The sequence below is a fragment of the Hesperophylax consimilis genome, chromosome 27 (genome assembly GCF_061612785.1).
Source record: "Hesperophylax consimilis isolate HC1 chromosome 27, BYU_Hcon_1.0, whole genome shotgun sequence".
NCBI classification, from domain to species: Eukaryota; Metazoa; Arthropoda; class Insecta; order Trichoptera; family Limnephilidae; genus Hesperophylax; species Hesperophylax consimilis.
The window spans coordinates 20,974,792-21,102,166 of record NC_142862.1 but is presented as its reverse complement, the minus strand read 5'-3'; the positions used below and the strand labels follow the sequence as shown (position 1 = coordinate 21,102,166).

The window sequence follows — 127,375 nt, the reverse complement described above, 5'->3', positions numbered from 1 at the left end:
TATAAATGCACCGGATGTAAATACAGCGTTAAATTCGTTTTATGTTATAATTGAACAGATTATCGAAGCGTTTATTCCTAAGAAAGTTGTGAAATCTGGAAAATACCCACTATGGTACACGGCAGCCTTAATAAAAATAACAAACGAAAAATTAAAATTCTTTAGAAAATGGAAGCGTTATCGGAACCCCCTTGATTATCTCTCATTTTCATTGCTTCGCAAAAGGCAAAAAACAGTCGCTTCAGCAGCTTACAAAACCTACATTTCTACAATAGAATCCGGTATACAGCATAATGTTAAAAAAATATGGTCCTACGTCAATTCTCAAAGAAAATCTCCTGCCATCCCTGATCATATGATTTACGGTGAAAAAACTGCTAATGACAGTAGAGGAGTAGCCAACTTATTTTCTGAGTATTTTGGATCTGTATTTTCGAATGCTCAACCTGCACATACAAGCAATGCCAGTCTTTGCTCTAATTCAAATAGCATAATCAACTCAATCGAGATCAATGAAGACATCACATTCAAATACCTTAAGTCCATTGATATCAAAAAGGGGCCAGGGGATGATCAACTTCCAGGGATCTTCATAAATTATTGTAGTAAACAATTGACACCCCCCATTTCTGTTATTTTCAAACTATCGCTATCTGAAGGAACATTTCCCGACAAGTGGAAAACAGCCTTGATTACCCCAATATATAAAAATGGCAGTAAAAATGATGTCTCGAACTATCGACCTATATCCAAATTACCGATACTAAGTAAAGTATTGGAAAAAATTGTTTACGATCAATTATATTCTACTATCTCACCCTCACTCTTAAATAATCAACACGGCTTTATGAAAAATCGCTCCACAACTTCAAATCTTGCATTTTTTACAAATTTTCTTCATGCTCAAATGGATATGCGATGCCAGGTAGATGCCATTTATACGGATTATTCTAAAGCATTTGACCGCGTTAATCATTATATTCTTTTACAAAAGTTATTAGGTCTAGGAATTCACGGTGACCTCTATAGATGGATCGCATCATACGTCAATAATCGGCATCAAATCACGGTTGTCAATGGTTTTGCATCTTGCTTAACGGAAATCGTCTCAGGTGTGCCCCAGGGATCGCATCTTGGACCACTCTTATTTAATATTTATATAAATGACATTTACGTATGCTTTAAAAATAGTTACTTTGTTTTATACGCGGATGACATGAAAATTTATAAAGCTATACAGAGTTTACCCGATTGTATGGAATTGCAAAGCGATCTTGATAATTTGTGCGTATATTGTGAATCAAATTTATTGTCCTTAAACATATCTAAGTGTCACTCGATTACATTTACTAGAAATAAAAACAAAATCATATATCCATACAACTTGAATAACAAACCTTTACAACCTATGTCTACGTGTAAAGATCTAGGTGTTTACTTAGATAGCAAATTAATTTTTGACAAGCACATTGAACACATTATTTCAAAATCCTACAGAATGCTAGGTTTCTTATTACGAATATGCAAAGTTTTCAAAAGTGCTAAGACTCTGAAAATTTTGTTTTGTTCATTGGTCAGAAGTCCACTGGAGTATGCTTCCACAATATGGAATCCTCAATATAAGGTATACATAGATTTAGTAGAAAGTATACAGAATAAATTTTCGAAACATTTGCTCAAGAAATACAACAAAACTACAAATAATATGTTAACTTTACAAAAAAGACGCACATTGTCAGACCTGTTGTTTCTACATAATCTGCTAAATAATAAAATAGATAGTCCCGAATTGCTATCCGTCATTGGTTTAAATGTTCCAACAAGGCGTACCAGGCACACTACACTTTTTCATATTGAAGCCAACAATACCAATGCAGCAAACAACTCAGTAATTACTCGCGCAATCACAACATACACCCATTACGAAAAATTACTACATTTAGACATCTTTCATGATTCCTTTCTAACATACAAAACTAACTTATTAAATTTCTTAGCATGACATATTTCAAAAATATTTTCACATCATTTTTCAAAACTCCTATGTACATATTAACAGTCAATTACAATTCGTGACCTTATTATAACTCTTGTTTTCAATTCATTTATTACTATTATTATTTATCATTTTTATTATTATCCACACACTTCCTTCCTTTTATAACAATCTCAGGCGAAATTACGTAATGATATTTTATGGACATACGTAATAGGTACTACAACTATGTAATAACTAAATTTATCTAACTGTATCTTATTGTACTGTGTATGTCTTAAAAAATAAATAAATAAATAAATAAATAAATAAATGATGAAGTCAGAACACGTGTTTTAAAAATAATAATAATTTCGCATATCGTCCGTATATTTGTTCGGACAAGGCCAACTGCGTTGAACACGCATTCAGATATGTTCTGTATGATTAATATTTTATAAGGAAATGATCATACAGTCATTTTTAGCAGTATAATGATAAGAAATCAATACACATTTCACTCCGTGTGTGGATATTTATTTATTTTGTAAGAAACAAACAGCTTTTATATAATATACAATGATAGATATAAATACAGTGGTGCCTCACACAACGAACGCCTCGCACAGCGAATGCTGCACACAACGAACTTCCTTTTCGTTCATTTCACGATTCATACAACGAACTTCGCTTCACACAACGAAGTCGCCCGATCTTCTACGATCACTGCCGATTAATTGCATCCTCCCGCGCAGGCAGTCGTTAGACTCGTTAGTCACTGCGTAGTACGCTTAACTTACGCACGTATCGCAGCAATCGTTATTCATTACGAATTAAATCGCACACGTATCACGGCAGTCGTCCTTTTAAGATAAACTCAACATTTTTTTTATATGATGGGTTCTAAAAAAAGCAGGAAGGTGATTTCTCTTGAAATGAAACAGGAAATAATTAGAAGGAGTGAATGTGGGGTAAAACAGTGTGACCTCGTCAAAGAGTTTGGCCTCAACAAGACCACCATTTTCACCATTTTGAAAAACAAGGATGCAATAAAATCAGCCAAAGTAGCCAAAGGAGTATCAAAACTATTTAATGAAAAACATAGATCTTCAATCCACGAGGAAATGGAGAGGCTATTAGCGATTTGGATTAAGGACAGGCAGGTGAAAGGTGACGTAACAACCCAAGATATTATCTGTTACAAGGCCAAGATAATTTATGAAGATCTAAAGAAAAACATCCCTGGAAGTAGCAGCAATCAAGATAATAAAGAAGATTTCAAAGCCAGCAGGGGGTGGTTTTTTAGATTTAAGAAAAGGTATGGAATCCACAGCGTTAATATGCATGGTGAGGCTGGCAGTGCTGATAAAAAAGAAGCAGAAAAGTTCTCTATTAATTTTCAAAAATTTATTATGGATGAAGGATACTGCCCACAACAAGTGTTCAATGCCGATGAAACGGGTCTTTTCTGGAAAAGAATGCCGAGCAGAACATTCATTACAAAAGAAGAGAAGAAATTGCCAGGACACAAAGCCATGAAGGACAGACTTACCCTTATGATTTCGTCTAATGCCAGCGGAGACCTCAAGATCAAACCTCTATTGGTTTATCACTCTGAAAATCCAAGAATTTTTAAGAAAAATAACGTTATTAAGTCCAAATTGCCCGTCCATTGGAAGTCCAATCAAAAAGCCTGGGTGACCCAAGTTATCTTCAACGAATGGATTCTGGAAACCTTTGCTCCTGCCGTGAAGAAATTCTTGTTGGAAAAAGAACTGCCGCTCAAAGCCCTTCTGATACTTGACAATGCCCCTTCTCACCCAAAAGACCTAGAAGAAATATTGCAGGAAAATTATCCTTTTATCAAGGTGCAGTATTTGCCACCAAACACCACATCCATTCTCCAGCCAATGGATCAGCAAGTTATTGCGAACTTTAAAAAAACTCTACACTAGAGCCCTCTTTAATAAGGTGTTTGAAGAATGCGAGTTTGGTGGAGACAATATGACTATCCGAATGTTTTGGAAGGAGAAATTTGATATCCTTTTGGCAATACGACTTATACAGAAGGCCTGGGAAGAAGTGTCACAAAGGACCCTCATTTCTGCTTGGAAGATGCTTGTGCCTTCGTGGATTCAGGAAGAAGCAGTAGTTGATGACACAGAAGTGGTGAAGGACATCATCACAGTGGCCCAAAGGTTGGAATTAGAGGTAGAGGAAGAGGATGTAGAGGAGCTTATTGAGGAACACAAAGAAGAGCTGACAACTGAAGAGCTCCAAACACTTCTGGCCCAACAACAGGACAATGCTCAAAGGGAAGCGTCATCTGATAACGAGGAGCAACAATCAAACAATCAACCAATTCCAACTGCTGACATCAAGAACATCCTGGTCAAATGGAAAGCAGTTCAGGAGTTTACCAATGCCCACTATCCGGATTCCGCTGAAGCAAACAGGATCAACGACCTGTACTCCGATACTCTTGTCCGTTATTTCCGGCAGATGTTGAAGAAAAGAGAGAAACAAACGACTTTGGACAGGTTTTTCACTGCACCATCGGCGGAAAATGGATGAAGATGTGCAAGATTCGATTATTTCTTAAAATTAAAAAATGTGTGTTTTTTTCATTATGTTTTTAGATGTATCTAAATAAAAATAATAACAAAAAATTTATCTTTTTTTTATGTCATCTTACCATATTTTATGCTACAGAACGAATTATTTTTTTTAACATGTATTGTTATGGGAAAACGCGTTTCACATAACGAACTTTTCGCATAACGAACTTGCTCCTGGAACGAATTAAGTTCGTTGTGTGAGGCACCACTGTATACAAGTTAACTGAAGCCAAGCCACAGAAGTTTCTTATGTTAAAGTTCATTAGAAATTAAGTTTTAATATTTTACTAATTTACCAACACTTTATCGGAAAGCAGCTTGCAGTCCCGTTTTTAATAGGATGACTAATAAATCTGTTGAGATTTTAAATAAATCAGCATTACTTATTTTTCTTCGTGTGTGATTTATTTTCGTTTTGCCCGCGTTTGTCTTTTCCTTTTCGTGTTATTAATTTTAAAAGACGCTTACAATATAAAATAGGAGGCATGCTGCGTGTGTTCCCCAGAGTAACAACTGACCAAGTTGAACCAACCATCGCGTCGCGGTCGTCTGTACGCAAAACCCATCGGTTGACACAACCAAATTGAGTGGTCTGTAGGGGTATTAACAGTAAAAAGATAATGGCAGATTATGTCAATAATTATAATAAATGATTATCTTACCTTTGCCCAAGAAGCCAGTGGCTCCCGTTACGAAGACACATGATCCTTTGAAAAACTTTTTTATTTCGCTCCCTAGAAAAATAAAAATATTAAATTATTACACAACCCAAAAATAAATCACTTAAGTCTCAGTTTTCATTATTATTTTATTACTTCTAATAAATATAGGATATAGACAAGTCTTTCTCAAAGTGGGCGATAACGCCTTCTTGTAGGCGATGGAGGCTTTTAGGGGGAGAGTAGAAACCGCAAAGAAAATTAGGGGGCGTTAAGGAGATCTAGAGGGGCGATGGAAGACAAATTCTATCCGTAAAAATCCGACTATATATGATATCTTTTCTATCACTCTCATTGGTTCCTCAAAGTTTGTATGGAAAACTGTATCGGACTATTTACCGTGCCGTGTTAGTGTTTGTTATTGTGTTTGCATTTATGTGTATATGCATGTTTCTGTTTGTGTTTATGTTTATGTTTATGTTTCTGTTTGTGTTTATGTTTATGTTTATGTTTATGTTTATGTTTATGTTTATGTTTATGTTTATGTTTATGTTTATGTTTATGTTTATGTTTATGTTTATGTTTATGTTTATGTTTATGTTTATGTTTATGTTTATGTTTATGTTTATGTTTATGTTTATGTTTATGTTTATGTTTATGTTTATGTTTATGTTTATGTTTATGTTTATGTTTATGTTTATGTTTATGTTTATGTTTATGTTTATGTTTATGTTTATGTTTATGTTTATGTTTATGTTTATGTTTATGTTTATGTTTATGTTTATGTTTATGTTTATGTTTATGTTTATGTTTATGTTTATGTTTTTGTCGCAGTTTGGCGACACCAGCACGTTTCAAAGCAAAGTCAACTTTTAATGTTACTATATTACTATAACTCTATATTACTATGTATGTACCTGAATTGTATATGTATCAAAAATTTTGTTAGTAAAAAAAAAATTTTAAATAAAAAATGTGGTCGTATTAACCTTCGGTTTTATTTGAAAAGCAAATTTATTACAGCAATTAAAACGATCATGAAATAGCCTGTGTTTACAAGTAAATTAGTTACCGATAATGAAGTACCTAAATAGTTACCTGTCGAGGTTTTTAAATTACCTAGTTGACAGATGTAAATCTTTTTCTTAGCGGAAATATTTTCATCTTGAAGTTGCTTTCCATCATGAGAGTTTTAAAATATATATATTATTTAATATTATTGTCAAACAAAAACGAACAACATTGTTTTATAAGAAAGACAAACGTTCCCGTGTTACGAATGTCTTTAAAATATTTGAATAACTCCTACCACCATCATTAAAAGCAGAAGCTTGTGCAATGATTGAGGACTTGGCTTGGTTGGTCAACTCTACCCACAAATTGAGACAGTTGAGACCATTATCATATAATTATAACACCTGGTATTGTAAATAAACAAAGGCATAAAATATAAAGTAAATATGTACCTACGATACATATTCATGTTTGTTGCAAACCAGTCAAACAGAAAACAAGAATATAATTTACTCGTAAGGTTTAGAATAAAATAAATGTGATTAATTCAAAAAAGAAGAAAATTAATCTGAATTGACCCATAGAAATGTTAAAGGGGGTGACAGTTTACGCCATAAATTAAAAGCTTTTTATATAACTCCATATTAACTCGCCATACAATCCCATAAGACCTGTCACACCTAAAAATATGATGTGTTATAAGTGTGGGCGTGACGACGATATGCGACATGATCTGCTAGCCACGCTATATTTCAAAATTAAGTCCGAACAATTTACGGAACGCGGGTGTCATCTGTCAAAGTGACAGATCCCATACAAAAAAATGATATTCCGCCGCAGTTCCCCAATTGATCTGACCCCCTCTTCTGAGTAGGATTATAGCATAATTTGTCACCCCAACATGTAATACGATATCTTAGTCTTAATCTTATAATTAATATTGAATTTAAGTAATAGGACATGCATATCTGTATCTATATATATAAATGAATGTTTCTTAGTTGGTACCTTATAGACTCAAAAACTACTAGACTGATTTAGCTGAATATTACAAAGTTTGTTCTTATTAGCGTCAGGAGTGATTAGAGAGTTTTTTGTTATATAGTTTTTTTTTTAAATAGTAACAATGTGGTATTCACAGTAACAGTAGCGAATGGTAGAAGTCGGGAATACCCGAGGACATGGCACGATCAAGTGAAACGACACTTATGAAAAGTAAACTTTTTAATTTCTTCAGAACATTTTTTTTTTTACCAAGAATATCTTTATTTATAAAAAATATTAATTCTTATTTCCATCTTAAAAATAGACCCAGTTTACAATAGAATTTACAGCGTCAAAACTTTACTAAAAACCATTAGTAAACCGGGGCCACGCCGGGCACACGTCAGTTAGTAGTAAATAAATCAAAGTATTATTTACAAATTTAATAAAAATAAAAAAATTATTCATATAATTATAACTGAGTGTTAAAAACAAATAAAACTAGAAAGGAGAATGTGATGTACTCATAGGTAAGGTATTATAAGAGATATTTTTTTACGTTTTTTTTTTATTTTTTATTTAAGTACTATTATTTATTTTTATTTATTTGTTAACATGTAATTGTTGGGTTATGTGATATAATGTGTATTTGTTGGGTTAGCTGGAAGAAATAGGATGTAACCTATAAGTTATACCCTTTGTACTCTTTTTGTGAAATAAATATTTTTATGAATTTTGATAAGATTTTTAAAAAGACGAAAAATAATAAAATTTAATAAACTAGCAAATAGGTCTGAAATTATGAATAACATAAATACAAAGCAAACATATAGCAAGTTCCTGTTTCTAGATTGAAATCGAATAACGAAACGAATAAGAAAAAAAATAGCCACAACGAATATGTGTGAATGAATTAAATGCCTACAAATAACATCATTCATAGCGAAATGGAACGGAACGCATTAGAAAGAGTATCAATTCAAAGAATATGTGTACGGGTGAAACAGCTATATTATTATGAGCGTCCCTCGTTCCTGTACGCGTTCATCGGGACACCAGTTGCGGCCCACTGACGGGCGAGCGTGTCCGCGGCAAGCATGCCGTCACAGGCGAGCGACGAGAATTTTTTTTACGAATGTTTCTCGACGAACACAGTTAAGTAGTAGAATACGACGTACGTACTGTAACTAGGTTGTCCTTCATACACTTACGTGTTCTGCGTTCGCTGTCTCACTTTATGGAGAACGGACTTGTTGAGAGCCTTTGTGTTTTTTATCGCTAATAAGGAAGTGTGCAATTTTATTCATATTCTATTCTCTCTTTGGCGATTTGAAGCATTTTTTGTCTGTATGTACAGTTGATGCTATCAGCACTGTGGTCGTCCGATATGTTTGCTTTGAATTTTCTATTATTGCAGGAACAGTTGTAACAGATTGGTTTATTGTTTCTTTCTGTGCATTTTGCTAGGGTGTGATCTTTTGCACAATGGGGGCAGGTAGGAGGTTGCGTTCTGTTCAGGCATCTTAATGCTGTGTGTCCATACTTCAGGCAATGATAAAACTGCGTAAGGGGGTTAACATCTTCAATTGGGACTCTTTGGTATTTTATATTGATTCTTCCAATGTTAACTTGATTTTACTTAACGTTTAACGTTTTTGGGCTGCAAAAAGCATTGTGAACAATTTCTTTTATTGGAATAATAAGTGATTTTTGTACACGAGAATGGAAAGAAACTGAGATTTGTTTTTTGCTCGAGAATGATTTGTGCATATCTTAAAAGCACGGGAAAGAATTTCTTAACAAAAAAGAACCTACAGCGACGTGTTTCTGGCAGTCGGTGACAGCTTGTATGTCTGACGGACTTACATGTGATACCAAACGCAGTAAATTACAAGTTTCTCCAATGGACGAAGTTTAATGAGACCACGGGCAAACTCAGTAATCTATCTTCCCTTTTAATTCATCTAAGGAAATTAGTTTCCTTTGAAATCCACAAAATTATAAACACCAATAAGTTTACAGTGTTTGTTTGCAAGCCGATGAATTCTTGGAATTGGTGAATAAACATAGTAGTTAATAGTGAGGTTAATTTTGAGGAAGCTACAAGCCAAAAATGTGTATATTCTTGGTATACCTTATATCATAGGTAAAAGGCATTAAAATCGCTTGACAAACTGAGTCTAGAAACAAAAAAGAAAAAGTTCGATTTCAAGCAAAAACTGGTTTTTACTTATTTGGTAAATAATTTTATTAGGAAAGCAAAAAAAGTAAATCAAGTGAAACTGTCACAGATAATCTTAGCTATAAAACTGTATTTTTTAAAAGTTGTTTCCTATATGCGTTCATACATTTCTATTGAAAAAATATTTTTTGTAGTAGTTTGCATTTATATTTTTTATTGAGTAATTTATTTTTTTATTTGAATTCTACTCAAGCGAAGCGATAGGAAGAACTTCAATTTAACTAAAGCATATTTTTTAGTTTTCATAATGTACACCAATTCTTTATAAAGATTAATCAAAATAGTGATTTAGCAAAAGCTTCGCCTTAAAAGTGTCTTTGGTACATAAGTGTAAATTAATTCCAATAATGCCGGGCAGTCAATAAGAGATTTAATACATTTTAATGAGAATAATTATCAGTGAAAACTCTTCTATCTGATAGTTTGAGAAGTCTGGTTTCGGTTCGTAAGTTAATATAATTTATAAATTCGATGGGAATGTTCATTTTAAAACGGAGGTACCCCAGGAATTTATTTTTTTACCCTTTCTAATGCTTAAGAATGGACTTCGTAGTACGGTGACGAAGTTGAATTGTATTCTAATTTGATTTGTACTAACGAGCAAATTAGAATACATTATGTAAACATCGTCGCCGTGAAGCGATAACTATAACTAATGTTTTGTATTGTAAATGAATTAGATTCGTCAAAATACTTTATTCTTTGACCTCGCTTCTAAGGGTAAAGTCGATAATTGCGCGAAAAGTTTATGTCAGTGGTATAAGTCACTAAATGCACCGTTTGGATTTAGATTTGAATTAAGCCTCCTACGATACGATACGATACGATCGTACTACCCCAGCCAGGAGCACTCTTGTCCCGGTGTGACCGGTACATCAGGGGTCACTGATTTGTGTGGACTTGGAACACGTGCTCTGAGGATTAGGGCAGGAACAAAGGATTTGATTGAGCGTTGTTTTTCTTTATACCTATATATTTCTTCTTCTTGGTTTTTCATGGTTCTTCCTGGAACTTCTTGTCTCTTCTTGTCTTGTCTTGTCTCTTTTTGGCTCTTCTTGGATCGTCTTGGCTCATCTTGACTCTTCTTGCAATCTTCTCGCTCTTCTTGGCTCTTCATAGTTCTTGCTAGTTCTTCTTGTCACTTCTTGTTTCTTCTTGTCACTTTTCTTCTTGATTCTTTTTAGCTTTTCTTGGTTCTTCTTAATTTTTCTTGGCTCTTCTAGTGTCTTCGTAGCTCTTCTTCACTATTCTTGTCTCTTCTTGGCTCTACTTGGCTTTTCTTGACTCTTCTTGGCTCTTCTTGTCTCATCTTGGCCTTACTTGGTTCTTCTTGACTATTCTTGGCTCTTCTTGATTCGCCTTGGCTCTTCTTGCATATTTTTGCCCCTTATTGGCTTTTCTTGGCTCGTCTTGGCTTTTATTGCATTTTATTGCCCCTTCTTGGTTCTTTTTGGCTGGACTTTACTCTTCTTGCATATTCTCGCCCCTTCTTCGGTCTTTTTGGCTCGTTTGACTCTTCTTGGCTCGTCTCGGCTTTTCTTGCATCTTTTTGCCTCTTCTTGGCTCTTCTTGTATCTTCTTGGCTTTACTTGGCTTTTACTGACTCTTCTTGGCTCGTCTCGGCTCTTCTTGCATCTTTTTTCCCCTTCTTGGTTCTTTTTGGCTCCCCTTGACTCTTCTTGCATATTCTCGCCCCTTCTTCGGTCTTTTTGGCACGACCTGGATCCTTATCTTTATGTATGTTATCGCCTCTTCTTAGCTCTTGGATCTTACACAATACTCATAAACTCAGTAACCCTTAGTAAACTCACCAAAACTTACAAGAAATTTATCGAATATATGAACTATCCACTTCGTATTCAAATATATTATTTTACCTATTTGCCAAGCGCTCATTATACCTAAAACCAAACAATTTAATTCGAGCACAAAACCTAACTAAATGCCTTTAGTTACTATATGCCTTCGCTTATTTCACAAAAAGTCATCTCCCCCCTAAAAACAATAACACTAATAATAGTGACTTTACGCACTAAATATCAACATCTACTCACCACAAATCACTACAAAAAAATCACTACAAGTAAATAAAAAAATTAAAGTAATTTTTTTTATACTATAAGACTTAAAACTATTGAATAAAAACATAAGTATTTAAAAATACTTTTATTTTCACCCTTAAATGTACATTTAAAATTGCAACCACAAATATCCATTATCTGAAAATTGTTAATTAGTTTTTATTTATTTATTTTTTATTTATTAGTGTCTATTTAATTACAGGTTTGATGTGAGTTACAATATATGATAATCAATAATATTTCATCTGTTTGTTCTTAGTCCTCCTCACTAGGTAGTCCTGTGCTGAGGCGGACTGGTAGATTTCTTTGATTTTCTGTTATTTAGTTTCTATGATGTTTTTAATACATTTTCTAGTATGCCTGCATTAATTTCTTTCACCCATGTTTTGATTTTTTCCTTAAGCTTATTTATCTTTTCTATCTTTTTCAAACTTGGAGGAAGGATGTTGTAAAGTTTGGTTGCCAAATATATGTGGTTTCTTTGGCCAAAAGAAACCACATATATCTGGCAATATATATATATATATAGAAAAGTCACTAACTAACTGGATATATATATATATATATATATATATAGGTACATTCACGTCAAGTGGAATAATCGTGGTCATATTTTTTTATATTACACCCTCTGAGCATGTCTTCGCCGTGTGGTGAAAAGTCACTAACTAACTGGATATATATATATATATCCAGTTAGTTAGTGACTTTTCACCACACGGCGAAGACATGCTCAGAGGGTGTAATATAAAAAAATATGACCACGATTATTCCACTTGACGTGAATGTACCTACTAAATAAATATTATAAATACCAATATTAATAATATTTATTAAGTAGGTTTTCAATATTGAACAAATGCAAATCTTGGAAGCGCAAAATAACCCATTTTCCGACATCCGATCGAGCTGAAACTCATCAGATAGTCTCGCCATTGATGACAATGCTTTATATCAACTTTTGAGGTCAATCACATACACACACGCAGAATTATACGCATTTCTCTGAAATCGGACGATATTAGCAGTTAATATACGAAATCAATGTCAGTACTACACGATTGGCATCTGCAAAGGTCTGCAACGCGGTTAACTCCTGGAAGAAAGGCTTAGCCAAACCTTTTTATTTTATTTATAAGTTTTAAAATTTGATTTTTATAATAAAAAAATTATAATTGGATTAATGATTGCTTGGCTTTTAAAATCTTGTCTATGAAAAGTTCGCACATAGTTTTTAATTTAACAAAATATAATACGAGATGTATTGTTAATCTGAATATTGAAATTTTCGTTGTAGTTTTTCTTCAGCAAAGGATGACGGATCCATTTCATAGCCTCAGTATTTGAACGCAAAGGTACGTGTGCAACCTTTATTAAATTTGGGCCAGGTTGCATTTTGACAAACAGGTTTTTGGCGAATCGACCGCAGAGTATAATAAAAGTGCAAGTACAAGATTACGTGGATCTTGCATGAATCTTATTCAGTAAACAAACTGGAAAATATTCTCGTTTTCGCTGAAGATACCGACTTGTAGATTGATAGGTAGGAATTTTCAGAGTGATATATAATCTCAGTATCAGCTTTGCTTGAAATATTCAGGCATTTCGCAATCATTATCTTCTCCAGCTGATTTCCCTTCCATTCTCACAGCATACACCATTTTGGGGTGCCACAGAGTCACTAGATTCGGTTAGTTGGGACTCTTGTGCGATGGTCGCTTTGAACAAACAATGAAGTTAATTATATTCAAAGATCGTGAAGATCGTTACAAAATCCAAACTTACTGTACGTTTTCTATATTATAATGATAACACCAACCAACCACTCTAATTCCTCATTAATAATTTCTGATCTAATCCAAATAAATCTAATTTAAAAAAATTCAATGCATGCATCCTGATGTGAACTTTGTTATCTGGATTATTACAATGACGCAGCTCCCAATTCTTATTTTATAAATATAATCATGTCGATACTCTGTAAAAGTTACAAAAATAAATTGGTGATCAATTTTTATGATAACTTAAATTTTTGCAAAAATAAACGACACTACCTAATAGGTAAACAGACACCTTCGTCTAATAAATAAAAAAATTAACCCGTAAAAATAAATGTTTATATATATTTAAAAAATATATATGGTTTGACTGAGGATTGAACATTGCTTCCCAGGAACTGGGGTCAACAACACTAACAACTGCGCCAAATCGTGATTAGGCAGGGCCAGAATTTATTTCTTATAATAACTAACGTAATGTCATCCAATTTCAGAGAAATGCGTATATATCCGCGTGTGCATTTGTGTAGTTTGATAGAATGCATTGTCATCGACAAAGAGTAAACGTATTTAAAAACGAAGTTAGAAAGTTTAAGCAGCAAAAAACACAGACAAAATTATTTAAAAACGCAGTTCGAAATTTTAAACAGCAAAAAACACAGACAAATTAAAAAAAAAGAATAACTTAAGTTTTGGGTAAGTACTAGGTAGGTACTTTAGCGTTAAATTACACATTAAGATATTTAAATTTTTAACCAGAAAGCCACAGACAAAATGAACCTTGTTTTATATGCGTTCTCTTGTTAATCGGAGTTCTTTATTTTAACCACAAAACAATAAAATAAATCAATATCAATAATTTAGTACTTACCTTCAGTAAGTGCCTCTTCCAATACGTCAGGCGCTTCCATTGTGAAAAACGATGTTGATTTGTCGAAGCACTAACTGTAAATAAAAATTGAAATTGACCACCATTTACATATAGCTAGCTACCAATACCTACTAATTAAACACAGTTACGAACCTTCTTGTATATATTACAGGGAAATGTCAACTAAAACAGTTCTTTAATCAATTTTTTAATACTCACTATTCTTTATTTTTATAACAGATTAATATTTTATTTTTATTAGTTATTGCGGCTTTGGGTAAAGTGCTAATTGTTTTTTTTAATGTATTATTATAAAAAGAGTTAAGTGTTCTTGGCATTTAAGCTTTACAGTGAGTTTCGAAAGGGGTTTAAAGAAGCGATATTGTGTTTTGAGTTTAAAAAATGCAATTATTCGTGGAAAGATAATGTTTGCGAGAAAGGGCCGCGGACCTTCCAAATTTGGCGAGGTTTGTTCCATGCACAATGTTTATATAGTCTAGAGTCCCGAAACAACAAACCCTACGTCATCGAGTACACATATGAAACTACTTTGAAGTGAGAAAAGATGTTTAGTAAGCCTTTAAAAAGTTGGTCTGCCGGTGCGCCTTTTGGAGGGTTCTGCGCAGTCATGGAAATAGTAGAATTTTTTCGTAAAAATTACGTCACAAGGTACATGAACGAAAATGAGAATGAATTACGAAAGGGGTCAATTAGTAGATGATAAAAAAACAGATCTGCCGGTAAACGAATAACTGTAGTCTAGACACTCTAGACTATCCCATTGAAGAATTTCTTGGTCTGCCGACCAGCAGCATAGTAGTTTTTCTTGTACGATATTTTATTACGATATTTATTTCATTATTATTGTTTTGAGAACATAGATTCCCTAATAATGCATCAGATAATTTGATAGAATGCATTGTCATCGACAACAAGTCTATCTGCCGAGTGTCAGCTCGATTGAATACCGGGAAGAGAGTTAATTTCCATTCCATTCACTCATTAATACATCAATTAATTCCTTCATTCATTCATTCATCCATTAATTAAGTCATTCATCTATTTATTCATTCATCCATTAATTCATTCCCCATTCATTATTTAATTAATTCGTTTGTTAATTCATTCATTCATTCACTCGTGCATTCATTCATTTATTCATCATTCATCCATTAATCATTCATCCATTAATACGTTAATTAAATAATTAATTCATTCAATCATTCATTCATTCTGTCATTCATTTATTCAGGCATTCATAAATTCCTTCATTCTATATTCCTTCATTTATTAATTCATTAATTAATTCCTTCATTTATTCATTCCTTCATTAAATCATTCATTCCTTCATTCATAAATTCATTCATCCATTAATTCATTCACCATTAATTCATCCATTCATTCATTAAATCATTCATTAATTCATCCATTCATTCATTAAATCATTCATTACTTCATCCATTCATTCATTAAATCATTCATTAATTCATTCTGTCGTTCGTTCATTCATTCATTCACTCATGCATTCATTATTTTATTAATTAATTTATTAATCATTCACCCATCAATTCGATTATTAATTAATTCATTCAGGGATTCATTAAGTCATTCATTCATTCAATCAAGATAAAAAATCGAAATAGATGTAGTTAAAATGAAATACACACCGCCCGCCTGCCGTCCGCCCGCTTTCTGCTCACCCGCTACAGACATATAGATTTTTGCTTTATAATTACGAGAGAACAGTCATTTTTTTCTTAATGAACAATTAAATATTGCCATGGAACAAAAAATATGGTGTCCAGGTATATAATGTCTAATTTTTTTATAGTTATACGAGTACATGAATATTTCGAAGTTCCAGTCATAAACAGTTATAGAACACAAGTATATTGCGAGCTGAAAATTGTTGCGTTAAACTTTACAAAAATAAATGCGTATATTTTCATGACTCAGAGACTTGTGGAGAGATTTTCTAATCCTCTATCGTGAGGGAGTATGAATATCATGCACGGTAATTATGAGAAATGTTAAATTTTAGGAACTGCGATCCAGTTACAAGACTATCTTATTTGATTTATTGATGTTATTTCACAAATTATTTTTTTTAAATTTAATTTATATTTATTTAATTTATTAATATTTTTTACATTTCAGAGTTATCCAGTAATGTTGGCCTCACTTGGTGACTTACCCGTGCTGAGGTCTTCATTTTATAATATAAAAATATAATTTACATGAGAAAATAAAACATTTAAAATATAATCTTGTGTGTTTGTGAGTGATGTGTGTTGGTTTTGTGTGTTACGTGTAGGTTTTATTTTTTGAAATTTAGGTAATATTGTCGTTTTTGTTCTTCAATCCATTTTGTTATTTTGTTTCTGAATTTATTTTTGTTTTGCTCAATTTTATTTTCAAGTGTTAGACTGTTGAATTCTTTTATAGCATGGTATTGATAGTGCCTTTGTCCAAGGCTTGTATTTACTGTAGGAGTTTTAATGTTTTCTTTGTACGCTTGTCTAACTGGTCTGTCAGTGATATTTTGTGTATGTTGAAATTTGTTTTATTTTGTAAAAAATGTAGTTTAGTAGTGTTTTAACGAATAATTGGCGTATATCTAGTACGTCACAGCTGTTGAATATTTGGTCTGTATCAGTCAGTCTATGTTTTTCTAGTATTACCTTTAAGATCATTTTCTGTACGATTTCCATGTAATTGATAGAAATAATACAATAATAATTTGTTTATTTTCGGCTTGTTCCAGAGTGGAATTTACTCTCAGTATCAAATATGAATTTTCAAAACGTTTTACATAAAATATTTTAATTATAAGGTCCTGTTTTTATTAATCTCAAATATAAATAACTAACATCCATAGGGATCCTTCTAGAAACAATTGAGATTTTAGTAATACGTTCATCAGAAATAATTAAAACGTTGGCATCGAGCAAACCCCCGTTATTAGAATCATATGTCGTCGTAACTACCGCATGTGTCTTGGAATTGTCCTCTCAGTGCGAATTTCTTTCGAAGTTTCTTACGTACAGGATGGTTCATATTAAACTAAATAGATTTTTTTTCTAAAATTTGTAGGTAAATACTTACATTTTGTAAGATTGTTAGAGTGCCTGCCTGTTCACTAGAGCCTCACTAAGTTTAAACAGCCTTGTCCGCAACTCTCGGTGTTAGTTTTTTGAAGCGGCAACAATGGTCACTGAAAAAGTGCATGATTGTGTTGTGTAAGTGTTCGGAGTAAGGTCAGCAATCATCCTAATAAGCCTTCCATTGACATGCTTGGTGTAACCTTAAGTTTAAGAGACCAGGGAGGGATCCTGTTCAACTTAAGGATAAGGAATTGTCCTAAGCCTTAAAATTTTAAATTAATGAATTTTTAGCTGTTTTCCTGTTTTCGTCTAGGATAACTTGAAACCTGTAAATTTGAACCTGTCCTAAAACGGGAATCCTTCCTAGTTGGACAGTCAAAAGCATAAAATATAATCAGTATTATAAAAAATTAATAAATTTCAAATTATTTTTCACATTTGATTAAGCATTTCAAGACAGTTTACACTTGAAAATTTGGATCAAACGCTTAAATGAACCGGGAATCAGCGCTTAAAGAGAACCGTTACAATAAACAACATTCAAGTTATACTCGTAAGTTCATAGTTTTCATTCCAAATTTTTGTTTTCTTCATTCTAGTGGGAACAAGAAAAAAATGCGAATTGGAAAAAAATAATCTTTACTTAATTATTTATACTGGGAACTTATTAATTTACCATGAAATGATAAAACAATCAAAATTTTAATAATTATTTTGATTCGATTATCACCCGTTGACCTGACGGTGAGTGCTCTGACTGTATTTATGGTAATTTTGACATTCATTGAACCGTTTCAATGACTAAATAAAATACGCCGTTTAGTCAGACTTTATTAAAATAATATTATCAGCATAAAACAACACTCCAGTCAATTTTGATTCACATGCTATTGTTCTATAATAGGTCAAACCATAAATACACCAAACCTTTATATTCTGGAAAACCAAGAATAATGAATATCTCAAACTAAGTAGGTACTCAATTATGGGAAAGTACCTAAAGCGGCCGCTACACTACTCGCTTCGACGAAGTCCTCGACGAAGTTAGCCGAAGTTCGAAGTGCGTGCCCACACACTCGTGCAACTTCGCGAGTAACTCAGTCCAACCAGTCAGTGATTGGTTTATTTATGCCGTGACGCTTCGAGTCCTTTGACTCGGGCGCATTTACCGACAACAATCGGAAGTCGGGCGAAGCGAAGCGAAGTTGCCCGAAGCGAAGCGAAGTTCGTGCCCACACTATCGTATTCGGTCAACTTCGATCAACTTCGCGAGTAGTGTAGCTGGGCTATAACTGTTTCCCTATTCCCGACGATGATAGTAAACATTAAAACGGTTCCATAATAAATATAATTTTGTTTGATACTGGCGCTAAATTGTTGCCAGTGTAACGTCAATTTATTTATACATGGCCATCGATGGGGCGCAATTGGCAGCCTAGCAGAAATAGAAGAGGAAGAAGGTTTCCGGTTGCAACGGCAATGCTTCTTCCACCTACCCACTATATTATTCTAAGCCCGTCGTCCCACAAGTTGGTAAGAAATCGACATAAACCAAATAATGCTGCAAGACTCTGCGCAGAAAAGTTTCACACTGAACTGAGTGGAACTTTTAGTATAAATTTCACTTAGGGTCTTGAAAGATTCGGATTATGTCGATTGGTTACCGACCGGTGGGATGGGACACTCAGATCCGGCCCTGTGCAAGCGCAATTGGACCAGGATCCGAGGAGCCAAGGCGCTGATAATACCTAACACAGCGCCCTTGAGGTTTTTTCTAGCACCAGGCGCCGTTTGGTTCAGGGCCGGCCCTGTACCCGCTATCAATCAGTAAAGAAAACGCATAACGTGACAACAGAACTAGGTACTAATAATTAAGCCAACGTGTGCTTGAATCGTAAATAAACAGTTATACGAATTATTATTTGACATTTTCCTATACAACACAAGATAATGAGTTACTCGTTACACTACTGTAGATTTTTAAATATATACTGACAATCTACTCGTATATTACTTACACGACAAAAATATTTGGTTCATTCATAGTTCCTACTTTCCTGAAAAGTTTAAAAAGTGTGTGTAAAACTATAAATGGATTTACATAATATATTATGTTGCGTTATGTTTGTGTTGTATTTATCTGTATATTTATTTACACCTATTTGTTGATAAGTTTGTTATTTCATAGTTCTGTTTAAAAAAAATCTACTAATTTTGAAAAAAATCTGTACGGTTAAATAACGAAAAATGCCCACTATTATTGTACACATGTCACCACTTTTATAAATTTGAAATTACCTATTGTTACTAGCTCTATACCGTTTTGGTTAAGTATGTTATGTTACGTTATGTTATGTTTATGTTGTATAATCATCTGTTTATTTATATAAAAGCTTTCAACAGTGTAAAACTTGAAATTAAAATTGAGGAAAATAAAAATAAATTCACACACAAAATTACAAAATGGATTAAAGAACAAAAAAGACAATATTACCAAAATGTCATAGCATAAAATAAAAATAAAACCTACACGTAACACACAAAACCAATATAAACACACATCACTCACAAACACACAAGATTATTTTCATTGTATTATTTTTTTATTTTTAAATTTATTATTTTCTTTTCAAATTTATTATTTTCTCTTTAAATGTAATATGTAGATTAGATTTTCATATTATAAAATGAAGGCCTCAGCACGGGCAAGCCACCCAGTGAGGCCTACATTACTGGAAAACATAAATTGTAAAAAATAATGTACCAAATAAAAAAATAAAAAATAAACTAGCTGTATTTGTTTATTAGTTTGTCTATTTCATAGTTTTGTTTAAAAAAACGAGTTTTAAGAAGAAAAAAAAAGTAAATTTAGTGTAGCCAAGATCACCCGTAATAGGTAAAATAAAAAAAAGAAAATAAGAATCTTATTGGAATCGAACACGAAATTATTATTACGAGTAAAAACTGGGCGTAGTGAAGTCCTGTTTTACTCGAACGATTTGTTTGTACATTCCGTTTTCGGTTTGGAAAATCGGCTGAATTCATTTTTTTATTTATTCAAGTAACCCTTAGATCATTCGTATACGGAGAAACTTACAAGCGATTCGAATTTTGTGCGCGTAGCATACGCGTTGCTCATGAGTATCCTTCATCCTATGTTGCTAGTGTTAGTGCGCACGTTGCATTCGCATCTGCCACTCGTTTGACATAAATGACGTCCGAAAATATTTTTAATATTAAAGTTGTTCTGGAGGCGGGAAAATATCGATGTTTATATAACTATAATTTACTGGAATACGTTAGAAAGAATTTAGCGGAGAAAGCGTGGATTGATGTTGGAAAGAAAAGTCTATTTGACACCATTCCCTGGCGCGATGAATGCGCTACAATTAACGTTTATTTCGTTGTATGGGTGAACCTAAAATCTTCTTTTAAATCGTTTTTGTAAATATAAAGAAGAACAATATTATCTTCTTTGTCGCTAGAGTCACACGACATTTGCCACCTAACCAAAGTTAGGTGGCAAACTTTGACTGAGCTTTACAATACTATGGTACTTACCTACGTGCCTGAAGAAAAAAAAAGATTGAGACATTTGAGATGGTGACGTTTCTTTTTTATTTTAAATTCCTACATCTCTTAACAGGCTCAGCCTGATAGTATAGGAGGTTATACACAAAAGTATTTGTACTATGTATCTATGTATTTGTGGTTAATAAATTATGTTAAAAATATTATTATTTGAAATTAAAAAAATGTGTCCTAAAGTGCATACTTAAAAATATTATGATTTCAGAGGAAATTTTGGTTTTGTTTTATTGAATAAAAGAAAAAACGTATCATACTAATTTGTTCACTGCTCACTGAACACACATATTTTGTAGGTAAAAACGTTAAAATATTGCTGTTTTCTACAGAAAGATCTGCATATTCCGAGATAATTTAGGACTTTTATTCCTCTATTCGGCAGTTGTGTGAAAATAATTATTTATTGTCGTTCTGAAAATTCAAACATTCAGAGCAAAAGCCCGCTAAAAGTGTTGCCAGCATACAAAAAAGAAATTCTCCCTACTGAGAATCACAAATAAACCACTGAGAATGAAGAACAGAGGAAACAGAACGAGATAAGATAAAATATTTTTTAACCCTCGTTAGAAAAATAATCTTTTACTGATTTTTTAAATTGCTCTGTTAATTCTCAGGACGGCTACTCAAAATCTCAAAATCAGGATGGTACTAAATTTTTGTATTGCCAAAGAATCAGATAGAAACGGAAGGAACCTAAATTTATAAAAATATTCGAATTTAAAAAATAAATTTATACACTTCTAAATTCTCCACAAACATGTGGAGCGCTATTCATTTTTATTTTGTCAACAAAATATTTATAAACATAAAAATATTTTTTTAATAGTGACCACACTGAGCCGGCAGCCAACTCAGCTTACTGAGCAATTTGCTATCATCTGTCAAAACGAACGGATTTCATACAAGAGTGAATCTATTTTACGTGATTGTCATTCAATTAAACCAATAAATACTTTTTTAACAATAACAATCTTTAACGGACACCCGAGCTAGCAAAATGGTGAGTCTTTTACACATTTTAAACGTATTTAAATTAGGTACTTATGGAATAAATAACAATATATATTTCGTGGAATGAAAGACGTCAGAATAACATTACGCTGTATGACGAAAAATCCAAGATAAACAATATGGAAATGCAATGAAGGAAATATTTTTAATTTATTGATCTAATTCTAAGGTTATGCGTATACAATGAGTGTTATTGTTAGTCGATCGACCTGAGAGTGTTGTCAACTGATTTAGATATCGTATGAGTAATGTTCCCTTAACCGCCGCACTTCTAGCTATTTACATGCACAAAATAGGTTCTTAGGTTCTTAGTTTTGGTTAATTAAGTAATGTATGCGTATTTAGATTAAAAAAAAACTTTCGCAAGTGTCACTCCACACGAAAAAGTCCAAAATGGCGGTAAAAGGATCGTTTTACAAGGTAAATTTTGAATAAAAATAAGGCACCTTTTACCATCTATCCCAACGTAACACATTATTTCTTGTAGTAAAAGTTGAAATGAAGTGTAATTTCCATAACTTGTGTCTATTAGTGAGCGATTAGACCTGTCTAAAACTTACGTAAAAAGAACTTCTGTAACTTGGTATAAATTACGGTAAGTGACTTATGGTGTCGTTTACATTGGTAAATTTGTCGTAAGTCGCTTACGTGAGCAACTTACAGGAATAAACTTACTAGTGTAAAGGCATCCTTAAAAGTGCGGCATTTAGGGAAATATTTACCCAATTGCCTTTTAAAATTATGGTAAACTTGTCGAGTTCCGCTGCATGTAAAGGCTCTTAAAAAAAACAATACATGATTTAAATATCTAATGGAGACAACTATTTAAGTTGGGGGTTTAAGTAAACATGCACAAAATAGGTTTATATGTGTGTTAGTTTGGGTTATTTTAATAATTTATGCATATTTCCTAACCTTCAAACTTAACTTTGATTGAGAAAAAAGAACTTCAATACATCTTTTATAATCTCCCACAATATAAATAGTTATTTCTTGTAGTAATTAAGTTGAAACCAAGTGCTATTTATATTTTTTTTGCGTATTAAGCGTGCAGCAGAATTCGACAAGTTAATCAAAATGATTTTATATGTGCTTGTAAATATCACAACATAGGCCAGTGACATGGTAATCAAATCTTACATAAGTGACATTGTGGACCCATATGACTCTCGTAAATAGACTGCACTTATGTGAAAGTGCTGTCTCTTCTCCTGCGTGATCTCAGTCAGAATGCATGAAGGTACTAAGATGCGAGGGGCTTAGTAGTGAATAGGATGAGAGAGGCAGAGGAGGGGAGTTTTGACGTGAGTCCCATGGACCCATAATATCACAAGTTAATGAACGTACACAGTAATATGTACTTACATCGTTTGAAAATACTGCTTCGTATGGCAGAGAAGAGTGATGGTGGAGATCAAAGTGGGTTGCTTACGTTATTCAGTCAGTTGATGGCATTGAGAGTCACTTGGTTCAGCACAGATGTGCCGTAGGAAAACTGGTGAAGGAAACATTCCTCTACGATGTGTTTGAATGTGTTTACATTAACATAACTGGGAGTTCTTAAGGCTCCATTTATGCATAATATACGCACTGTGACTGCACTGCATACACTAATATGGTAGTATTATGACAGTACATTTTGGATCGTTGTAAACAGAAGTGCTGCCCTCTGTTATTTTCAAAAAGAACCGTTGAGTTTTCACGCGTTTACATATTTTAAAGTTGGAACCTAAGAACCCAAATTCGTGTATATCTCTAACTGTGCGCTGTACGCAAAACAATTTTTGAATGTGAAGTTTGTGACAAAACTACTAGCAGGTTTTTAACTGCTAGTTAAAACATAATTCCCCTTATTTTACGAAATCAGTTTCTTTGTGAATTTGTTGTTAGCGTGATTCATAACACAGATTAGTAATATTTTTATTAGCATGTATTTCATTCACGCTATCTCCGTTTCACTGATAAGGATACAGCATGGTTATAAAAAAACAATATTAACGAATAAATTTTCTATAACTAGTTAAAAGGTTCCATTTTTGATTTGCCGCCAAAACGATGTGCTCGTTTTTGTTTTTTAATGATCAACTAATGTTTATAAAACAAAGGTTTTTATGCATAGCACAAAGGATAACAAATTATTATAAGCAATAATTAGTCACCTGAAATATCCATACAAATTGAAAATATCTCCCTTCTTCTTCTTCTTCGATGGCGCTACAGCCCATATCGAGCTTTGGCCTCCTGCAACAGTCGCCTCCAACTCCTCCTGTCCTCAGCGGCTGACTTCCAGTTTGTCACCTGGAGAAGCTGTGCTGCATCCCCTCTTACCTCATCTTCCCACCTCAGTCTGGGTCTTCCCACTTTTCTCTTTCCACCTGGGTGACCAGTCAGAATTCTTTTTGGGACGCGTGTATCCGGCATTCTCTGTACATGACCAGCCCATCTCAGCCTGAGGAGTCTCATGTGTGCAGAGATGCTAGGGGCCTTATATATATCGTACAATTCTATATTGTGCTGGATACGCCACTGTTCGCCCTCTTTCACGGGTCCACATATTCTTCTCAGCACCTTTCTTTCAAAAGTATCCAGCATTTCAGCCATCTTTACCGTCAGTGTCAGCGCCTCACATCCATATGCCAATACAGTTCTTACAATGGTCTTATATATGGTTATTTTGGTTTTTCTGTGGACACTACGTGACTTAAACACTGGCAGCAAAGAGAAGTATGTTTTGTTGGCTGCTGTGATTCTCCTTCTGATTTCTGCTGGATCCTCATTGTTCTCTGTCAGGCTGGAGCCCAGGTAGGTGAATTGGTCGACCACTTCGTATGAGTAGTTGTCTTTAAATAGTGCACTACTTCTTCTTCTGTGTGAGGGGTTCCTGCTCTGTACCATCATTTTTGTTTTGTCAACATTAACTCGCAGTCCTACTTCCCGCGCCCCTGTTTCTAAAGGGTCGAAGACCTCCTTAATGGCTGAAATTGATCTTCCGACAATGTTGATGTCATCCGCATATCCGACAACTTGACTGCTCTTGAAACAAATATTGGAGCCAGCGTCTATTAGTGTTTTTCGTATTACATGTTCGAGCACAATGTTGAAGAGAGTGGGAGCCAGACTGTCCCCCTGTTTAAGTCCCTGTGATACTGTAAATTCTTCCGACAATTCTCCGTCTATTTTGACCTGACATCTTGAGTCTGACATTGTGGCTTTTATGAGCCTAACCAATTTAGGTGGAATCTGGAATTGTAGTAGTATGTCATATAGACACTCCCGATCTATGCTATCATATGCTTGCTTGAAATCAATGAATAGTTGGTGTATGTCTATGTCAAATTCCCAGCACTTTGCCAAGATCTGTCTGACGGTGAACAGTTGGTCTGTTGTGGATCTACCGGTGTGGAAGCCTGCCTGATACTCTCCCAGTAGGTTTTCTGCATATTTATCAATTCTTTGTTTCAGTATCATGGTGTAGATTTTATATGCTGTGCATAGAAGTGATATTCCTCTATGATTTTCGCATTTTAATTTGTCACCTTTCTTGTGAATTGGGCATATTATGCTTATTTGCCATTCCTCTGGGATTTTTTCCAATCCCTCCCTAAAATATCTCCCTAGTAAAAATAAATTCCGCCGACGGGAATTGAACCTCTCACCTTCTGATGTCCGGTCAGGTGCTCTGGAACACTGAGCTACGTCGGCTTATTCCCAACCCACCAAATAGTTCAATATGTACTAGTATTTCAATCAAAAATTATTGCTCATTATATTTTTTCACCTGTAAACACCAACATTCTTTTGTAGGAAAGGCTTTGTTAGTGCTAAATTTCCCACTAGATGGCGTTGAGACATATTATATCTACATTTGTTGGTGAAATATTTTGACTTGTCAAATATTATTATTTTTTAATGATAAACTAATAATAATATTTGGCTAATTTAAATAGCGCCGTTTTCGTGAAAAATCACCTCAAGGGCGCTGTAAAAATATATCTATTAAATAATTAATACTAGAACTACTGACTTAAAGTTTATAAGACAAGGTTTTTATGCTTAGCACAAAGGGTAACAAATTATATATAATTGCTTATAATAATTTGTTGTGCTCATTTTTGTTAATGAATATTTGATTGTTTCGGAATGTGCAGTTTTAGATTGTTTTTAAAATCAACATTTATGATTGAAAATATTAAAATTATATTTTTTTAATATTATGATGATTAGAATCAGAAAAATAAGTTTCAAATTCAGTCTTCAAATTTCCACATATTTACAGTATCCATAGTTTGTAAAAATAACCTATTGAGATGCTGGTATACATATGTACTATGTCGGACATGTGTAACCAACCACAGAATAATTAAAAGGTACACCTCTATGAAACCAAAGGTTCCGAAAGGTTAAAAAGTGAATTTTTAATTAAATATTTTTATATGAAATAACAAAAAGTGAAGTGGCAATAAAATATGTTTTTTTTTCATTATCAGTAATTTTAGTTCAGTGTTTAGACGAAAACATGTAAGGTTAGCCATTTTTAAAACTTTTTATGTTTGATATCAAAATTTTTATATTTAAACAATTATATATTTATCTATCTATTTATATAAATTAAAATGTTAATATTCGTTTGTTCAAAATCTTAAATCTCCGAAAGTTCTTCACAGATTGCTTTGAAATTTTGACATAACGTTGCATTCGAATACGCGCGTTATTATGTACCTATAATATACAGATGTCGCCTGTGATAGATTAAAAAATGTTTTTTTTTAAAACAGCGCCATCTGATGGTCGTAAAAGCAACACACGCTATTGTTTCTCTATCTGCAAGGACAGACTGAGCTACAGTAATGCGTGGCGAAGTACAGCTATTTTCTGATAAGAAAATTTGAAGGATTATTAGTTTTCAGATACGTTCAAAAATATCCTATTTATTTGGCTTTTATTGAGAAGCGGAAATACACACGACTTTCTGATGGCAACTCCTTTTGAATGTGTTAATTTGCTCCGTTTTATCTATACCCGTACGCGGTACATATTTTCAAATACCTATGCATGCAATTAAATGTCAAATTATAGCTTTCTGGCATGATTTATTGAACTCTATAGACAGAACAGATTATTCTCCACGATATGAAAACAAATCCTCGTGTGTCAACACTGTTAGATGTTTATAAAAACAAAAACATAAAATTTCATACAAAGACGTACCTTATCTTTTGAATGTGGTCCCGCCATTCACTCGGCGTGTGTGTACTTAGGCCACTGCGTTGATAGACACAAGTGGGACACCATGAGCACTTATAATTTTTAGTTATGAAAAGTTGTGAATGACATACTAGTACTAACGCCATCCGTTGACAAAAATGTAAACTAAAGGACTAAAAGGCGCGAAGAGGCGCACTTGATTATCGATCTTTTTTTATGAAATACAATATTATTTTTGAGAAATTCTTGTAGATGTCAGCATCGTGGTAGTTTTACGAATGTCCAAGTGAGCAAAAAATACATTTATGACGAAAGAGCGCTGGAATATCGGCCGTCAAAGTTTCCGTATCAACTGTTGATACAGCCGCGTGTGAGTATAGACTTTTTGCCGTAACAACAGTTGATACGGCCGCGTGCAAAGAGTTAAGAAATGTTACGGTTAATATACCAGATGCCTGAAGGGTTAAAAAATATTTGCACTAGTGTGAAAATCCTAAGAGGAAATCTTTAAACAGTATAAAATAGTCACAATCCGCGTCTGTCTGTTTGTGCGCTTATTTCTTATAAAGCACGCAACGGATTTTGATAGGGTTTTCACTATCATTTAGAGAATTTCTTCCGGAAGGTTTATATTAAGGCGATGCACTTCGTCGTGTAATATTTTAAATTGAGCCGCTATCAATAACAACCCTTACGTAGATGGCGATAAGGTTTAAATTCCCGCTTAACACCATCCGCCTGTTTTGATTTATGCAAAAAAAAAACATGGCCAAAAAGTGCCTTTTATTTTATTTTGTGGATGTTCAGACATAAATATTTAATTTTTTTCCGATCATTTTATAAATAACTTAATTTGCCATATTATACAATAAAATCATAACCGAAAATGGGTTCGTAAGTAGGAGATTTTGAACTTTAAAGCAGTTTTCATAGGCCATTACACTATTTTTTTCTGGGCTTATAAAAAGACTTTTATAAAAAATACTCGATTATTTCAAAGGCCAAGATTTATTCTACTCGCAGTATTTAATTAAAGCATCTGAAACATTTCTAGGCGACAAAATTTTCAAACCAAAAACACATGATTTTGCATTACTACGTATGGCATCGCCTTAATACGTGCATATTATATTTATATAAAAAAGAGAAAAGTCGAGCTACGCCGAGTACACATCAGCAAGTAGCCGAATAAATTTGTATGGACAAAACGCCGCCTACGTTTCCTCTTAAATCAGTGACGACATTGGTTTCCAACCAAATCTACCTGAAACGCATTTCTAGTGTGTATTGTCTATTCAGTGCATCGAGCCCAATCTCGTTTCACTGCTTTTTAGTTCATAAGTCCTCATCTAGATATAGTGCCTCGTCTGTATTAATAACTCCGTGCTATAATCTAGTGTGGAAATTTTGCGCATGGTGTGATTGCTCTAATTTCCCTCTACATAATACCTACATATTTATCATTACGAATCATCTATGAATAATAACAAGATTGTCATTTCATTTAATTGAAACACAGTTTGAATAATATTTGTGTAATTTATTTATTGTATTTTAATGATAACAACTCACATTATACTCGGATAATATATATATTTTTTTTAATTCATATTATTCATGTTATTGTAATTCAAACTGGAATAATTTAATCAACTAGCGTACCCAATTTCTACCGATTTATAACAAGTTTCTCGTTAACTCTTTAAATTTTTAAGTTTAAAAAAAATATATGTTATTTTTTAAGATAATATCTAAACATTTGTTATGCCGAAACGTTAATTATATGAAAATCCCTCGATAGAAAAAAATCGCAAAGTAAGCTCTGAAAATTATTGAAAACACATTTTTTTCCGTTAATATATTATAGGAATGAAAAAATTCACATTGTATCTTTAAATGCAACTAAAGCATTTGTCGAGAGAATTTTGCTCTATTTCAAACGAGTCGTGTTTTATTAAATATCTTCACCATTTTCACTTAATTATTATTTTTTTTTAATATTAGCTCGCTCCCTCTAACATTTGTATTTACATATCTCCCTTTCAAACCATCTTTCAATGCTTACTACGGGGCTTTAACAGCATATTATAAACACATTGTTAACTATGCTTGAATGCACAATCAAAAAAATCATTTCTCTGAGCTATTTTGGGAAACTACAGGGTTTTCCAATAAGAGGTGTTATTTTGAATAGCCCACTATTTCGGAAATTTATTATTGAAATTTGACATGTAGCAACTACGCCATTAATAAAAATGGAACGATACATGCTTCAACAACGCATTGAAATTATTAAAATTCACATGAGTGAATCAAATGCAAATCATCTTGAGTGATGAGGCCCATTTCCAAATCGGTGGCTTCGTCAACAAGCAAAATTGTCGAATCTGGGGCTCGGAAAACCTAAGAGTTATTGTTGAAAAGCCTCTCTATCCTCAACAAGTGACTGTTTGGTGCGGTTTATCGTCCGGCGGAGTCATTGGACCTTACTTTTTCGAAAATGAGGCTGGAGCAACAGTTACGGTGAATGGATTGCGCTATCGAGAGATGATTGATGATTTTTTAAGGCCGGAATTGGATGGTATTGATCTGGACAACGTTTACTTTCAACAAAACGGCGCTACATGCCACACAAGCAACGAAACCATTGATCTTTTACGATTGAATATCAAAATAACACCTCTTTTTGGAAAACCCTGTACTTATAGTAGACTATATACTATTTTTATCAATATCTGGTCAGACAATGCAATTTACAAAAACATAATTTTGCCAAAAAACAAATAAGTTATTACGAACATAAAATCAATCAATCAATCGATGGCGAATATTTTGCATCGGCACTTCAAGAGTTATCCAGAATCCCTATTAGTTTATCGTAGTCAAAACTAGTCTTGAACTGTGAGTTCTGGCATTATGAAATCAGCACAGTTTTTCCATCTAGATTTTCTTGGTCATTGTAATTTTTTTTTAGCTTGAAGCGTCATTTCCATCAAGAGCTATGTGGCTTCGTAATATCAATTTTAAAAAAATTGTGTACCCCAAGTATCGCAAATGGGGAGATCTGAGATGATTGCAAGGCCGATGAAGCATAGTGAATGAGATTAAAAATGGTTTGCTTAGAAGCTTTGGATAGAGCTTTATGTACAGAAAGACATGGCAGAAAAATATGTATGAATATAAATGAAGCAAGAGTGCGCCAAGTGCCTATTCATACAGAAAAACAGTATTATGGTTAGTTAGCCAGTTACCAATATTAAGCTCAAAACTGTACCAATCGAGGGGCGTTACCTATCCCAAACAAAATAACTGTTGATATCAATATTATATTTGATTAGTGTAACTCTATTGTCGCTCGGAGCCACATACATCTTTTATTTATTGGTTAAATTGTTGATCATTAGCCACAAACTATGAGTGCTGTTTGTTTCTCAATTGATTTAAATCAGAAAGTTTTATTGGTGCGCAGTAGGTTGCTCAATCGGACACATTACGTATCAGTGTGTAAATTACAATTTAATTTATTTAATGAAGTTGTCTTAATTTAATTTATTGTTTAATGAGATCGTCTTAATTTAATTTGTTGTTCAATGAGGTTGTGTTCATTTAAATTATTGTTTAATGAGGTTATCACAATTTAATTTATTGTTCAATGAGGTTGTCTTCATTTAATTTATTGTTTAATGAGGTTGTCTTAATTTAATTAGTTTCAGTTAAAAGCGAATGTGTTATGAGGATGGCGGAACACGTGTTCATACAAATAATGATATTTATAATAACATATTAATTTTGTCGCATTCAGTCATGATGTTTATTAGGAAAAGAACACGTGTTCTCGATACATTCTGAATGACTAATATTTTATCAGGAAATTGGTATGCTGTCACTTCTTTAACTGGATCATTTTTCTCCGTGAAGTGAGACTATAGCATCTCCAAATGGGGCATTTTGTGAGGCAGGTAGAGGGAAGGGAAGGAGATGAGTAAGAGGAACGTGGAGGAGTACCTGGCTATTTAGATCTGGTCGCCAAACACGGCCAAAACCATTTTAATGAGAATGTATTGTTTTTGAGTTCGACAGCTCGGTTGTGGAATAATTTGCCGGCCTCTGTGTTTCCTCTCTCCTACAACATCCTCCTTCATTGTCATAATTTAATTTATTGTTAAATGAGGTTGTCTTAATTTATTGTAATGAGGTTGTCTTAATTAAAATTACTGTTTAATGAGGTTGTTTTAATTTAATTTATTGTTTTTTGAGGTTGTCTTAATTTAATTTATTGTTTTATGAGGTTGTCTTAATTTAATTTATTGTTTAATGGGGTTGTCTTAATTTAATTTATTGTTTAATGAGGTTGTCTTAATTTCTTTTTGTTATTTTTATGAAAATGTATTATAATTGAAGAGTTAATAACAACAGTAAAATTAGTTTTTAGATATCTCTCGAGTTGTGAGCTTTCAAAGTGATATTGTAAAACATATCCAATGATGTCTCATGACGTCACACGATACATGATTCCGTACAAATCATAATTTGAATGGGAGTGCTGCAGTACCTTCGCATTTGTACCGTTATGTCACAAACTTTTTCAGCCATTTGACGGCTTATATCTTCGGTATTTTCCAAAAATTCAAATGGTTCTATTTTCAACATGCTTTAATTAATAACCAAAATAATGATTTGTTTTTCCTCAATCAACACTCCACTAATTGTGGATACCATTTATCAATGTCCAGAATTGTTATCTCAAGTCAGGGCCTTGAATTTTTCGGTCGGTGTGCGTCTTAGGATGCGTTGTTGCATAGAATTTGAACAATTCATCAAATTTCAATGTTCATTTGCGAGTTCTGTAAATGTCCCATTTAAGTTCTGCTATTAAATCATTGTAGGTCAGGTTCTTGACAGAACTGAAATGCGCCCTTGAGGTGATTTTGCACAAAAACGGCGCTATACAAGTCATCCAATTATTATTATTATTATTAATAACACAACATGAAAATTAACTTTGAAATTTTGAACAATTATTCAAATTTTCCGAAATCACCTGTCTATATTGATTTTTGTCAGTCATTACGCAAGTAATATTTCATATTGATGTGGCAGAAGTTGTGAACTCTATCAAAACCTTTTTCCTGTCTTGATTTGACATTGTATTTATTGTTATTTTTATCTTAGTTTTATTTCTCCTTGTATTAAATTTGTGTAATGTGTATCGTGTTGTAATTGGACGTAGTCCGATAATAAATAAATAAATATGATATACGTGTAAAAATCATGAAATTTCACTGTAGACTTTTTGTTGTTTGTTTTTGGGGTGTTATATGTTATGTTATGTTATGTTTAGTTAAAGAAGTAGTTAGCGCAACACGGCATAACACCCCAAAAACAAACAACAAAAATGCTTTTGGCCGTGAAAATCTAAAAACTTACTTCACTGTAGACGTCCTCATTGTGTTGTTTTGAATTTGTTGTAGTTAATTAATCAATTAATCTGTCTCCATTTTTATTTTTGTTGGTTTATGAACATTGTTTTCAACAGTTGAAAGGACATTTTTGGTTGTGGAACTATCAATAACCACCGTAGCAGAGCTTTAAACTCCTTGGCTCTAGATAGTTAGGTTAGGTTAGCTTAAACACCTAGGTGGGCAAATAAAAATGGTACGCATATCAAAATAGAGCGGACATATGAGTACGTACATACTTATCATAAATTAACTTCTGGAAAATGCTCTCAGTTTTAATTACCTTGTTCCGAAACAACCTTTTTCATTTTGAATTATTGGGATTTGAATATTTGGAGTGCAAAAATAAACATAGTTAGTTTAAAAAATAATTATAAGCATTAAGTTCTACAGAAAAAAGGAATACCGTATGGAAATGTAATTATCAAGACCAAGAACGACTTAACAATGCTTCAACGGCAAGAAGTACAAAACTTGTGGAAGGAGCTGGAGGATCGAAAAAGCAAGGGAGAAAATAATTTAACTATCAAATATATCAACAATAGACCCAAAATTATAACAAATATACCAAAAAACTTATAACCGCGCCACGTTACATCTTCTACCAGAACGTCAGGGGACTTCGGACTAAACTCAGTGACTTTAGAACTAATGCACCCACCATCACACAGGACATCATCATACTCTCTGAGACCTGGCTGGAACCATCGATATACTCAGCGTAGCTCGGTCTACCTAACCACAGTATCTACCGAGTTGACCGAAATCGGAACACCAGCTCCAAATCAAGAGGAGGAGGCGTCCTGATAGCAGTAAATAAAAAAATTTCATCGAAATTATTAAAAAACAAAAACAATGATCTTGAGCAAATTTTTGTAATGTTAAACGATATATCCAAAAAAACTATCATCGGATGTGTATATAATAATGTATAAAAATCATTGTGAAGATGTCGAGCTACTCAAATCTAACCACCCTAATCACAATATTATAATTTGCGGTGATTATAACCTACCTAATTGTAAATTTAATGATTTGGATTACTTACCATTAACAGCGTGCGAGAGAGAAATCTTAGACATGTCGAACTATTTAGGTCTATTTCAATGTAACAATGTGCCGAATTGTAGTAATCGGACACTTGATTTAATTTTCTCTACTGATGAGGATATAAAAGTCTATGAGTCAGCCGAATCCTTTGACCCAATTGATAATCACCACCCTCTACTTACAATACTAGTACCTATTACAATAGAGTGTGACCCCCTAATTAAAAATTGTAGTCGTAATTTCATTAATGCTAATTACCAGGACATTAAATCATGCACTTAACAAAGTAAATTGGTCTGTTCTCAAGGAAGGTGATCTCAACTATAGCGTAGAACTATTTTACTCTCAACTGAATAGTATCATTTCCGACACAATTCCTCTAATTCATCATAAAGTACGAAAGTATCCGATATGGTTCAGCAAAGAATTAATTCAGTTAATTGTTATTAAAAAAGAAACACATAAAAAATATAAAGAACACAGAACAATTCCTAACTATATGGCATTTAACAATATTAGAAGAGATTGCAAAAAAATGACAAAAAGATGTTATAAAAATTACATTAATTCTGTTGAGAACACGATACTTCATGATGTAAAATACTTTTGGAAATACACAAAATCAATGAAAAACAATGATGCTGGTATTTCTGGTAATATACGTTACAGACAAAATAGCTCCAGTAAAATTTATGAAATTGTTAACATGTTTGCTGATTACTTTAAGGACGTGTATGAACCTGATATTCCAGATGACTTAATTCCTTACTTCAATACGGATATAAATTTACACTTATCGCAAATACACATTGATATTGAAGACATCTTATTTTTCGATGAATTTAAATTGTTTCATTTTTAATTTTATACACATCTGTTTTAATTATTTTGTTTATCTCAATGTCTCTTATTTTTCGATGAATTTAAATTATACCAATCTTATTTTTATATATACCTGTTTTAATTTTTTCAATTATCTCAATGTCTCTTACTTTTCGTTGAATTTAAATTGTTCCATTTCTATTTTTATAAATATCTGTTTTAATTTTTTCGAATATCTCAATGTCTCTTATTTGTCGATGAACTTAAATTATTCCATCTTAACCGGTCAGCAACGTAAGCAGATATACACGATAAAATAACGATAGCAGTCAAGTACAATAAGCGTGTTTACACGTCAACGCGTGTGTTTCCACAAAAATCGTCATAACTCCGTTATTCTTCTAGTGACATCCCTAAAACAAAAAGTAGAATATTCGTATTGAATGAAGCTTCACATCTCTATTCAAAGTTATCCATAGAAACCCGTAAAAAGACCTACTCAGTGGAAGCAAATTTTACCCGCCAAATCGTAAAACGACGCCAAGAAAGCCGTTTGACGTGCCGACCCGCCTCGCAAGTTTAATTATTTTTTTAAAAATATATTTTGTATGAAATGGTCAAAAAGTGAAGTGACAGAATTGTTTATTGTACATTTGTACGATGAAATAAGTGTTTTTTTTTTACATTATCCGTGATTTTAGTATCGTTTTTACATAAAACATTACAGGTGAGTCATTTTTACAATTTTTTCATGTTTCCATTCTAAATTTAAATATTTACAAATGTTAATATTTATTTATGATACAACAATTTGAAAGCCTATTTTGTAACCTTTCTAAAACAGTTTTTACTATTCGGCTCCGTTCAGTAATGTTTCATTTATAGAGCTTTGATTGTGAGGCGGTAATAACACAACGTTTTCGTGAAATTGACATTTCGATAAAGACATTTTAGCTTCAAGTTCGCGAAAAGTCGGAGGGGTTAATTTGTATATACATCTCTTTTAACTATTTTGATTATCTCAATGTCTCATATTTTTTGATGAATTTAAATTGTCCCATTTTTATTTTTACAAATATCTGTTTTAACAATTTAGATTATCTATTTGTCTCTTATTTTACAATGAATTTAAATTGTTCCATTTTTATCTTTATAAATATCTGTTTTAACTATTTTCATTATCTCATTGTCTTTTATTTTTCGATGAATTTTAATTGTTCCATTTTTATTTTTATATACATCTGTTTTAACCATTTTGAATATCTCAATGCCTCATTTTTTTTTTGATGAATTTAAATTGTGCCATTTTTATTTTTATAAATACCTGTTTTAACTATTTTGATTATCTCAGTGTCTCTTACTTTTCGATGAACTTAAATTGTTCCATTTTTATTTTTATATATATATCTGTTTTAACACTCTTCCTATTGTTCTAATTCCGTTAATTCATATAATTCTACTAAGCAATAGAGTAACTAAACATCTGCAAAAACACATCTTAATTATCAATTTCTATGGTTTTCCTTTTCCTTTATCTTTATACATCCACTTAACTCACAATGTTACTGATGAATTCGAGCCCCCACCATACACAGACGCTTATAATGGACCCAAATAACCCTATCGATAACCTACTAAACATCACGGTTCAAACGACAAATGATATAAATGAATATAAAAAAACTATCTCCACACCTAAAGCACTAAAAATATTTGCCATGAATATCCGCAGCCTCAATAAAAACTTTGACAATTTACTTGTACTCCTAACTGAATTAGGGAATGAATTTGATATAATTGTGCTGTCAGAGTGCTGGATAAATGCAAATTATATCCCGAAAATAATCAACAACTACTCCGTGTTCAATACAACTCGGCACATGTCCCAATCCGATGGGGTCATAGTTTATGTCAAATCTTACTTAAACCCTACAGTGTCTGAAATTTCAGTTGACCATGCAAATTGCCTCAAAGTTACTATTGACAACTTAAATGTCTTCGCCATATATCGCTCCCCTAAGCTCAATAATGTCTCCCCTTTTCTCTACTCACTCGAAAAAAAAATCGAAGACTCAACTAAAGATCTCATCATAATAGGTGATATCAACATAGACATACTAAACGAAGCCAGCCCTCATACAACAAAATACCTAAACCTAATGGGCCTGCATGGCCTTATACCATACATCAACATACCTACCCGAGTCACACTCACTACTAAGACATGCATAGATCACATCATGGTTAGAACAAAGCGATCTGCTAAATCAATTGTGTTCGAATCTACTGTAACAGACCACTACTCAACCATCCTAGAATTACATAATTCAAAATCTCCTCCCCCTAAGCCCAGTAATCCTACTCATAAAATTGTAAATATGGATCATCTGATAAAGGCAGTAGAACTAGAAAAATGGGAGTCTACCCTGCTTTCTGAAAATGTCAACACAGCTCTTGAAACGTTTTCTGCATCACTAACTGCCCACATTAATTACGCGTCTTTCCCCACCAAAACAGCCTCCAACAAAAACAAGAAGTTGAAACCTTGGATTACGAACGGCCTTATCTTCTGCATACGTAAAAGAGACAGACTCCATAAACAAGCACTAAATAACCCTGACCCCCAATTCTCACGATTCTATAAAAAGTATCGTAACATTTGCAATAACCTGATAATAATAACCAAACAAAAATATTATAAGAAAAAAATTGAAGAATCAGGGTATGACAGCAAAGTAATTTGGAACGTAGTCAACGACATATCAGAAAATAAAAAAACCTCACTCAACATTCAATCACTAGTTATAAATGGGAAAAATATCCAAGTTCACGAAGACCCAGAAACCTTAGCTGATCACGCCAACCATTATTTTAGTACATAATATCGGCACAAACTTAGCCAACAAAATTTTGAAAGCCACAAATAAAACCCAAAATTTTCTAGCTTCAAGGGTAAGACAACAGAAATTTCTACATCCCACACTTATCCTAGCCCCCACATCCACCAAAGAAATTGTTGACACTATACTTTCTATAAAAACAAATAGTGCTGCAGGTAATGACAAAATTTCACCTTACATAATAAAACACATAGCTCACTTCATTACCACACCGTTAAAACACATTGTTAATCTAAGTTTCAAATGTGGCACCTTCCCCAACCAACTAAAACATGCTACGGTTATCCCAATCTATAAGAGTGGCGACAAAACAAATATCGAAAACTACAGACCCATTTCTTTGCTAAGTGTCCTATCAAAAATCATCGAAAAAATTGTCAAAAGTAGACTTATCTCCCATTTGGAAACCCAGAAGATTCTCTCGCCCAATCAGTTTGGCTTCCAAAAAAAAATTAGTACAGAATCTGCAATCTTAGATTTGACTGAGAACATCTCTAATAGCCTGGATGAAGGCGATTCCTGTCTAGCCATATTCTTAGACTTAGCCAAAGCATTCGATACGGTTTCCCATCCCATACTCCTAGAAAGGCTATCTCAAATAGGCATCCGGGACTCAACTCTTAACTGGTTCTCCTCATACCTAACTGGTAGATCACAAACTGTAAAAATTAACAACACAGCTGAAAGTAACCCTCTACCAATTCAATTCGGAGTCCCACAAGGGAGTGTCCTAGGCCCTATTTTGTTCCTCATTTACATCAACAAACTCTGTAACCTACCCATAACCGGAAAACTAATATCCTTTGCAGATGACACTGTGCTCATAGCTCGTCATAAAAACTGGAAAGGAGCATTTGACATAGCTCAACACGACATAGGCCTTGTAAAGAATTGGTTAGATGACAATCTCCTGACACTCAACGCTGGTAAAACGAAATTCCTAACCTTCAGTCTATCTGTTGCAACCCAACCTACTAACAATCAGAAAATAACAATTCACTCTTGTCCAAGACCTTATTCTTCCTGTACTTGCCCAAACTTAGAAAAAGTATCCCAAATAAAATACCTAGGGGTCCTAATTGATCATCATCTTCGTTGGGATCAGCACTTAGCCAGCCTAACTCCCCGAATTCGCAAGCTCTGTTATGTTTTTCGAACATTAAGAAATATCCTTACTCCTACAATAATGAAAACAGTCTACTATGCTCTCTGCCAATCCCAATTAGCATATGGCATCATAATTTGGGGCGGTTGTGCACATTATCTTATTGATCCATTACAAAAAGCCCAAAAAACGATAATACGTACTATCAACAAGCGACCGACAAGATACTCCTCCACTCGACTCTTCACTGAATACAATGTCTTAAAGATACGGCAACTCCACATAAAATTTACTCTAATGCATTTTTTGTACAAATATAAGAAAAAAACCCTCGTACACCACAATTACACCACCAGAACAATAACCAACCGACACTACAACGTCCCTACACTACATACCACGTCAGCTCGAAGACATTTCATGTACCTAGCTCCCAAAATATTTAACCTTCTCCCTGTAAACTTAAAAACCGAAACCCAACCCCATAAATTTAAAAAACTAATATCAAAATGGATAAGTTCACTTGGAGACCACAATATATAAAAATTGGTACATAAATTAAATTATATTATAATTTTATCAACTAATTATCAATTATTATTAATATTTAATACCATTTTTATTACTATAAGTACATTTAGAAACCATGATTTTAATATTTGTAATGCAATTAAATTTGTATAATTTAATAACTTTTAATTTAATTTAATTTGTATATTTTTATTACTTACTTATTATTTAATTGTATAATCTAATTAACTTATATTTCAATCTAAATTGCATAACTTTATAACTTATAATTAACTTATTTTATAAATCCAATCTGTAAATATCACCCGCCATAACACAGGGACATCCCTAGCATGGCGGTTGAATTATCAAAAATATGTATAAATGTTCAACAAGTTCTTATAATAAATAAATAAATAAATAAATAAACATTATAGTCTGTATTAAATCACTTGAACCTAAAACAAGCTCGGGACCTGATAAGATTCCTTTCATCTTACTTAAGAATTGTGTCCAAAGTTTATCTGTTCCGCTTAATATACTGTTCAACAAGTCACTCTCCACAGGACACTTTCCAAAAATATGGAAACTTAGCTACTTAACTCCTGTATTTAAAAGTGGTGATATCTGTATTCAATCGTCTATACCTAAACTTTTTGAGAAATTGATTCTTAAGAAAATCAGCTTCTTTGTAAACTCTTTATCGCAACTTGTCAACATGGCTTTATCTCCGAAAAAACCCATTGTTGTTCACCTACTTTCTCAATAATCACACCTTATTATCTGTTGATGAAATAAGAGACCTTGGTATAACCTTTGACACTAAATTAACATTCATTAAACATATTAATAATATAACCAGTAAAGCAATGCAAATGTTAGGATTTGTCTTACGGATTTCAAAGGATTTTAAAAATTTAAAAACTGTCAAATTACTTTACACTTCACTTGTTAGAAGCCAACTAGAATTTAACGCCACCATTTGGAGTCCTTACTACAGTGTACATGAGAATTCCCTTGAGCGAGTCCAACATAAATTTTTACGTTATATTAATTTTAAATTGGGAATACTCATCGAAAACATTAATTACCCCTCTCTGTTACATTTATTGGGACTCGATACATTAAAAGAAAGAAGAATTTGTTTTGACCTTTTTTATTTATTTAAAATCGTTACCAACCTGTTGAACTCCCCTGAACTTCTTTCGCTAATATGTTTCCGTGTACCTAGTCGATCAGTTCGTTTCAAATTACCCTATCACTGCAACAATACAGGATCTAACGCTGAACTCAATTCCATAATGAATCGCCTACATGTACTTGGTAATAAATATGTTTTGGATGAATCTATAAACATTGCTAGTTTATCCACATACAAACACCACTTAATTAAAACTGTATGTCAGCGCTTCTCTGATTGAATATAACCAAATACAGTTTTAAAGTATTAGTTTATCCGGGATTTATTGTAAACTAATTGTTTATATATTTATATATACACATTGTTGCATTGTATTTATAATAACCATTTCTATTGTTCTCTTTTACGTATTTTGTATTTATATTTTTTTTATCTATGTATATTCTGTAGTTATAATAACTAAAACAATTGTTATTCTTTTGTAAAAGCCGCTATAATCGGCGTTAATAAATAAATAAATTAATTAGTCGCCTGAAATATCAATACAAATTGAAAATATCTCCCGCGTAAAAATAAATGCCGCCAACGGAAATTGAACCCGTGCCTTCTGATGTCCTGTCAGGTACTCTGTATCCACTGAGCTATGTCGGCTGATATAGCGGGTTCAATTCCCGTTGGCGGCATTTGATATTTCAGGCGACTAATTATTGCTTATAATTATTTTTTATCCTTTACGCTTGTCTCATAAACATTAGTTTATCATTAAAAAATAATACTGTTAGGTTAGGTAAATTTGTTTCTGTAATTTTGTATTTTGTTTGCCTATACGTGTAAGTTGATCGCTGTTCAACCTTACCAATAGTGAATTCACACCTGTCATTTTACGGTAGATAAAACGACGGCCGGCGTGGTCTAGTGGTATACGCTTTTGACTACAGATCCGAAGGTCGCGGGTTCGAACCCAGCGTGCGCAAATAAATTTTATTTGATTAATTTGTGTTATTTCACAATTAATTAATTAAAAATAATATATAGTATATTTGCGGCACGTTCCAGAGTGGAAGATACTCTCAGTATCGCCCTGGTGTAAGACCACCATTCAGAATTGAAACGTTGCTTGAAATGGCTTTAGCCGTGTTTGGTGACCAGATCTGAATAGCCAGGTACTTCCCCACCTTCCTCTTCCCCATCTCCCTCCCCTCCCCAATACCCTCAGCCTCACAACATACCCCAATTGGGGATGCCATAGTCTCACTGGCTCCAGACGGGAGCAGTTGGGACTCTTGTGCGGTAATACTGTAAAAAAAAAAAAAAAAAAAAAAAGATAGCTAAAAAAATCAATATTCAAATTAATTTATTTTATTGTTTTTTAAAGTATCATCCCATTAAACTACAATAAATCAGTTTGTCAACTGGATGTACATGTTCAATTTCAATGTAAATATGTTTACATAATATTATTACTAACTAACTAACTAACTAACCATCACGCCGTTTCCCCGCAGGGGTAGGCAGAGAGGACGGACCGCCAAACAACTCGGTCTTGGCACACACTCCTTGCCTCATTCACATTCATACATCGTCTCATACATACTCTTCTATTATTCTGACTCTTGACATGGCCCGACTCGAGTATCTGATTCACTTGATCGTGCCATGTCTTCCTCGGGCGTCCCCGACTTCTGCTACCATTCACATTTGCATCATATATCCTCCTTACACTCCTATCTTCGCTCATTCGCTCTACATGCCCAAACCATCTAAGCGTCCCTTTCTTAATCTTACTCATTACGCTTACATCAGCCTTGCACTCTTTGCGGATCTCCACATTCCTCACACGATCAAACATGGTTTTACCACACATACGCCTCAGGGATCTCATTTCAACAGCATTTAATCTACTTTCATCCTTTCTTTGCCAGTTCCATGCCTCACTTCCATACATCAAGGTAGGTACCAGCACTCCGTTGTGGACTGCTAACTTCGCTTCTTTGGACAATTTTTTGTTAGCGCCTACGGCGTTTAGTCCTCCATTAACGGAATTACCTGCATTTACCCTTCTTTCGATATCTCTGTCAGCCTTCCCATCTCTCGTAAACATACTTCCTAAATACACAAACTCATCCACCTGCTCCAAGTATTCCCCATTCACAATTATATTGCACACTGTTTTCGTACTCTCTCTTTCAAACACCATTACTTTAGACTTACTTACATTCATCATTAACTCATTCTTCATGCATACTTCGTTCATCCTAGACACGAGAGACTGTAGATCATCTATACTATTAGCAATCAGCACCGCATCATCAGCATACAACAGGCAACATACTTTCAAATTATTCAAATTCGCGCCCAATCCCACCTCTTTCAATTCTTGCATACAATTATCCATGTATAGATTGAATAACCACGGTGACATTACGCAGCCTTGTTTAACACCTTTTGTGATATCAAACCACCCCGTAAAACCACCGTTTACCCTAACACATGCAACGCTTCCCTCATACAGAGACGCAATTGCCTGAATCAGATTCGTATTCACTCCATACTTGGACAACACCTTCCATAGCTTTTTCCTGTCGACTCGGTCGTATGCTTTTTGTAAATCTACAAAGGCACAGAAAAGTTTCTGGTTTTTTGCCAGAAACTTCTCAGTGAGCATACGCAATGAGAAGATCTGGTCCATGCACCCCCTTCCACTCATGAAAGCACCTTGCACATCCCATATTTTATCCTTTGTTTCCTTTCTTACTCTTTCAATCAAAATTCTACCATACAGCTAATTACTAATTATAAATATACATAATATTGTTACTACTTATAAGATATTCAGATTATTATAATTGGCACACATACTCTAAAATAACACTTAAATCTACATTCTAATAAATAACAATTTGATGATAGTGATGATTAGTTTTAAGTATTTCTACTTATGAGCCATGTTTTCAGCATTTATCTGAATCAGTTTTTTATGTTACTTGGCAACATGTTGATCATTTTGGGTAGGTTATATTTTAGGGTTCGCTGTACGGAATTAATTGCTATATTTTGGAACAAGCATGCCTTCATTCTTTGTGAACCTAGTGTTGTGTTCATGTTCCAATTTCTTTTTTATATTCGGAGCAGATATATGCTGAATCAATATTTTATCCCATAGTAAGGCTTGCACAAAATCTATTTGGTATACAAACAAACTCTGTTATAAGGAGCAAAATGGGATTGATTCAATTTGCCTACATTCAAGCTCAAAGTAAAATATGGAGGAAGTGTTTTTTATGTACGTAGTTACAATCATGAACTTTTATTGCAGTTTAACCATCAACATTATAACCAGGTTTAATGTCTTTTCAAAAAATATACCTACATTTTGTACTTTTGTCTGTAATGTTCCAGGACAGTGTTGAGGATACCGACAGTAGCCTGAACAGCAAGTCCTCGCCCTTCCAGCCGTCGGAGAACAAGACCCTGCAGCAAGGCAAGACTGGAAAGCCCAGCGAGAATGTCTCCCTCACTGACAATAGTCTGCTTGTAAGTGTAGTAGTGCTGTCTTGTTAGAGACCTTTTCCTAGATATATTCTTGGTTTGACATGAGTTCCAAATGATAAATTCTTGGTTGACATGAATTCCGGGTGATAAATTCTGGGTTGACATGAGTTCTGAATGATACATTCTTAATTGACATGAATTGCAAATGATAAATTCTTGGTTGACATGAGTTCCAAATGATAAATTCTTGGTTGACATGAATTCCGGGTGATAAATTCTGGGTTGACATGAGTTCTGAATGATACATTCTTAATTGACATGAATTGCAAATGATAAATTCTTGGTTGACATGAGTTCCAAATGATAAATTCTTGGTTGACATGAATTCCGGGTGATAAATTCTGGGTTGACATGAGTTCTGAATGATACATTCTTAATTGACATGAATTGCAAATGATAAATTCTTGGTTGACATGAGTTCCAAATGATAAATTCTTGGTTGACATGAATTCCGGGTGATAAATTCTGGGTTGACATGAGTTCTGAATGATACATTCTTAATTGACATGAATTGCAAATGATAAATTCTTGGTTGACATGAGTTCCAAATGATAAATTCTTGGTTGACATGAATTCCGGGTGATAAATTCTGGGTTGACATGAGTTCTGAATGATACATTCTTAATTAACATGAATTGCAAATGATAAATTCTTGGTTGACATGAGTTCCAAATGATAAATTCTTGGTTGACATGAATTCCGGGTGATAAATTCTGGGTTGACATGAGTTCTGAATGATACATTCTTAATTGACATGAATTGCAAATGATAAATTCTTGGTTGACATGAGTTCCAAATGATAAATTCTTGGTTGACATGAATTCCGGGTGATAAATTCTGGGTTGACATGAGTTCTGAATGATACATTCTTAATTGACATGAATTTCAAATGATATATTCTTGGGTGGCATAAATTCCATGTAGCAAATTAATGTTTTGAGTTCTAGGTTGTAAATTCTTGTGTTGACGTGCACTTTTAAAATTGCGAATCCTGTGGTTTACATGCATTTCGGATTGTAAATTCTTGGTTGACGTGATCTTCACTTTCCAAATTCTCGATTTTACATGAATACCAGATTGAAAAGTCTTACTTTAGCTTGGTTTCCAGATGGCAAATTCTTAGTTTGACATGATTTCTAGTTTGCCTTTTTATTTTATATGATGAATTCCAAATTCTTGAGTTTGTTTCTCTCTATTTCCTCTGGCGATATTCTTTGATCTGTGTTCACAAATATGTTAAATACGTCAACTCTTCTTTGAATTATTTTTGTTAATCCAATATCTGTAGTCCTTTAACTGAACTTAACACGTCACAATTATCATTAATCCGTCTATATCACAGGTGGACATCTCGGATGCCCTGAGCGAGAAGGACAAGGTGAAGTTCACAGTGCACACGCGCACCTCGCTGCCTGAATTCCAGAAGTCGGACTTTTTCGTGGTGCGCCAACACGAGGAGTTTATCTGGCTGCATGATCGCTTCGAAGAAAATGAAGACTACGCCGGATTTATCGTGAGACATTTTATATTTAAATTATTTTGTTCACGGTGAAACTTTGTTTTCCTTAAATTTATTTTCTTGCAATTTATCTCCTAATTTAAAATATTATAATTTTTTTTTAAATTTCGCTTATTACCTTTATTCATTTTTTTTCTAAAATTAATGCTAATATTCTACTATGATGCAATCCAATTGATAACAAGTAAAATTGTAATTATGCCTCACCAATTTATTCCAACTACCACTTCTTTATGTTATAAGAGCCTTACTAATAAAAAATAAAAAACTATCCAACCGTTAAACATAAACTGTGACATCGTTATCTTTTTTGAAGTTTGCACAACTTTTAATAACAATCATCAAAATACGGGTGAGGCCTTTAAATTGTCCTCGTCCTTTCTATGTAAAGGAAAAATAATAAACATGATATCTCCAATTCTTTTTGTTTTATGCTAAAATACAACAAATATGTCTCTTCTGCTGTGTAAGCAATGTTTAACATACCATGAACTCTATACGCCTGTTAAACATCAGTTATTTGGTCTGTGTAACGTTCATTAGAAACGTTTTTTAGATAAACGGTTGTTTTTCTGTTGTAAGAAGCTTAAAACACTTTTATTAGTAAGATTGGTAACCTTCTCACTAATTAGATTCTTATACGCCAGCTCAACATTGCTATGGTAAACGGCCTTAAGCCTGGTTTATGTCCATTTAACAAACAAAGTGGTAATAAGTTTTTTTTTTATTTGCGCACCATGTTATATTTACACTGCGTTTATAACTAAGGAAGTTGGTTAGTCTATAAGATATTTACAATTATTTTTAGATGATCGGTATTTTTTTTTAATCGGTTTTACTTTATTATTGTTAATTAACTAATAAATATTTTAAATAATGAACTAGGTAATGTATCAAGATGCCTAAAAATAAATAAGCTTAAATTAAATACAAAAAAAAACAAAATGTATGCTAATTGGTTATAAGAAGACATCCAGTGAAAGCAAAATCAAAATTGATGGTGAAATTATTGAAAATGTTACCGATATAAAATACTTAGGAGTTATAATAGATTCCAAACTCAACTTTAACAAACATGCTGAATATACCCAAAAGAAAATTGGAAAAAAAAAATCTTTTTTGGGAAGAATTCGCCAAAAACTGTCCGAAAAAACTGCAATCACCATTTATAACTCCATTATTGCTCCGCATTTTAATTACTGCTCAACTATCCTTTTTCTGTGTAACGACCGAGAGCAAAATAAATTTCAAATTCTCCAAAATAGGGCAATGAGAACAATACTCAGACGAAATAGATATTCAAAAGTAAATAAAATGTTAAACGAACTAAATTGGCTAACGGTGAAACAGATGTTGACCTTGAACACGATGATATTTGTACACAAAATAGTAAACAACCTGCTACCCAAATATTTTTCAAATAAAATTGTATACAACATGGACATACACAAACATAAAACTAGGACGTGCAATGAAATCAGGCTACCAAAAAAGGACAAGGCGAATACACAGAACAGTATATTCTATAAAGGGATGAAATACTATAACGTGCTGCCAGAAAACCTAAAGTCTGCCCCAATTGAAAAATTCAAGATGTTGTGTAGAAGCCACATAAAACAAGAAAAAACATAGAATATTAATATGTAAAAATTAAATAGTCATTTGTAAACTTAAATGTACAAATTCCTAAAATAAAAAAAATAAAAAATAATAATAATAAATTGTTTTTTTATGTAAAATGCTGTTCTTAGTTTGTATTCCCCTCACTTGTGTTCCGACTAATGTTGGTTGCCCCCTTTGTGTGTGTGCAGATCCCCCCAGCGCCCCCGCGGCCCGACTTTGACGCCAGCCGCGAGAAGTTGCAACGGCTTGGGGAAGGAGAGGGGGCCCTCACTCGCGGGGAGTTCCTCAAGATGAAGGAAGAACTAGAAGAGTGAGTCATCTTATGTATTACATTAAATAATCATCTCATCATTTGTCCTATTTGGGTCAGACCCATTACATTAACAAGGCGTGACCCTGTCCTACGCTACTAAACGTAGCGAACGTAGCAAAGTACTGTTTTTAAATCCACCGTTTTGCATTTCATCTCTCTGTAAATTTATTTGTACGTTTTGGATGGGTTTTCCTTTTTAATGATTCAATAAAGATTCTTTTTGAAATTTGAAATCTTTGCATATATTTGGACTTTCTTATTTGCATCTTTTTCAATATTATTGTACCCACGAGAAAATAGTTTGAAAAATAAATTGTCATTTGGATACTGACATTGTCTAATTACTTATTTGAAATAAAAATATATTAGAGCCCCCGCAGACGAAAGACAGTTGCGGGCATAAACATCCATTACGGTATATGGAGTTGCCATGGAGGTGCTCATACGATACACTTTCTAGTTACTGCTGCCAGCAACCGCAACTTTCTCCGCGGCTTTTTTTTTTTTTTTTTTTTTATTTATTCACATTTAAACCCGCTAAACTACTTGTGTAGTTTGTCAGCAGGGACATAGAGACAACATTTATACACTCATAAGATACAATTTGAACGGTACATAATTACATAAATTGGTTACATTGCAGAAAAGTTTAAATAGCAGCATAAAAGCCTTATATAATAAGCAAGTAAAAATAAATGTATGAACAAATTAGTATTATCAACATAAAACATAAAAGCCTTATAAAATAAGCAAGTAAAAATAAATGTATGAACAAATTAGTATTATCAACAAGTACATCAATAGTTTCATAAATAGAGGTAGGTAGTCAGGTATTACAAAATAATTGTTTTTCCATTTTCTAAGAATATGAATTCCATTTCAGGGGCATCAGTATAGATCATTATTATCCAATAACCATTTCCTTAGATTATATTTAACATTAGCAGTATACATGTTATTATTTTTAATTGTCATTGGTAATAAGTTAAACATTTTGGGTACTATATAGTTTAAAGTTCTTTCACCATATTTATTAGTACATTTCGGAACTACCAGTCCTTCATTTTGAGTGAATCTTGTGTTATGTTTATGGCAAACTCTTTCCCTATACAATGAATCAGACAATATAACATGTTGACTTACAATATTATAAAACAATAATCCTCTGACAGGTAAAATATTCAGAGACTTGTATATTAATTTAATGTTACTTCTGTGTTGATTGTCATATTTATGGATTAACAATTTTATAATGGAGTTTTGTAATGTTTGTATATAGCTTATATTAGTTTTACAAGAATGTCCCCAAGAAGTAATTCCATAACGTATAGTGGATTCAGCCAGAGATAAGTAGATTAACTTTAAAGTACTTATAGGCACGAAATATTTTATTTTATAAATCCTACCCACAATAGCTCGTAGACGTTTACAAACATTAGCAATTTGTACATCCCATTTCATGTAGCAGTCAATAGTAACACCCAAATATACATAACTTTTGACAAAATCAATGGTTTCACATGAACAGGGCTGTGCAACATTTTTATGTATGCAGTCAAATGTGTGTGTATATAATGAAGGAATTACATTACATCTGGCGTGTGGAGATCTGATGTGCATAATTTTAGTTTTTTTGGCGTTTATAAAGAGGCCTGCATCATGCGACCATTTCAGTAGGGCAATAAAATCATGTTGCATAAGGTTCATTGCAGTAACCAGATCTTCGTGCGATATTACGAGCGCCGTATCGTCTGCATATACAAAATGTTTAACAAATGAAAACAATTTTCTCATAATTGAGACATAAATAATATAAAGGGTTGGCCCTAGAATTGACCCCTGTGCAACACCTGTTGAGATATATTTTCTTTTGCTAAATTTTTTAAGAATTTTTACTCTTATTTGTCGATCAGTTAGTAAATTTTTTAATAAAACTAGCAGCTTTCCTCTAATTCCTATTGCCTCCAGTGTTTCCAATAGTTTATTTGTATCAATGGTATCAAATGCCTTAGAGTTATCTATGAATAAAACCAAAACTTGTTTTTTTAGATTTAATTCATAATTTATGTGATTTGAAAATTCCTGAAGCAGCATTTCCGTACTTTTTTTCTTTTGAAATCCATATTGGTTGGGATCCAACAAAGAGAAAGATTCTAGATATTTATTAAGTTTTATGGAAATGTATTTTTCAAGTATTTTTTCTAGGGCTGGCAATATGCTTATTGGCCTATAATTTTGAATATCTGTATGTTTGCCCCCTTTGTAAATTGGCCTAATGATGCTACTTTTTAGTTCATCTGGTATTACTGCTTGCGATAAAATTAAATTGATAAAGTGTGTTATAACAGGCCCTAAAATATTAATATGTGTCTTAATGTCAAACATTCGAATGTTGTCAATCCCTGGTGACTTTGAATTGTTTAATTTGCTAACAATAATATTGATTTCTTGGCAGGTAGCTCTGGGTAGGTACATACTATGTTGCACTTCATTCGGCCTGACGGTCGATGCTAAATAATCACATTTATGTATCATAGAGTTAACACTATTTGTAAAATATTCAACAAACTTATCTGCTACGGTTTCTTCATTATTCGTATTTAACATATATTTCGAGATTATTTCGTCACAACTACTTTTGGACTTGCGTCCTAATAATTTATTTATTTCATCCCAAGTTTTTTTTGTATTTCCAAAATAATTTTTGAATTTATTGTTAAAAAAGGTAGACTTACATTTAATAATTTCTTTTGTCACCTTATTTCTGAAAGTTTTATATTCCAATTCAAAGAATTGATTGCTAGGAAAATTCTTCCACCTTCTGTACAATGAATCTTTTTTTTAATGTTTTCTAAGATATTAGAAGTTATCCAAGGTTTTATTGACAGAGGTCTTTTTTTGGGTTTATAATTCATAACGATTTTACTCTGTTCATACAAATTCTTAAAGTTGTTTTTAATTTTACTATATAGTATATTGCAATCTTGTTCCTCAAGCAAGGAGTGCCACTTAAAATTATGAATGTTTTTGTCGATTTTGTTTTGCGATAAAAACGAAATTCTTTCCCCGTGTTCTGGGGCTTCTTTCCTTGCACTATATTTAATATTAACTGCAGTTAAAAAGTGATCCGCTATAGTAATATTATTACATACACACGAGGAAAGAGAATCGCTTTGTTTACATCCACTGTTAAATCGGACAAATATGTGGTCTAAACAAGTACGAGTAACTTTTCCTGCTAAAACTGCTTCTCTAGTTACGTCACAAATACATTTGATTAAATAATTATCCGACATTATATTTTCATATGCCATAATAATAGGGTTTTGACAATTTAACAAGTCTAGATTAATATCTCCTATAAGTAAAACATTTTCTTTGGGGCTTATAGTATGCAGAATGGCAGATATTTCATTAAGAAATTGTGGTTGGCTAGAGTTGGGGGGGCGGTATATTGCTATGATGTTTAAAATACTCTTGTTTGGAAGTGTCATAGAGCCAAGCACACATTCAAAATGATTTGTTTCTATTGTTTTCTGTTGAAATGTGAATTCATTTCGAACATATAGCAATATACCTCCTCCAGATTTTTTAGTTCGGCAATAGTTGTAACAATTAAATCCAGGAATATTATACAGACAGACAAGATTCGGTGTTATAGCCGTTTCACATAACATTAACACATGAATATGCTTCCAACAAGTATTTAAGTAGACATTCAAAGTATCCCAGTATTTATAAATCGATCTAACATTCAACTGAACAATATTAATATTTTCCATATTGTAGTTGCTATGAAACTTTAGCCAATCACAGAAATTATGAGTATTTTCGTAATCTACCTCGTCATCTTCTTCAATGTAATTAGACGCCATAATCAATAGTTGCAAAGTCCTTGGCAAGGGCAGCCTTGTAGGCCGGGCAGGAGTCCTTGTCTCCAGTCGGATGTGCAGCGGGCTTCCCAAATCTTGTACAGGTGGCGCAGACAGGCTCGGCGGCGGCTTTTGGGCAGTTTATCCGGGCGTGACCTTCGCCTGCGCAGTGTCCACATCTTTGCTGGTCCTTGCAAAACTTGAAGGAATGTCCGATCATTTGGCACTTGGAGCACACTGTAAGTCCAATGAAGTCACGAACACGGCACACATTCCAGTCCACAAAGACTTTCCCTTGCTCCACCAGCACGTGACGAATGTGGGCAGGAACCTCGAAGACCCGGTGGCAAGTTGATCCAGTTCGAGCGCCAGCAAGGTGACTTAGCTTGCAACTTTTTACTGCGAAATCTAGGCCTGCTTTGTCCTGGGCTCCTGCTAAGGCATTTTTTAGGAAGCACTCGTCCGTTAGGTCACGAGGAACGTTGAAGAAAATCACCCTTGGAAGCCGTTTTGTTGGTAATCGAGCGCTTAGAGTGTCCGAGTTTGCTAGACATGGGGTTTTCAGTATTTTATCCTGATCTTCTTGTGTTGCAGTATGGATTACAACACCTTTGTTTCTGATACTCCTAATGCCCGTCACACGGATTCCAAGTTCTGATGGTCGTAATGTATCTTTTAGTAGCTGTTTCGTATCGTCGCTATCTTTTGTAGAATCCAGCTTTGGGAAGATGCATACAGCAGGTTTGGGGGTCCCAACGTTAAGTCCTGAGCGGTTGATTGATGGTATCATCTTCTGTGGGCCATTTTTCACAATATCGGCAAACGATAGGCTTGCTTCCGTGGCATCGGCTACTCTACGCATCACTGGTCCTAGATCTGACTCCAACTGCAATATTTTTTCTAACCTGTGTTGGTTTTCTGCTTTTTCAATCGCGATCTCTCCCTTTGCCACTATTAATTTGGCATTGACTGTTGCCAGATCAGCTTTGAAGCCCTCTCGTTCCAATAACAGCTGTGAAACTGATCTGAATACAGCGGATACATATGCGCTTATCCGCAGTTGTTGATCCTTTGAGACTCTTGACTGCTTTTCAGCAAGGACATCTTGGAGTGCTCTTAGACTTGCTTCAGTGTCGTTCAGTATCTGGACTGAGGACACTGGGATTTCACTCTCATTTTCAGACACGTCGGAATAGTCCGATGCTCCGTCAGATTCCTCATCTTCAACCACTGGAGAAATCATTCCCGAGGCCTTTTTTTGTGATGGGGACGTCATCTTATCTAGCATTCTTTTTTTACGCCGATGGCAGCATTCATCAGGCATCGGTGGGATGGACATTTCAATGAGAACAAACACACAATCTTAGGTTGTTTTAAAAACTTTCGATAAAAATGTTTAGAATCCGCTAGAATAGTATTATTTTATTACTGTTTTATCAAATAAACTTTTTTGGCACTTAAATTTTCCATATAAATACTGTTTGCACACGAATTCGGAGGTTTTTTTTAGTTTTTTTGCAAGAGCAAAGTGTAAACACGAACTGCTGTCACTGCGATTATTGTTACGTTTATTGTTGAATGATTATATTAAAGTCTTCGGAGACCGTTCCGAATTCAAATTATACACATACTGCGATATTTTATCCAAGTACCTACTACCCATACATAAGTGATATTTTAGTGTGTTTGTATTTATATTATGAAATAGTTGCCGCAACTAAAGTCTCTTGTTTGAAGGCTTAATATTAGTTTATTAATTAAGTACCTACTTACAAATCTTATGATTTCAGAAGAAATTTTGATTTGATTTATTAAATAAGAGAAAATCAGAAAGATACTTTCTTGGACGCGAGGTCTTCTACTGTTAACAGAACTAATAGTTATATTATAAGTAATCATATTGTGTTGTTGATGGCTTGGAAACTTATAATGCAGCCCACCAAGCGCCCCGCGCATATTGATTTGTTCAAGGGCAGGTCTGTATATTTCATTATCTATGTTATAATGCAATTTTATCACGAGGAAATGAATAAGATTTTATTAAAGCTTGCAAGCCAAAGGAGTGTCGGGAGCAGTGGCGGCTGGTCGCATAGTGCGTTCGTGTGCATCACTATCTAAATTGTAATGGCTAAAATTAATTTATAATATCTTACTTAAGACTATAAAATCAATAAAAATCATTTAAAAATATTACTTAGCAATACAATGCAATGAATATTATCAGGGAGAGCGATTATAATCTCTCCAAGTATATAGTATGGCCTCTGCGCGGCGCTCGGATCCGCCGTGTGCACAGATTTGCAAACGGACGAAAATACGTTTTTGTATGTATTTTATAAAACACTGGACGCGCGTCAATCTAGCCATTTGTACCAGGAATTAGCTGATTCTCGTGTGACACACGCCGCCGACATAACCCGATCATTGCCGAAGATTACCGATCGATGAACCTTGACCCGAGGTTACACGAATACATTCTTCGATAAACAAACTTCATCGATAGTGGACAATAGATCACAGATCAGCTAGCGTCGTTATCGCGAACCGTGACGTAATTATTGTCATTGTTTTGGTATTGATTTATCTAGTAATTTGATCAAACTAAATAATGTACTTAATCCTTTTAATTTGTAACTTTATAAGAAATAATAACAGTTTGTTCTTGCGAAACACGATGAGTCAAGACCGTTTGAATGCTTTATCTGTACTTAGTATTGAAAAAAAATTTTTGCAAACAATCCCAAATTTCACTTCAAAAGTGATAGAAGTTTTTGCTCTTCACAAACAACGTAGAATAGACCTTATCTACAAATAAGGTAGGTGGAATAATTATTTTTACCCATAATCTTTTTGTCATTTTGTTTTTATTTTGGATTGTCAGTGAACCACCACCTTTTTAGGGCAGCGGCCGCCACTGGTCGGGAGTCACTAAAGGAGATATTGCTTTACTGAGTTTCCATTTGAATTAAATAATGTAATGTTTATATTCCAGCGAATATCTGGCCACGTTCAAGAAGACGGTGGCCATGCACGAGGTGTTCCTGACGCGTCTGGCTGCACACCCCATGTTCCGCAAGGACAGTCACCTGCGTGTGTTCCTGGAGTACGATCAGGACCTGTGCGCCAAGCCCAAGCGGAAGATGGACATCCTCGGTGGATTCGTGAGTCTTTCATACTTCATATGCCAGTAACACGGCTACTCCATATTGTTTTATTACCTCATTTGGCGAGAATTGTGATCCCAATCCAATTGCACTGATAAACCAGGCTCTTCGACTCCTCACGGTCCTGAATTATAATGAAGAGCTGCGGACACCTGTGATTAATGATCAGTCCAGTGCATAGGTGAGAGTCCTCTGCTTCCCAAGGTGACGGATGAGCTTCTCAAGGTGTTAGGTGTCAGTTTGGCAAGCGATGTGCCAAAATTATCTTAGGTGATGTTATAGGCAGATATTTCGTAGCCTACTTTAGATTCCTAACTCTTCCAGAATGGGTAGATTGGTACACCTTCTAATGTTTGCAATTTGATCTGTGTTGCAGGTAAAGTCATTTGGAAACACAACGGACGAGCTGTACCTCAGCGCCACGGTGCGGGATGTCAACGACTTCTTTGAGCAGGAGATGGGCTTCCTGTCGGAGTACAACAACCACCTCAAGGAAGCCACCCAGAGGTCCGACAAGATGACCAGCAAACACAAAGGTACGCCGTCTTTACCTATCTATGCCATTTGGAAACGCAACATTTCCATTAATAAACTAATGGAACTAGCCTTACACTGGCAAATTACCACCACTAATCTTCAAAGCATTCCGAATAAGAACATGATGTCCTCTTTGTTAGGGAGAATCGAGAGTGAAATGCTATTGATATTCTTAGACAGTCAAAGTATTTTATTTTTCAAATATATAATGTTTTCTGTACTACGTAAATAAAATAAAACGTCTGACTCTTTTTTCTCTTTGTCTCATTGTCCAGAGGTGGCTGACTCCTACATCAAGTTGTCTAGCTGTATCCTGCACCAAGCCACCCTGGAGCAGCCGCCCATGGAGAGATTCCTTACTAAGGTCTCGGAAACCTTTGAGAAATGCCGCGTGAGTACTAAAAATTTAATTATACTGTCATCTATTTTGACATTTACGTAGTTTACTGTAGTATTTTTTTTTATTCCATTTCAAAAACTGTTTGATTATAATCATTAACCTCTCAGACATAGAATTTTATTTATTATGTGTCCCTTTGAGAACTGTCAGAACGTGATAATTTTTGTGTTATTTACGAGTTTTACTAAGAGCTTCATAACTCACGTTTTGGGAAACGTAGCCTCATTCTAAAAAATGTTTTGGAAAGATTATGAAATCCACTATCGCATTGTGTTGTTATACGTAAATATTTGCGTTTCTAAATATACATTTTATGAAAACGTCAAAAATATGTAAAAATCGCTTACCATTATTTCAAAGCCTTGAAAAATGTACTTTTTTCTGAGTAGTATAAAGAAATAACACTTTATATATTGAAAAAATATATTTAAAAACTATTAGTCACCTCAAAATATTAACCGTCCAAACTAAAATATATTTAATAAATTATTTAGAAACGCATTAAATTATTAACGAACATCTTGACAGTTTCAATCGGCTTAGATAATGCACCTCTACGTTCCATAGATATTCTTAAATACAGACGCGTAGCGTTATTCATTATCGATACTCTGTTTTTTAAATCATGGGAATCCGTATACTAGTGATGGAAATAAATCAATTTTTGTAAAATCTCGCGTGTTTACGTGAAAAGACGTTCTAATGTCTTGACTGCTATTATCATATTTACGTCTTTTGACGTTCTAATGTTCTGAGTGTTTAATGATTTGACTAAATCGTACAGAAAATCGAGGGCAGAGTAGCGACGGATCAAGACTTGAAGCTTGCCGACACCTTCCGGTACTACCAACGAGACTCTCATGCGGCTAAATGTCTCCTCGTCAGAAGATTGAGGTAAAACATCACATTATATCACGCACTCATTATCAATTGACAGCCCTGCCATTGTCACCACTATTAAACACAAGACAAAATATTTTTCTGCAACACGGACACAATCATGATCTGGGCAACAAGCTTGGGTGTACTATTGATATATTTACTGTCTCCATTTATAGAAGTGTAATCTATAACTGCACTTTGCTGAATCCTAAAAATTATAGTAGCGTACGTAATATAGCTTTAGTGATGTGTCTTAAGGCGATGCACTACGTCGTGTAATATTTTGAATCGAGCCGCTATCAATAACACACCTTACGTAGATGGCGATAAGGCTTAAATTCCCGCATAACACCATCCACCTGTTTTGATTTATGCAAGAAAAAAACATGGCCAAAAAGTGCCTTTTATTTTATTCTGTGGATGTTCAGGCACAAATATTTTAATGTTTTTCGATCATTTTATAAATAACTTAATTTGCCACATTATACAATAAAACCATAACCGAAAATGGGTTCGTAAGTAGGAGATTTTGAACTTTAAAGCAGTTTTCATAGGCCTTATACATTATTTTTTTCTGGGCTTATAAAAAAACTTATCTAAAAAATACTCGATTATTTCAAAGGCCAAGATGTAATCTACTCGCAGTATTTAATTAAAGCATCTGAAACATTTCTAGGCGACCAAATTTTCAAACCAAAAACACATGATTTTGCATTACTACGTAGTGCATCGCCTTAAAGTATCGTTTTAGTTCCTATTTTGTTTTATGTTATTGTTACATGTTTTAACCATTAGTAAGTCAAGAAATCCACCGTGAATTTGCTCATTGCTCACCAAACTTTTCTCACCATGATTTTATGGAATTTTTAACCTTAAAAATTGCTCCTGGCATACTAAATATATTTTGTTCGCTTGATGTTGTTTAAATATTCCAGATGCCTTCAGACATACGAGGCTGCCAATCGCAGCCTGGAGAAGGCCAGAGCTAAGAACAAGGATGTCCATGCTGTAAGTCTGACTAATTCTCATTCGGAATCATATCAACTTAACTTATAATAAAACAATTTAAATAATATGTAAGGAAAAACACTAACCTGTATATTTAATTTTGTCTGCTTGTTCATCGCTAGCCTTTGGAAGTTCAAGAGGTATGTAATTTGAATTCACATATTATTGTATTTTAAAAATAAAATGGCAGTGTGTTCTACCACTGATTTGATAAAGAAAACTGTTGTCACCAATTCACACAAAACCTTGAGAGACTCGTTGACCCGTCAAGCCAATTTAAACAGCAAAATTATTTTATGTTACACCTCACAAGCGCGCTCTATCCGTACAGTAAGACAGGGGAACTATGTTTGCCACCCGGTTAGGCAGTATTGTGAGGCGGGTTTAACCCTTTTGCTGCCCGGAAGTAAACACAAGACAGATACTCCCACGCCAAGGATTTTTAGAATATTTTACATTGCCTCATTATTTATTATCCTCAGCACTTAGAGATTGTAAATTATTACCAAAACAAAAAAAAACTTGTTTACGTTACACTTTTGAAAAGTCTAAACAAGATATCTTTATGAATTGATGCATTATTTGACGAATAAAAACTATCTATGAAACATCAACAAACTTCGACCCGCCGCCATTATCAAATCAGTAATCTCACCAACACATACAGACATACTATAGTAATATCAGTATTCACGTCTCCGAAGTGGGACATCTGCAACGGCTCACCATTAAATTTCTCACGATACAATTGTGATTATATTATTGTTTTAAACTTAATTATTTATTAAACTTTTATTTACAGTTTCTTATCGTATTATTTATGTTAATAGTTTTTATTCGAATGGTAGACTTTAAAACAAGAATGAATACACAATGCCGCATTACACTGGGAACACATATCGAGCCATTTTTCTGCGCCTTTGTTTAAGTTTTGTATTCGCACAAACATGGCAGGCTCTGTATGGCTTGGATTGTTTTGATGTTTACAACCTCTTTTGAAAGCAGACGTAATGGTGTTTCACAAAAAAAAATATTAGGAAAAACGACAAATTAACACAATAATTAGTTTCTAAACACAGATAATTAAAATAAAATGTATATTATTACTTTTTCACTCGAAAGGCGGATATAACAACTTATTTCATTTAAAAAAACAAAACATGTTGATTACCACAAAACTTATTTGCACTAAAAATATGACCACTTAATAAAAAATTTGTTAAAATAATAACGTTAGAACCACGATTCGTTGCAGATTCTAAGTATTCGCGAACCGTCGAGATAAGAAGGAACCACGTGATACACTAACACAACTACGCGCGCGCGGGGAATTCAAACACTGAGAGGGGAAATATTGTAGTCTTCAGTTTGACGAGGTCTTTCATAATATAAACAAAATCATTTGTCACATCTGTGTAGAGATGTCGCTAGATAAAGGTTCAAATTATTTTTTAAGCCTGAGTTTTGCGCCATCTATACAGAAAGTTCCGAGATATCGCAAGATGAAATTAAAATCACGTAAGATTGCGCGCGGCAGCGAGGGCCCGGAATCTTGAATCAAACATAGATGCGCACGGCAGCCTCCGGGTTAAAGTAGGAATTTATTAATGCTGTTCTCGAAGAGGCCCGAATTATATGAAAGAGGAAAAACAGATTTACTGCTGGTAGCTTGTTCCACATAGGAGCCAATGTCGAAGAAACAACTATATGAAAGAGGAAAAACAGATTTACTGCTTGTAGCTTGTTCCAATGAAGCGAACATTAACTGTGAATTAATGCTCCTTAGAGAGGGCTCCGTTAAAATACCTGTACCACAGACTGAGCATGCCCGCAACGGCAATCAGACAGACTTTGCACGGAATCAAGTAGGTTTATCAAGTATTGTGGGGCTCCAGTCCAGAGGTGGCTCCCAAATTTGTACAGGGTTAGCAGCTGTTCACTATTGAAGAATCTGCCAATTCTATATAAGATGACCAGTTTCTTGGAAACCAGATTTACTCAATGAAATTGTTTATCTGTTCAAGAAAGATTTTCGATATTTGTAAATGTTTGATAAATCTCACTCATCTCAGAAGTAAAATAAAATATCCCTTATTTCGGGCTTGCAGACTTGTACACTACACACTTCTATCGGCTTTTCTTTTCAGTGGTCGAACTAAACATTAATTATATTGTGTACAGAAAAGTCTTGTTGCCTTTTTTTCACTACAGCACGTTGCGCAGTATAATAGTCCCAGCGAGAGGATGTATGTGACGTCATCGTTCTAGTATCTTCTATCTTTTTCGTTTTCAAACAAGACGCATGAGTAGGAAGACGACGAACGTCAATGACATCGGTAGGAACTCTCGCTGGAACTAGTTTACAAAAGTTTTTTTTAATGGTACATAACATATAACGTTATTTATTTGTCAGGCGGAGCAAGCCCAGACGGCGGCCTGCAGCAGGTTCGAGGCCATGTCAGCTCGAGGAAGAGAAGAACTCCTCGACTTCCGCGCACGGAGGGTTCAGGCCTTCAGGAAAAGGTAAACTAACCATTTATTAGTACAGGTAAAATGAGGTTTGATAAAAGACAAAAATTGTGCACTCACGAAACATTGGTAAGAGAATTTTTGAAAAATGCATGTTTATAAACTAGGTCGAGTGAGGTATTTTTTACCATGTTTTCATTCGTATCCCTGTGGAAGAAGGACCTAAGGATTAGCCGATGCACAACTGGTTCAAATCTTCTGTATCCGATGGGCTCCGCTGGCATACCAGAGGTTAAGCATGAAATCTTTTCATTAGGGAACCCATAGACATATGAATATTAGTAGACCTGCCCTAAGTGATTAAAAGCGTATTATCCCCACTCCCCATACCGGTTCCATTGGAGCCGGCTGTGCTCGCGTATGGCCTCAAGTGAAATTTGAAAACGTGACGTCATCATTCTTGTGCGAACTATGGTCGAGGCATCATCGGTTCATTTTACGAAATAACACGGCAAAATGTTGACTTGTGCTATGAAAACTTGTAAAAATAGATGTGAAAAAGAGAATAAACCCAATTGTCGTATTACATTCCATATATAAGCATTATTTTAAGCATATTCACATCGTATAATATGGATCAGTTGTAGAAACATAATATACTATCACATCGAGAAACGTCTGGACGCGAAACACAAAGCTGGTTGGTTGCTGGGAAGTAAATTATGAACATTTATAAAAGTGTCTTAACTAAATACTTAAACGAAATATTCGACTCTGAAAATAGAACCGAATTTTTTTGCCGAATTTGGACTTCGCAAATTTGTTCATAACGTGGCGAGTAATTTGCGCTCCCATGTAAAAATGTCTATTCATTCAAAAGCAGATTTTACTTTTAAGAAGTAAATGGTGATATTATAATGCGAGATGCTTATTTACTGTCAGATTGATTTATTGACGAATCACAGTCAGCTTCACTCCCTTCGTTCTTCAACAGTTGATTTTACTCCTCGCCATTATCTTCTCGTCTATTAATTCCTATGTCTGTGAGGGAACCTATAATTTATTTTTTGAATAATAATTTGTATTTCCTTCTAGCCTTGTGGAGATGGCAGAACTTGAGATAAAACATGCTCGCGCCCAGCAAGAACTCTTCCGTAGATCTCTCATAGCGCTCCAGGAATGTCAGTAGTACCAGCAAAGGCGTACCGCCGATAGCCCCATCGTGATCTCTCCCTCTCTCTCGTCAACAGTGGCAGAGGGAGAGATTGCAACGGAGCTCTCGGCGGCAGGACTCTATCGTACGTATTAACGCCACTCTTGTTTAGTGGTTTTATTTCCGTGGTAAATAAAATGTTTACACGTTAAGCGAAATGTTACTGTACATTGTAGCTAAAAAGTCCGATTTTGAATTATCTTATTTCAAAGACAAAGGTTAATAACAATATATCGGTTCTGTGGTGGTCAATTTACAAAATGGGAAACTAAAACTCTCTTGTTTCCATGGTAACCAAAATGGCCAACATCAACTGTCTTATTTCCATGGTTACCAAAATTGCAACTTTAGTGATCTTCTTTCCTTGAGAACCAAAATGGCTGACTTTAACTGTTAGGTTTCCATGGCTACCGAAATGGCAAACTTTAACTATCTCGTTTCCGTGATAACCAAAAAAGCCAACAGTAACCATCTTATCTCCATGGTTACCAAAATGGCTGACTTTAACCATCTCATTTCTATGGTAACCAAAATCGCTAACTTTAATGATCCTGTTTCCATGGTAATGAAAATGTGCAGAGTCTAGTTTCCATGGTTACAAAAATGGCTACTTTTAAAAATCTTAATCCAATTGTAAAGAAATGGCTGACTGTAGTGATCTTGTTTCCACGGTAACCAAAACATGGACCTATTAGGTCCATGAACCAAAATGACTGAATTTAACCACCTTCTCTGCATGGCAACCAAAGAGGCCATTTTTTTTTTTACTGTCTTTCCAAAATGTCCGAATTGTTTCCATGGTAACCAAAGTGGCCGCCGACAACCAATGAATGTATATGGGCATTTTTGCCAAAGTTTGTACATGTCATCTTTTTTTATGCTTTCCATTACGTTACTTTTAAATTTCCACCAATACCAGATTACTAGAAGTCGGGATTTTTTTTCACTCTGGGACTAACTACCATAGTATGTGCTTCTCATTGACCAGAATAATACTGGAGATTTATAATATGGTTTCTTAAGTGAAAATTTTCACTTTCATCTTCAAGTACCCTTGGGGTAATTTCCTCACGAAAACGGCGCTATAAAGATAATCCAATTATTATTATCATTTATGTATAAAAAAAATAATTTGGAAAAATACTGTACCATAGTAATACAATTGTTTATAATTTTATTAATTATTCCTGTGTAAAAGCCCGTAAAAAGGGCCTTAAAAAATTTATAAATATACATAATCACGAAATGGAAATAACGGATTTTTTTCAACGTTGGTCGAAATTAACCTAAAAATTGTGTACATATTTTCCATCAAAACAAAATTTAAGCTATTTTAGAAACCATCAAATTAATCTTTCACACCTAAAATTAACTACGAAATGGGACATAGTAAAAACACACCACCTTTTGTATGATTTCAGATTTTCTCGGCCAAAAGTATTATAGTGCATTTTCGGGTATTATGCCGTGTTGAGCAACCTCCTTTATCAAAAGTTTCGGACAGCATTACATCGTCTGCCCTGATGATGGACATTGTAATGCTGTCCGACACGTTGGCTAAATAAGGAGGTAGTGCAACACGGCATTAATACCCCAAAAATTAATCACCACACATATTACTACCTTTTAATCTAAATAATACAGGGTTTTCCAATAAGAGGTGTTATTTTGAATAGCCCGCTATTTCAGTAGATGTCACTTTTGAAGCTGTCATTTTTTGACATTTTACAAGTAGAAACTATGCCATTAATAAAAATGGAACGATACACGCTTCAACCAACGCATTGAAATTATTAAAATTCACTTGAGTAAATCAAATGCAAATCATCTTGAGTGATGAGGCCCATTTCCACCTCGGTGGCTTCGTCAACAAGTAAAATTGTCGCATCTGGGGCTCGTAAACCCAAGAGTTATTGTTTAAAAGCCTCTCTATCCTCAACGTGTTACTGTTTGGTGCGGTTTATGGTCCGGCGGAGTCATTGGAACTTACTTTTTCGAAAATGAGGCTGGAGCAACAGTTACGGTGAATGGATCGCTATCAAGAGATGATTAATGATTTTTTATGGCCGGAATTGGATGGTATTGATCTGGACAATGTTTACTTTCAACAAGACGGCGCTACGTGCCACACAAGCAACGAAACCATTGATCTTTTACGATTGAATATCAAAATAACACCTCTTATTGGAAAACCCTTTACATAACTATGAAAAATCCAATCAAAATTGTAGGACATAAAAAAAATCAATGTATGTACAAACTTTGATGAAAATGCCCAAATTCAGAAATGATTATTTTCTAGAAATTTGGTTGCAACATTCCACTTCATAACACATGAAATATACTTTACTGTATTATATAATTATGTAAAATTAATTTTTATTTTATTCTGAAGTTTCAAAATGGTGAAATTATGATTTCAGTTTTTAAGGAATAAATGCATAATTCTTTTTAAATACATTTAGGTCTAGTTGCGTGAACCCTTTTCAACGAATGTCGATTGGTGATTACGTAAAATGTGACGGGAGTTCGAACACCTAGGCCTAACAAATTAATGTTTTTCACTATCAATATTTAGTTTTTTTTTTTTAAATGTATTTTTTAATTGTACTTTTAAGAAATATCATAAACATACATACTTATGTATGTTTAATAAAGAGATCTTTAATATTTTTTTAAGTTAGATAGGTACTTATTTTTTTTGTTCTAGTTGGTATATTATAAAATCCTAACATGAACAATTAATTTTAATTTTTTTAAGACTGTTTTTTTTTTCTTCCTTGTCAGAAATTATTATCGAAGAACAAAATATTATTTTCAAACATCAAATTTATTATAAAAATAAAGACATTTAAGTACTATTTCTTTTTGTATTTTTAAAATAAAAATAATAAGTACTAGATCAAAATTATAATTTTTTTATCTTGTGAAAGAAAAAATGTATATTTTAGAAAATTTAAGTACGTACTAATAAAGCGGTACAAGTGGATTTAAAATCTAAATTATTTGAAACCAAAAAGTTACAAAAATTATAAATTGACTTGCACCGCTTTTATTCTCAATAAGTCATTGAAAAATATATTATTTCCTATTTCGTGACTGAATATAGTTTAAAATATATTTATATAATAGTCAAATATTATGTCAGTTTGACAGTTTTTTTTCCTATTTTATTACTTATAGTTAAATTAATATTAGAAAAACTCTTTAAATGCAAAATAACGCATAAAGATTTTTGTTTGTCGTAAATTTTTGTCTATGACATTTTTTTTCATAGAGTTAAAAAATATATGGTCTTGTATATTATTTTTAAATGTAGATTCTATGGTTATTTTGCATTTGAAAATGGAGTATCGGTGTTTATTATTTCATAGAATTAAATTTTTATAGAAAGTTGTCCGAAGTTCAGACATTTTGAAAATATTTAGATTGGAAAAAATAAAAAATGGCGACGTAAAATAAAAATATATTTTCAAAATTTCTGAATTTGGTCTCATAATTAAGTTTTTTTTTTGTATAATAATTTTAAAAATTTTATATTGGTCATCTATGTATGTAGGTGAAAATAAATTTATATATTCATTTCACAGAGTTGTTTTATTATATGCTATGCTATACAAGAGCCCCGATGGTCAGAACAAAGTTTCTATTGCAACCCAAATGGTGGACATGAAAGTTTTTTTTATGTTGACTCACAAGAGTCCCAATGTCTTCCAACCTTCTGGAGGTAGTGGTGAAGGGAAGGAGATGGGAAGGGGAAGGTGGGGGAGTACCTGGATATTCAAATATGGTCACCAAACACGGCTAAAGCCACTTCAAGCAAAGTTTCAATTCTGAATGGTGAACTTACACCAGGGCGGTATTGATAGTATCTTAAAAGTAAGCTCAATTTTTCCTTACTTTTTGTGAAATTATTCAAATATTCTTTGAACAAAGGGGAGGGAAGCAGAAGAGAAATGCTAGGAAGTATCGAACTCTTCAGATTTGGTCACTAAAGAAAAGCTAAACCATTTACCCTTTTAAAAACATTAAAAAAATTCCGGATTGCAATGTTCTCTTCTCTGCATACCTTTACAAGTAGTCCATAACGCTATACCATGTATGGTTATGTTAAGTGATTTCAATGTCATTACTGAAAGATGTCTACACATAATAGATTATTTGTTTTGATTCTACGTCGTCATGGTTACCATGAATACATCAACCCCTAAATAACATAAAAACATCCCTCTGTTACAGTTTGCTCAAAGCCACTGGGTTCAGTGATCAATTTCAAAGGTTTTAATATCAATTCTACATTAAAATATACAATATTTATAAAAATAAATCATGTCTGATGAATGCTTTGCTCAAATAATGCAATAAAATATATAATTATAATAATATTAAAACCAAAATCATGTGAAATAATAAGTTTTAAAAATAGGCTGACAATCAATCAAAGACAAGTTTTCATGAACCAGATTTATAAATATTGATAGGAATTAATGATTTTTTCCGGCTCTAGTTTTTTAAAACATACCGTTATTATAAAAATAAAATAAATCTAATGATTTCTGTGCTTAATGACACAATCAAAGATATTAGAAGAACGAGATGTGCTACGCGCAGTTCGTACTGAGTGGAATTGTTTTGCCGAGTGTCGCCGGTTTTGTTCACCAATACTACTGCACATCTTCGCTTGCGCTAAGGTATCCGCACTAATACATAGAACAGATTTCTGTGCGTACACGTCCCGATACCGTTCAAAGTACCCTAATTAGGTAGTACTCCGGCTACGGTCCGGCGGCCAACATAGCATATCTCGTTCTTCTAATATCTTTGGACACAATAAAACAAAAATATTAGACTTCTCTTCTTTGTATTGTGGAGGAAAGTTGGTGGGAGTAAAAGTGGGATTTTGACAGTTCAGTCAATCGACGGAATCGGGAGTCAGGAGTAACATGGTTCAGCACAGATGTTCCGAGTCTTCAAGGCCCCATTTGTGTGTCAATACGCGCAGCGACTGTAACTGCTCCGGATGCGTTTAGTGAGGTCACGTCTTCCGAGGGAGAGAGAACCCTGGCAACTTAATAATAATTGAGTTAACGACAAGGTGTTTATTTAATATGGCTACAATCTTCACCCTCTAAGCTGCAACCCTGTACAACTCAGCGGAACTGCATTGTATTTATTTAACGCCCAGAGGGCTTTTACATGTAGGTGGTACAATTTTAATGACAGACAGTTTTGAAACATGAGAAAGATATAATAAAAATAAAATTACATTAAAAAATAATATATGTAAGAAACAAAATTAAAAATAACATGAACATAAATTAAAAAATACAGCGATTTGACTGGTTTACAAAAATATAACTTCCATTTAGAAATAGTGTTGAAATAAGTCTTTTACGTAATCCACAAAATTCGCAAAGTTAATATTAAATAAATCGACATCATCTAAGTATTGGTTTCCCATAGTGTGAAAACGTTGTATTGGAGAGTGATGTAATTGCGCTTATGTGTGTTGCAGTGGAATAGTGTATTTTGTCGTGTTGTTATTGTAGGTATTCTTATGTTTATGAGTTGCAGAAGTTCGCAACAGTCGAATTTAGAATTTAGAATCTTGAATAAAAAAGTTAAGTCGTTTATTTTACGCCTGTCTTCCAATGTGTGTATTTTTAGAGTATTTAATAAGAAATGATATTGTAAGTCTTCTAGTGGGATATTTAATTTAAAATTTATAAAACATAGAAATTTTTTTTGTATTCGCTCAATGTGAATTTTGTAAGAGGGAGACCAAACTACTGAGTTGTATTCAATTATGCTTCTAACTAGAGATATGTATAACAGTTTAATGGCTTGTATGGAGTTAAAGTTTTTAGTTGTTCTTAATACGAAGCCTAGTGTTTTCATGCCTTTGTTTACAATTTGGTGGATATGATACCATTTGTACCAGTAAAGGTTTCAAAGTCACGAAGTGCGGCTTCTTCCTATACTATGACTTCAATGAATCTTTCCCTATATTATCAATTGGGTTATCTTGTATCATTTGTCGCGCGTCACAAAGTGACCGAGATACAGGGTTTTCTTATTTTTATGACTAGTGCAATTTTACGTTTTCTATCCATTTGATGAGTTGACCAACATAGAGGTTGGTCACCTTATTATGGCTTATTTAATATCTCCCATGACAGCTTTGGAAGGCATTATCAAACTGTTCATAACAAACAATTCTACGCATTAGACCCCTGCATTTGCAGTGTTGAAGAATCATATCCATGCACGGTACGAAGCGCTGCAATTGCAGTATCATTCTTATACATTAACTTCGCCTTTGGATATTAAATCTACTGGGTTAGATATAGACGAAAATAAAAAAAAAATGCTTTATCATGTATGATACTGTCTACATGTTGGTGTTAACAAAAATACCTTATTATCTATTGAAGTTTGTTGTCTGCTCCTATGGGTTAAATAGTTTTGATATCAATGTACTGTTATAATTTTACCATAAATAATCGTCACCGAGTTTGTCATATCCGGAAAATTAACCACAATTGACAATATAATTATACAAAATAACCCATTCACTTTTCATCCACATTGCGTAAATTGATTATAATTTTATTGTGATACCCAAGTTCTGTTCAATCACACATTTTTGCGGTTTTTGCATAGCAAATTTCTCAATAAAAAACATGCCGGTACATAATGTTGTTATGCATTAACTTTGACTGTTGGTGATTCCCGATGGTTAAAAGTTTTTAAAAATTAAAAGTGATCACTCAATTTTATACATTCAGTAAAAAATACTACAATAAGAATATTGCTTTGCAAATATAGTTGGTGTCTGTTCTTTTTTGCCTATGGTTGTGTGCCGAGAGCTCCATTGTAACCTCTCTTTCTGATACAAGTGTCATTTATGGGAAAGAGGGAAAGGTTATAATGGACCTATAAATATATACCTTTACTTAATACATATAGCAAAATTTAAAACCTGTGTTTCTTTCTTTAATTTTATAGATGTAGCATTAAAAGTGATTTTCTTCACGCATAAAATGTGGACAAATACATTAATTTTTAATATTTTGAAAAAGTGAAGTAATACATATTACAAAATGGCCGTGATAAGTTACAACGTGATTGGTGTTGTTATGGCAATACTGTTATTGTTATTTCAACTGCCTACGGCAACACCTAAATGGGTGGAGGGACACTTGAAAACCACTAAGGTAAGTACCATCAATATTATTGCAATTTATATTTATGTCAGTGCCTTATGCTCCTAATAAGGTCAATATTAGGGCTGGACAAAGTTTGACAGTAAGCAGGCACTATGTAAAAGGGATTTTTCATAATAACGGGTGAAAGTGTACCATTTTTAGCTTATATAATTTTTTTTGAGATTCAGCGTTTGTTGTCGAAAAGAATTCAACATGCCTCATTATCCGTCGTCAAATATTATCTTAACTTTGCAGTCGGCCAAAGAAAGAACTAACAAACGTTTTTGTAAAAAAAAAATTGTTTAATTGGAACTTTTACAACGGTGCGGCAAAACAGACAGTGCAGTTTTGAAGGAATATTTTTAAAAAATGGCGCAATCTATAGAAATGGGGTTTATTTTATTTTATTCAGTTCATCATTTTATATATCAAGTCCTGAAGATCGTTGCCCCCAGCAGCGATACATTGATGAAGGCGATTGCTGAAATTTTTGGTCTTATGGCGGTATAGCGGCATTTTCCTCCGGAATTCGATCCTTGATCCAAGGTGTGAGGCCGATGTTTAAAAACATTTTCCTTCGGGTAGCCCCTCAGGATGAAATTGCAAATTCCAGCCGGAAGGCTCACTGGGTGGTGACAAAAGTGCAGCCATTTTCGTATACACGAATTTGTGTTTATTGACTTTACCTTTTATATATTTACACTTTACACAGTTTGAATGTACAGGAAACCGTAATTGCCGAGTTATTCCTCATAATGTTTCGATGTGTACAAGCCGGGAGTCAAAATTCTAATGATGTCGTAATTTATTCAATAAATCTGCAAATCATGCTGGTGCCAAAATAGGTTGTCACGTGGTTGTCTCCAGGCAAATTTATCTTTAAGGCAGTTCTATTTATTATGATGTCTGTGATGATATCTAATATTGAATCAAACTATACTATCATAAGACGTCCTAACTTATTTCAGAATTGGGCGTTCTTAGCGAGATTCTGCTTCCTCTCTTACGATGGACAGTTTGAATACCAGATAGAATTTAACCGAGAGATCGGACTGCCCAACCTGCTGCTGTATTACGACGAGGAGAGTCAGTGGCCCAGCGTCTATCACAGCCAGTTGGTAAGACATACATTTAAATTATCATCCTAAAACTAGCTACTTATAACCCAACATTACCTAAACAAACTTAACCTATGATTTAAGATTTTCACGGCCAAAAGTATTATGGCTTGCAAAAACCAATTTTCCTCTTGAGACAGAGTTTATAAACTCAGCTGTTTGATATGTATGAAGGCCAGACTGAACGAAATATCTCCAAAAGGATTTCAGAACGTTTTCTAGCGTGCAAACTCAGCCATTCAGACAAATCGTCATTTTCGGAGCACTTACTTGAAACCGGCCATTACTTTGGATTTGTGCCTAAAGTACTGGGACAGCTCAAAATGCATCGAGCGCGTCTAATTACGGAGGCAATTGAAATTCACAAATTAGAGACGACGTGGCTGAGCTTATTAATTCTTGGTATCCGGTATTAGACAGCTACACCAAGACTAAACGCAGAAAACCACGTTAATAGGATTAAAGCTTGCACTAGGTATCACTTCTACATACATTTCACCACAATCTATACATCTGCCCTGATGATGGACACCACAACGCTGTCCAAAACGTTGCTTAAAGTAGGAAGCTAAGCTAAGCTTAAATCTAATCTTACCAAGCCTAAACTAACTTAACCTAATCTCTTAGTGATGAAAGCCAGTATAGTCATATAGTAGTCCCAGAGAGAGGTCGTTTGTACATCATCGACTCACCTACCTTAGGTCAACGAAACATTACCCCACTTTATGTACATATTGCAGCATTATTCTAATATTTCCAGAGCTGTGCCGAGCGTGAGAGGATCCTGAACACGGCGGGGCAGAACCAAATGATCCCACTTTCGCACTGGTATCCTGAAAATGAATTCTCCGGCTGTGTCCTGAAGAACATAGACCAGGATGTCAATAATGTCAGGTAAAATATTTAATCTTATTCGTAGTGGCAGCTTTGCACAACTACTTTTTTGTTGTTATTATTAAAAGTATAGAAATATAAATGTTTTATAATAAATGAATATTCTATTCTTTTCTACAAATCTTATTTGCTAATTCTATTCTACGATTGTCTCGATGATGTACCCTCTGATGGAAAGAAAAAGAGTGCCAATCATCTATCAAGACATTGGTTTCATTCTAGAGCAAGAATTTAGACTATAGTTTTATGAAACAGAAGATTTGTTTGTTTGTCTCAACAAAATTGCGTTGAAGGTGTGCTTTGACATCATGAAATTTGCAGTTCATACTGTCTGAAATGTCTTGATTAATGCTACTATTTTCGGCTCACAACAAAATTTCCATCATGATCTATGAAGCTTTGAAATATCGATTATTGGCTCGTTAAAAAATAAGATAATATATTTGTTGTTCTTTTTAATAAGAAAATAGATTTTTAATTAAGAATATTGTTGACACTTTGATGAAACCAAGTGGTAAAGTTGAAATTTGTAATCTATTGATTTTATTGTAATCTATTGCGAAATTAAAATAAAAACTGTTTTTCAAAATTATTCAATGAGTGCCTTTTTTTAAATTATTTCAGCCCTGCGCCGAAACCGACTCAAAAAACCAAAAACAAAACCACAACTCAAAGACCAAAGATCCCGATCGACCCAAACGCAACGACACAAGACCCGCGATACTTCGACCAGTTCCTAAAATCAACTGAGGAAAGTTTCTTCGACTCCTCGTCGACCGACAGCGTTACTTCGCCCGGTCTGGAGCTGATATCTGAAGATATGCCGGTTGGTAATGACACATACAGCGATGTGGAGATTATCGAGGGGTTTACGGAAGGACCGGCGAATACGCACGAGAAGGAAGGAAATATCAATGATACGAATCTCGCTGCGAATTTGGAAGATGTAGAATTCATGTTTGGGCCGGATATACAGGTTATATGTATACATATATTTATTTATTTAAATAAGCTTTTTTAAATACAATTCTCGCAACATGTGAATGCCGCACAAGCCTCTCAACTGTCCGTAGCCAGTGGGACTATGGCATCCCCAATTGGGAAATGTTGTGATGCTGGATGGAGTGGAGAAAGGAAGGAGATGGGAAAGATCAGATCTTGTGAACAATTCCGGTTCTACTTAAGCATAATGAATTGTTCTTCACCTAAACATTAATGACTTTTTCATGCATTCCAATTTAAATTTATTTATTTAATCAAAAAAAATTACAGACTATATAATATATCATTAGTAAATAAAATACCTATATGTTAGCTAGTAACAGTGACATTGTTGAAAAACTAATGTTACAATAATAGAGCAGTTTCTAATATAAGAAAGAGTAAATATGTATATAAGAGTTTTATATCTATAAAGGGTGTATCGGCACTAACCCGACAAACTTTAACCAGCTATTCCTTAGCACATTTGGAGTAAAAAATGTTATGGGCACTTTGCTGTCCGGTAGCACTTTTTTTTCAATTAAAAACAAAAAAATAAAAAATTTCCACACTACATCACTGTCATTGGCATTGCTTTTCATGTTCAACAGCTGTTATAAGCAAGTATGTCGAAAAGCGTCTTCGCTCTTTCGCACACACTAAATAATAATAGTTAAAAATGAGACGAATGGTGCCGTGCCATTTCGTTGTGATTGTAAAAGTGCGCCAATATAGGTACACACGTGCATTATTCAACGGAATTCGAATAAAATATTGCCAGATGGGTTTTCAAACTTTGACAAAGGATAAAACAGTGGTGACATGTGGTGAAAATATGAATAGTAAATTTTTTATTAAAAAAAAACGTTACCGGACAGCAAAGTGCACATAAGATTTTTTACTCCTAATATGCTAAGGAATAGCTGGTTAAAGTTTGTCGGGTACGTGCCGATACACCCTGTATATGGAATAATATACTATATTTTAAGTTGTGCATAACCTGCCTCACTAGGCGAACCTGTGTTGAGGCAGATTTTTTAGTTAATTATTTCTCGCATTTTGTCTATGGATTACTTATAAATGTTTAATATAGGTTCCTATACAGCAATACATTATTTTAGGTTACATTTTTATTAGCATATACACAATACAAATACAGCAAGTTTTAGCACAATACATACCATAATAACTATCAATGACAAGGCGTTTGGTTGGGTTACATTATTGTTTGCATATACACAATACAAATACAGCAAGTTCTAGCACCATACATACTACAATAATTCTCTCAGGTGACAGCTAAAAAGTTATTTATTTTAGGGTTAAGGTCAATTCTTTCTAAGTACAACCGGAATCGCCCCTCTAGTCATTAAACACGGCTAAAGCCATTTCCAAGTCCCTCACCTATCGCACTGGATACTAAGAGTACTGTTCTGTAATGGGGTCCAAATGTACTATACCTGTATTATTTTTACTAAATTTAGTTTTACAAAATATTGCTTTCCATGTAGATATATTTAAATAACTAGCTGTACCCCGTAGTCTGTCTGTGCAGATAAAGAAACAATAGCACGTTTTGCTTTTACGTCCAACATGGTGCCGTTTTTTTTAAAAAGCATGTTTTTAAACATTTTTAAACCTGTCACAGATGACATCTATATAATATAGGTATATAAAAACACAGGCGCATTCGAATGCAACATTGTGTGAAAGTTTCAAAGCAAGGTGAAGAACTTTTGGAGATTTAAGATTTTGAACAAACGAACATTTACATTTTCATTTATACTATACAGGGTGTATCGGCACGTACCCGACAAACTTTAACCAGCTATTCCTTAGCACATTTGGAGTAAAAAATCTTATGTGCACTTTGCTGTCCGGTAACGTTTTTTTTTAATAAAAAATTTATTATTCATATTTTCACCACATGTCACCACTGTTTTATCCTTTGTCAAAGTTTGAAAACCCATCTGGCAATATTTTATTCGAATTCCGTTGAATAATGTACGTGTGTACCTATATTGGCGCACTTTTACAATCACAACGAAATGGCACGGCACCATTCGTCTCATTTTTAACTATTATTATTTATTTAGTGTGTGCGAAAGAGCGAAGACGCTTTTCGACATACTTGCTTATAACAGCTGTTGAACACGAAAAGCAATGCCAATGACAGTGATGTAGTGTGGAAATTTTTAATTTTTTGTTTTTAATTGAAAAAAAAATGCTACCGGACAGCAAAGTGCCCATAACATTTTTTACTCCAAATGTGCTAAGGAATAGCTGGATAAAGTTTGTCGGGTTAGTGCCGATACACCCTGTATAGATAGATATCTTATTATTTTCATCAATATCTTTTATGTCAGTTTTGAATCAATTTAAAATTAAAGTACCTAACAAAATGTAAAAATAACTAAAATAATACTTAACCTATAAATTTTTGTTTGATTTAGGAGGGAGACATAATAAAAAGGAGTGCCCTAGAACAGCTTTACGACAGAACCAAAACGAGGAAATTCGACCCTTCCCCTCCCAGGCCCAAGGGGTCATTTTCGCCCAGCAACTCGGGTCGGCTCATAGTCACTTGTCATAATGCGAGGCGATTTCGCTCTGTCAGAGAAAGATGGTGGTTCATAGCTATAAGTAATTGTGGAGAAAACAAAGTAAGATTTTTCAAATTACTGTAATGTTGGGATGGCGGAATAATAGTCAATAAACTGTAATTAACACAATGTATTATCTCGGATGGCAGGTGATGGTGAAGAGACACAGGACAACCTTGCACATTCTTAAGGCGGGTCTCCTGCAACTCGTTTCCATAAACATTTAACCAAATATTGTTTATGGAAACGCGTCGCAGGAGACCCGCCTTTACATCGTTGTCCCTCTTTCATGCTGTCTCTCTCATACAAAGACAAAAAGTCTCACATTCGTTACAATCGAACATACTAATTTCGGTTGTCTGTGATGTGTGTTAGTTTTTCCTGTGTGAAATCTTGTTCAATGAACTCAAATTTGCTTTGAGTAAGAATCATTTTTTAAATTGTTTGAAGAATTCAGACAAGCGATAAAGTACCTACCTATAAAATGTAATATTTATAACAAATACTTATTTTATTGACATTTTTAAAAATTGGAATTGATTTTTCGAGAATTGAGACTATTCCGTGATTTTCACGGATCTGCACTAGTTAATATTATAAAATAAATATGTAATATTATGTACGTACCTTCATACTCAGCTTGATTTCCCAATTATATCACATTCTTCAACATGAGATTGTTTTTTGTTGAATTGTTTTTGTCTGCCAGCGTGTATTGGACATTTGTGACTTAAAATTGACGAAGAGAGAAGTAATTCTTGTTACTTAGAGAGACTGTCCTGTGATTTGTTCTACTGTCTCTTCTTCTTTTGTTTTAGGTAATATTTTTCAGAAAGTTGCTCTAAGTATTAGGTTCCTACTTCGTACCCCCAAGAGGAAACCCTCTCGAAGAAACCGTCCATTCTCTGCGTCAAAGCCCTCCAATCTGTTGGAGTTTGTCAAACAAAAAGCTATCATGGACTGTACGACCGCCATATTTAATAATTTTTTTTTTTTTTATCAATATAAAGATGTTTTACAGGTGTTTTTCGATATCTGTCTCACTAGGATATACCTGTCTCGAGACCGACGTATTGGATACATAAATGAGTATTTACATATTATTTGATACATGCATAACTATAACTAAAATATAAAGTTGTATACATTTTAAACCGTGAAGACATAATATGAAGTGTAGGTTATCCTACAGGGATATCAATATTATAAATGTATATGGAAAAGTTAAGATAAAATAGTTAATGAAATAATAAATGGAAGTTAATATAAGCAGTAAGATAACATAAATAACAATATTTCATTACATTAAATGACAGAGGTCAATCAGCATCTACTTGGAGTACGTACTTATAAAGGGGTTTTTATAAATTTTTTGATATTAGATCTGTCTTAGAAAAAATTGTGTTCAGTCTAATGGCTAGTGGAAGAGCATTGTATAGTCTTGTTGCAAAATATCTAAAATTTCTTTGGCTAAAAGTTGTTTTAGCAAAAGAGATAAGTAAGAGATTATGTATGTCCTTTGGTTCTAGTATCACGAGCAGTTTGGACATTGTCAAAAGTAGTTTTGTGTTTGAAGAGGTATGCTAGTATGTTTTTGGCATAAAGTTGCCTAATGTCCATAACACAGATTTTCCTAAAGATTTCATCTGAGCTGCTTGTGATCGGTAGTTTTTCTTTTTATTTATTTTATATTTATATATATATATATAAATTACAAACAATACAAAACAAAATGAACCTTTATCTGTCCAAATGGGAAGGATTCCCGTTTAGGACAGCCAAATTGTGTTTAGTACATAATATTCTTACAATGGAATGGCGATGCTGTCATAACAAATTTTGAGAACATTGTTGATTGCATTCAAAGTGACAGGATGGTTTCTTTATCCTTGAAAGAATCGCAAAGATGTAATTTATTACCAGGGTCAATTTGGATAACATTAGTAATTGCATTCAGAACAGATGAATGGTTTCTTTCGGGACATCAGAAGTCTGAGATTCTTTCCAGGGCATTTTGGAGAACATTTACAATTGTAATTTTAGAATTTCCATAAATAATAGATATATGTTTGAGGATAATCTTTATAATAAGTTTCTGAGCTTTGGAGATTGGATCAATGGCGGCAGCGTTTGCTCCTCCCCATGCTATGATACCATACTCTACAGGCCTTGATGTATAAAATGTACTGAAAGGTAAAAATATCTGTTTTCGGACTTTTGCACTAGGTTTAGCAAGGTTTGACACTAATCCCTGCTACGAACCTATACTAACTATACTACTATAATATATACTATACTAACCTAGTGCAAAAGTCCGAAAACGGTTCTCTTTAACTGTCAATTCATTTTCTACAGCACGGCCTGTATTGATAAAGATGGCGGTGACTGTATTCTACCAGTAATCTTCAATTAATTCCCATATTTCTAAGGGCTGCCAGCTTTATGAATGATTGGAAAGTTCTACACGAATTTATTTGCAACCTAGATAATGTCACGGATATTGTCTGTCCGATTTTACATCACAGTAATTAAAGGCATTTGAATAGGTCAATATATCACTGAACTGAGAGTATGATGTGTATTATTGTTTCCAGGGTTTGGACGTGAAGTACAGGTTCCTGATGACCAACGGCCCCCCGGGAGAGTACTGGCACGAACACTTCTCTGCTGATGAGTTCTGTAAGTACCTGACTAATATCAACTTGGAAGAATTTTAGTTGTTTTCTACATTAAAATCATTTTAACTCTTTGTGTGCCGAAAGTACCTATCAGCCACGAAAAATTTGAACCCACTGAATGCCGCCGTTGCCGATAGGCACATTTGTAATGTTTGTAGTTAATAAAATTGGCACACGACAGAGGTCGTGGGAGCTCGGCGTTGCAAAGTATAAAGGACTGTTCAAATGCTGAACTAAATAAAATGTTAAAATTTTTATCCACAGATGTCCTGCCTATCCTGATAGCGTTCTCGTTTGCTTACCTGCTTGTCAGTATCGCCCTGGTGGTGTGCTCTGTGGAGCTGAAGTCACGACAGCTGCTTCACACCACCTACAAGCTTTTCCTTTTCTCTGTTGGGCTACAGCAGGTACATATACACAACAAATTGTTTAATTTATATGATTACGTTTTGATAGATTTACAAAATTCAAAAAAGATTTTCTAAATCTATAATACATAAAAGTCTATGTTCGTATGTGTTGACGCAACTATCTTCCTTTAACATTGTCCTTGCAATTTTTCCCATCCTATTCTACCTACAAGTACTTGTCATTATCCGACTATACCCACGTTTGTGGGACATTTTACAACAATAAATGTAACTGTCAAACCAGTTTATTGATGAAGCCTGTTTGATGAACATCTCTTTATTATCAGTGCTGTTATTGATATCAACTCAGGGTAGAAGCCTGTGTAGTGAATATATTCGGTTCCCTCAGTGTCTTTCGTATCCAACCTGGATGTTATGGAAGCTTGTGCATAAAATAAATCATATCTCCTAGAGAGAAACCAACCATCAACATCTTTGAAGAACATCAAAGGGGTAAGTTGGATTCCTTCCTTACTCCATATTCACCATCTCCTACCATAGTTGTGTCAACTTCAAAGTTCACAATTAATTTTTACATATAGGTTGAAGTATTCCGCGGGCCTCCCCGACTTCTACTACCATTCAAACCACTGTCAAAATACTTCTGGCACTTTGCGAGCACAAACATACGCAAGCTAAATTTTTATATATTAAGATCATAACGTCGTATCACAAAGTATCTGCTAAGATATACTTAGAAGACACTGACAGAATATGCTTAACAAATGAACAAATATGTTTGTTGCGAATGTTGAAGATGTGTTCGGTAGTGAAAGTAAACCATGTAATATTTTATAATAGATTTAATACAGCAAGGATTATTTAATTAATCGCGGCGCGAAAGGAGTAAGTTATTTTGATTAGAGCGTTAAAATGCAGCGCATAGTAGACTGACTGCGTACCTTCCCGCTGTCTCTTATATAAGGTACCAATATGATTCAAGTTGCATCTAAGAACGTTCCCGAACATTCTAGTTGCTATGGCTACAAACATTGCCACCCATAACGCTGAGCAACAGCCAAAATTTCCAGTATGTTCTATGACGGCCTAGGTACCTTATCGCTTGGTACTGTGTACTAAGTAGTGCTTGATAATGTCCGACTCGAGTAGTGGCGTACCACTACATGTTTGAATTTGATTTTAATTTGGAATGCCCCTAAAGGTGCTGTTCCAAGGTCGGCGGCAAACTCCAAACTGCAAACTTAATACAAGACATTATAATAATAACATTTAGTATTAGGTCTGCAGTTTGCCGCTGTAGTTTGCAGTCTGCCACTGACTTCGGAATCATACCTTTAAAAACATCTTCGTTCATATGTACATTTAGATTAGGTGCTAGGTAGACGATTCAAAAATAATTTAATTAAATAATAATTTTTCTACAGATTGGTGTCTTCATGCAAGGCCTATCATATGTGAAGTATGCAGTCAACGGAATTGGAGGAAATAGTTCTAAAACACTCGGTAAATTGAAACTAAATTCATAATCCTAATTCATATAAGATTAGGATGAAAAACATCAAAATCACATGGAGAAGGTGCCTCCATGCCCCAGTTCCTGAGCTGCTTCAGTGAACTCTGTCCATTGCAGTTCTAGCCTCTCCTCACATCATCTCTGCAGTTGTTTTCCCCAGCTTATTCTGGGCAGCCAACTGAATGTCTTCACTCTGGAATATCCGCCAGAATTTTGCGAGGACATCGCTTTTCTGGCATTCATAGTACATATCCAAGCCACTTCATCCCAATCTGTAAAATAAATAGTTTGTCCACTGAGTTTGATGTAACCTGCAGGCCAGCAAATAGTTTGTCTGCTGAGTTTGATGTAACTTAAAGGCCAACAAATATTTTTCTGATGAGTTTTGTAACTTGCAGGCCAGCAAATAATTTTACCGCTGAGTTTGACATAATTTGCAGGTCAGCTGCTATGCGGCCTATCGGAGATGACATATCTCCTGCTGCTGGTGCTGATGGCCAAGGGGTACACCATCACCCGCGCACGCCTCAAGGTCGGATTCACCGTGAAGCTGACCATCTTCATGTGCTGCTATTTCATCACCTACATCGCGCTCTTCATTTACCAGGCTCAGGTGAGTGCTTTGCTAACTTATACCCAACTCAACAATTCTTGTTAGGTGCTCAACATATTTTTTTTATTATTATGTAATATCTAATTAATTTGATTATTTTTTTAATGCATCTATTTGAATGTTACTTTTGTTTTCGTAAATGTATAAAGTGGAAATTAACCCACTTCCCAACATCCGATCGAACTGAAACTCGGCAGATGTAGTCTATCAACTTTTGGTGGCAATCACGTGTACACATTTATTTATTTACTAACGTACCATGTCCAATTACAACACATAACATATTCCACTAAGTTAATACAAGGGGAAATGTTGCAAATGGGCACATAAACAATGAAGATTTGGCTCGGTTCATAGAGTTGTTGACTCCAGTTCATTGGTAGAAAGGTTGAATCCTCAGTCAAACCAAAAAAAAATTATGTTTTCATTTTCCTTTTTTTTTAGTTTTAAAAGACATTTGAAAATAGATGTATTTGAAAAAACTTGTTTTCACAGATGAATTTTTTTAACAAAGTTTAATTTTTATATAATACATACGATTATTTTATCCGTACTATATTATATTCTTTATTATATGCATACTATGAATACAATTTTAAAATATGCGAATTTTGAGGTTAAAAAACTCACTCTTTTGAAAACTTTCTTCTCCCAAAAACTCATTGTCTTAGAGGTTAAAATTTGGCAAACAAAAATTTAATCGCTTTTCAGCCATCTGTAGCACAATTCCAGTCCTACAAATAATATTTTTTAAAAGAAAATATTTGAGTGGTAGAGTTGCAAAACCAGCTCTGGAAATTTTTGCTATTTCCACATTCACAAAAAGTATTTTCCGCTGAATACCAAAATATCAATGATTTATTGTTTGGATATTTAGCGTAAAATGTTCATTCCTATCATATGCAAACTGTTCCAGATAATTTTTTCAGCATTTTTTAAATCTCCACGACTCATTTCTTCATCTGACCTTTATTTATGATAGCTGAAGCACACAGTGTTGCCCGGCCTTTATTCTGCGTTGAGGGGTGTAACAAAGGTAGTGGGGTTAGTTTTCAAAATTATCTTGACTTAACTTAACTTCCTCTTGTTTTTATGATCGAGTGTGAAAAAAACTGTAGATTTGTACAAAAATAAACCCACAAATACTCTTCTTTATACATAAATATACATAGATATGTAAATAACAAAGTGGCAGATACTTTTAGTATCGACCACTGTGATCGCAATAGGCGAATCGAGAGTGGACTGTAAAATATTAACTGTGAACTTTGAAGTTGACACAACTATGGTTGAAGATGGTGAACATGGAGTAAGGAAGGAATACGACTTACCCCTTTGATATTCTTCAAAGAAGTTGATGGTTGGTTTCGAAACACACTGAGGGAACCGAATATGTTCACTGCACAGGCCTTCTACCCTGAGTTGATATCAATAACAGCACTGATCACAAATAAATGTTCATAAAACAGGCTCCACCAATAAACTGCTTTGACAGTCAGTTTTACTGTTGTAAAATGTCACACAAACACGTAGGTAAAGTCAGATAGTGATAGGTACTTGTAGGTAAAAATAGGTTGGGATAATGTGAGGACAATGTTAAAAGAAGATTAATAGTTGCGTCAACAATCACCATTCGGAATCGAAACTTTGGTTGAAATGGTTTTAGCCGTGTTTGGTGACCAGACCCGAATAGCCAGGTACTTCCCCACCTTCTTCTTCCACATCTTCTTCCTCTCCCCACTTCCTAAAGCCGCACAACATACCCCAATTGGGGATGTCAAAGTCTCACTGGCACCAGACAGTTGTGATAGGAAGTTTGTAATATCAAATGTTGAAAAAACTTCAAAACAGTGCAACTCTCACTTACTAACAACTAAATAGAGTAGGATTCTGGAAAATGAGAGAGTAAATTCAAATTGAGTAAATTGTGTTACTCATTCTAATCCATCTATGTTTTGAGCCCAATCCAATATAACCTCACTTATTATTTTTTTCGCAGGAGTTCGACCCTGGAGAAGTTCTCTACCTATACGAGAGCCCGGCTGGCTACGGACTGATAGTCCTGAGGGTGGTGGCCTGGTTCATGTTCATCTACTCCATCATTTTCACCATTAAAAAGTACCCTGAGAAGGTAAGAAATCACTACATCACCGTGACATCGCATCCGACTTTGCCAACTTGGACTTGTCATTTTGTATTGTAGTATTTTTTTATTATTAGTATCTCATTAATTCGGTTATTTTGATATTATGTTTTTTTTAAGTATATCTATTTACATTTCACTTTTGTTTTCGTAAATTAATCAGTGGGATCTTTGAAGTGGAAATTAACCCACTTCTCGATATCCGATCGACTTATTGTCGATGACAATGCATCCTGTCAACTTTCGGTGGCAATCACGCACACACATGAGCATATGTGTGCGTGGCCTAGAATATTGGAAACAGGCCGAGGAATAGCTTGGAACCATGAGACAGAAGATTTCGAAGACGCTGTGAACTTTTGAAGAAAGGAGAGGGAGTTCTGGAAAGGAAAAAGCCTTGAGGGATGGGTAGGAATCTGTGTTCAAGAGTGACGGACCTATGAATCCATCCCTCCCACTGCGGTGCAAGGCGATGAGTTGAGTGCATCCAGCTTGTGAAGTCAAAGGGTCTCTCTCAACCAGCCTCTCTGATCCGATCCGCCTCGTAGCTGTTGGGCAAGCGCATTCGCTGCAAAGGCCTTGGTAAACCTCACCCCATGAACCCGGTCACTCCTGTTGGAGTGACACTTGGGGTGACCTCACATGAGATTTCAACGAATTAACAAATTACCAATACATCTTCCAAAGGCGAGTGAAGAGAAGAGTGGGGTTCATTGTTTAAAGAATATAATTAATTGATTGCAGGGCGTATTCTACTATCCCTTCAGCCTGATGGGCTCGCTGTGGTTCCACGCCGGACCCCTGTTCATTCTTGCGGCCAACAACTACATCGACAAGTGGGTGCGCGAGAGTGTTGTTACGGCCGTGCTACTGTTTATCGCCTTTGCAGGGCATGTCTCTTTCCTGGTGAGCAATAATCACATCGCTTTGCAGGCAATCGCGTATGTACGAGTGAAGGATTGCTTGTGTTAGGACCGATTGTTTTACAAAATTTGAATAGTTTTTCAGATTTCAAAGTTAAAATTCAAGTTCTGTGACATTTCTATTCATGTTGTTATTATGCTTCATCGTGGGCCTGTTGTTTCACAGTACTTGGATAGTAACAGAACTTGAATAAGACTTTCACAGAACTTGAATATTAACTTGTGAAACAATCTGTCCTAAGAGTTAACTATAATTTTTCGGGGTGGTTTGATATCACAAAATGTTCTAAGCAAGGTTATGTAATGTCGCCTTGATTATTCAATCAATACATGGATAGCGGTATGCAAGAACTGAAAGGTGTAGGCCTAGGTGCGGAAATGAGTAATCAGAAAGCATGTTACGTTGATGATGTTGTGCATATTTCTAACAATATGGAAAATCTGCAATCTCTCGTGCCTAGAATGAATATTTATGCAGATTTAATGATTGATATAAAGTCCAAACTCACACGATTTAGTATGATCAAAATAAATAAAAAATAAACAATAATAAAAACAATACAGGAATAGTGTTGAATAAATAAAAAAACAATACAGGTAAAATAAAAAAAAATATTAAGACATGCACTGTGTGGTCTGTTTCAGCTGCTGACATTGCCCACGTTTGCGAACAAGAACTTCCCTTACCATGTGCGCACCACGCAGATCGGTGTGATGGAGGTTGTAGGCATGGTGGCCGGTAACTCTACTGTTGACCACTTCTCCCACCACATCTACAACCCGCAGCAATCTGTCATCATACCCCTTACCAGGTCTGAATTTTGCATACTATTATATAGTTTCTCGGCAGTTAATCTAAGTTTATGATCATGCAAGTTTAAACTCAATTAATCGAATTGTACGAGATCTTCAAGAGATAATCACCAATCTATACATTCTGGATGAGTTAGGCATATGTGGTGGTTACGTCACGTCTTCCTCCCCACACCTAAACATGTCTGTACAAGTACTAACCGTAACCACTAGCAAACTTAGTTAATAAATGAACTAGCTCCTGAACGTGTCGTCAATATTACTCCCCATTGTTCCTAATAGCGTCGGGGTTACCACTTTAGTGTTAGGTCAATACACAATGGGAAGAAATATTGACAACACGTCTGTTGAGGAACTAGTTCATTTATTGACTGAGGTTGCTAGTGGTTACTGGTTAGTGTTTATACAGACAATTTAAGGTGGGGGGAGCGCAATGTGACGTAAACGCCACACATTCAAAACAGGATACTAACCTGGCGTGAGTGAGGTCGGGTATATCATACCCGAGAAGTTTTTAAATGCAAATTATTATGTTATTATAGCCATGCAAATCCCATCGTCACAGTAGCTAGAGGTAAGGGAGTGAGGGGCGAGGTGCAATGTCTAGTTTAGTGTCGTGCCGCGGACAGCGGGAGATACATGTACGCAAAGGTGGCTAGGGTACACCACACCCAACCTCGTAGTTGGTGCTATATTTTTTATAGTGAAAGTTATTTATAATATTCTTTTATTATTTTTAGATTTCTATTTTTATAATTAGAAAATACTATAGTTATGTAAGACACTTTGTTACTTCAATTAAAAAAACGCTTTTCAATCTTAGACATAGTATTTTATTTACCCATCTTGTTGAATGGATACTTTTATTAATATCCCAAATAAAAAAGTACTTAATACACAATTATAATATCAAAAATTCAGCTTCAGAGTTTCGGGTATCTCCTACCCGCATCATAGCTGGTGTAACAATTTTTCACCTCATTCACACCGGGTAAACTGCCGGTTAACCACCTACAGCGTTTTCTAAGATTCTTGGGTTACCTTACTCTTGGTCACTGTATATGTTTTCAATCTCTTTATTCTGCATTTAAATTTAACATAACCGTTTCATTGTCATCTCTTCGATTGTAATATTCTTTATTGTTAATCTTTCAGAAGGACAGAAGAATTGATGAATGGAGTCAACCACTACATGGCGTCTGCTCCTCCCCTGCACACAATGTCACCTATGCAGAGTCCTATCACCCCTAACTCCAACAGCACCCTGATCAGCTACATTAGTGGCAATATCCCTGACTCTTTAACCATAAACAACACTAACCAAAAACTATCAGTCTCCACTCAACACAGTAACGAGAGCATAGACAACGCTGGTCAAAAACCTCTGACAGATGACAACCGATCCGATAGCTTGGAAAATCGATTTATCCCTCCAAAAATAATGACAGATCATAAACAAAATGGAGGCGTTGACACAACTGACCCCAGATCAAATTCAACCATAGATATGAATAAATCAAATAGTGATATGGCAAATAATGGTTCCGTGTTTTCCATAGATAATCAGATTAAGAACGAAGAGGATTATTGTTACAAGGATGATCCAAATTATATTAAAGATGTTAATAACCCGTTCTTGGTAGGGGCTAGCGTCAGAGCTAGCCGGAGAGGATTGTTGGAACCTATTGTGAGGAAGGATGCATATAATGTCCCTCCACCAGTTTGGTCTTTGGCTAAGAATAGAAAGGCTGCGAATGAAGAGAAGGCAGAAGGAAAGAAGGAAACAGAGTTTCATCTTCAAGGAGTTATAGGTGAGATGCATAATAATATATTTAGGATTAATTCCCCGGAACAAGTAGTAGCAAAGAGTTATGACTCATATTATTAAGAGTGGGAACCACGGTACCAGCTCTATATTTTTGTACAGCTTAAAGAGTTGACTCAATTCAATGACGGCTCGTTTGAATGGGAGCCGTGAGCTAAGAGCATTTGAGCTATGAGAATAATGTGCTCACACGATACGACTCGCCCGATACAGCTCCCCTACGGCTCCCAGCTCCCAGCTTATGAATGATCGTACCACTATTGATACCGGTACGCCGCCTCGTAACACGAGTTAAATAATATGCTAGGAAGTTAGTAAGTGTAGGTACATACGTCCAAGGCCAGATATTGGACTGACAGACGCCGCTCAAGTCTCTGAGTATGTAATAACGATTAATACTTCGATAATTTTAATGACGCTATTTTTCTAAAATATCTCCTGATAAAAAAGGATAACCGTTCAATTGAGCCATGATGCAGTTTACTGGGAGTGGTACGAATACGGACCATCAAAACGATCTAGCTCAATTGTGTGGCTCGCTCATGATCAACTCATCGCAATACAAGGTGGCGCAAAAGTCACCACCCCATCGGAAAATGCTCTCATTTTTGCAAATGAGTATTATGTCATCACATCTTTGATATCTGTGAAGTAAACAGAAGCATGTTACACGTTGACAAACCACGAATCGCTATACTCCTCAGCGTAAGGAACAGAACCAATTATTTTTATTTACAAAATTACTGCCTTAGGTAATCAAGTGAGAACTTTTGCGCCACCTTGTATAAGGTCCCGTCTAAACATATATTTTCACTGATTATTGGGGTCTCATTCATTTAGCTGCTGAACCATATTGAATGATTACTGCTATTTATTTTGTATTTTAAAGATTGTTTCTACAGCAAGCCCTCAGTTAACTGTAGACATAGGCTTTATCGTAAAGTATGACAATTACAATAGATGAAGCGCGCCACTTTGATATAGGTATATTAAAACAGACGCTACATGTAACATAATATTATGCTACAGGACAAAATATCTACAGGACGCGAATTATGGGAAAGGAAAAAAGCAACCGCAAATGGCGTAAAACGCCACTTGTTCCTTTTCCGTAATTTGTGTCTCAGCTCGCGGAAAATTAGTCCTGTTTATACGCACCCTTAGAGGTTAATATATATAATTTCAGCTTCCTTCCCTCTACCGCAAATCCCCCGCAGCGCTGGACGGGCCAAGACTCCCTTCGAGGACATCCCCCAGGACCTGACGCATGAGGACACCCCAATGTCTGACGGGGAGGACACCTCCAGCAGTCCTGAAGAGAGTCTCCACATAATGCAGCAGGGAATCGGTGACAAGATTGATGAAACTCTCCTTGCACTGTATTCAGATAAAAACAATAAATAATTAAATATTTGGATTTACACAAAATTATTAATAATAATAATTTTTGACATGTTATTGTCTTGAATGTCGGGAACATTCTTAATTACATGGCTTAAGTTTGGGTATTTCTAACTGCTGTAGTCCTTACTGGCTCTTGCAGTTGGTACTCTTCTGTGGTATATTGAAAAAATCTGGGTCATTGTTTCAAGTGTGGCGTATTTTATTATTATGATTATGAATTGTAATTTATTATTTTATGTAATTTTAATGTCTTAATAAAGACTACCTATTGAGTTACATAATTATTCTTTGCTGTTAATTCATCCCTTGTATTTCAGATGCTGAATTTTGTTAATAAATGTGGAGGGATAGTGTGGGATGAAAAATGTTTGAAGTTTATTTGATTCTTATTGTATTTTTTTCTCAATAATCTTCGCTCAAATAAAAAAATATTAATTTTATTTATTTTTATGTAAACTACACTAACTTTAAAAAAAAATAAGCTTATATATTGTCAAGAGTCACAACTACGTCCAGTGTCGCGACTCTGGCCAGTTACGTAATTATCTCTGTAAACCAAACTTCAGATGTCATGACTTCTGACAACTCTTATTCCATATTCGTGGATTTGTTTATTTGATCAAAAAAACTGTAAGTGCGTATGCGGGTACTTAAATACCTACATACCTAATTATAAATCATATATATATTATATTTTAAATAGCATTTTTTATTTAGAATATAAGGAATTAACTGTGCCTAGCATAACTATCTAAACATATACAAACTATCTATCTTAATAGAAAGCATTGAGGTATTTAAATAGAGTTAACATTTGCGTTCGAAGTATGGGCCACAAACATCGGTTATTTATCTGCTGTGAGATAGTTTTGGGTAGGATACAATATCAGAATGAGTTTGTAGGGTAGCTAAAGAATTTTATAGAAAAATATGTTAAGCGTCAAACACTTTGTATTATTGTTGTATGAGTAATGCTGAATCGATCAACTGGCTCCAGGCGATTGGGAGCAGTTGGGACTCTTGAGCGGTATTCACATAATAAAAATAAAAAAACCTTACCTTTTCCTTTACCATGCTGTATGGCTCACCTCATCTAAATGGGACATGGGTGAACAAACAAAATTAAAGAAAAAATGGACTGGAACCAAAACTACAAATCTGTTGTTTTTTATAATAAATGTGACATGTTTAGTGCCAGATATAGAAGTAACACATTGTCTCGGTCTTCCACTTGGTCCGAGAGGTTCCGGCCTAGAACTTCGGAGTGAGGGGCCCCTGCCAGGAACCGATTTTTAAATATATGTTTTTTAAATATTAACTCCACATAGGAGATTTTCCAAATTTTCAAAGCGAATTTCGAAGTAAGGTGTTGCTGGAGAATTTCAGGGCAACATTATTTGTACATTATTAGAGCGGGGGGTGCCTATGAAAATTAATTACCACGATTGTATTAAAAAATAGCTAGATTATCTTTAAAAAGAGTCGTACTAGCTCGTCTTCATACTTGGAACAACTAGTACAAGTGAGAATAAATACTTATTCTAAATACCTTGTCCCTAGTATATCGTATTTGTACCTACTTACCAGTAATGGTATGCCCAAAATTTTTATTTCCCTAATTTCCCTAGATTTCAGATTGGATTTGATTTGTGTGGGGTATTGCTCACTCAGTGCTTGGTTCCCCACAATATTTTTTCGAATCCATAGGGGGGGGGGGCGGTTGCGTATACGGGACGCGCAATACTCGCAAGACGCCGAACACTCACAAAAACGCGCGATACTTATGAACAAATACTAAGTACGAATGTATCAAATATCATAAATTTTTGGTAGATCTACCGATTTCGGCAAAAATCTACCGATATTCGCAGAAAATCTACCGAAATTTATGAAAATCAACCGAAATTTTCCGAAAATCCACCGAAATTTTGAAAATGCACCGAAATTTATAAAAATCTACCGAACTCAGCGAAAAAATTCTCAATTATTGTCAATTTTTTCCGAAAAGCACAATGTAGGAATTTTTTTTCGAAATTCTCTACCCATTGACTCGAATTTTTTATCGCGGTATGGCATCACTAGTTCCAAATATTTGTTCTAGTATATACATTACGCTTCACCTCTATAGTCTAGTATGGGTGTGGGTGGTTTATTTTAGACGTGGATCCTGTGAGTACTTTTCGTTACTGAGTACAGTGAGTACAGATACAATAAAATACCGGTGACAAAATACTTAGGTATTTAATACCGACCTAAAGATTCATTACGAATAAGTAATTTGTAAACTGGACTCTACCTAAATTACCCTACATAAATTCTACCCACAGATTCCCCACAAATAGAGAACTTCTGTGAAAAGTTTATTCCCCACAAAAAATGCATATGTGATTCCCCACATTTTTCTTATCGAAAGTAAATACCTATCAAAAAAATACCTATCAGAAATACCTGATAAAAGTACCTTTTTAAAATACCCATCAAAATACCTAACTAAAATACCTGAAAAAGTACTTATTTAAAATATTTAATCCTAGTATAAAATACTTGTGACTCCTGTGAGTATTTTGGAACCAGGTATTTCGGAGATTTGTCACAAGTACAAAGTACCGCATGAAAATACCCGGTACTTTTACTGGGTACGATAAATACGCCTCACCTCTAGTCAGAATACTTCCATCCCACTCCACTAAAGAAACACCGTAGGCAAAATTACTTATTCTTCCCTTTTCCCCATCCAAGTTTTTAACAAACAGTCAGTAGTATTTTAAAGTACGAAGTACTACAAGACCTGTGATATAAATATATATATATACAAATACTCAGGAATCAGGTATTTTGGAGTTTTGTCACAAGTATTTCAAAATACCGCATGAAAATAGCCGGTACTTTTACTGGGTACGATAAATACGCCTCTCCACTATTTATTGTACGCGCGAGTACGCGTCTGTTTATTTAGGTTATGTTTATGTGTTTCACTTGTCAGCAGACGCAATTCGTAGCTTTACCGTGTCTTACGATTCAGAGAGCGAATTTGGGGACGATTTAGTTTATTATGCCAACTACTCATAATCATAAATAAACCACTCTCTGCCAACTGTAAAAAAAATAAACAACCATAGACCATAGACATAAATAAACAAATGACCAAACTGATCCTAAGGGCAAACTGTTTTTTCTTAAATATATTCATTCTATTTACTGATGTCAAGCTATTGGGAAGGAGATTGTACATGTATACACCCTACATTTCTTTTACCACTTTCAGCATACTTTCAGTCTTTGCTTAATGTGTGTATAGTTTATAATGTTGTGTTGTGTATTGTTCATGTACTTGTGAATTGAGTCGTGTAATTTCTATACCCGCTATATCAACTTTCATTGATTTGGATCATCTCTAGCGTACATAAGTAAATGCATTACAATTTTTTATATAATGAATTGGAGTAATAAAATTTCGAAAAGCATTTATTTTTCTATATATGTCTAGCAATAATTAATAATTTCGATAAATAAAATGGATATAGCGGATTTTGATACTCACTTCGTGATTTTGAAAGTCAACTGAGCCGACATGGCGGGTTTAGAAACTCACGCGTAGATCATTTTGACACATGAGCGTGGCGTCAGAGCGGCGGCCATATTGTATTTTGGCAAAATAACTGCTTGTGATTCGTTAAATCCGATATAGCGGGTTTTGATAGTAACTTTCTGTATGATATAGCGGATTTGGTTTCTCACTCACAGTTTTAACATGGTTTTTGGTCGTGATAAGGAGGGTTTTGAAACTCAATTTTAGGCTCCTCTTGTTGCTCGCAAAAATGTGAACAAGATGTCATACTCAGATCATTTTGTCAAAAAATCGGATATAGCGGGTATAGAAATTATAGGATTCAATTCAGAGATGTGCAAAATGGGTACTCAAAACCATTTGAAATGCAAAATGGAAATGGGTCAAAACTTTTCCATTTGAAAATGCAAAATGCAAAATGGTTTTTAGAAAACCATTTCAAATGCAAAATGCAAAATACCTATTTTCAATTTGCATTGAAAATGCAAAATGGTTTCTCAGGTCAAACAATTAAAATGATTATTGAATTTTTAAACAATTTTGTTATTTAATAATGGACATCAATGTAGAACAAACGGTGACCGGATAAATCATCACAATGATAATTCATCACATCTTTAAAAAGTCATGGAAAGTGATGAAACAAAAACTTTATTAACTGGGTTAAGTAGGTTAGGTTAAAAAAAAACTTCATTGTTTCTAATGACTTTATATCACCTTTTAAAAGTGTGTTGAATTGTCACTGTGTTGAGTAATCATGGAACCAGAACAAACATATTACATGATGGTAAATCCAAAAACACCACGACCACAAACCACGACTACAGAATATGAAACCACAAAAAATTTGCGCGGGACTAATGTTGCCAACGTAAAAACATAGAAACTGCTATCTAACATTTAATATCACAGCGTAATGGCCCCATGCTCAGTATTTGAATCAGTATTTTTTGTAATGGTATCACTCAATTGCCAGGGCTCCTACCAGGGAGCAACTTGACAAATGTAAATTATCTCTCATAGCGAGGTTGAGGACCGACTGATATTTGGCGCTTATGAAAAAAAGATGAGTGAAGATAGTAAGAAGAATGTTGCAAAAAAGCATTTAAAATGCAAAATGGTTTTTAGAAAAGCATTTGAAATGCAAAATGGAAAATACCCATTTTGCATTTTGCATTTCCATTTGAAATGGATTTATTTGAAATAAAGCACATCTCTGTTTATGATGTTTTTATAAATGTTGTGTTCGTGTGTATAAATCCATTTTGGATTTTGTAGATCATTAAGCAAATGTTATATTCGTACAGTTTTCTGATTTTCAGTAATTTCATTTATTGGTATACTTTTTTGGTGATAGTAAAATATTTTAGATATTTTTGTAGATGTTTGGGGATCTGGTGAGGAGGCACGAAATGAAAGATGCTGTGAAGGTCACAGTGTTTTATTTGAGTCAGGTTGCCGTATGTGAGATGACTTGAGGACCGATGATGAAGACTCCGGATGCAGGCGGTGAAGTGCTGGTCAAGCGCAGGTCAGTGAGTCGACGCCGCTGCTGGTGACCGGACTCGTTGACTGTCAGGAACTGGTGAAGTGCGTGGGTCTTCCGGGTGCTCCAGTACTGACAGGGAAGCTAAAGGTGTGGTGGACCTGGTCGGCGGTTGTGCGGAAGATGGCATAGACCGGCGACGATGCCGCGTGGTCTAGATGCGTGTATGTAGCGCTGGTCAGATGTGCTGGAACCAGGGCGCTGTGATCCGGTGTAGCGCTGCCAAGGGACGATTGCCGGGGCCAGGGCGCTGTGATTGTCCCGATAGAGTCCATGATTGAACCGTGCAAAGCCGGGTGTTATCGCCCCGCGCGCAGCGGAGGGGAGCGGGTTGTCACTCGCGAAGTCTTGCTATATGTCTTGCTAACTGTTGAACAACTGATGGCTGACTGACTGACGAGTTGATGATATCTAATGGATTTTTTTTTTTTTTCCGAGGTGCAAAGTCTCTTGTTAGGAGCTTTTTTTCTCGTTGTCTGAAGTGCGCAGGTACCTGGAGGGGGGGTTTTGTGCCCTATGTGCGGGCTGCCTTTAGGCGACTGAGTGATGTGAGATTGTTTTTTTATTATTTTGGTATGTGTGATTTATTTATTTATTTAAAAAAATATATTGTTTTAAGCCCGCACATTAGGGGGGGAGTAGAATGGAGATGGGGTATGGGTATTTGGAGAGGGTGTCGCTTGGATTGGGTTTACCCAGGCTAGAGATGCTGGGGTTGGGGTTTGATGCTAGGTTGCTGAAGAAAGTTTTGGCCAGATCGACTATGTGTTTCCTAAGTGGGGGGATTTTCGTGCCTGAATTTATTATCGAGTTTCTGACAAACCATGGACTTTTGGTGTATCGTCTGAGCGTTGCATTTTGGAATTGTTCCAGACGTTTGGTGTTCCCCGTGGCCCAGATGGGGGAGGCGTAGGTAATGATAGGTCTGATTTTAGCGCGGTAGATGGTGAGTTTACTGTAAAGAGAGGTTTTTGAGTTTGCATGAAGGAGGGGGTAGAGGGCACTAGAGGTTTTCCTGGCCTTGTTAAGCGTTTCTGAAATGTGGGCGGTCCAGGAAAGTTTTTTGTCAAGGGTCACTCCAAGATATTTGGCGGTGTTGTGCCATGGTTTGACTTCGCCGTGAAGAGTTACAGCCCTCCAAGGGGTGCAACGGTTCTTTCTATGGGAGAAGAAAACCGCTACACTTTTGGAACTGACGAGTTGATATCTAATGGATTTTTTTTTTTCCGAGGTGCAAAGTCTCTTGTTAGGAGCTTTTTTTCTCGTTGTCTGAAGTGCGCAGGTACCTGGAGGGGGGGTTTTGTGCCCTATGTGCGGGCTGCCTTTAGGCGACTGAGTGATGTGAGATTGTTTTTTTTTATTTTGGTATGTGTGATTTATTTATTTATTTTTAAAAATATATTGTTTTAAGCCCGCACATTAGGGGGGGAGTAGAATGGAGATGGGGTATGGGTATTTGGAGAGGGTGTCGCTTGTATTGGGTTTACCCAGGCTAGAGATGCTGGGGTTGGGGTTTGATGCTAGGTTGCTGAAGAAAGTTTTGGCCAGATCGACTATGTGTTTCCTAAGTGGGGGGATTTTCGTGCCTGAATTTACACTGACGAGTTCCTTCACGCTGTCGCTTTTATAAGGTGAAGAAGCTTCTCGAACATTTTGGTTGCTATGTAATATTTCCAAACCAAATTAAAAAGAATAAAAGAACATCCAAGAAGCTTGTTTCGAAGAAAATCGAAACTTTTAAAATGACGTTAGAATCAAGTAGTGGCGTACCACTACAGATGGATAGAAAATACCACTCATAGACGTGAAATAAACTAATTTCTATTTGCGTTTTTGTATGAGACATTTTAGAGGATAGAGATAGCAAATTGTTATCACCCCCCCAATTTTTTCAAGACAATCAAACAGACATTTTTTCACGAAGATCCCATGATCCTTCTAATGGGCCTAGTACAAGTTGGGCCAATGCGCTGGCCCGACGTTTTCTTACATGACCACTTGGCCTTTGCATGCGTAGGCCAATGACTAAAGAAAATACCGCGTAGGCCGCCAACGTTGGCCGGTCAAGTTGATTAAAACGTTGACCGGGTCAACCCGATTACTGTCGTTTTTCGTGCACACATCAATGGATTTTTATACCGTCTCACGAACAGCGTTCATACGTTGGCCCCGTCTTCAGTTCGCAATACGCGTTCACCAGGGACAGCCATGTTAATTATTGACGTTTACGAATTACGATGATTAATAATTAATTAATTTCCACATCCATCTAGATTTGACGTCCTCCGTGATCGATGGGTAAGACTTTCGACTAGCAATCTGGAGGTCGCGGGTTCAAATCTCTCTTCTTCTTTCGCCAAGAGACGCAAGGAAATAAAAATCACAAGAGTTAAAAAAACTCGAACAAAGTCTCGTAATGAACAACAAAAGTAGACAGGCTTTCAACTTGATCAACTTTGTTGAAAGAAGGTTCACACTAAACTTGTCGATAAGCTTTCAAGTGTCATTCAACGGAAAGTTTGAGAATTGATCAAGTAATATTGAAACATCTGGGGCCTTAGCATGAGAAGTCGATATAGCCCTATAGCAATACGATATCGTTAAAATACGTCATCAATGAGCACTTAACGACATATGCTAGCACGATCAAAATATAACAACCGACGATTGTTAAAATTCCTTGTCTATGGTCAAAGTAGCGACGGTATCGTTAAAATTGCGAGCATGAGAATGTATCGATAGGATAACTTCCGACCGACGGTTGCTAAAAGCCCGCCGAATATAACGTGGGGTCTTGAGTGTCAGTTAAAACTTTGGTTGGCTGTCGATATACATATATTTTTTAATAATGTCGTTCATTATGCAAAATTTCTGGTTCAATGAAAGGAGGCAGGTTAGGGAAGATCGTAGGATTGAAAGGCGTCGTTTACGCGATCAATTGAATCCGTTCGAACTTGCAGAGACGGAATTCAGACAATTGTTTCGAATATCTCGCATTATGGCTAGAGATCTCATTGATGAATTAACTCCTTTTCTAGTGTCAAAAAATACATTAGGACTTCCAGTATACATTAAAGTGAGAGTATTAAATATTATTGATATCTTAGTAAAACAAAAACACAATATAAATCTATCCACCACTGGAACGACCACGTGAAATAAATAAATTTGTTTCGATTGCTGATGATAATTTTTCACAATAAAGTGATTAAAATGATCAAAAGTGAAGTTTATTAATTAGTTGTATTATTTATGATGTTGACAGGTACTCGCACCCATCAGCTTCTTTGCTACAGGGAGCTACCAACGTGGAGTAGGCCAAGATCACTTCTTGGCGATAGGGCAAACTACCGTTAGCAAGTGCATAAAACTGTTTATGAAAGCAGTTTTAGAACATCTGTACAGAAGATGGATACATTTTCCGGCTACAAATGAAGCCCGCAAGCAAGTAGAGAGTAGTTTTAGGGAAAAATTAAACTTTCCACATGTTCTGGGATGCATCGATTGCACCCACATCGCCATCGTCACCCCTTCCAGACACGAGGAGCAGTACAAAAACCACAAAGGATTTTATTCGCTGAATGTTCAAGTGGTAAATATTTTTTCAGAAATAAAACAGCCGGATTGTTGTTTTCAAATTTTATTGAAGGTTTTTTATGTTTGATAAACAGGTCTGCGATGCTACGTTGAAAATATTGAGCATCAACACACGCTTCCCGGGTACTGTCCATGACCAATTCATTTGGAATAATAGTTTAGTCAAAACTGAAATGAACAGACTATACAATCAGAGAATTGGGACATATTTCTTGCTAGGTATGTATTTCAACAACTCATTTAAAAAAAAGGCAAAAAAATCATAATTTAGTAGTTATATGTACCAATTATAATGGGTGTTTTGTTTCAATCAGGCGATTCTGGATATACACTCGAGCCTTATCTGATGACACCAATATTGAATGCAGTCGAGGGGAGTGCCCAATACAGATACACAAAGGCGCACTGTGAGGCGAGATGTTCCGTAGAACGCCTATTTGGGGCATGGAAGGCTATATTCCGTTGCCTCAGGAAAGACAGAGTTCTCCATTATGAGCCCGATGCTGCTGGTCAAATAATTATTACTTGTGCTATACTATACAACATGATGAAGCACTATAAGTCAGTTTCCTTGTTGAACTATACCTATGCATTTAAAAAAGTAAGGCAACAGTACAAAATATTAATAAATTTTTCTCTATTTTCAGATTAACAGACGATTATAATGATAATGTAGAGTTAAGAGAGGTTGAGCTGCTGCACCAGCCTGAAGATGTCAGCAGGGTTGTTGCAGCCCGCAGAGTGAGAGACGAACTAGTGCGAAAGTACTTCTCCCACGAATGATAATATATTAAACAAGGAAACTGACTTATAGTGCTTCATCATGTTCAAACATTGTATCGTATGTACCTACATTGTAAAAACAATTCACGCCTCATAGAGACATTGCAAGAGTTTGAAGAACTGCTACTAATCAAGTACATATTCATATATGCAAAGCGCTGCATGCAATATTTCTCAAAAAGAACTTCAATAGTACTTTAAAACACTGTATTGTATGTACCAACACTGTAAAAACAATTCACGCCTCACAGAAACATAGCAAGAGTTTGAAGAACTGCTACTAATCAAGTACATATTCATATATGCAAAGCGCTGCATGCAATATTTCACAACAAGTACTTCAATAGTAGTTTAAAACATTGTATTGTATGTACCTACATTGTAAAAACAATTCACGCCTCACAGAGACATTGCAAGAGTTTGAAGAACTGCTACTAATCAAGTATATGTATATGCAAAGTGCTGCATGCAATATTACACAACACGTACTTTAAAATATTGTATTGTATGTATCTAAATTGTAAAAAAATGACATTTGTTGTTGAGTTTCACTTTTTCACAAGAAACATAAAAATTATGAACATACAAAACGTTAATAAAAATAAAAATTTAACACACAAAGTATACAAAAAACTTATTATCTTGAAAATTATAAAAAAAAACCTAAAAACTAATCGCAGTATCCTCCGACTCCAACTGCAACGTATAGTTGGGCGAGTTAGCAAATTATGTTGACGGTTGTTTCGATGGTTGAGTTTGTCTAGAATTAGAAATGTTTTATTAGAGATCTCATTCATTCTACTTTCATCGTACCTCCTAGCTGGACTGCTTGCCTCTCCAAGGACAATTGTTAATAATCGTGTTCCATCCCTTGTGAACATACTTCGCAATCTCTCAAGTGACATATTAAATAATGCAATATTTAATTTAATTTGTTCAGTTTTGTACATTAAATGTTTTTAAAAGCCTGTATAGATGTATAGCAAATAAATACCTCGCCAACTGTCGTTGGAGTAAACAAACCCTTTCACGTTCCACTGCCGTGTATCTCTGAAACAAGAGATGATAATTCATTAATTTACTAACTTAATTTACCTTCTATAGTAAATGAGTTATTAGTGCCAGTGAGACGAGACCAGAAAAGCACCATGTCTATGTAGACACTGTATCTTGCCCGGTCTCGGGGTGCCCTGACAAATAATTACAAAAAGGAACAGGAAATACCTCAAAAATGTCAGCAAATCGATCCATTGAACTCTGAAATGATAAATAACAACTCATTAATTTATTTTAAATAACAATAGGTAGTCGACATACTAAAAGGAAGATTATAAATGAATTTATTCATTTTGAATTTCTCGCCAAGCTGGATTTTACATGTTTATTATTTTTTTTTAACACAAAGAATATCTAAACAAACAGAACAATAAAAACTCCACCGCGCAAAATGGAAAAATAGTACATTGGGAATAGTACAATAAATAAATGAAATAAGTCAAAGCTAATAATAATAGAAGAGTATGTATGAGACGATGTATGAATGTAAATGAGGCAAGGAGTGTGTGCCAAGACCGAGTTGTTTGGCGGTCCGTCCTCTCTGCCTACCCCTGCGGGGAAACGGCGTGATGGTTAGTTAGTTAGTTAAGTCAAAGCTGGGCATTTTATTTTGTTCTACTAAGATTTAATTCTAATTTAAAAGTACAGTGCCACACTTATAAGTTGGCAGTGGCCTAAACATGGATTGACGCTATTTCTTTATATTTTAATCTGGCAACTTACACGTGTAGCGCTGTATTTGGGAGTGATTCGAAGAGAAATAGGAAATACCTTAAAAATATTGGAGAATTTATTAATAGCTCCCACAAGCTCCTTGGATGATTCGTTACTAGCCTCCTGCGCCATCACCATCCGAACCCCCACATCTGGCTTGTCAGTTAGCTTCCTCTTCTTGCTCGGGCGAGAAGGGGAAGCTATGTCACGCCATGTCTGTAAAATGTAAAAATAATGTCAGGTTAAAAGTGATTTACCGTCTTATATCAAGTGTCTCGATGATAGATTATATTAGAAGGTCAGCAAAGTTTGCTGCAACCAGTTTGTATAGGTAGGTACAAATACTCACTGTTTTCCACTGCTCGTCAGACTTAGCAGGACATAATTCTGCCAGTTGTTCCGCCAAATTCCGAACCCCGAGGTCCCACAAACCTTCCAGCGGCGAACTCCGAATGGTCAGCCATATAGCTGGTTAGCAGTCCATTTGACTGGTCGTCGACCTTACTCTCTTCCTGAAATCATAATATCAGCATTTTGAATATCTTAAAATACTGCGTATGATTGAAATATTAGTAAAAATAACTTCAAAATTTTGACACAATAGAATGTTAGTATATCTCTTTGATAATAATGGAAATTCTTTCACATAAAAAGATAAATAAATAACTTACCCAGCTACCATTGCTTGCGACATCGTAAAATATTAAAAAAAACAAGGCGGTTACAATGATCAAGCTTGAAATCTGACGTTTGACGTCTGACGTCTATCCAATTCATAGACAATTCCGTCCCAGTATTGCCAGCGTATATCGATTTGTATTTATTGCCTTATCGATGTCGTTAGAGATATCAATAGTGTTCTCATGCTAGGGAAGTCGTTATAAAATGGTCGGTAGATACGCTTAGCAATACGATATCGTTAAGTTCGATCGATTCTCATGCTAAGGCCCCTGAACCCACTATTTACGTAATATTATTTTTGTCCCCGTCAAAATATGGCTTACCTCATAATCTAGGGAGTTCTAGGAGTTCGTCTTCGTCGCATTTGTGGGGATTTTTCTATGCCTTTGTTAGGGAGAATAGGGAGTGTTTATTTTTTGACCTGGCAACGCGGCTGACATTTACTTACGCGCTTTCTTGTCTATGGCCATCGCGTTATGTTTTGTCAGTTTGTCAAACAAAATAATCTAATATATAATGTTATAGCTTTTTATTACTGTCAGTGTATTTAATAATGTATTAAAGCCACTCTTAATTAACAAGACAAGTGCACATAATAAATTAATCGTATAAGTGTCGAGGTTTGTTATTAAATTATGTGTTTATTAATTTTTAAAAGTTAACTTTCAAAAATTAAAAAGTGCTGTTAAAAGTGTTTTACGTTGTTGAACACACTATTCGATGGATATTTCTGTGTTTTAGTTTTTCTTTCCTAAATAAAGTTTATTGTTTGTTCAACAAATTATTATAAACTGATCTTTCGAACATTTATGCCGTAGGTATGCTTGTTTACTTGGTACTAATTTCCGTAACAACGTTTTATTCATAACATTGACCGGGTTTAGTATTATCTGCTTCATAACAGAAAGTGTTAGAAAGCGCCTGTTTGTTGTGACGCTGCGATCTTACTGACAGCTGCGAAGCCATTTTAGATAACGAATAACGACCATAAAAAACAAGATGTCAGTCCAACTCCCAGACCAAAATTCATTGAAAGCAAAATTACCCGCTTTCGAAATTCATTACCAAATGAAGTTTATTTTGAATATAATTTTTGATAATATCTGACATCTTATCAGTTTTGACAGAGTGTACAAACGCAGTACTAAGTCAAATAAGCAAAGTTTTCAAGGTCATGCAGAAATTGTCAAGTTTTATATTCTTTGATATTGTTTTTTTTTTGCGCCATTCTGATTATTATTTTTTTATTATTCGTGTGGAATCTTATTTTTATTTTATTTTTCAGTAATGCCCTCACCTTTTAGTCTGCAATTTTCAATGAAGGTAATAATTGTTGATTATTATTAACTGAGCATAGCTAAGTCCTGTTTTAACTCTACTATTTGGCATTTCGTCTGTCTGTAATATTTTTTTGTGTGTTCCGTTTCCATTTTCGAAAATCTGCTGCATCCACTTTGTTATTCAAGCCTCTTAGATGGCTAACTTTGACAACGGTTCGGTAAAGATATTTTTTTCAAATGTGAAATACAGATAAAACATGCTTTTTTGAAAACAGCGTCATCTGTTGGAAAAACATAATTTAAAAAAAAAAAAAACAGCACCTACTGAATGACATCAAAGCAACACGGGCTATTGTTTCTCTATCTGTACAGACAGACTGAGCTACAGCAACGCGTGGCGGGGTACACCTAGTTATATATATATATGTACTTTTGGGACGCTAGGTTTGTTCACAGAACTACTAGCTTAAATAGCTTACTAACTTACTAGAAATAATATACATAACTTTGGGGTATTATTATTTATTAGCTAACATTTTGTTTTAATTTTTTTTTATCAAATCTATAAAACATACCAAAATAGCATTTTTTGGCAAACAGATCAGATCAAATCTAAGGTTGCCACCGTAATACTTTCAGAATAAAACATTACATGCTAAAACCATCCTATTATACCATTCCCTTTCATAACTACAAAAACAGTGTAAGGTAACGAAAAAGCACCTGCTCTATTAATTGCATAAAGTCACAGTTTAAAGTTATTTCATAGCTTTACTAGATACTTCACAAAAGTGACGCTGTGTGTTTCAGATTCCATCAGACAACAGATCCAATTTTCAAAATGGAGTAATAAAGCAGAGCAACATGGAGCCTATTCAATTGGTCCCATTCTACGTAACATCCAATAACAATGGACACATTACCAGCCCTATGTCCGAGGATTCCCAACAGCAAATATCCCACCAAAAGCAGTCAACAATGCGTCAAAATCAGCAAAAACAACATCAAATCTATCAAGAATCACCAAAAAATCAACAAATCTTTCAAGAAACCCCAAAACAACTTCAAATATATCAAGAAACCCCCAAAAATCATCAAATATGTCAAGAACCGCCAAAAAAACAACACCAGAACCTTGCGCAAATATACCAAAACCAGCAAATACATCATTCGATTCAAGATACAGACAGCAGTGCAGTTGTGAACAATTCTGAAATAATCGTAATAGAGGATGAAGAGGCACAGGAAGAAGGATGGATTAACAATCATATGAGAGAAGAAGGAGTCATGGATTCCACCAATATCCTCCTGTCGTTACTCGGCAAAAAGAACTTCGACATAATACTCTCTTGTATCTGCCGGAAAAAGAACTTAAGGGAGCGCAATGAGGTTTTACGCGCATTGTACTCGAATCTGCGGAGTTACAAGGCGACAAGCACGCAAACTCACGAGGTGCAGTTTGCAAACGGGGAAACGACACAGCGCGAGGATCGGTGGTACATAACACCAAATGCTGAAGGACACTTGTAAATATAATAATTTTATTATTTTTTCACAGTTTTTATTTTTCATACTGAATTTTCTATGAGATTTTATTTATTTATTTGTTTGTATTCATCCAAATGGATTATTACATATTATAGCGATAACGGAATAAATGATTTGTTCAAACAAACTGTAAGAATGAGTAAACAAAGCAGTAAATTTTTACATCAATATTTATTGAAGATATACATATAATATTAAACCCTTTTTTTTGACTGAGCTTAGCTAATTCCTGTTTTAACTCAATGTTTGTACATTTATTTGTGTGTCCCGTGTCCAGTAACTCCTGTCAAGATGGTAGCTGTATTGGATAATACCTTTTCATTCCACCAGAGCGCATAAGCATTAAATCGTAATAATCGACATGATTCGAAGTTCACAGAGTTACATTCTGTGCACTTAAATACTTCATCTACCTCTGCGTATGTATTATCAACTACATGACGCATGTGTACGCAACGTAAAGCGAGTATATAAATTACTGGAAAAATGTTTTCGGAACCTCACTCCCAACCAAACAGTTGCCGTAGTGTCATTTTTATATCCTGTCATTCTTTGTTGGCAGTATTGTTCCTAGAATTGATCTATAGCACATCAACTGTGTTTTGGTACAACACTTCAAGCCACAGTTTTTACTTTTCAGTGGTGTCATATTTTCATACAGCGTAGTCTTCAAAGTACAAAATGGTAAAGTAATTTTTGCTGATTAGGGCATTTTCCTAAATACTAAAAACTAAATTTATGCATAATTTTTTTAGAGTTATATGGTTACATCAAGGCATCATAGCTCATGATAGAAATATATTGCCAGCTTAAAAATAGAAAGGTTGACCTGGAATCTCCTCACCAAAGACAGCTGTGCAAATATTTGTGATCATTGTTTTTAATACCTTTTTGCTGCTTGTACTAGATTCAAATACCATAATTATTCTTTATTTATTTGGTCACATCTTTGTCAGTTGATATTGCATGTTTAGTGCAAAATACTTACCCATTTTATCGACGATAACCAAAGAGAAATGGAATGAAATCTCTGCGACCAATCTAGAAAACCTATGTTTGTTTGCAGGCCGATTCATCGCTCCATTGTGGAGGGCACTGGAGACTTGGTGGCAGATGCTTTGGCCCTTATTCGCATCGGGAAGCATATTGAGCAGCGTACCACCTGTCCTGACCAACTTGTAAGTACAGTCAATTCTGCCAAATACTCTAGAATATTAGTAATTATTGCCAGTATTCACTCGTATCGGCTATCAACTCTTAGCTCCTAGAGGTGCTTGTGTAGCATGTTGCATTACTTCAAGAATATGACGCCAAATAATTGAATTTATATCGTTCTTGATGGCAGTGGTACGCTTTTATAGCTGTTAATACTAATCATTTCCGCTTAAATATTTTTTTATGCACAAGCAAAAAGCAGTAAAACCACAGACATATGAATATTAATAGACTAGAACTTAAAGGTGAGGGGTAAAATCAACTGTTGAAGAACGAAGAGGGTAAAGCTGACTGTGATTCGTCAATAAATCAATCTGACAGTATATAGGCATCTCGCATTATAATATCACCATTTAGTTCTTAAAAGTAAAATCTGCTTTTGAATGAATAGACATTTTTGCATGGGAGCGCAAATTACCCACGTTATGAACAAATTTGCTAAGTCCCAATTCGGCAAAAAAATTTCTTCTATTTTCAGAGTCGAATATTTTGTTTACGTATTTAGTTAAGACACTTTTATAAATGTTCATAATTTACTTCCCAGTAACAACGATGCGCACACTTGAGAATCGCTACATTCGACCAATGTTGGAGGGTTGTCACAACCGCTCTGTTCCTATTAATAATAAAATATTGAAACCTTTAAGAAAATATATAACATTTCACTTTTAAGAAGATAATAGAAAAGTAAAACAACTAAAAAAACAAATGAAATTATATACACACAGCTTTTACCAGCGATTCCTAAGAGTATTTGGAGTAAAAATTTGGACATCATTTTGCCTTCCGATGACACTTTTTCAATTAAAAACGAAAAACATGATTTTCTATCACACATCGCCACTCGGTATAACCTAGCGCATTACGTGATATGCACTCCTTCTCGTTCCAGCAGTACCGTACATACGAAACAAGCGCGTACCTAACACGTGGTCCGTTGCGACGTGTGATAGTATGATCCAAAGATAATATGTGATCGGTGGGGACGTGCGATAGAAAAATATAATATTTTTAATTTTAATAGATAAAAAAATATCATCGGACAGCAAAATGACACATACATTTTTCATTCCAAACATGCTCACTGTATCTACATTTTACTTCCAAACATACCAATTTTTCACAATTGATAACCAACCATTTATCCTATATTAAGTGTTGTTTATGAGTTGTGTAAAATTCAAAACTCGTTTAGTAATAACGCCATTAAAGTGGAATAAATTTTAAAATGATTGGTTTATTATCCATTATTAATACGACGGAGTTCCAGCAAGATATAACAGATGAAAAAATAGAAGTTCCAAATGATACGATTATGGATTTTATCAAAGCGCAAAAGGCACATCCCTGATTCTTATGCAAACGGCTTTGTATTTTGCGTCCAGATGTATCTCGATGTGATAGTATATGTTGCTATAACTGATCCATATTATACGATGTGGATAAGCTTAAAATAATGCTTACATATGGAATGTAATACGACATTTGGGTTTATTATCTTTTTCACATCTATTTTTACAAGTTTTCATAGCACAAGCCACCATTTTGCCGTGTTATTTCGTAAAATGCCTCGACCATAGCTCGACGCTAGTTTGAACAAGAATGATGACGTCACATTTTCAAGATTCACGGGAGGCCATACGCGAGCCCAGCCGGCTCCAATGGAACCGGTATGGGGAGTGGGGAATAATACGCTTTTAATCACTTAGGGCAGGTCTACTAATATTCATATGTCTATGAGTAAAACCGTATGAAGGTTACCTAATACAGGGTTTTCCAATAAGAGGTGTTATTTTGATATTCAATTGTAAAAGATCAATGGTTTCGTTGCTTGTGTGGCACGTAGCGCCGTCTTGTTGAAAGTAAACGTTGTCCAGATTAATACCATCCAATTTCGGCCATAAAAAATCATTAATCATCTCTCGATAGCGCAATCCATTCACTGTAACTGTTGCTCCAGCCTGATTTTCGAAAAAGTAAGGTCCAATGACTCCGCCGGACCATGAACCGTACCAAACAGTCACACGTTGAGGATAGAGAGGCTTTTCAACAATAACTCTTGGATTTTCCGAGCCCCAGATGCGACAATTTTGTTTGTTGACGAAGCCACCGAGGTGGAAATGGGCCTCATCACTCAAGATGATTTGCATTTGATTCACTCAAGTGAATTTTAATCATTTCAATGCGTTGTTGAAGCGTGTATCGTTCCATTTTTATTAATGGCGTAGTTTCTACTTGTCAAATGTCAAAAAATGACAGATTCAAAAGTAACATCTACCGAAATAGCGGGCTATTCAAAATAACACCTCATATGGGAAAACTCTGTATGTATTTGTTTTTTTTAAATTTTAGATTTCTTCAATTTATTAATGTAAAAAAAGAAAATATTTCACATGAAATCCATTAAAATGTATGAAAGAAAACCAACCCGTAAAACACGTGCCGCTAGGAGGCGCCAGCGTAGCATACTGCCATCAGAATTCATGGGAAATGTTAGAAGTTTGAGGTATTATAACTATCCCACGGTATTAGGCCCTCGTCTACCAATCCAGATTTAGCAGGTTTTTGAAGGTTGCTGGTTCAAATGCCGGCGTGCACAAACAAAATTTGATTTTTATTAATTTGTGTTGCATCATAATTAATTCATTAAAAATTATATTTTTTGGATATATTTGCAGTACGTCCCAGAATGTAAGATACTTTTAGCATCATTCTGATGAAAGACAACTATTCAGAATCTAAACAATGTTTGAAATTACTTTACCTGTGTTTAGTTACCAGATCTGAATAGCTGGAACTTACCATCCTTCCCTTCTTCTTCAACCTCACAACATTCCCCAAATTGATTTGTCATAGATCCCCTGGTTTCCATCAATTGACACTCTTGCATCATGTAACATTTGGCACGTTGGCACAGTGTAAGATATTCTCAGTATCGCCTTAGTGAAAGACCACCATTCAGAATTGCTTAAAATGTAGTCAGATTGTGTGGTATTAACATAAAAAATAAACACAACAATTGTCCCATTCAGACGCCCCTCCAGCTGTGCATCCTACGAGACTGCAGCACCGACACTTTGCTGCGCCTGTTGGAAATAGGCTGCGCAGTTGGCAGCACGGACGCGGCCGGCCGCAACGCCTTGCACTATGCCGTGCTGTATGCACCGCCGGAAACTACCACTCTGTTGGCCCGACACGCTGTCAAAAAGGGGCAGGACCTTCTCGCAGCCTGCACGGGCTTCGATATTGATGGTAAACAATATTCTTATTCGCTTGTACATATTCTTTTTTGATTCTTCCTTTTTTATCTATTTCTCTTTCCATAACGATACAAGATATTGAAGAAAAGTGATCATAACCTAACATGTTTTTGTATCACATTCTGTTTTATTCGGTTACCATTTCTTTTATCTCTCTTTTTTCTTTTCTTTGTATTATTATCTGTTAACCCCCAGGCTAATTTGTTTGCCTTTGGAAACAACTCATATATTCTCGTAGAAATTATTGTGTCCTTTATTGTCATGGTGAGAAATATGATCTAAAAGATTGAAAAGAGAAAAAACTATTCTTCATATTCAAATCTAGAAGTTAACCACAGAAGTGTACCAAAAGACCACCTTTAAGTTGGAAAGAGAAAAAAACCATTCTTCATATTCAAATCTAGAAGTTAACCACAGAAGTGTACCAAAATACCACCTTTATGTAAATGAAATCTAAGGTTTATGAAACCTGGTGAATTTTTTATTAATTATTTTTATGCGAAACAACAAAAAAGTTAGGTGACAATAACATTTGTAATACATCTATCTATCTTATGTATAAATAAAAATATAAATATTCATTTGTTCAAAAACTTAAATCTCCGAGAGTTCTTTACGGATTGCTTTGAAATTTTGACATAACGTTGCATTCGAATGTGTGTGTTTTTATATACCTATATTATACAGGGTGTATCGGCAAGTACCTGACAAACTTTAACCAGCTATTCCTTAGCACATTTGGAGTAAAAAATGTTATTGGCGCTTCGCTGTCCGGTAACATTTTTTTTCCATTAAAAACAAAAAATAAATAAAAAATCCACACTCCGTCACTGTAATTTGCCTTGTTTCTCGCGTTCAACAGCTGTTATTAGCAAGTGCGTCAAAAAGTGTCCTCGCTCTTTCGTACACACTAAATAATAATAGTTAAAAATGAGACGAATGGTGCTGTGCCATTTCGTTGTGATTGTAAAAGCGCGCCAACGTAGGTACGTACGTACATTATTCAACGAAACTCGAACAAAATATTGCCAGACGGGTTTTCAAACTTTGACAAAGGATAAAACATTGGTGACATGTGGTGAAAATATGAATAGTAAATTTTTTATTAAAAAAAAATGTTACCGGACAGCAAAGTGCCCATAACATTTTTTACTCCAAATGTGCTAAGGAATAGCTGGTTAAAGTTTGTCAGGTACGTGCCGATACACCCTGTATAGATGCCACCTGTGACAGGTAAAAACATGTTGTTGGAATATCAAGTGTTATTGTAGTGTATGATATATTTTGTAGTTCAATACTTGTACACTTGCAGGGATGTCAAGTGTTATTGTTGTGTATGCAATATTATGTAGTTCAATACTTGTACACCTGCAGGGATATCAAGTGTTATTGTCGTGTATGCAATATTATGTATTTAATTATTAAAGACAATATTAGCGATTCCTAAACCGCTAATATTGTCTTCAATAATTAAATATTACAATTTGAGGTTTTACTCACTAAGTTATTCCAAAAATAAACAATATTATGTAGCTCAATACTTGTACACCTTCAGGGATATCAAGTGTTATTGTTGTGTATGCAATATTATGTAGTTCAATACTTGTACACCTTCAGGAATATCAAGTGTTATTGTTGTGTATGCAATATTATGTAGTTCAATACTTGTACACCTGCAGGGATATCAAGTGTTATTGTTGTGTATGCAATATTATGTACTTCAATACTTGTACACCTGCAGGGATATCAAGTGTTATTGTAGTGTATGCAATATTATGTACTTCAATACTTGTACACCTGCAGGGATATCGAGTGTTATTATAGTGTATGCAATATTATGTACTTCAATACTTGTACACCTTCAGGGATATCAAGTGTTATTGTTGTGTATGCAATATTATGTACTTCAATACTTGTACACCTGCAGGGATATCAAGTGTTATTGTAGTGTATGCAATATTATGTACTTCAATACTTGTACACCTTCAGGGATATCAAGTGTTATTGTTGTGTATGCAATATTATGTACTTCAATACTTGTACACCTGCAGGGATATCAAGTGTTATTGTAGTGTATGCAATATTATGTACTTCAATACTTGTACACCTGCAGGGATATCAAGTGTTATTGTAGTGTATGCAATATTATGTACTTCAATACTTGTACACCTTCAGGGATATCAAGTGTTATTGTTGTGTATGCAATATTATGTACTTCAATACTTGTACACCTGCAGGGATATCAAGTGTTATTGTAGTGTATGCAATATTATGTAGTATGCAATCAATGGACTGGATATGATTATGGGTCATGAAAACATTTTTTACTAAGAATTAATATAAAGGATCCCTAGAGCTATGTAATTGAATAACTCAACAACGCTTTATAAAGTTGACCATTTATTATTGTTTGCTATATGTGTTTGTGCTTAAAACAGTTATCACGAGGGCCATTAACAAGGTGATGTGTTTCAGGCTTCACACCCATCATGCGCAGTGTCCTGCTGCAGAAACCCGACCACCTGAAGACTATGCTGGAGACCATGGCGCACGAGAATGCCAGGAAGTTCGCCGTCAAACTTGCCAATCCCATTAATGGTCGAACACCCCTGAGCCTCGCGGAGAATGGCGATTCAGGTCAGTGACTAACATTCTATACTTATTTTTTCTGAAGTTTTGATAAAGTATCTAAATATTAACAGGAAAACTTATTTCACATCTTATTCTGTTAAAAGTATCTGTGGATACATACGAGGGGGCGTAATTAAGTTCGCGGAATGGGTAGGGTATTTGATTAGTGGGGGTGTCGCTGAATTAGGTACTAATTGAGCAACTCATTATTAGTATAAATACCGGGTTTTATCGTAATTAAGTCATTAGTCTTTGAGCTATCGTCGACCAAATAAGTCAATCAAGGGGAGAATTGTGAATATGGAGAAAATCGAGTTCCGCGCTGTTATAAAATTCCTTACCAAGCAAGGAAAATCAGTTCAGATCATACTGGAAGAGATGTCATCCGTTTACGGGGACTCTTATTATTATTATTATATAATGAGCAGGCAGCATTCTGCTGATGCGCTCATATCTGATTTCACAACAAGTTTGACAGTAATTGAGTTGTTTTAAGTTTTTCTTTTCCTTTCTTCTCTCCAAATGTGAATCCAATAGAGCTTTGAATTGATTTATATTTGTTGCATCGATGACATGTTGTGGGTGTTTAGAGTTTTTCTTGTACAAGTAAAACTATGAAACTATGTTAAAACTATAGTCGCTTGAAGACGACCCACTGCCAGGAAGGCCTAACGAGGTGACCACATGGAAATTATTCAAAAAGTCGAAATATTAATAATAGAAGATGCCCGACTAAAGAAGAAACAGCTCGCAGAAATGGTTGGAGTATCAGATACAACCATTTTCAAAATTCTTCACGACCATCTTGGCATGACTAAAGCCAGCGCAAGATGGGTGCCGAGAATGCTCTCGCCGCCTCAAAAACAACAGCGCGTGCAGTGTTCTCGTGCATTTTTGGACCTCTATAGGGAATACAATGATGGGAGTGTTGGCTCAAATTGTTACTGGTGATGAAACTTGGGTTCATCATTATGAACCTGAGTCTAAACAGGACTCTGCAGTGGCACAAGAAAGGCACACCACCACCCAAGAAGTGTGTCACAATCGGCTGGGAAAATCATGGCGACAGTCTTTTTTTCACTCAGAAGGAATCCTGTTGATCGATTACAAAGATAAAGTTGTTTCCATAACCGGAGTTTACTACGCTTCAATTCTAGAGCAATTAAAGGAAGCCATCAAGGAGAAAAGAAGGGGAAAATTAACCAAAGGTTATGAGCAAATTAAGTCGTCCATTTTCCCAGTTACTTTTGCTTCTCTTTTTCTCTCTTCATATTTTGATAACTACAACCACAAATTCCTTTAAATCCTTAAAACAACACCTTTTAAACCTTATCACGTAGCTGTGATATCATGTAAATGATGGCCAAACACATTTGAAACCACAGCCGTCACATCATTAGTCAGAATTCACTCGAAAATGAGGATCAATTCCCGACTCTGAGAAACGTCAAAAATATCTTAGATCGCTTGATAAACGAGGTATTATTTTTCACTTGACTGAACACAACTTGAGCTTTCCGGAATACCTGCCATTTCTGGCCATTGTAAAAAGTACTATTACATAATTAGTAAGTAGATTTTATTTTCATGGACTAAATGGTAATATTGTAATGCGAGTTGCCTGTGCACTGTCAGATTCATTTATTGACAAACTAAAAAATACGGCCACGCCTGGGCTAGTCTTATTAATTTGGATGTTTATGATTTTTATTTGTAAATAATCTTAAAATAACACGCTGATGAAATTATATTTTTTACAAGATTATGTATGTTTACGTAGTTTAAGAAAAAATAAGAAAAGAAATATGATGATGCCTTATAGTAATCATCAATCATGATAGAACACGTCCTGGTACAGGTAAAATACATAGTACCAAAATCCACACAATTAATGACAAAATTCATTCATTTGTGAAACTTTGGGTCATATATCTTGGCAGATAAGTGAAGATCTGCCGAGTCAGCTCAAATAAAGTGGTGGAACACTCCCGTTGCGTACCGATCGATTGGTACTCGACGAATGAATTGTAATTTTTAACGAGAAAATAATATCACAAGGAAAATAGGAGTGGGAAAAGGACGCCTTTACCTTGTGATTAATCTTGCTTCAATCGGAAGTTCTGATGTCGGTCTTGAATGTTCTGTGGGCACTATAGTTTATAGATGTACATCTAGTATTGTTTATCAACACAAACTGTTTCTGATCACTCACGATAATATTTATTCAGATTTGGGCTGATATGTACTGTTTCACAATAATCATTACGAGTGGACGACAAATATGCAACCATATGCAACAACGATGAAATTAACGTAAAAAACAAATGACCCTTGCTTTTGGCTTCTATTTTTCAAATCTTCTTGCTTGTTTTTCCGAAGGTAAGACCTTTAGGAAATGGAACAAAAACAAGGGAGCGAGTAATTTAGGTAGGAACTGGATTGCTGGGATAACCATAAAAGTGTTTCATTAAACACCCAAAATAAAGTAGTTGAACACCATTCCAGGAAGAGGGGGGGAAATTTTTTGAAAAATACATATTTATACAATATAAAAATATATATTTGTCGGCCTCCATGGTCGAGGGGTAAGGCTCTCGACTAGCAAGTCAAAGGTCGCTGGTTCAAATCCTGGCGTGCGCAAGTAAATTTTATTTGATTAATTTGTGTTATTTCACAATTTATTAATTTAAAATAATATATGGTATACTTGCAGCACGTTCCAGATTAGAAGATACTCTCAACATCGCCCCGGTGTAAGACCACCATTCAGAATTGAAACATTGCTTGAAATGGCTTACGCCATGTGTGGTGATCTCAGGTACTCCCACACCTTCCTCTTCCCCATCTCCTTCCCCTCCCCACTATCTTCAGCCTCACTACATACCCCGATTGGGGATCCCATAGTCTCACTGGTTCCAAACGGTTGATAGCAGTTATAACTCTTGTGTGATATTCACATAAAAAATAAATAAACTAGGTTGAGTCACGTATCATTACTATGTTTTCATTCGTATTGAACCGAATGAGATGGTTTCCATTTCGATAGCATCAATATTTGGTGAGAAAAGAGAAGGTTTTTAGTAAAGACACATTAAAATACAGTAAACTTATCAGATGTTTGAATAGTTTCAATTGAACCAAATTTGTCTATTGAGTTTTTGTTCAGTCGGAGTGTAGGCCAGGAAATGGGATAAGAACTGCACTAACCATTTGTTTTATCTTATTTATAGCTGAACTTCGAATGTGTCGGAAGCTGCTGAACAGTTACGGTGCAACACAGAAGGCTGGAGTTTCCAACATCATCGACGCACCGTCACCCATCACAGTTTTGCCAGTCATAACCAACCCAGTTCCTGCGAAACCCGTCCCTTCCAAACAAGAGTCCCAGTCTGCCTCATCAAAAGAAAGAACGCCGTCACCTTCAAAACAAGTGTCAAAATCTATCCCGCTCCCGATAACTTTGCCAAACCTCTCAAAACTAGACTCCGATACTTCCCAAAGCCAAACAAACACGCACTCTTCTTTGAAAACACCGTCAAAACCTGCCCTATCTCAAGGAAGAAGCCCATCTTCGGCAAAATCACGTAAGCGAGAAGCAAGTAATAGAGAAGTCAACAAAATTATAACGGGAGACGGCGAGTTAACCTTACCCCTGCGTCACACCGTCAAAACTCCCCCCGCTAGACTTAACGACATCATAAAGAAACGTTGCACCGAGTTGCTTGGAAATAAAACAGCTAGCAACTCTCCAATTAGCTCACAAAGTCCGGAGAATATTTTCGTACTCAAAGGTGACGGAAAGAAAAAGAAGTCAGATGTAATTAGACCGGTGAATATGACCGTTATCGTTCCGGAAACTCTGAAAGACATTACCATGCTTAAGAACCAAAGCGCTAAAGACTCAAATTGGGTCAATTGTATTGTGACGAAAGTTGGTACCAATTTTAGCGAAGACAATAACTTGGACAGCAACCGGGAAAATTCGCTGATTGATGTAATCACTTCGCCTGATAGAGTATCGGACTTGATAGATGGCTTAGATTACATTACAGATGACCAGGATGCTCCCTCTTATATAGGTAGTCTTGTCGAAATACCCTACTTAGAAGAGAATGTTGTTTCGAATACGGACAAAGTTAGTCCGATAATTCAACAAAGCTCGGAAAGAGAGCTAAGAAAATACGAGTACTTCAAAAATCGGGGAATTAAACGGAAAAATAAATCTTCCGATAAATCCAAGGTGAAATTACGAAAATCCGCCAGTATTTCCAAGAAGGTTCCCAAGAAGGTTAACTCAATCGATGAAGACTTGGTTTTGCAGCTTAGCATTTCATCGGTTGAAGAATATATGGAAAAAGAGATGGTCCCTGATAGTCCGGTGAAGTGGAAAGATCAGATCATGAGGAAACACACGATGCAGATGAACTTAGAGGATCATATCTTGAATAATCCGACTATGCAGCCTAATGTTTTGCTGAGAAGAGTCAGATTGGCAAAAGGGCAAACATCGGTGAAACTCAACAGACAGGGTCTTATCATAAAGTCCAAATAGAAATATACACTTTTTTTACGATAGTATTTTTTATGTCCATTATGTGGAAGCGTTTTGTTACAATTGATCATTTTTATAATATAACTGTTACAATGTGACAATTTTACCAAAATTATTGTTTTGTTGCAAATCTATACTAGATATAGAACTGCGCACATGGGCTCTCATAGATAGATTGATGAATATTTTTCAAAATGGCAAAGTGTAGTAAAATTGGCATAAATATGCAGAAATTAGTTATTTTTTTTGTTTTCGATAAAGAGGGACGAAATTTGTATTTTACTGTTGCTTGAACAATTATTGATTTTTATTACCATTTGAACTTTGTACATTTTCCAGTGTGTTTATTTGTTTCTTACTTATGTTTCGAAGTCACCTAACGTTTTTGATGAACAACTTTCTTTATTCTGATGATTATGGCCATGTGAGTTTTGATTTAAATAAAATAGACCTTTTTAATACTTTTATTATTCCATTAAAATCGGTTTGTATTCTGATGTTAGCCATCTGAATTCCGGTGAAACAGATCTTTGTAAATTCTCATACTACTTGTGTATTTTTTCTAAAATCTGTCTGTATACTGATAAGATCATTGTCCATTCTCGTGATACTTTTACGTATTGCTCTAAAATCTGTTTGTATTCTGATACAGCTTTGTGGAATCACGGAAAACAGTTCTTTGTCTATTCTTATGATACTTTTATGTTTTCCTTCAAAATCTATCTGTATTCTGATCACAGCTTTATGGAATCACTGAAGACAGATCTGTACATATACTGAAGACATCTTTGTCTATTCTCATGATACTTTTATGTTTTCCTCCAAAATCTATCTGTATTTTGATCACAGCTTTGTGGAATCACGGAAAACAGATCTGTACATATACTGATGAGATCTTTGTATATTCTTATGATACTTTTATGTTTTCCTCCAAAATCTATCTGTATTTTGATCACAGCTTTGTGGAATCACGGAAAACAGATCTGTAAATATACTGATGAGATCTTTGTCTATTTTTATGATACTTTTATGTTTTCCTCCAAAATCTATCTGTATTTTGATCACAGCTTTGTGGAATCACGGAAAACAGATCTCTACATATACTGATGAGATCTTTGTATATTCTTATGATACTTTTATGTTTTCCTCCAAAATCTATCTGTATTTTGATCACAGCTTTGTGGAATCACGGAAAACAGATCTGTACATATACTGATGAGATCTTTGTATATTCTTATGATACTTTTATGTTTTCCTCCAAAATCTATCTGTATTTTGATCACAGCTTTGTGGAATCACGGAAAACAGATCTGTAAATATACTGATGAGATCTTTGTCTATTTTTATGATACTTTTATGTTTTCCTCCAAAATCTATCTGTATTTTGATCACAGCTTTGTGGAATCACGGAAAACAGATCTCTACATATACTGATGAGATCTTTGTATATTCTTATGATACTTTTATGTTTTCCTCCAAAATCTATCTGTATTTTGATCACAGCTTTGTGGAATCACGGAAAACAGATCTGTACATATACTGATGAGATCTTTGTGTATTCTTATGATACTTTTATGTTTTCCTCCAAAATCTATCTGTATTTTGATCACAGCTTTGTGGAATCACGGAAAAGAGATCTGTACATATACTGATGAGATCTTTGTATGTTCTTATGATACTTTTATGTTTGCCTCCAAAATCTATCTGTATTTTGATCACAGCTCTGTGGAATCATGGAAAACAGATCTGTACATATACTGATGAGATCTTTGTATATTCTTATGATACTTTTATGTTTTCCCCCAAAATCAATCTGTATTCTGATGATGGCCATGTAAAACAGATCTTTGTAAATTCACACGCTACTTGTGTATTCCTCTTAAATTGAATATCTTTGTGTGCATATCGTCAGTGCTTTGTAGAGTTGGCAAAGAAGGCGTTTTTAACCACATAGATACTGCCGGTATAAGCATAAACTTGTCCATGATACCCAATGAATTTAAGGGTGACCGGGTATCTCATCAAAATGACAAAATGAACAACAAAATGATAGGTTAAATAGGTTACATAAGAAACTATTTAACATATTTTTTGTTTCATAACTTTTAAATGACTCTATATCACTTTTTAACCTCATACATAGAATTTTATTTATTATGTGTCCCTTTGAGAACTGTCGGAACGTGATAATTTTTGTGTTATTTACGAGTTTTACTAAAATCTTCATAACTCACGTTTTGGGAAACGTAGCCTCATTCTAAAAAATGTTTTGGAAAGATTATGAAATCCACTATCGCATTGTGTTGTTATACGTAAATATTTGCGTTTCTAAATATACATTTTATGAAAACGTCAAAAATATGTAAAAATCGCTTTCCATTATTTCAAAGCCTTGAAAAATGTACTTTTTTCTGAGTAGCATAAAGGAATAACACTTTATATATTGAAGAAATATATTTTAAAACTATTAGTCACCTCAAAATATTAACAGTCCAAACTAAAATATTTTTAATAAATTATTTAGAAACGCAATAAATTATTAACAAACATCTTGACAGTTTCAATCGGCTTAGATAATGCACCTCTACGTTCCATAGATATTCTTGAATACAGACGCGTAGCGTTATTCATTATCGATACTCTGTTTTTTAAATCATGGGAATCCGTATACTAGTGATGGAAATAAATCAATTTTTGTAAAATCTCGCGCGTTTACGTGAAAAGACGTTCTAATGTCTTGACCGCTATTATCATATTTACGTCTTTTGACGTTCTAATGTTCTGAGTGGTTAAAGGTGTGTTGAATTGTCATTTTGATGAAATATCATGGAACCGAATTTAAGACTTGCATGAAATTGTGAAATGGCATTTTCTACGAAACACGGACATTATTTCTCATGAAGTGTTTTTGTTTATCGTTCTCAAAGAATCTCTCAATATAATCAATTCAGATGTCATCTTGTATATTTGTATTGCAATCTCATTATTTCTTTTTAATTGTAATTTGTTTTATATTTTGTTTATTTAAAAAAGAATCTCTATTATGTCATTCTTTATGATAGTACTTACGATTTTACCATATTATGTTTATATTACAAATTTAACTTTTATAGTTCAAAATAGATGTAAAATAAAGTATGTTTTTCATGTAACGTTGGTAATAATTAAGATTTTTTTCAAATTGAAGTTATTAAAGTTATTACACGGTGTCCGGAGAGTGGTGGTATAAGCCGAAAACTGGTGAATCCAAAAAAAGATTATAAATTCATCTTTTTGAATTACAATTTTGTTTTTGGTAATGAATGAATGCAAATCTTGGAAGAGAAAATTAACCCACTTCCCGACATCCGATCAAGCTGAAACTCGGCTGATAGACTCGTTGTCGATGACAATGCATTCTACTAACTTTTGGTGGAAATCACGTACATGGATACATGCATTTCTCTGAAATCGGATGACATTATAACAGTTAATACACAAAATAAATGTCAGTTGATTTTTACTTAGTAAAAACAACTTTTTGTTTTTGTGAATGAATGAATGAATGACCGGTCGGTGGCTGAGTTGACATCACGTTTGGGTCCTACCCAGGCTTAATGTGTTCAATTCCACGGCTGGCTAAGTCCTCCATCACAACACATGCAATGTTTTCCGCTTACTGTGGTGGTAGTAGGAGATTTTCAAATATTGTCAGGTTAGGATATCTTGCAAGTGGAAACTAACCCACTTCCCAACATCCGAATGAACTGTCACTTGGCAGAAACACTCGTTGTCTATGACAATACATTCTATCAACTTTTGGTGTCAATACCACTTGCTTGTACCACTAGTTTCCGGACACCATGTATAGCAACCTCGATTATAATGAAAAATTGCAGATCTGAATTTACAAAACTGTGAAAACTTTTTCTTGAATTCCAAAAATTTATTTTTCTGTTGAAATTTATTTGCGTAAACATTGATAATACAAAAACTCATCTTATCACACTTTGTGCGGGAAAGGTAATTTTACCCGTTCCAACTTATGGTGCTCGACAGCGGGAAGGGTAAATCCAACTTTCACCTCGGTTCTTCTTTAACAGCGAAAATGGTATTGCTATCCGATATTTGTATACAAATCTCTTTAGAAAGGTCCCAACTATACTTTTATAGCTGGTGTATGGTGAGTTTCAAAATTTCATTCTAATATGTATATTATTTTCGAAGATATAGGATTTAAGGCAAAATCTATTATATCATACGCAACCTTTGTTTTCGCCTGCTACACGTTGCCGCCAGCGTACAAACTTCCCACATAAAGTGTGTTAAGAATGCAGAAAATCTGTTTTTGTGTCTCGATAAAACTCTCAAATGTTTAACTTTTTCATGCACAGCTTTCCCTGTTGTCCCCTAGAATAAATACGCATGTAAAACCCTGAATCGTTGAAACCAAGATGGCCGACAATCTCAAATAACATCATTTATTTTAGTTCTGTCAGGTTCAAGCCATTTATTATATCAATAACAGAGGCTACTGGAAAAACTATGTAAGCCACATTTATTGCACTAAATTCTTAGTAAAATACAGCAATCATTCGCTTAGACATCCCTAAATTAATTTTATTTGTGATTTACCTGCATTTATACATTCTTAGATTTTTGTTATATTTGTTTTAGTCCATTAACTTACAAGTAATTTCATCAATTCAACAGCATCATAAATCATATAATATTTTATATTATCGCTGGGCGCGTAATACCTCAAATTGTTGTCGAAGAGTGAAAAGTCAATAACATTTTTGCAGCCCAAAAATGAATGAACGCACACAAACATAAAAATAAATCGGAGTATTTCTTCGTTTTCCTGGTTGAAAAATGAGTTTTTTCACTCTCCCCGTAAGATAAAAATTCATCACATTTTAGTAATTACTAGTAATGGGCACTATCGATGATTTACTCAATCTTTTTGATCATTGAAATATTTCGATTCATTATCATAGACAAATCGATTCTGTCAAAAATTATCACACAGTCCGAGACAATTGTTTTGAAAATCATTTGAAACCACAGCCGTCACGTCATTGGTCAGAATTCACTTGAAAATGTGAATCAATTCCCAACACAGAAACGTCAAAAATGTCTCAGATCGCTTGACAAACTAAGTATTATTCCCGTGGTACATTGTGTTATGTACTACCTAATATGATTTGATATCCACAGGGAACTGGGATTACGCAATTATTCTTTGCTAATTGTCAAATGTTTAATTATGATATTATTAACACACTTCGACCGGGAAAGGTAGTTCTACCCGTTCGGTCGATTGATGCTTAACGGCGGGAAGGGCATTTCTACCTTTTGCGCCGGCCTCATATCAATGGTAGAAAAGACGGAATTATTCAATGTTTTTATATGAATATTATATACCAATCTCCTTGTAAAGAACTATATTTACATAATTATCGAATCGTAATGCAAGTCTTCTTTTTATATTTATCTTCGTGCCTTTCATTTACATCGGTATTTCAACAAAAGGATAGTATATTATTTGTTATTGTAATAATTCAATTCTTGGAATGAGGATTTTTATGACCGTGAAACCTGACACGAATCTCTATCTCTCTTCCGCCCCACTCAACTCCTATGTGCAAGCGAGCGAGAGATGTCGGACGTATTTAAAGAAAGCAGGTATGCGCAAATACGGATAAGTGGACCATAATAAACATATTACAAGGTTAATTGAGTTGCATTTTAAATAATATTCCATTTTCGTTTAGTACTTTTATAGCTTGGGTATGCTGAATTACTACGTAGAAATTTTCGAAGATGTAGCAATTTAAAACATATTAAAGAAATTCGCGCGGGACCTTTATTTTCGCCCGTAGATGCAAAAAATACCCACCAGAAATGTGTTAATAAACATAAATTGATCATTTTTACAATGCCGTTTTTGTGAAAAATCACCTCGATTCTTAAAGAATCTTAAGGTTGAATGTATTATAAGGTTATGTACGTATTTGGAATAGATGCAATTGGCCCGATATATAAATATTATATTCGGTATTGTTTTAGTGGCCAGGTTTTTATGTCTGTGGGTATGAAATAATGAGAAATGTGAGGAGATTTCAAACCTCCAGTAGGAATATTCAAGTGTATAGTATTTCCTTATAATTGGAAGTAAGTACTAAACTTATTTGTATTACTTATTCAGTTTAAAAGTAGATATTATAAATTAAAACGTCATATTAAACGCATTCAAGTTCGTAGTCATTCACATCATTATAATAATATTATGATCATTACGTTGCTATCTGCAAGTAAACCATAAGCATCATTGCCAGTGTGAAAACATTGGTTTAACCCATTTTTTGCAAATGCAGTACTTACTTACCTACCAAAATGTTGTCATTCCAGTGTACCTTGCTTTGTCTATGTGCCCCCATCCTGACAAAAATCTACTTCTGTCCTTCGATACTGCTCCCGCTCAACTGCGAGCAATTAAATCAATTAATCACTCGATTATTTAGATGTTTCGTTCATGTAAATGTTTCGATTTTGTCCATCACCAGGTATTACGCTCCCAGCGTCAAAATGAATATTTTAAATATAATATAGTTTTCTTAAATTGCATGAAATACACATAAATATATAAATACATATATTACATAAATATATGTACATAGTTTGAAAATTCGCACCTGATGTGAAACAATAATATCAAAATAGTTCATTTGCAATTTCCAAATTTGCATGCCATGTAATATTGCTGGTGTCGAGGTTAAAATATTACTTCTTTGAAAAAATATGAAAGAAACCCAATGTGATAATAAATGATAAGTTCGAAGATAATAAATATATTTTGTTGTTTCATTTCAATTCTTATCCTTCCACAGGTGCTACATTCCAGGGTGGGATTAGGCCTCCTTCACATGTGTTTTCCGCTAACTTTTCCTTCGAATTTTGCCTGCAGTCATTGCAGGGTGGGATTAGGCTTCCTTCACAAATGTTCTCTGCTAACTGGTCCCTCGTCTTTTGCCTCCAGTCAAAACAATAACAACTCAAATATTTTTTATTATGTGTTTATTAAACTAATACGCTCTTCCGTGCATCATGCATCTCATTAAAGCTTTAAAATTTAAAAAAAAGTAAACTTTTAAAAATTAACATATAAATTTTGATATACAAAAGTTGTGTACACCAAGTGTTTTGTTTTTATTCAGTTAAAAATAAAATATTACTATACTCTTTCTTCGACCAGTGGTATTAAATTTTCGGAATTTATTTCCTTATCCATTATTGTAGTTTTGATTTATTTACTTAACAAAATAACCAAATACAAGCACGCAGCGTGCCTGCTTCCTTGCGACAGGGAGCGGGCGGGGAGGGGTCGGGGTGTGGCGGGGACTCTGCCGGAACGACTGGACGACAAGTGTGAACAGCTCCATACAACACTATAGTGTTGTATGGAGCTGTTCACACTTGTCCGAACCTGACGCGCTGCGCTGGCGATCCATCCGACAAAAAATGTCGGATCCGTTTTCAAATCGTGTCGGACAAGTGTGAACAGCTCCATACATCCACTACAGCCACTAGGGCATCCGTTTTTAAAACGGGACCCGCCTCCGTTTTTAAAACGGAAGTGGGAACAGGCCCTTAAACTTACAGAATAATTTTTTTTTTTTTTGCTGTAAATAAATCATAAATTCAATAGCGGTACATTTTTATTAAGTAACGTCAGTCGGGGAAGTGGGTCCACGGGATATGTGCGTCAAAGGGTTTTATGAAAAAAAAGAAGCAATTTGTGATTGTGTGTGATATCTAGAAATATACTAGATACTAAACCTGTTGCAGTTTACTGGTGCTAGATGGCTCTGTGTGCCCCAATGTTATTCTGACAGCCATTTTGTTTTCATGGTGTTTTTTACTCCCATGTCAGAGGAAGAACTACTTTTTTTTCGTCAATTTTAATCGTACCATAGAGTTGTTGAAATCCACCCTCGAGATATCCATATGGATACGGCGGCACAATCAAAAAATCATTTCTCTAAGCTATTCCGTGGAAACTACCTATGGTAGATTTTTTACTATGTTTATGAACATCATCTGGTAAGACTTTAATCAATTAGAAAAAAATAAATAAGGATGATGAAAATTTTGCAGCCGCACACTAAGATTTAAGTGAGTCGATAGATTTTTAGTCACTATTTTATTTTGTGATATTTTAAGACTTTTTTAATTTCATAAACATGAGAGGAGGCAAGTATGTCTACATGTAGAGGAGCAAGCGGTAATTATAAATATTTTCAATTTAAGATTTATACATCTCTATGAATCACCAGAAAATGAAACTTAAGAAGTTAGTAAAAATAAAAATAAACTAAAGTAGAAATGGAAGATTTTTATTTTCTACCTGTTGCATCTAATGGTACGTATACATTTGCAAACCTAACCATGAATTACAGGAAAGGAACGAAGCAAATGCAAGTGGCGTTTCGCGCCATTTGCAACCGCAAAGTAACCACGAAGTAACCACTTCATTCCTCTCCCATAAGCTGAGTTTCAGTTCGACAGTTTGGCTCGTGTAAATATTTAGGTGATAACTCATTAATGATTTTTCAGAACAAATTATTCAGATCATGATAATTCATCACAATAAGGGCCTGTTCCCGTTTGGACGGCGAAAAACCAGGTATCAGACTTCCATTTTAGAAAAAAGGAGGGCAGATCCAGCTAAGAAAAAAGGGCGACTTTGGCTGAGAAAAAGGATTTCTTTTGGAAACAGGGGAGAATCCAGCTAGTAACGGACTCCATCGTTGAGGGGTACGCCTCTCGACTAGCAATCCGAAGGTCGCGGGTTCAAATCCAAGTAAATTTGCAATATGCAAGTAAATTTATTTGATGAATTTGTGTTGATTCGCAATTTATTATTTTGAAATAATATATAGTATACTTGCAGCATGTAGGAAGATGCTCTCAGTATCGCCCTGGTGTTAGACCACCATTCAGAATTGAAACGTTGCTTGAAATGGCTTTAGCCATGATTGGTGACCAGATTTGAATAGCCAGATAATCTTCCTCTTCCCCATCTCTTTCCCCTCCTCCAGCCTCACAATGTAACCTTATTGGAGATGCCATAGTCTCCCTGGCTCCAAACGTTTGGGAGCAGTTGGGACTCTTGTGCGGTAGTCACATAAAAAAATACGGGGAGGGCGGAAAAAATTCTCATATTGAAATTATTTTATTGATTTATTAAAGTAGTATTTAATAAACGCTAACATTCACTTATATCGTGTCAAAAATAATTTGTGATGAAAAAGTTTTGATTTCCATTGAAAATTTATGCCCAATCTCAAATAAAACTGCTTTAATATCCCTGAAAAGAGTGACGATACCATGTTCAAAATTACTCATGAGTTTCATGGTAAAGTCGACGCCCCGTAGCTCGACGGGAAGATGGAACGCTGCACTATTTAATTAGAAGTAACGTTATGAAATTATTATAACAGTCTTTCTCAAAGTGTGCGATATCGCCCCCTTGTGGGTGCTGGAAGCTTTCAGGGGGAAGTAGAAAGTTCAAAGAAAATTATGGGGCGTTAAGGAAATCTAGAGGAAAGACGGCAGACAAAACCTATATATAAAAAGCCGACGGAATCTAGCTGAATTAAATAATAATGGTTTGTTTTACTTCCTTATAACAAAAATTTTTTTATAAAAAAACTGGGTATTCCCCACTTTGTTAGTTAGTTTTAAAATTAAGTAAAACACTAATAATGGAATTATATCTTTTCTATAACCGTCATTGGTTCCTCAAAGTTTGTGTGGAAAACTGTATCGAACTATTCACCCTCAGTTCGTGCTGTGTTTGTGGCAATCAAGTTTTTGTTAAACAACACAATTTTTACAACCCTGCATGAATTTTTTTATTTTAATTTTATTTGCTTTTACGCCCATCTGGGCTTTTACATGCATTTTAAAACAGAATATATCTAGTAAGCTATGGAAAATTATAGATATTTTTTTTAAAGCTGATGTATGTAAAATAATACTAACACATTGTAGTCGAGCGCTTCAAACAATAGACTCTAGCCTATAGCGGGTATTTTTCGCGATTAGCGCAAAAATATATCGCTTTCTTAAAATTGACACAATTCCTAAACCAAATAATATTTTCAATTGAAATTTTCAAAGAAATCATATATGGCATTTGATCATCAAAAATAAATTATAATTGCTTTGATTACATCATAATTTCACCACATTTCAAAGCTGAATATAAAAACCTGATATTAATTCAGGAAATAGCATTCAATATTTGAAAATTCCATGTAAAGGATATTATGTTTATTCATATCATATATATTTGATAATAAATAATAATATATATTTGCCATGCCCGCAATTTTACAATCGCTGGATGTGTGAAATCTGATCGCATAAATATTGAACAGTGTTGCCTAAGGCCGAAGGCGAACACTCAATAACTCATATGTTTAATTGCTTCTTGTCAAAAAAGAGTCTTTTGCGGTTGCCTCGCCTAATTGAAGAGCCCATTCCACTTATGAATCATAGTATTTATTCTTTCAAGGAATCAGTACACTTCATATATGCTGATAATCCATCACACACTATAAGTGCACACTATAAGTACACTTCATCGTCACTATCATTGGCTTGTAAAGACATTTTTGTAGGGATAAAGTCCTATACAATGCTAACATATTCAAATAATAAAATACCAAACAGTAAACAAAACAGTGCGGGCGGTATGAAAAATAGTCCAATACGTGAAATGACTCAAACTAAACTGAAGATTGAGATCGCATAAAAGCTCTAGATTTCTGGCGACACCTTTACAAGCGGCACACTAGCCAATCCGGACAAGGCATCTCAAATAACGTGGACAGACTGTCGCCTAGCACCCAGGTAGCAAATTACCCTTCAAGGCGTTTTATTTCACGCTGATAACAAACCCGTATAATGCCGTTTCCCGCCAAAAACCGACAGTCGACAAAAACGGAATTTGCCGTGTCCCGCAGTTGACCGACAGTCCGCGAAAAACGGCAAATGCCGTGTCCCGACGACAATGTGTTAATAAAACATGTAACATAAAATATTACAAAAACCAGAAAAATACTATATTTAAAATGAATAACTAAAACTAAATGACCAAAGCTACTTTAATTTGTACGATTCAACAAAGTGCTGGTATAGATTACGCTTAATTCTATAAATGGGTCAATCAATAGTAACCCCATACTTGTTGCCCAGATAATTCATCCTATTGGTCAGTGAGTGTGTCTGATGGTTAGTTGTGTATGTATTGCAGAATAATGTTATATTTTATCTTGTATTCCTAGTCGGCACATGGAATTTAATAGCGGCAGTGTAACACAACCAGGTATGACATAATTCTCCTGTCAGACAGTGTTATTAGATGCAATTGATTAATCAAACTGACATAATTAATGTAATCAATTGGAATTCTAAGCTTAAAATTTACGTACCTAAGAAATTTGTGCTGAACTCTTTCTATATTATTGGAGTGAACTTTATACAAAGGGGACCAAATAGGTGAATTATACTCCAATTGACTTCTGACTAATGAAATATAAAGGGTTCTCATACAATCTATGGACTTAAAATCAGTTAAAGTTCTGCAAAGGAAGCCAAGCATCTTTAAAGCCTTATTAGTTATATAGTTGATGTGTGGGCTTATACAATTTATAAATTGAAGTACATATCTAGGCTTATTCTATATTTTCAAAGTGATTTTGTGTCTTTTTTCCCATTTTCTCCTCTATTTTTTAGGGAGGCATAATATCCCCTGCCTCTACTCGAAACGCCATTGACAAAATATTATTTGAAGCACTGTAAAAAAGGTTAAATCTATTTAAATAAAAATGTTAATGTTGGTTTGTTAAAAATCTTAAATCTCCTAAAGTTCTTCATCGATTGCTTTGAAATTTTGACACAACCTCATATTCAAATGCACATGTGTTTTTATATACCTATATTATATAGATGTCATCTGTGACAGGTAAAAATGTGCTTTTGTTTTTAAACAGCGCCATCTGTTAGGGGTGTGAGAAACAATAAAACGCATTATTGTTTCTCTATTTGCACAGAGAGACGAGCTGAGACGTGGTGGGGTACAGCTAGTATGGAAATAAATAAGCACATGTTGATTATAATATATTGTAAGAATTTTAATGGATTGCATGAACAAAATCGAACAATATTCCTTGAGACTTGTCTTATTGCATAATAATTATTTAAATGTCACAGCTTGAACATGGCCTTGGAGATGGCACCCTTCTTCAGTTCCTTGAACGCCTCTTCGTATTCGGAGACGGGATACACTCTGATGCCCAGCTTCTCGTAGCTCAGATATCTGAAAAAAAAACAAACATAAGTTCTGGCGCCAAGTAAGTAGTTTGCAAAGGTTTTTCTATCAGGAATATCTGGGTTAGTGCAGCTAAAAATCTAGAATACTAAATGGTCTATCTTAACAAACGGATTGCAATCTTTATAGCACAGACGTCAGGTGGGAATGCAGTTCCTTGTTGATGCTCTGGGAAACTAGCGTCATTGATCCCTTTGGCACCGCGGTGCACAGTCGGTAAACATGCCAAACACGCACCTAACATTTGTACCCGGTTAACATATATGTCATATAAGAAGATCATTTTTATGACTTGTTTTGGAGTGATTTGCCGGCATCTATGATTCTTCCATCCTACAAAATGAGTCTTTCAAGACACAGGTTATCTCGTTCTGTTTCCAAAAGACCCTCCACATGACACCCCCAAAGATCACATGGACATTATTTCCCTCCAGGCTTCTGGAGTATTTGTCTGAAGCAAGCCAATTTAGTTCCTTTATCATTGCTTAATTGTCGGTCCAAAAAAAAATTCTCTTTAAAACTCCCTCGTATTTTTTGTCTTAGACAGTGTGACAGATTTCTGTAGTTCAATGTTTTACAACAACATTTAAAATGTCTTTTAAAACATAAAAAAAATATTTAATTTTTTTTTTACTGTAGATTATTGTTGTATAATTATTTAAATCCCCAAACGGTGAGCTCTGGCGTCATGAAATTCGCACAGATATTTTGTCTGATCAAATCTTGGAGTAGTTAAATAATAAAATAAATGTAATTGATTCTTTGGTACTAACTTGTCCCCCATGGACTCTATGAGACCGATGGCCTTGGGGAAAGTGAAAGGATTCACCGTGACTCCAATGATGGTGGCCTCCTTGTAGAAAATGTGAAAGGGGTTTATCCTGGAACAAATACATATTATTAATAGTTCTCCTTTTTACCGCCAGCCATGAAAGCAGCTCTACTGTAGATACTCACACCGTTACCGACATTTTAGTGAAATATACATACATTCAAATCTATAATTTAATATACATGGTGTCCGGAAATGCATTGTACAAGCGAGAAACTTGGGAATCTACATCACAGGGAAATAAAAAAAAAAAACCTTTTTTTTTTTCTAACTGAACATTTTGAATTTTTTTAAACTTTTTTCCATTTTTTCAGCAGTTAAAAAAAATTCTACTCTTGAATAAAAGACATTAATGGCTAATATTAACCTACTAGCGACAGATAATTATCAAATTTAACCTAAAACAAAAGCTCCAATCAAAAAATATGAGTTTTCCGCTTGAACCACGAATTACCAACTTCGAGTAACGAGTAACACTTCGAAAATAAATTGTGCTTACGAATCACTACTCCTTTTTACAATGGCGCGCAAATTGCTGGCTGCGTAAAAAACTTAACTACATATCCCAAATCAGTTAAACAATAGTTCGGTAGTTATAATTTACCCACCTCACTCAATTTTAGCCTCGCTACGTCAGGCGATTCGTTTAAAAAAGAACATTCAGATCCTGCGCAGAAAAGTCCCACATTGGACAGCGCTGCAAACCTTTGCCTTACTTTAGAAAACTTTACTTTTCTGGTCTAGTTATTTCAATGTGCGCTCTTCGGTGGTCAGTGTATGACTGATGTTATAGTTTATTTAAAACATTCTCGAACCCCTGGTGCCAAAAATATGTTCACGTGGTTTGCGTCCAAGACGTAGAAAATATACTCAGATTTCATGTTAGGGTAAGTATATCAATTTGGATGTCCAAAGCATCAAAAAGTTTGTAAGTATCGAGCAACTATTGAACGCAAGAGTACCCTCTCTGCCCCACATTCAAAATGTAACATGATTTTAAGTCGTGCCTGCATCCTGTATGGACTTACTCTTCTGTTTTATCTATAAATATAGAAATTAATGTTTCTTTGTTCGTGCCATATAGATTCAAAAACTACTTGACCGATTTCGCTGAGAATTTCAAAGATTGTTCTTATTAGTGTCAGGAGTGTTTAGAGAGCGGTTTGAATGGTAAAAGAAGTCAGGGACGTCCGAGGAAGACATGGCACGATCAAGTGAAACAATAACTTATAAAAAGTAAACTTTTCAATTTTATTAGAATAATATTATTTCCACTTAAAAAATAGATACAGTTTTCAAGTACAGGGTTTTCCAATAAGAGGTGTTATTTTGATATTCAATCGTAAAAGATCAATGGTTTCGTTGCTTGTGTAGCACGTAGCGCCGTCTTGTTGAAAGTAAACGTTGTCCAGATCAATACCATCCAATTCCGGCCATAAAAAAATCATTAATCATCTCTCGATAGCGCAATCCATTCACCGAAACTGTTGCTCCAGCCTCATTTTCGAAAAAGTAAGGTCCAATGACTCCGCCGGATCATAAACCGCACCAAACAGTCACATGTTGAGGATAGAGAGGCTTTTCAACAATAAATCTTGGGTTTTCCGAGCCCCAGATGCGACCATTTTGCTTGTTGACGAAGCCACCGAGGTGGAAATGGGCCTCATCACTCAAAATGATTTGCATTTGATTCACTCAAGTGAATTTTAATACTTTCAATGCGTTGTTGAAGCGTGTATCGTTCCATTTTTATTAATGGCGTAGTTTCTACTTGTCAAATGTCAAAAAATGACAGCTTCAAAAGTAACATCTACCGAAATAGCGGGCTATTCAAAATAACACCTCTTATTGGAAAATCCTGTACAATAGAATTCACAACCTCAAAACTTTACTCCAAACTATTCATAATACCGAGCAACGGCGTGTATACATCAGTTAGTACATGTGTATATATACATCTATCGAAGAACGTTA

The 127,375-nt window shown here is 34.7% G+C and overlaps 4 protein-coding genes and 1 long non-coding RNA gene across 11 annotated transcripts in view; 3 read left to right on the top strand and 2 right to left on the bottom strand.

The window, feature by feature from the left end:
- Positions 1–21,780: 21,780 nt before the first annotated feature.
- Snx6 (sorting nexin 6) lies at positions 21,781–63,753 on the top strand. Of its 2 annotated transcripts, XM_089648151.1 has the most exons (12): positions 21,781–21,914; positions 43,517–43,651; positions 45,012–45,182; positions 47,000–47,121; positions 53,989–54,157; positions 54,537–54,696; positions 54,973–55,088; positions 55,882–55,991; positions 56,915–56,987; positions 57,110–57,127; positions 59,401–59,510; positions 60,552–63,753. In XM_089648151.1, exons 1-12 carry the CDS (start codon positions 21,912–21,914, stop codon positions 60,643–60,645), a joined length of 1,281 nt encoding a protein of 426 aa, XP_089504277.1. In that variant the 5' UTR covers positions 21,781–21,911; the 3' UTR covers positions 60,646–63,753. The 2 variants fall into 2 exon arrangements, with proteins under 2 accessions (XP_089504277.1, XP_089504278.1); XM_089648152.1 differs by lacking the exon at positions 57,110–57,127 and having other exon boundaries at positions 60,552–63,752.
- A 5,026-nt stretch (positions 63,754–68,779) lies between these two features.
- On the top strand, positions 68,780–85,940 carry LOC149410743 (uncharacterized). Its single transcript, XM_089648326.1, has 13 exons — positions 68,780–68,995; positions 69,756–69,889; positions 70,514–70,865; positions 73,324–73,533; positions 76,068–76,152; positions 76,416–76,558; positions 77,947–78,025; positions 78,476–78,648; positions 80,648–80,779; positions 81,536–81,697; positions 82,360–82,526; positions 83,683–84,338; positions 85,539–85,940. The coding sequence occupies exons 1-13, from the start codon at positions 68,780–68,782 to the stop codon at positions 85,754–85,756; spliced, it is 2,727 nt and encodes a 908-aa protein (XP_089504452.1). The 3' UTR covers positions 85,757–85,940.
- An 8,554-nt stretch (positions 85,941–94,494) lies between these two features.
- On the bottom strand, positions 94,495–97,970 carry LOC149410742 (uncharacterized). 3 transcript variants are annotated; one of them, XR_016304969.1, is made up of 7 exons: positions 97,692–97,970; positions 97,370–97,532; positions 97,078–97,236; positions 96,475–96,507; positions 96,245–96,300; positions 94,752–94,970; positions 94,495–94,635 (listed from the first exon to the last, which is right to left on the bottom strand). It is a non-coding gene; the product is annotated as an uncharacterized LOC149410742 (long non-coding RNA). The 3 variants fall into 3 exon arrangements; XR_016304968.1 differs by having other exon boundaries at positions 94,495–94,970; XR_016304970.1 differs by lacking the exons at positions 94,495–94,635; positions 94,752–94,970 and adding an exon at positions 95,462–96,010.
- Positions 97,971–98,225: 255 nt separating this feature from the next.
- On the top strand, positions 98,226–119,005 carry LOC149410741 (uncharacterized). 4 transcript variants are annotated; one of them, XM_089647763.1, is made up of 7 exons: positions 98,226–98,321; positions 98,987–99,024; positions 99,792–100,507; positions 101,596–101,707; positions 104,777–104,996; positions 107,480–107,641; positions 110,866–119,005. In XM_089647763.1, exons 2-7 carry the CDS (start codon positions 98,989–98,991, stop codon positions 112,185–112,187), a joined length of 2,568 nt encoding a protein of 855 aa, XP_089503889.1. In that variant the 5' UTR covers positions 98,226–98,321; positions 98,987–98,988; the 3' UTR covers positions 112,188–119,005. The 4 variants fall into 4 exon arrangements, 3 of the variants coding, with proteins under 3 accessions (XP_089503889.1, XP_089503888.1, XP_089503887.1); XM_089647762.1 differs by lacking the exon at positions 98,226–98,321 and adding an exon at positions 98,335–98,515; XM_089647761.1 differs by lacking the exon at positions 98,226–98,321 and adding an exon at positions 98,335–98,519.
- A 5,342-nt stretch (positions 119,006–124,347) lies between these two features.
- Positions 124,348–127,375, bottom strand: part of LOC149410740 (uncharacterized) — a 13,778-nt gene continuing 10,750 nt past the window's right edge. The window contains exons 7-8 of the mRNA XM_089647794.1: positions 125,343–125,450; positions 124,348–124,557 (exon numbers count right to left, since the gene is read on the bottom strand). Coding sequence (XP_089503920.1) covers positions 124,446–124,557; positions 125,343–125,450 — 220 coding nt within the window. The 3' untranslated portion in view covers positions 124,348–124,445. The remainder of the gene's footprint in view (positions 124,558–125,342; positions 125,451–127,375) is intronic.

Coding starts and splice junctions, on each gene's coding strand:
- Snx6 (XM_089648151.1), top strand. Junction 47,122..53,988: donor ATGAAGGAAGAACTAGAAGA/GTGAGTCATCTT, acceptor TTTATATTCCAG/CGAATATCTGGCCACGTTCA. Junction 55,089..55,881: donor AAACCTTTGAGAAATGCCGC/GTGAGTACTAAA, acceptor TAAATCGTACAG/AAAATCGAGGGCAGAGTAGC.
- LOC149410743 (XM_089648326.1), top strand. CDS start 68,780: ATGTCTGTGATGATATCTAATATTGAATCAAACTATACTATCATAAGA. Junction 68,996..69,755: donor GCGTCTATCACAGCCAGTTG/GTAAGACATACA, acceptor TAATATTTCCAG/AGCTGTGCCGAGCGTGAGAG. Junction 76,153..76,415: donor CTTCTCTGCTGATGAGTTCT/GTAAGTACCTGA, acceptor TTTTATCCACAG/ATGTCCTGCCTATCCTGATA.
- LOC149410741 (XM_089647763.1), top strand. CDS start 98,989: ATGCCCTCACCTTTTAGTCTGCAATTTTCAATGAAG. Junction 100,508..101,595: donor CCAAATGCTGAAGGACACTT/GTAAATATAATA, acceptor GTTTGTTTGCAG/GCCGATTCATCGCTCCATTG. Junction 101,708..104,776: donor CCACCTGTCCTGACCAACTT/GTAAGTACAGTC, acceptor TGTCCCATTCAG/ACGCCCCTCCAGCTGTGCAT.